This window comes from Hyperoodon ampullatus (genome assembly GCF_949752795.1).
Source record: "Hyperoodon ampullatus genome assembly, chromosome: 10".
Taxonomy (NCBI): domain Eukaryota; kingdom Metazoa; phylum Chordata; class Mammalia; order Artiodactyla; family Ziphiidae; genus Hyperoodon; species Hyperoodon ampullatus.
In genome coordinates, this window is record NC_136923.1 from 52143042 (window position 1) to 52287220 (window position 144179).

The following is a 144179-nucleotide window of genomic DNA, read 5'->3' on the forward strand; positions in this document are numbered from 1 at the left end:
TTGGTTTTCTTTATTCTCAAAATAATCTCGTGAGGTAGGTGATATTGTTCCCACTTGATACAAGAGGAAACTGAGGCTCAGAGCAGATCAACAACTTGCCTGATGGGCATGCAATAGACACAACTGAAAAGATCCTGTTCAGAGTGGTCACCTGGACCCAACCTGTGCTGAGTTCTATAAGGAGCTAGAAGCCACAGCCCTTGGGTCCGGTCTGTGCTGTGGCCTCAGCACCCAGGATGGAGCCTGAAAGGTCAGCTCCTGTAGATGAAGGCATGCATGCTTGCAGGAAGGAATGAATGACTGAATGAAACAGTGTTGCTCATAATTAAAATAAGAGCCAAATATACCTGGAGAAAACCATAGTTAGAAAAGACACACGCACCCCCAATGTTCACTGCAGCACTATTTACAATAGCCAGGACATGGAATCAACCTAAATGTCCATCGACAGATGAATGGATAAAGAAGATGTGGTACATATATACAATGGAATAAAAAAAGAATGAAATAATGCCACTTGCAGCAACATGGATGGACCTAGAGATTGTCAAGCTGAGTGAAGTAAGTCAGATAGAGAAGGACAAATATCTTATATCACTTATACGTGGAATCTAAAAAAATGGTACAAATGAACTTATTTACAAAACAGAAATAGAGTTACAGATGTAGAAAGCAATCATGATTACCAGGGGGGAAACAGAGGAGAGATAAATTGGGAGATTGGGATTGATATGTACACACTACTATATATAAAATGGATAACCAATAAAGACCTACTGTATAGCACAAGGAACTCTACTCAATTCTCTGTAACCTATATGGGGAAAAAAGTCTAAAAAAAGGGGTTATATGTATATGCATAACTGACTCACTTTGCTGTACAGCAGAAAGTAACACAACACTGTAAATCAACCATACTCCAATAAAAAAAATTTTAAAAACAGAAAAAGAAATGAAAAATTCGAGCTTATATTGAACCAAAAAGTACAGAGTATCCACATCCTAGAGATTATTTAATGTTGTGATATTAAATAAAGCTAGTATTTTATAATTTAAAAAATAATTTAACAGCCAACAATCCTTAAAGGTCAGAGGAGCAGGAAGTGTAACAAAAGTTAATTTTAGAGTCACTGCGGGAGGTGGGAACACAGAATCACCCCGCCCACCAAGTCATTTCCCTCCAGGCCGACCTACTTCGGGGCGAGTGAGGGTTTGCAGAGCTGTTCCTCTGTCCCAGGCTGACTTGTAAAAGTGGCTGCTGCCCTTTGCAATTAGACACTCTCAGACCTCCATTCTGAGCCCTTAAATATATACAGTGACCTATGCGCTGATGTAGCCAAAGAAGGAGGAACATGTGAAATTGTTCCCATTAAAATCGGCCCTGGGGCAACCACCGCGTCACCAAGTAGCAGGCCAGGCTGGGTCCTCGGTTTGTAGTACAGGATCGCGGTCTCTCTGCGCCTGTAAAGGTCCGGTTTTATAAAGTCCGTCTCTCCTGCCGCGTCTCCCGCCTCTGCCCCTTCCCCTCCCCCTCCCCCACACAAGTGCAGCCACTTCCAACAGCCGCTGACTTAATGAAAACCCTTCAGCTTTGTTTCTACCCTAACAGCGGATCTGTTCCTACCAGAATAACAAACCAAGTATGCTCTCTGCTTCACAAGTTTGGGTGTTTTTTGTTTGTTTGTTTGTTTGTTTTTCTTTGGGCGGGGGGAGACAGCAAATGAGCTGTGGGCACTAAACTAGTTCTCATCTGGTGCCTGGGAGACTCACTTTTTCGCATCACGTCTTTCTGGACTCACAATAAAGGATGCTTCAGCTCTTGGCGGGGTATCAGCTTCAGAGCCTTATCACAGGACCTCAATTACATTGTTAACAGTAAAGAAGAAAGCTTGAACCAATTTTAGAACAAGAGTTAAGAGGAATAAAAATCCCTGCCGTGATCTTTTAAAGCATTCGTTGGGAAATAGTTCCCTCCTGTGGTGTAAGTGGAAATTGCCGCTCTTACCCATTGGAAAGTTTTCCAATGTCTAGAGGTTAATAAATTTTGTGTGCTGCTATGAACCATATGGGCAATCAGGTAAAGCCTATGGACCTCCTCCCAAATGCATAAAGTAAAATACATAAAATTACAAAGGAAACCAATTATATTTAGATTTATTTATCCAGTTATTAAACAAGTGGGGTCTATACTAATATATGTGCTTTTTCGACAGTAAATAACAAGACCTAGTGGCAGGTCTATTTACCATAAATGCAAAGTAGTGATAAGCATAAATGACGTTTTGAGAAATCAGTGGCAACTGTAATGTGATATACAAATAGCTAGGATTTCAAGACGGGACAAAATCACAGGTTCTAGTAATACTAAACGTCAATATTTGACCTTTTGTCACCATTTATAATTGAAAGAATTCTATATTTCAGTTAGAGCGTAGTAAACACAAAGCCTCAGTTTTTTCCCATTCTAGTAGAGTAGGAAACCTCCTGAATTCCATCCCCTTGGGGACCCCTTTGGGGTTGGTGGAGCCCAGCTAGTCTCTCCACCTTAATCTATTCATGGAGCAGTTTCCCCACCTGAGGCAAGGAGGTTACCAATTTTGTAGTATTTCAGGGGGAAAATGCTATTGTTACCTCCAGGGTGTGAGAACTGGGGAATCTGAATGAAATGGCCATTCCAACACTTCACGTAACTGAAACAACACTGCTCTGAAAACCAGGACACCAGCTTCTCTTCCATCCTGGCTAAACTGGCAGAAATGGAAGCGAATTTCAGCAAGATAAAATACATATAAGCCTAAAGTCAGAGAAGGGCCAACAATCTCACCAAATTCTCCCCAAGTTATGGGGAGTTTGCAGGTGCTGAGAACAATTATAACAGCCAGCAGCTCTGAGCACCTACCCGGGTCGGTCTTTCAGGCGCTGCTCCTTTGCTGCTGCACCATCAGGGAGATGGAGGCTTACAGCCCAGAATCACAAAGGACCCAGCCCAGGTCAGGCTGCTTCTAACAACCAGCCTTTAGCCTTCGCACAGCGCTGCTAGTGGTTTGTAAATTTGGGACTTTCAGGGGTGAAATCTGAAACTAGCCCCGAACTCGAGGGCAGGGGAAGAGCAAACAAAGCGGCAGCCAGTCCAGATCGTAGGCGGCGTGTTAACAAGCGGAGGAGCTTACCTGCGAGATCGGTCTTGGGCGCCGCAGGGTGAGTGGGTCTGCACATCCACCCACCAGAATCTTACACGTTTATGTGGAGGCATACTGGGTTCGATCATGTATACCGTCTAGAGGGTCTCAACACCGCGTCCCCTCTCGAGGCTGCAACCTTGAAACCCTCTCCACTGCGGGAACCACAGGTGGCGCGTGCATTTCAAGGACTGGAGGGGGTGAAGAACCTCCTGTTGCCCGGCTCAACTGCAGGTCCCGGTCTCTAGATGACCTCCCCCAACAGCTGCCTCAGTGGGAGGGACCCTGACCCCAGGAGACCCCAGTGATACCCACAACATGGAATGAGAAGTTGAAGGGGAAGTGTGTCCTCTGGGAAAGGCAGCACATGAGCAGAACCCGGTGTTCAGCGGAGGGCCTCCCAGCCGTGGAGAATGACACAACAACACAGGCAACCAAGAACCCCTTGGCTGGAGTGTCCGGCCCACTTTCCACAAGCCTCTCATCCGCCAAGCAATTCCACAGCCCGTCCAAATGTGCCCCTTCTCCCTGCTGGACTCCCCAGACCTCACCTGCCTGCACCCCTCTCCTGCCCAAACCTTCTTGGGGCCTCTTGCCAACGGAGCTCTCTCACTGCTGCCCTTTCTCACCCCTGGACTCCTCACACATTGCCTTTGTCTAAACACTGCCCAACCAGCCCACCACCGCCTGCCCGCTACACACACACACACACACACACACACACAGGGTGAGGGGGCTCTCCCTTGGCCATGTAGACACGGTGGGAAGGGATGGAGATGAGATGGCAGAGTCGCAGGACTTGAGCTCATCTCCTCTCACGAAAACCCCAAAATCACAACTAACTGCTGAACAACCATCAACCAAAAAAGACTTGGAACCTACCTAAAAAAGATATCCTACCTCCAGAGACAAAGAAGAAGCCACAACGAGACTGTAGGAGGAGCACAATTGCAATATAATCAAATCCCACAAACTGGAAAATAATTCTGTTGCAGAGGTTTTCCCAAGGGAGTGGGAATTCTGAGCCCCACGTCTGGCTTCCCAGCCTGGGGGTCCAGCAGCGGGAGGAGGAGCCCCAGGAGCATTTGGCTTTGAAGGCCAGCGGGGCTTGACAGGACTGGGGAAAACAGAGACGCCACGCTTCCTTTTTTTTTTTTTTTTTTTTTTTTTTTTGGCCATGCCGCACAGCTTACGGGATCTTAGTTCCCTGACCAGGGATCGAGCCCGTGTCCCCTGCAGTGGAAGCGTGGAGTCTTAATCACTGGACCGCCAAGGATTTCCCCTTAAACTGCACTCTTGGAGGGCATACACAAGGTGTCACGTGCACTGGGATCCAGGGCAAAGCTGAGACTCCAAAGGACCCTGGGCCAGACCTACCTGCAGGTCTTGGAGGGTCTCTTGGGGAGGTGGGGGTGGCTGTGGCTCACTGTGGGGACAAAGACACTAGTAGCAGAAGCCCCAGAGAATATTCCTCCATGTGAGCTTTCCTGGAGGTTGCCATTTTCTCACCAAGACCTGGCTCCCCCAACAGCCTGGGACGCCTCAGGCCAAACAACCAACAGGGCAGGAACAGAGCTCCACCCATCAGCAGACAGGCTGCCTAAAGTCGTCCTGACCCCAAGGCCGCCTCTAAACAAACACACCCTTTGACACAGCCCTGCCCACCAGAGGGACAAGACCCAGCTCCCTGCAAGAGTGGACAGGCACTGGCCGCTCCCACAAGGAAGCCTGCACAAGCCCCTGGACCAGCCCCACCCACCATGGGGCAGACACCAGAAGCCAGAGGAGCTACGATCCTGCAGCCTGCGGGACCAAGACCACAAACACAGAAAGTTAGAAAAACACCACAGAGAAATATGTTCCAGACGAAGGAACAAGATAAAACCCCAGAAGAACAACTAAGTTAAGGGGCGATAAGCAATCTACCTGATAAAGAATTCAGAGTAATTATAGTAAAAATGAGCCAAGATCTCGGATAAGCATGGTGGGAAGTAACAGCAGTGGTGCCCCACCGCCCACGCTCTGCATGCACCCCCTAGATTCCTGATCCACCCCAAGTCCTCCTCAGCCAGCTCACCAGCTGCAAGCTCCATGGCTGAAACCCCGTGAAATGCCCCAGGCCTCCCTACAGGCACACGGTTGCCTCCTTAGGACACCCTTTCTGAAGCAGGGTGTCCCTTACCTGCCTCACCCCGCTGTCTGTCCTAAGCAGGTATCTCCCCAGAGTGCTCAGGCCACCCCATGAGGACGGGCTGAGGGCTGCCCTCACACTTGGGATGCAGGCTCCACACTCATTTCCTGAGAGTCTGAGACATATCCCCATGTGTTGGCCTCAGTGGCAGGGCCTGGCTCCCCCCACCCACTAGTACCGGCCTTTATGGCACCAGTGGTTGGAGAAGGTGTGAGAGTGAGGGTCGGTCAGATAGAGCTTGGGATGGGAGGTGCGACTCAGATCTGTCAACACCTGTTCTGAGTGTCCAGGCCTTGCCTGTGAAGTCCAGAGCTCTGGGGAAGAAGGCCCTTCTGACCTCCTCTCCTGACCAGTAGGTGCAGACACGTTCCAGCAGCCTGCTGTGTGCTCATAGGGGTTGCAGCCCCTGAAAGCCTGTTGGGGAGTCCGCATCACCCACTGAGCCTCCTTTGCTCCGAGAGCCCCAGAGGCCCAGGGCGTCACCCCTGGGATTTCATTCAACTCTACAGTTTCTCAGCTACCAACCTGCTGCATCTCAGGAATGAGCCCCAAAGAGAGGCAGACTCTTCTCCTGGGACCAAGTTGGAGCTTCATCCCCCAGCACCCACAGCTTCTAGTGGGCTCATCTCTACCATAGCAAAACAGGCTTCCCCACAACTGGGGTAACCCCTTGGCCTGGGCCTTACATGGCATGACCAGACTGGGGCCATTTTAGGATTCAGGCAACTCCCTCTGAGGTACAGGGCACTTTCTGCTGGGAATGAGAAACATGAATCTCCTCAGCACTGTCTAATGAGTGATTTACCTTCTCTCCATCCTGCCAACCCCCATATCTGACCAGCAGGTGAAAGCATTCAGATCACTCTTAAACATCAGCAGAGGCTTCCAGGAGCCCTGTTATTTCTGCTCACCAGTTCTCCAGTGGGGTCTCAGCCAATTCAACCAAACGAATGCAGTGCTATTGTTGGAGCACGGCATGGCATGCATGGCATGAACATTCTTTGCCCTCCCAGAGATGGCCTGAATGCAATAGGGAGCTATGAATTGAAGCTGATCAGCCCAGGTACATAAGAAATATCTATTTATTGATTGATTCAATTCTGACTCTGAAGCCCATCCCACAGGGTGATGAGAAATTCAGTCTCAGTCATTACTGGCTTCCCACACAAATACCCAATGTGGTGCTAGGTCCTGGGTCACCATTCCATGCTGCCCAGACTCATGGTCCCTTCAGTTACGGAAGCTCCACCTCATTTGGAGTGTGACACCCACTGGGCCTGCTGTGATCCCTCTAAAAAAGCTATCCCCTCTGAGATGCTGCTTCCTTTAACTCCTGGCCCCAGAGACTCCACTCAGCAAACAACCCCTGGAACAGGAACATGCAAGGGTATTTAGCTACCTGGTTGGCATTGAAAGGAGGGAGAAGGAAATGGAGAACTCCCACAAATTCACACTTAAACCTATCATTGTTCCCAGTTCAATTTCACTCTTCCTTGGAATATTAATTCCTTGAGGGCACAGTTGTATTCGCAGCACCTAGAATAATCAATAATCTCTCAATATATAATTTTGAATTATTGGGGAGAAAAAAAATGAATAGGTGAATGGAGAGATGGATGTGAGGAATGAGAGCAAGTGCCCTACTATAAAACAAATACTCCAAGAGACAGGAGAAACTTTAGAAAGCCTTTAACTTTTCATCTCAGTGAGATCCCAGCTCCATCACTCAACTCCTCTGTGCCTTGTTTCCTCCTGTCCTGCAAAATGGGATGAAGTCACTGGCCATCTCACTAGTGACTGCTCAGCTAAAATAAGTTAATGGAATTTAAGTGCTTAGAAGAGGACCTGGAACGTGGCAGGCACTCAGTAGATGTCAGCTACTTTTAGCAGTAACAACAGCACACAAGAGGAAGCTATGCTTGTCACTGTAGATGTTCAGATCAGAGACGGCCGCTGAAAGATCCCCAGCTCAGCCACTCGGCAGCCGTGTGACCACGGACAAGTTGATCAACTTCTCTCCAACAAGTTGACTCCTCTGTGTAGCGTATGAATAAAAGTATCAATTTCATAGGGCTCTTCTGCAACAAATGAATTATTATTTGAAGACTCAGTACAGTCCTTCGAACCAGTAAGTACACAGTTGATGTTGAGCAAGTTATTATATGAAATAAGAGTAGGCAACCATGCTATCAGTGGAACACAGCCAGCAGTGGACTAGAAAGAGAAAGGTGAGATCAGTACAGAGTGCATCAGAATGTAAAGATGAGATATGAAGTCATTAGGGGCAAAACTCCCAAACTGGAGACACAGACGAAGACAGAGAATCACAGGTTACTGGGAGCAGAAACCACTGGAGCCAGAATCCTGGAGGAAAACACAAACCTGAGCACAAAACAGTTTTATTCATAATCGCCAAAAACTAGAAGCAACCAAGCTGACATTCCAAAAGTCAAAATATAAGAAAATAATACATTAACAATATAAGTCCAAACCCTATTTACAAAAATATACATAAAAAAGACAAGATTTAGCTGAGGATGGGAGGGAAGAAAATAAGAGTATTAGTGTTCCAAATAACTAGAAAAAAAGAAAATATAATCCAAGCAATGAAACACAGGAAAAGGAAATAGGACAAAAATATTCCAGACAAAATGTCAAAAGATTATATGATTATAATTTTAACAAAGTTGTAAATTATTTTAAACTTTCCTATTAGATTACAAAACAAAAACAAAAAACAAAACAAAAAACACTAATGTATCCTGATAGAAAAAAAAAGTGTAGATATTAATAATAATATATATTAAAAAGTGAAAAAGGGTCACTTCATGTTCACAGTAATTGGCTTGAATATGAATCACGTGGTTTCAAAATGTGTAGAGACTAGAAGAGTTACAAATACAGGAAAACTTAAAAAGAAACACAAAGGTAATAGACTTGAACATATCCACCTGTATCACTTGGCGTCACTAGTTGAAAAGGACGTAAGCAGCTTTTAAGCAAAAAAGGCAGCTATCGGGAGCCACAGAGCTGACACGAGCCAGGATCACTGGCAGGCAGAGTACTAAGGCAAACAACTTGGATGTGCCCCAGATGAATTAACTACAAAGGCAAGACGCGTCAGTGGATGGGGACTCTGGTTAGCAGGGGCTGGCGGCTCCCTGGTACACAGGTTCTAGGCAAGTTCCTGTCTGCTCACAGGCAGTGCCCAGGCCAACCCCACCCGCCCTGCGGTCATAAACTGAAACCACCCCAGCAGCAGAGCTGCTCAAGTCCCTGTCCTAGATTTAGGTTGCAGCTGAACTCCAGTTTCAGGGAGGGTCCCTTAGTTTCCCATGTCCTCTCACCCCACATGCCTAGGTTCCCAAGCCCCTCCGTGAGAACTCTACTGTCCAACCCAGATGCCAGATAAGTGAAAACAAACAAAAAAGATTTAACTATACCCAATAGTTATGTATCTTAAATGTATATAATAGGGATTCAGACTATAGCTTCATTCCTGGAGGTAGCCTGTTCAACTTCAACATACTTTAAGGACATACAAAGTCAACACATTCTCTGATAAATTGTGTATCCTGAGCTACATAGAAAAACAGCTGCATTTAACCTGAAAACATGGGAGAAGTAGGAAGAAAATAAGAAAATAAAAATGTTTTAAACAACGAACACATTTCACCATCCCCCTTTCCCTGATGAATTGACTGTGGTAATCTCGCCAAACATTTCCAAACATTAACCCCAAAAATGACACCTGAAGAAGAGATTACTCATCTGAAAGATCTGGGTCAAATCGTAAGTGATGAAAATAATGGTCCATCCATGATCAAGTATAGGGTTGACAGCTGTAAGAAACCATTTAAACACCACCACCTTCTTGTCTCATGCAGTTAAGTCAAAGTGGGTATTTTTTTATTTCCCAACCCACTGTTTGTCAAAGAAATTAGAGAAATATAAAAGCTGAAGGATAAACACTTTAAATAAGAATTCATACTACAAGGAAGTAAGAATCTTTCAACTTTTATTTCTAGGATACATTTCATCCGGAACCTTTTGTTTTCTTTACAATTTCCCCCTAAGAGAAATGAATACAATAAAAATATCATCCATCTACCAGCAATGTTTGTAAGCAGAAAAGAATCTAAAATCTCTGGTGTGATAATATAGGATTTCTTTAAAAATATAAACTTCATACCAGAAATAAAGCCTGAATATTCTCTTTTTCTCTAAAAATATAATTTTTCCTTCTTTGCTCTTCCATGTAAATCTTATAATCAACCATTTAGTTCTAAAGTTTATTTTTAAACTAGTAATTATAATGCTATAGCACTGTTTTTCTCCTACTTTGTATCCTGTTCTGTATTGTGAATCAACTAATAATTGCAGAAGTGTAAAAAAAAAAAAAAACAACAAAAAAGATGCTGCTAGGTTGTAGCAAGATTTTCCAAGATACACTGATCCGAAAAAAAAAAAAAAAAAAATCCCATCAGCAAATTGAAGTCTACTTAACAAATTGCATTTTGCCATGTTTATGAAATTAGAAAATGTGTACAAAAAGCACTTTTGCAAACTGTAAAGCTCTAATGGAAAATATCTTTTTAATCTTTTTTGACTAGATAGGCTGCTGACTGGTACAGAAAATTAGGGACAGAGGCTCTGTGAAAATTTTTTTTTTTTGTAACTACTTAAATTTGGGGAGAGATTATAAATTGCAAAGAAGTTGGGTACACAGATCTCACAAAGATTGACTGGTTTGCAGTGACATGACTATTTTTCTTAAATGTGAATAAAGACCAAGAGGCACAGGAGTAGACCAATACTTTACACCAGACTGAGAAGTCAAGCCATGTTAGTTTTTTCCCCACTTCAGACCAGCTCCTTTATGCAGAGCTTCATTACTTATAGTCCATTTTAAAATAGTATTCCAAAGCCTGACATAAATAAATAAAGTGTCCTCTCTTTAGTTTAGGAAGATAATCAAAAAGCCTAATTATAAACATAGGTACAACATACCTGAACCAGAGTGATAACTCTCTTACCTCTAAATAAAAAGCATTATCCACAACAACTTTTTAGGGTATTTTGTGGAATACAGGAAGTTAAGCAAAGGATAAAAAAGTCTGGTAACAAAAATCATCCCAGTGAGGGCTTGCTTTGCTAGAATGCAAAACAGACATAAGAGAAACTTCTTTCCATGAGCCACCTTAATGAAACTAGAGTCCTATGAAGACACATCCAGCAATGAAGGGCTGCAGAAATTTGGTCATCTGTATCTAAGACACTAGGTGACCAAAGGAAAGCATCCTCAATCATCTAAAGGATGGGTGAACCAACAAGAGGGAATAGGCCTGGGTTTGCTAACAGAGCTGAACGAGCTGGGTATGCTGAGGAGGCTACCACGAGGGGCTGTGGAGCCTCCTTCCCTAAAGTTTCTGAACCACCTTCCTGAGCCCTCTGAGAGCACAGAGGAGGCCTAGTCTAGCACAGGGAATGGGCTAAATGGCCTTGTAACTTCTCTGGTGGCCCTCCCATGCACTTACTCTTTTCTTTAGTGCCTTCTTTCCCCAAGAGAATATTCAGGCCAATTTTGTTTTTTGTTTTTTCTGCATTAGTGAGAATTATAAACTAGCAATTTGGAATACCCCTAATCTCACTGAGTATCTTACGATAGAAATGATAACTTGAGTAATAAGAAGAAGGAACTTAAGTGCCATTTACACAAGTCAAACAAGCCCATGTCATATTCTGATGATTCCACATTAATAAAATTTAGCTATGATATGTAAAAAACTATTTTTGCCAAGGTTTTAACTACTGAACTTTAAACCAATTTCAGTATTCCATGTAAAGGTCATTTATATTGAAGTAACATGCCTTCATGTTTTCTACATACAACAACAAAGTAAGATTTTTAAAAATATACACATATTTTAAACCAATTCACTCCCTTTACAATCACACCTTCCGTCCCACATTTAAAATATAAACCCAAACTGTCAAATGAAAACAACAGTGGACCAACTGATAGTATCATTTAAATGAAACAATAATTCAAGAGAAGGTTAGCATTAAAACTTAGAAAATAAACAGATTCATTGGACATCTACTCATATGTCTGGTGTGTTCTGAAATGAACCTCACACAGAACAGACCCCACTGGGATATGAGACAACTCATTCCTTTCTTTCTCATTCCATGAGGCATGTCGATGCATTCCACTAGGCAAGTCTCACTGAGGTTTATACAGTGATTAGTTTATCCTAACAGCGGAGACTAATATTAAATACACAGCCTATCCCAGAATTGGTATATGCTCCCAACAACTGTTTTTGTGCACTCCCTGAATTATAAAATAGTCCAATCTTTTAGGAGCATAAAAATGAAAGGGCTTAGATCTATTCATATACATTGTGCATTAAATGTTAGTAGGTTAAGACAGTAAGGTGAAAAAAAGGAATGGAAGGGTACAGTAAATTTTCTTTAAACAATTCCATTACATCAGACAGCACTGTTAATGACATGTATTTATTTTAACCAGATTATGAAAAAAAGAAAAAAAATTATTACCAGAATTTGTATCAATTTCTTGGAGAAGCTAATAATAAAACATTAAATATACATATTTACTTGTATATTTATTTGAAGAATCTTTGGTAGCAATTGTGTTTCTTCCTCATTATAGGATTTTTCAAAATAAATGTCAAAATTAATTTACTAATCAGCATATGAAAGATAAATTATGGTTATTATTCTTTTGGTTTTCCTATAAAATGTACTTGAACCTATTAACTTGCATTAATCATGCACTTAACTCATGATCTGTTTAACTTGTGTACACATAAAATGAGAGACTAATACCAGAAAGAAATTAGACAGGAATGAGAATCAATGACAAAACATAACAATGACAACTGTTCTTAAGGAATTTATTTTTAAATTATAAGATTTACAATGTTTTGATTATGCAAAATAGCATAATGAAAATTAAACCAAATCAATAAACCAAAAGAGAAAGAGAACTTAGTTTTCTTGAGTATCAGTACTGAAATCATCATTGTAAGCCTCTGATGTTCCAATAATGTCTTATGTAGAACTAAGTATAATAACTTCAAACGTTTCACTTGTGGGTTTAATTTCTCATTTTCAACTTTTATGAACTGTAATGTAATTTATTTCAAATCCTATTACACTTAGTCTTTATACTGCAACAGCAGCAAATGGCCCATGTGCAATCAAATGTGCAATCAAATGTGGAACTGGGGCACAGCTTCTAACCGCAGACAGAAATTACACACTGCACTCAGTACATCAGAGTACGTTATATTAACCAGAGCGTAGGGTTTAGTACACTTATTGCAGGGTTGGTATTTCTTTCCCTCTGAGCTGAACCAGCTGAGCTTCTGAGCTGACACACTACTGCTGTGGATAGTAAGGCTGCTGTGGGGGCTGAGGGAAGGGGTATGAAGGCTGCTGGGGTCCTGGGTACGGAGCCTGTCCAGGGCTCTGGTGATACACTGGCGGATATGGCATATTATACTGGCCGTACGCGTAAGGATTATAGCCCATGGGCATGGGCATCTGGCAATACCTGATGGGAAGAAGAACACAAGAAAGCTGGATTGGTAAATCAAACACTAGAAAATGAAACATACAATAAGTATTCTAAAATGAAGTTTTTTCAAGAAAGCCATTCAATGGCGAGAAAAAAACAGCTGTTTCAAGGTACTTGCTAGAGAAAAGTGTTCTATCCTGTTATTAATTGAAATTCAAGAAAAAAGTGTTGAATACCCCAAAAATAAGATTGTTGAAGGAAATAAGACTAAATATTCAACTATGAACAAGGAATAAAAACGGAGGCCCTTAAATCTAATGTGGCAATCTAAGTACACTTCTGTTTCACAAGATTCAATGTTCACTGTAAGGCTCAAAAATTTACTATTTACAAAGTTTTAACATTTGGAAGATACAATGTACTTACTAAGTTTGGAAGACATCTTAAAAGATAGTTAAATGTCTGGATTTTTAAGACTAAAAAAACTATCACAAAGGCAGCTGATCTTTAAGAAAACACATGCCATAATTAGATAGATTTCTATTTAAGAGTTGATCAGAATGCCAAGACATCAAAGTACAGGTATGTAAAGAAGGCCTTATCAACCTTGCTATTCTAAGCTCAGAAAAGGCACCTATATGTTTATCACCTAAATAAAGAAGACCAAGGAAACATTCTGAATTCCATACAGAAGAGATATATTTAATATAAACCCAGAACATAAAAACTAAAATTAAATAAGCCTGGGAAATGGCTATTCAACGACTCAAAAAAAGTGACTATAACTTACTTTTATTTCTATGTGAGCTGACAATGTAGCTTACTCTTTCATGACACCTCCATTCAGAGAAGGGGTGAGCTTGTTTTTAAAAGACTAACCAGAGCTAGAAACATTAGCCAATTCATTGGGATATACAAAGTTTCAGCCTTACCCGGGATACCCTGGATAGGTGGGGTATGGGGGCCCCTGGGCCTGCAGAGGGGGAGCTGAACCAGGAGTTTGTGATGGAGCTGGTGCAGTGGTCCCAGTGCTCGCTGGAGCTGGAGCTGGAGCTGGAGCAGTAGCAGGAGGAGTTCGATTTGCTGGAAGCACAGGAGGTGGAGGCCGGGCTGGGGGCTGGGGCTTAGGAGGCTGCAAGAAAAAGTCAGCACTGACAAAATGTGTCAGGTTTCTGTCAAATTGCTATCAATCAAAAGAAAAGGGCATATGAGAAACTCTAGAATCCAACCAAATATATTTCTAATTCCCATTCTTAAATGTGGGCTTATTACTCCAGAAATGTACTGTAGCTGAAAAATAATTCTCCAATTTGTGGATACTCCATAGCCACTGCTCTTTCCCTGATGCCTAATATTTATCATTTACTGTTCATTACTGCTCCCATCAATGGTTAGACATCTGAGGTCAGAGGACGGAGCAGGTCAGGTACAGTTTATTCCTGTTATCTCTTCCTGGCCCCATGAATTTTCATATGAAAATTTTTAAACACCAGAAAACGTAAAAGAATACTATTATAAACAATCACACTTTACCAATTAAATTAATTGTTAATATTTAGCCATCTTTGCTCTATCTATAGCTATATCCATATATTTATCTATCTATATATTTGCAGAACCATTTGAAAGTTAAGTTGCAAACTTCAGGACACCAGCGCAAAAGACTTCAGCATACAAGTCCTAATATTCTCCTACATAATCACAATACCATTTCACCTGAGAAAATTAATAATTATTTCCTAATATCATTGAGTATCCACTCCACATTCAAGTTTCCCTATTTTTTTACAAAAGCTCTTCTAGGCGTTTTTATAAACCAAGATCCAGCTGAGGTTCATGTATTGCATTTGATTATTATGAATCGTTCCTCACTTTTAATCTAGAATATGCCCCCTGCCTATTTTTTTCTATGACATTTGCTTTTAGAAAAGACCAAGCCAGGTGTCTCACAGAATATTCCAGTTCTAGACTGTCCAACTGTTCCTAACAGCACAATTTAATTTCTTGTTTTATCACTGTATTTGCTATGAACTGAAAGGTGATTCTAAAGACTTCATTAGATTTAGTTATAGGCAAGAATCCATGAGTGATGCTGTACTCCTTATACTGCAAAACATCAGAAAGTTGAGGTTGGTCACCTGATCAAAGTGGTGACCACCAGACCTCTACAATGTAAAGTCTGTGTTATCCTTTACAGCAAGCAAGCTGTCAAGAACACGTAAAACTTGCATTTTAAAAATGTGGTTGCTTACTGACCGGCATGCTTCTCGGTGCTGGAGTTGGAGGCGTTGGCGTGTGTCCCCCTGCTGGAGAGGACTGATACGCAGGTGTAGGAATTGAAGGAGCACTAGGTTCTCTGGCAATGCTTTGTTGCAAGTCCCTTATTAAAGACAGAAGTGTTAGAAATTAACACAATTTTGAAAACCAACACATACAAAATACCAGATGTTTTTCTTACTTTCTTTTCTTCACGTATGAAATACAGAAAATATACTCAAAACAATGATGGTATTTTAAAATATACTACATTTCTGTTCTTGACTAGAACTAACTGAAATCTTCTTTCTTCCTACTATTGAATAAAATAAAGTTAGTTCTTATTCTGTTTCTGAAGACCAGGGAAAAAGGTAAACTTTTTCAGAGATCATAGTTAGAGCCAGACTAAGGAACATGTCAAACTGAGCAAGTGAGCCTAAGAAATTGCCCTCTCTCTAACAGGAGGTCGTCCCCTAGATGAGAAACTCATAACATAATAATCTAAAAATTATCAGAAAACTACAACTGTACATAGTTACCTAGCTAATATTTTAATTGCTGTATTGTATCAGTGTTTACAAAAAACAACAACCTATTTGAAACCACTGAGCAAATTTCTTGATGAAAACTTTAAAACCACTGTGCAAATTTCTTGATGAAAACTTTCTGAAAGATATTCGAAATGTGGCACCAAGATAGTTTATGTTAAAAGATACCTCATAATCTATTATTAAGGTAAATTCATTAAAGATAGAGGTTGAAAGGACTATTAAAATACAATATTAAAATTTTTGTTAATATTTTAAAGTCTCCTCTAACAGTAAATTGGAATCTCACTAAACAAAAACCCTAAAGTAAAGTACACTCTATGAAATTCTTGGTATTGATCAACTTCTCACTGTGCTGATTCACATGCACAGAGCAGTAAACATGACGTGTCCTGAAATGTCTGCAACAAGACCTACTGTCTTGATGTAACAATTAACAGCAACTCTGAGTCCCCCAGACCACACTTCCACTGTCAAAAACAATCCCAGTTGTAAGATAAATTAGACACTCCACATAGAAAGAAAACTTACACACATTCATCAAGAAATCAAAACTACTTCTTAATGTTTGTAAATTTGTAATAAATGCTTACAATATAAACTATAAGTTTTTAGTTAATATTAAAATTTGAAAAAGGTCAAACTTTGAAACATCTAATATATGTGTGTATATATGTAACTCACATATAGTAAATATATTTAATATTTTAAATATTTTACTTATTTATTACATTTACAACTATTTAATTAGATTTTGAGTATATTTAATCATAAACACAGTATCTAGCATGTATAATTATAATATATTATAAAGCATATAAGACATAATATTTTTTCCTTTGATAGACTCCAGAGATGGTTGCAGTAAATAACACATTTATAGGACAAATGAGAATTTCCTATCCACTTACTAATTATATAAATCAAAGCTATTAAATCACAGAGCCATTTCTGTTTGTTTCACAAACTGGGCTTCTCTGCAAGATTGAGTCTGAACAAAGGGTTCTATGGCTAAAAAAACAAAAAAAGGCCAGGAGTACAGATACAATGTCAAAAATAAAGTTAGACTAGTTGGTGGTACTATAAAAAACATGAAATCCCTACAATTATTTAGATTAATTTAATATAACTTTCTGAAAAGGTAATATATTCACTTGATTCAAAAACTAAAAAGTGACAGGCCACTATCTACAAATTCTCATTCCACCATTCACTACCACAAACAGACAGCCAATATTTTTTATTTCTTATGAACCTGACCAGAGCTCCCTTATCAGAAATAAACCAATTCAAATGTGTGTTTTAATCTTCTCCCTTTTTACATAAGAAGCATACTTTACACTGTCTGTAACATTTTTTTTTACCATTAATTATTTCTCTCAGAGGTTTTTCTACATGGGTAAATAGAAAACATCCTTTTTTTCTTTTTTTTTAAATAGCTGCATAGTATTTCACTGTACAGATGTAGCTTTATTTCACCAGCCCTGGACATTTGATTTGTTTCTATTCTTTTACTGGTACAAGCAACTTAGAAATGAATTCACTGGTACGTCATTTCTAGCATATGCTAGCATATGTCATTTCTAGCATACACCCTCAGAATAAATTCTCAAAAGCAGACCTTTCCAGGTCCCACACAAGTGCCCCACACAAGGACTGCCCCAATGTGCCTTCTCACAGCAACGGATGAGACCTGCTCCCGCACGTGTGCCAATAAAGCATGTTATCAAATATCCAAATTTTTGCCAATCTGAAAAATGTTGTTTCTTTTTTTTTTTGGCCATGCCACATGGCATGCAGGATCTTGGTTCCCCAACCAGGGATCGAACTCGTGCCCCCTGCAGTGGAAGCGCGGAGTCTTAACCACTGGACCACCAGGGAAATCCCTGAAAAATGTCATTTCAGAGTAATTTTAATTCATATTTATTTTATATTGAGCGAGGATAGGTATTTTTTCATATGCTTAAGAACCACTCATATTTCACCTGCAGAATTTCTGTTCACATCCTTTCCCAATTTTTCTACTGAGTTTTTTCCTCCTCATTAGTATCTAGGAGTTCTTTATAAATTACGTAAATTTGCCTTTTGCCCATGAATAAGTTTCAAATATTTTTCCCCAGTTTATTACATTTTGACTCTTATCATGTTATGATGAACTTTTTTTTTTTATGGCTTCTGGGTTTTAAGTCAGAATTACAAAGACCCTTCCTATTTCAGCTTTACTAAGAAATTCTCTCATATTCTCTTTTTCATTTCATTTTATACATTTCAATTATGACCCTTTTGGAACTTATTCTGAGGTAAAAATAACTTTTGTTTTCTAAATGGCTGGGCACTTGCTTCTACCTTCTTCTGACTGATTTAGGATCTTTTTTTACACTAAATTCACATATGTATTTGAATCTACTCCTATCTTCTATTCTGTCTTTGGTCTAATCATGTGCCAGTATCAATGTGTTTTAATTAGAGACAATATTACATATTTTAATATCTGGCAAATTACTTTCCCCTTACTGTTATTATTATTCAGTTTTCCTGGCTAATCTTGTTTAACGGTTTTTCTACCTGAGCTTTAGGATCAACTTGTCTAGTTTTACATGAAAATCTGTTGATTCCTTTTTAAATCAAAATTATGTTGAGGGACTTCCCTGGTGGTCCAGTGGTAAAGAATCTGCCTTCCAATGCAGGGGACGCGGGTTTGATCCCTGGTCAGGGAACTAAGATCCCACATGCCACAGGGCAACTAAGCCCACGCGCCACAACTACTGAGCTTGCGTGCCTCAACAAGAGAGCCTGCATGCCGCAAACTACAGAGCCCACGCACCACAATGACAGAGCCCACGTGTCCTGGAGCTCCCACACCACAACTACAGAGCCCATGCGCCCTAGAGCCTGCGCGCCACAACTAGAGAGAAGACCAAGTACTGCAACGAAGAGACCACGTGCCGCAACGAAAGATCCCATGTGCCGCAACTGAGACCCGATGCAGCCAAAAAAATTAAAAAATAAATATTTAAAAAAATTATGTTGAATACATAAGTTTCTTTTGAACTGACATCTTCATGAAGCTGTCTCATCCTATCTAAGGACATGATACGCCTTTCAGCTTGCTCAAGTCCTCTTCTGTGTCCTTGAATAGTGTTTCAAAGTTTTCTTCATACAGGTCTAATAAATGACAAATTTATTCCTATGTATTTTATCTTCCTTATTGCTATTTTAAGTGAAGTCTTTTCCTCCATTATATCTTCTATGTGCTTATTTGTATGAAGGCTATTGGTTTTTTAAAAATATTTATTTATTTGGCTGCACTGTGGGACCTTTCTTTAGTTGCTGCATGTGGGATTAAGCTCCCTGACCAGGGATCGAACCCAGGCCCCCTCCATTGGGAGTGCGGAGTCTTAGTCACTGGACCACCAGGGAAGTCCCAAGGCTACTGATTTCTACAATTTTTTTTTTTTTTTTTTTTTTTTTTGCGGTAAGCGGGCCTCTCACTGTTGTGGCCTCTCCCATCACAGAGCACAGGTTCCAGATGCGCAGGCTCAGCGGCCATGGCTCACGGGCCCAGCCACTCCACGGCATGTGGGATCCTCCCGGACCGGGGCACGAACCCATGTCCCCTGCATCGGCAGGTGGACTCTCAACCACTGCGCCACCAGGGAAGCCCTCTACAAATTATTTTTATAATCACCTATCTTCAGTAACAATTCCTTTATTATTTGCAGAATTTGAGGGTTGATTCTTTTGGGTTTTCAAGATATATAATCATAAAGTCTGTAAGTAGTGATAGTTTTACCTCCACCTTTCCAATTTTTCTATCTCTAATTTCTTTTTCTTTTCTAATGGTGTATCTGGTACTGCCAAAATAATATGAAATAACAGCATTGATAATGGGCATTTGTCTTTAGGGAGAATGTTTATAGCGTTTCTCCATTAACCATGAAGCTGAGTTTTGTGCAGATATAAACAGATAAATAGATCTATTGTATATATACATGCATACACATATATTTTCATGTTAAGGAAGTCAATTAATTCCTATTTTGAGTACCAGAATAGTTATTTTCTCATGCTTTTTCCTCATCTATGAAGAGAATATTTTTCTCCTTAGATGTAAAAATACTGAACCAATCACTGCATTACTGGGATAACCACCCACTCCCCCTTGGTCATGGTTCTTTACTAATATACTGGAGAATATCAATGGTAAGTATTTTATTTAGAAATTTTGCATCCATATTCATAAATGAAACTGGTCTGAAGACTTTTGTTTTAATCTTTGTCAGATTTACTTATCAGTAAAACTAACTTGGAGGGTTTTTTTTTAACCTCTAGAACCATTTAAAAAGCATTCTAATTATTTGCTTTTTAAAGGTTTAGTAGAAAAACTGAAAACAACCAGCCCTGCTCTTTCTTGGCGGGTGGAAGAAAGTAGCTCTTAACTTCGCCCACTTCTTCAATGGGAAACTGTTTAAACATGGACAGAGACAAGAATAATGGTCAGGTCATCTGAAGGGCTCAAGAAAGGCTCATGAGTATAATAGTCTCTGGGTCCTTTACATTCATTACTAATTGAGCACATGGCTCTGTATACACCAGAAGGACAGGTTGACTGGATATAAAATCTTAGCCTCACATTTGCTTCCTTTGAGTTCCAACAAGCAATCATTCCACTCTCTTCTAGCATGCAGTGCTGCCAGCCTGAATTTTTTTCACCTTTTATAAACTGACCTGATCTTTTTGCCTGACTGCCTTAATAGGATTCTACCATTATCTTTTTTTTTTTTTTTTTTTTTTTTTGCGGTACGCGGGCCTCTTACTGTTGTGGCCTCTCCCGTTGTGGAGCACAGGCTCCGGACGCGCAGGCTCAGTGGCCATGGCTCACGGGTCCATCTGCTCCGCGGCATGTGGGATCTTCCCAGACCGGGGCACGAACCTATGTCCCTTGCATCGGCAGGCAGACTCTCAACCACTGCGCCACCAGGGAAGCCCCATCTACCATTATCTTTTAAGACTAATAATTTATATGCTGGAGTATTGACAGTTCTTGTTCATTTCTCCTGACCATATGATATACCCTTTCAACAAGCCTTATTTTAGGAAAATGTTCTTGAGTAATATCATTAAATATTCTGTTCACTGTTTTGGTTTTTCTTCTTTGAAGGGAATTCAATTTTATATATATTGGATCTTCTCTGCCCACTTTCTCTAATCCTTTTTAATCCTTTCTTTACTTTGGTTTCATTTTCTTGGATTTCTTCTTTTCTACTTTGTGCTCTTGTGTTTTCTTCATCATCTATCCTCCGTTTTGCTCCTTCCCATTTCATCTTATACCTGTGATTGCTTTGTTCTTCTCTTCCACTTGTTTCCTGAATCCCGACACCTCACGTTTTAGTGCCTCCTGTTTTCTTACCATTTTCCTTGAGTTCTGGCACATGTTTGTGGTGATCCTTAATGATTGTTTCCTAGCCTTTTCTTTTCTTTTTTTTTTTTAATTCATGGTAAATTTTTCATCTGTTCTGTGACATTATTCTGGTGAATGTTCTTCATCTACTAAGTTTCGTAAAATTTTGTTCTCTTTCTCACCTCAACGAATATAGTATCTTTGTATCGATGCTGTGTCAACTCTCTATTCATTACTCCACATGGAATGAGTCCTATGTTACTCGCCCAGCTTCCCAATAGACCCCTGGAGAAAGTGACTTTGCTGACATTTTCTGAGCTATAAACCCTCTCTCCCTCATGTTCTGTGCCTCTAGCTTCATGTAAGGAATCTATTTGCCACTTCAAAGTAAACTGCTTATGTTTATTGGCATTTCCTAAGATCTGTTACCCTGAGCTATTCTGCTATCACTTCTGTGACATCACTGTTCTTCCTACATCTAGAGTTTCCACTCCTTTTCACCCTTTTGTTCTCAGATCATGCAGTTGTTTCCTTGTTGCTTTGTAAAACACCATGGAGGGGACTTCCCTGGTGGTGCAGTGGTTAAGAATCCACCTGCCAATGCAGGGAACACAGGTTTGATCCCTAGTCCGGGAAGATCCCACATGCCACGGAGCAACAAGGCCCGTGCACCACAACCACTGAGCCTGCGCTCTAGGGCCTGCAAGCCACAACTGCTGAGCCCACATGTCACAACTACTGAAGCCCACATGCCAAGAACCCATGCTCCACAACAAGAGAAGCCACTGCTCGCCACAACTAGAGAAAGCCCGCGTGTGGCAAAAAAGACCCAACACAGCCAAGAATAAAAAATAAATAAATTTATAAAAAAGCAAACAAACAAAGAAACACCATGGAGGAAAGGAAGGAAATTGCCAACTCACACTGCCAACTCACCACAAAAGTCTCCACATATGATTTTTTTAAAAGAGGTAGCAAGAATATTATTTTTTTAAAGAAAAATACTTCAAAAGTACAATTTAATACACAAAATAAACTTACTTTAAGAGTTCATCCCTCTCTGTCTTCCGTGCAAATACTATATCACTGCATTTGTTCTGGAACCTGATGAGTATTTCAGTCAGCTCATTGTAAAACTATGAGCAAAGAACAAACACAAGTGATAAACCAGAACAGTTTTTAATCTAAGAGGAACACAATCTAAAACTCTTTTGTCAATAACAGTTAAAGCTAAAGAGCTAAAATCCTCTGCATGAGAGACAGTCATACCACTTAAGTCCAGTAACTTAATATTAAATATGACCTAAGATTCCCTAAGAAAATAAAAATAATAAAATCATCGTTAGAAAGCACTGTCACCAAAAATTAAGTGGCAACAAGTTAAAAGTTTCATGATCGTGAACAAGTTCCCAATTCCTAGAGAAAAGTCAACTTCTTAATAAAGACTCTAAACCTATTTAAGTATCAGATTTGCACATTCACTTCAGAAACGCAGGCATCATTTCAGAAACCCTCAGAAGAATTTCCAAAGGCACTCTGGTAATTTTCTCAGCTTATCTATTTCAACAAAGCATTTTAAACCGAATTAAAATGGCATTTTACTATCCTCTCTCTTTGGAAGGCTTTGGCAGTATTTCTATGCTCTCTTCAGAGGGTTTTACATTATATCTACTGTATTTACATCAAGGTAACTTTATTAAGTGATCATTATGGAGTTAAAGTACCAAAAGGAATTATGTATTGGAAAAATTTAAAAATCACTTGTTCCCTCAAAAGCAAAGTAATTGGTAGAAACAAATATAAGCATTTCCCTAAAATATCTAAAGGAAAGGCAAGAAAATACTTAAACTTATTTAGTAAGCACTCTGAGTCATAAGCAGATCACAAATCTATCATAATCCACACCACCAGCACAGAATATAAAAGCCATACACACCCCCTTCCCCATCACATATCGGCTTTGACTACTACTCCTGTTCCCTCCTAATTCACTCAGATTGGCCAACTTTCTACCCCAAAACAAGGTGTCACTGACCTTTTGACCTCTCTGTGCTAATTCCTGCTACCTGAAATGAATGCCTACACACCTTCTTTCTGCCTGGTGAAATATAAAATTCATTCTGCAAAGTTCCCATGAAATACTCCCACCTTCATTAAGCTTTCTCCCATTTATACCAAAGCTCTCAGGAGCCAAAGTCATTAAAGCTAAGAAATTCAAGACAGAATGATTTGGTCCAACTGGAAATACCAATTAACTTCCCAAACTATATCCTCACATCCACACTGGTTAGTTAGCTCTTGTTTCTTTTGTGCTTCATACCTTTGTGCCCTCCTTCAAATTAGCTACAAGTTCAACAAAGTTGTCATACGCAGCAGCTAAGTTCTTCAAAACTTCTTCTCTTAAATTAGCTTCATTGTTAGACTGTTTCATTTTTGAAAATTCCTGGTGTGAGACCTTGTTAAAAGAAAGATTTATGCAGTTACACTTATTTATCAAGTTACTATAGCTCATGACATTTGTACTGATACTTTCCCAACTATGAAAATCATATATGATTTCATGCAGTTATTACTAGATATTTACCTAATATATTCCTTTTGGAGTAACACAGTACTTTACAGCTTTCCTTAAGTAAAAAATACCATAAATTCAGTGGGCATGAAAATATAACCAATAACGTTTACAGATTTCTATTAATATGTAACATTTGCAAAAAACACAATCCTAAATGGATACAGATTTAGTCCAGGTTTATCCTTCCTGTAATTTTTTTAATAAAAATCTTATTAAAGTATATAAACTTTACCTGAATATTTTTAAGAAGTCCTTCTTGTTTCTTTAGAGATTCTTGGACTTTAGTTGTAAGACCCCCATAGATTCGATCCAGTTCAGTAACAGAAATAGCTTCTTCATTTATCACACCATCTTGAGCCAGAGCAGTCAAAAATTTGCTCGTCATGTCAAAATTCACTGATTTCAGGTCATTCTCCAGCCCCTCTCTTTCCTTCTTTACTTCATCAAGATTTGTCAGTAAGGATTTTAAGACATTTACAACCTAAACAATTTAAAAAACTTAGTTTAACTGCCCAAAAAACAGAAGCCAATTTCAAGAAAGGAATTATACACAAAGGTTCACCAGGGTCAGGGAGAGACAATCTCTCAGAGAGCCAAGTATAAATTGTACATCAGGTTTATTTAGATACAGACATTGCTGTACCTTTAGTGGATTCAGATTGCAACAGCAGCAGCAATAATGAGAACAGATCTATTCAACATCTATTATGTGCCAGGCACTGTCCTAAACACTTTACAAATATAATTTAATGTATTCCTTACAATACCTCATAGGGTATATATTTATTACCTCTATTCCACAGATGGAGAAATTGTGTCCCAGAAAAATTAAGTTAACATGCCTAAGGTTACACAGCTACTAAAAGGAGCAGAGGTGAAATCTGAGACCTAAGTCTGCCTAACTCCAAACCAATCTCTTAACCTCGCTACACTACACTGCATCCTTGTCACGAGGTAGAGGAAAGTATATATATATTTTTTTAAATATTTATTTAGTTTAATTAATTTATTTATTTTGGGGCTGCGTCGGGTCTTAGTTGCAGCATGTGGGATCTTCACTGCAGCACACAGGATTCTCTCTAGTTGTGGCGTGTGGGTTTTCTCTCTCTAGTTGTGGCACGTGGGCTCCGGAATGTGTGGGCTCTGTAGTTTGCGGCACACAGGTGCTCTAGTTGAAGCGTGCGGGCTTAGTTGTCCCGCAGCATGTGGAATCTTAGTTCCCTGACCAGGGATTGAACCCATGTCCTCTGCATTGGAAGGCGGATTCTTTACCACTGCACTACTAGGGAAGTCCCCAGAAGGTATGTTTTTGTCAAGTAAAGAGATACCCTATTTTGCCGACCTAGCGAGACTGAGAGAGAGAGAGACATGGAGACAGAAACAGAGATATGGATATATACGGAGAGAGCACTCGAGAGAGACAGACAGACAGACAGACAGAAAGCTATAGCTGTATGTTTCTTTTACATCCTGGGAGAGAACGAGCGGGCGGGTTCTGTATCTCTGTTCGCATCATGAGTTCTGCCTCTTACTCGGTCCAGGCAGTCTCTGACTAACACCCACATGATTCATAAACACCCCGTTGTAGTAATAGTGTTACAGAGTGTTCAAGCGCCCTCTAAGGCCACACACGAGCTGCTCCCTTTCACTCACATCTCTTCACACTTCTGCTAGGACCAGAAGGGAGAACAGCAACCCCAAGCCCCCTATTCTGCTTGCCCCAGGGATGCTCACAGAAAGAAAGTGGGGAAAGACAAAGGAAGAAGGGGACGTCCATGAAGCCCACCTACACCTCTGTCTGTCTTCTTACCAGCAGCACTTCCAGCTCCAAAGGATCTGCTCACCTACTGCCTGTTTCTAAGAAGCTCTGTCCGGCTCTTCAGTCCACGGCCTTAGTTAGCTCCCTGACAAAAGGGTCCAGAGTGACCTTCCCATGTGAAAACCAAAGCCCTGAGGAAGTCTCAAGTTTCTTCTACATTTTGGCCTCTGTTACCACCGTATCTCTTAAGTGTCCTTCCTATCTTAAATTCAGTCTCTTAACATGCAGAGCAGTGCAAAGAAATGGTCTTAGAGGTCCAAGAAGCATTAAACCACAGATACTCTAAAAGGAAGGAAGAGGAGAAAGAATCATACCTGGATGGACATGGCAAAGTCTGTTAAAGGGATCTAGTAGAATTTGATGTTAGACAAAGTGGAGCAAAGTCTTGCTTCCAAATGACTTCCAGGACATATTGTTAAATGAAAAAAGGTACAAAAGCGTTATGTATGGTATGTTGCATTTTGAGTGAGAAGGGAAATCAGAATATAAAGCTATACACACACATAATATATGATATGTATCTGTGTGCATATGTATTTTTCACAAAAATAAAAGCACTGAGCACAAACCAAAGACTAATGAGTACTGTTACTTACATAGAGCAGATGGGAACAAGGTAGAAAGAAAAGGGGTGAGATTTCTCTGCATGAACCTTTTGAATCATGAACATTCTTTTACACATCCAAAACACAAAATTAAATCAAAACGTGAATACAGAAACAAATGAAACTAGTTGTCTAACAAAGTGAAATATGATGACATAGAAAAAAATACTTCAACTCTGACTACACCCCCTTAGTGAATATAATGGGCTTAGTTACTGTGTAACCAAGGGCAGTTTACCTGGAAAACTCAATTTTCTCATCTGCAAAACAAGAATAAGAATAGTACCTATATATCAGGACTGTTGTAAAGACTGAAATAATCCATATAAAGTGCTCAATGTAATTTCTAACATAGGCTAAATGCTCAGTCAGTAGTAGCCATTATTATTAACTGTTAGTTAGGTTTCATGGTTTAACTCTATACTTCACGTGCATTGTGGACTAAAGAGGCTTAGGCATCTGAGCACTCAGACAAGAACAGAGTAACAACAAGGAACAGACCAAGAATTAAGTATCCCTTATTTTGCTGAATTGTAACTATTTCTGTAACTATGTGACACATTTTGTATTGGGGGGATATAACAGCATATAAATTTGAAAGGGCTGTGATACTTTTATCTGTTGGCATATTTAAACTGATAATGGAACCTCAACCATGACCATGACCCTATGTGAAGGTTGCTTGGCTATTAGGAGAGTAAGAAATGTCATTTTCCTCTATATATAAGTTATGTCTAACAAAAGTTAGAAAATGTTTAAGTAGCCAAGTGAAATAAAGCTGGGGGAGAAATAGGAATATGCAGAATTGGTCTTAAAAAATAGTCTAGTAAACAAAGCTGAAAGTCAGGAACACTAACTATTATCTTGAAATAGACTGACTGTCTCTTACATAGTATAAAAACGAAGATCCTCTAAGTACCTAAAACCAGATGCCCAAACAGAACAAAGACAAATAACTAGTTAGTTGGCCTGTTCATAATGAAAGAAAAAAATAGCCCCACCTGTTATGCTTGGACCTCTTAATAAAACATGTACTTTGTAACACTTTAATAATCAGCAGTTCAAATGGTTGAGTTTTTCTCATAAAAACTCTGGCTAATGTGTCACCAACTACAATAACAACTATCTGAAATAGCTTTAATAAATACATGATGTTTGCCTTTTCTGATAAAGGCACATGATGAATGAATATTTAGAACACTGAAAATTGTTGATTACCTCTATGCAGAAAATCTAGTTTCAGTAAAATAACTTCATATTGACTGTAAAAGTTTTCTTCCCCTATGTAATACCACTGTGAATTAACAAAGCAGCTATTACTGAATAAAATAACGTATCAGTACATGCTCATTCTGATTTTGCTTAGCAAAAACCATTTTTGCTTTTCTACAGAAAGCAGGAGAATAAAAGGACAAAAGCCCTATAAGTTCTGAGTCATGCATGTGACACTAAAAAGAAAAAACGGGGATACTAAACAGAGATGTTTTTTTCTAAAATAAAAAGGGGCCAGAACGTGTTGCTGTTCTATGGGTCTGCAGGCTCTGTTCTTCACAAGTTAATCTTCTAACCACCTTCCTTTTCTCCCCCACATCCTCAAAGCATCTAACTGACAGTCACTGTTCCCTCAGGCACCCCTGCCTTGAGACGCAGGCTCTGTGCCCATCCACCAGCGCCGTCTTCTCTTCACTTCGGGGGCTGCTCCCACAGAACCTCAGAAGCCACTCTGGACACACCCACGCACTCAATCTTCTCGAATCCTACACATGTCCACTTTCCTGCCTGTCTACTGTGCTCATAAAGTGCCAATTTCTTAAGCCTCCTAAGCTTAAGGAGCTCCAAATGCTGGAACATAACTACTTCGTCACCTAAATTCTCACAGTATAGTTGTGACACTTTTCAATTTCTACCCTGTATTACAGTAATCCTTGTATACGTCTCATCTTCCACCCTGGATTGTGAATTGAACGTAAAGGCTGGATATTATGAGCATCTAGCATAGTGCCTTACACAGTAGCTATCCATTAAGTCTTGGCTGAGCAAATACATGAAATGCTTCTGTGCAAAGACAAATAAGGAATGACAATGATAACTTCTGAGAACTACTATTCCAGGAAATTCACCTTTTTCAAGAAGTTTTCAGCACTATCTCTTGCCCTTTGGCTTATTTTCCTGTGTGCTTCGGGTCTCCTCTTATCCTCCTACACAACTTCACAGTGTTCAGCCCACACTCTCCCCTTTGGGGACTTAGCAAATCACACGCCCCACTACTGATTTTCTCCTTCCTGTCACCAGTAGAAATGTCATGATGACGTTATCCATTTATTAGATTAACAAGCACACCTTGACAACTTTCCCTTCAGAGGTACTCCCAATGGAATATGGTGGAAGGTGGTATAGAATGATGTAAGAAACAAAGAATCTGTGGTCAGAAGACTATCTGGCCAATCCAGTCCTTCCACTTCAAGGAAGTTCCTATACTTCCAAGCCTCTCCCTTTTACAAAATTTGAATTAAACCTGTGAACATATGAGGTACCTAGAATACAGTACCCAGTTCACAGAAGGCATTCAATAAATGGAAATGATTACTACAAGATAGTAGTATTGGGCTTCCCTGGTGGCGCAGTGGTTGAGAGTCTGCCTGCCGATGCAGGGGACACGGGTTCGTGCCCCGGTCCAGGAGGATCCCACGTGCCGCGGAGCAGCTGGGCCCATGAGCCATGGCCGCTGGGCCTGTGCGTCCGGAGCCTGTGCTCCGCGGTGGGAGAGGCCACAACAGTGAGAGGCCCGCATACCGCAAAAAAAAAAAAAAAAAAAAAAAGAGATAGTAGTATTATTAATATAATTACTTTTTACACAGTGTATATATCATGCTACTCTAAAAATAACCACCTCAATGTACATCAGCATTTTTAAAAAGGTGCCAGTAAGAAAAAAAATTGGTAATTCATTGTATATAATGGCTTGAACATAGTTTTCATAAGCAGATGATCACCCACATCAAAACGCATGTCCTCACCTCGCTGCCCTGCATGGTCTTCGCTGGGTTAGCAGACGGGATGGCAGCGTTCAGCTCCAGCTCTGGCTTACACAGAAGTGCAATGGTGTCCCGGTGAGCCTGGTAACGCTCTTTCACCTGTCCATCTGCTTGCACAGCTTTATCCAAAACAGTTCTGAAGTTGCCTCCCTCTGTGGAGGGGGAAAAAAAAAATGTTACCAGAGCACAGTATTGATTTTAACAGTAATGTATATGAGCTGGTTGTACTTTTAATTCTGTTCTCCAACTTTACTTGTTTCCCCCTTCGATAAGTCCCAATTCACTAGATAACAGAAACTGAGCTCCTATTAGTCTTTGCATTTTCGGTTTTGGAAAAATGACAAAATCAAATGTAAAGCAAAAGCACAGTTATACCTTAAAATACATTTGCGGTTACTGTCCACCAAATAAAAGCCAATCGACATTAGTCTAATCTTTTCCTACAACTTGTGAATATAGAAAGATAACATTCACTCCAAAAATTGTTACAACTTATTTCAAAAGTATTCCTCTCTCAAAGGATCACTCCTTAAATCTGACTTAAAAGAAAGGCGGATATGTTTTTAGAAAAATCTCAACAGTATTAATTACTTTTACAGAGAAATAAAACAAGTCTAGACATCATTTATCTTAATAAGCATAAAATCTTAATATTCAAAGTCTTAAAAATAATAATTTGGTTTCAGGCTAACTGTTAAAACTCATCTTTTACTACCCACTACTAAGTGAAATGAAATTACAAAACCATATACATAATACAATCTCATTTATGTTTTTAAAATATGCATAGAGCTTGGAATAGGAAATGAGTGTTATTACAGGATCATTTTAATTTTTACTTTCTTAAGAATTTGAACTTCTCATAATGAATGTAGATTACCTTTGTCATTTTTTGTCTCACACGGAACTGAAGAAAAACACCTGGATTTTCATAATAGCAGTTTCAATAAAAACACATTTACATCAGAGCCTACTTCAATCAAGCAAAAAACGTGGATCCAAACTGAGAACTTACTCAAGTCAAAGTCATTTATGCACATTCTTACCTGCTCTTAAGGGTTTATAGAGTTCATTGGATGGCGTCCTTTGCCAGCGTTCCTTGAATTTTGCTCTTAAATCATTGTCAGTTGTTTCTTCCTCATCCAACAGTCTTAATGACTTTTAAAAAGAAGGTAAAGCAACAATGAAATATTTCTAGTGTAAAAAATTTAAAACAGTTTTTAAATGATCATACTCAATACAGGTGAGAATTAGTGAGCTCCTACAGTACTGGTTAGAATATAAATTAGTACAATAATTTCTGTTGCAGAAACCCAAGTTATATTTAACAAAAAATCTTGTAAAAATTTAAGACTAGGTTAGCCATTACCTTACTCAGTAAAATTAAGAAAGAAAACTAAGAGATTATGCACATCCATGTACCAAGACTACTTTAAACAAAGATGTTTTTAAGATTAAAACAAATAGAAAGCCTTTAGACCACTGAAGCCATAAACAAAAGAGAAAACTGATTAATTCATGAAAATAAAAGATTTAGACTTCACTCCCAATACAACAAACTGAAAATTAACATATTAAAAAAATGCCTTTCTAATGCATAGCTGAGAAGACAGGATAGTACAGGGCCTGAAACACAAGTGCTAATCCACCAATGGACACAAGTGCTAGAGTCAACGGTATCTGCTAATTCCTGACAGCTTAGAGGTCTGCAAACTTTTGTGTCAAACATTAGGGTAAATATTTTAGGCTCTGTGGACTATAGTCTCTGTCACATCTTCTTCTTCTTCTTCTTTTTTTTTTTTTTACAATTCTCTGTAAGTGGTAAAAATCATCCTTAACTAGTGAACCATATAAAAACAGGCCACAAGGTAGAACTGGCCTACACCTCCTACACATTCTCTAATGGCTTAGAGTGTGAATTTAACAGAACATGAATAGGAGACAAGAAACACAGGTGGAGTTAATAAGAGGAGGAGGTTAGATCAAGGGCATGATCTTCCCTCAAACTGGGTCACTTCCAAATGGGTGACACTCGGTGGACAAATTTTTAAAAAGGAAAACTGCCCAAGAGAAGGGAACTTACCTGTCTGAATCTTGGCTCTAAATAGAAAAGAAGTATCACCTTAAGATTCCTAATCAAGAGCCTGAACTTAGAACTGGAAATCACAATACCTGTGTGACACAAAGTCCTAAGATGAATTTCAGAGTAAAAGATTAACCACAAAGAAAAAAAAAGAAAAAGAAAAAGCCCTCCAAATTAACAGTCTTAATATACAGGAACACACCAAAACAAAAACAAAAACAAAACAAAAAACACTGAAATAAGAGGAAACAAACCACAATTAGCAAAAAATCAGCAAAAATAACAAATCATGAAACCAAACCACAAAGACCACAGATACTAAGATGATAAAATAAAGAAAATAAAATAAATATATTTACTATGTTTAGAATAAGAGATAAAAGTATGACAGGAGAAAGAGAAGAATTGAAAAAGAACCAAATAAAATTTCTGGAAATGAAAAAAATAAAAAGTTAGGAAGTTAATGGATAGTTAAAAACTGCTGAGATATAACTGAAGAGAACCAGTGAACTGGAAGACAGACCAGAAGAAATCACACAAGATGAAGCACAGAGCAAGAGAGAATATAAGTGGTTAAAAGACATGGAAAATAAAGGGAGAAGATTTAACATCAGAGATCCAGAAAGAGATAATAATTAGAATAGGGAAAAAGCAATATTGAAAGAAGTGAAAACTAAGAACTTTCTGGGATGGATAAAAGACACAACTCCTCAAATTCATTGGATCCAACAGCGTATCAAGCAATTTAAATGAAAATAAACCCACACACAGACACATCATAATGAACTTTAAAGAAGAAAAATAAGTGCACAACTTCCATGCTGTTAAAAAGAAAAGAAAAAAAAAAGAAAGAAATGGAGGAAACTCAATAAAACCAGGAAAAAGTGAGGGTGAGGAGGGACAAAAAAAGAAAGAAATCAAAAGAGTGAGACAAGCAGAAAATACAAAATATAGAAGAACATGATTCCAAATATATGAATAATCACAGCTAATATATACGGATTTAACCCTCTACAAACAGAGATGAAGACTGTCAAACTAAAAGAAAAGGAAAAACCTTACTATGTGCCATTTACAAAAGACACAACCATAAGGACACACAAGTTGAAAGTCAAAGACACAACAAGAAAACTACAGACCAATATCCTTTATGAATATAAATGCAAAATGCTCAACAAAATACTACCAAACCAAATCCAGCAGCACATTAAAAGGATTCTACACCATGACAAAGTGGGATATACTAGGAATACAAGGGTGGTTCACATCAAAGAATCAATTAATGTAATACTCTGTATTAGTAAAATGAAGGGGAAAAAACCGATATAATCATCTTGAGATACAGAAAAAATATTTGACAAAATCCAACACCCTTTTATGACAAAAACACTCCAAAGGCATGATTCCATTTATCTGAAATGTCCAGAATAAATACATCCATAGAAACAGAGATTAGATTTGTGGTCGCCAAAGCAAGGGGGAAGGGAGAATGAGGAGTGACTCAACTCCATGAGGAGTTAATGGGTACAGGGTTTCTTTTGGGGGTGATGAAAATGTTCTGAAATGTTCTGAAATCAGATTGTGTTGGTGCTCACACAATACTGTGAATGTACTAAAAGCCTAAAGAGGTTAAAATGGTGAACTTTTATGTTATGTGAATTTTATCTCAAAAAAAAAGACACATGTAGTTGTGAGATTAATATAGGTGATTTATTAAAAGAACCAATTAGGCATCTTGGAAATGAAAAATATGGGGGAAAAAACAATAAGGCACAGCTAAACAGCCAATTAATAAGCTGGATGGCTAGCCTGAGACAACCTCCCAGAAAGAACAAGAGCACAAAGAGAAAAAGTAATAGAAACTTTAAGAGGTGTGGGACTTCCCTGGTGGTCCAGTGGTTAACCATGCTCCCAAGTCTCCATGCTCCATGCTCCCAATGCAGGGGGCCTGGGTTCGATCCCTGGTCAGGGAACTAGATCCTGCATGCTGCAATGAAGATCTCGCAGGTGGCAACAAAGATCCTGAGTGCTGCAGCTAAGACCCGGTGCAGTCAAATTAATTAATTAATTATTTTTAAAAAAAGAGAGAGAGATGTGAAGAACTGACCCAGAAGCACCACCATCAATCTAACAGGAATTCATCAGGAGAGAATGGAGGAAAAAAGAGTAACTGAAGAAACAGAATCCATGAATCTAAGATGGAAAGGGCCCAACAGCTCCCAAGTGAGATAAATTTATCATTTAAAGAATACATTAGTGGACACTTTAAATTTTCTCAAAATCAAGACTAAAATTAACTCTGCTACCACAGTGATAAACACTCAAAAACAGTATCAGCTTCACAACTAACAACTTACTTAAAATGAGACTCTCCAAGTACAACTGACAGAATAACAGTGACTCTGACTCTAAGGCTGTTAGGAACATCAAATAAAATAAATAAAAATACCTCATATTAAGATAGGCAGACAACAGACATATCATATACACTAATAAAGCCAGTTTCTCCTTAATTATGAGATGAACTTTTTTCACATTAATATTTGTTTTACTTTAGTTAATCCTTTAAATAACCCTGGAAGGTATATATTCTTATCCCCAAGGTTCACATTGTCATAAGTACTTAAGTACTCCGTCTTTGCCCCAAAGTACTTGGATATGATGTAAATACAACATCCTCTGATAGTTAATTGAAAGATCAAAACATGAATTAAAGCACTGAGAACAGAAGTCACCTAAAAAAGATGTGACTCCTAAACTGACAAAAGCCAAAATAACCAGCCTGAATATATTTATAGCTAAAGAAACAAATGTATCAATTAGGGGAAAGAGGTGAAAGCACAGTAAAAGGAGAATAACATTGGCAAATAGTTGTCTTTAGCCAAAAAACTTGAGTGTTCTATTCTTATTGATAAAATCTCCTTTCTACTAAAAGATAGGTATGGTGGGCTTATAAAACATTTGATAGCCTAACTTCCTTAGTCTGATTCGTTGTTCACCAGAGACCTAATCTTTCATAGGAAAAAAAATCATTAATTATGAAAAGCTTGAACAGTTTGTGTGACAGTAATTTCTCACAGTATACTAGTTTTACACAATGGTCGTACGAGTTTCAGTAATGTGCATTTATATACCCTTAAGACACATATGACCCCATTTTCACTCAGTCAGAATTCCTCTTGAGGCTGAAGAGCAGACTCTGTCTGGGCCACAGCAAACTAACCTAAATGATGAGTGCTACCTTGTGAAATCCAATAGGAAGAAGCCTTGAGTCCTAATCCCTGCTGAACACCAAGGGGCTGGAAAATTTTTACTTGAAAAGCAAATCTCGTAAAACATACCTCATCTAGGATTTCTCTATTTCTTTGTAGAAGTTCAGGTAGCTCTTTGATCAACTGATCAATAGTCTGGATGCCTCCCTGTTCAATCACAGATGTGGACTTAGTCAGTATAGACTGAGGTACAGTATCTCCAGATATATCTTCAATTGCTGCTGGAAGATTAAGTGAAGCTAACACCCTGAAAAAATGAGATAGTATGTCATCTAGAGGTCTAATCTTCCTTTAAAACACTGATGTCCTATATCCAAATCAATAGCAGCAGAGTTAGCACTCCAAAAAAGTGGGTAAGCCCTGTCAATGGAAACAGAAAGCAAAAATAGAGGAAAAACAGAAAATCAGTGATTGATAAAATTAAAACAAAATCATTAAAAAGTTAAGTTAGGTTCACAGTTCAGAACTGAAAGCTAAAAGGTAAGAAATATGCATTAAAATATACTAGATACCTTTGGCTCACAGGTAAACTTAACTTCTTTCAGTCTAAGTAATTAAAAGTCAAAAATTCTATTTTAAAAATGCAATCTTTTATCACACTCCTGATTGTTATACTGTCAGTGACAAAACAGAAATAATACACAAAATGGTTATAATTTCATATCATCTAAGCAAGATTTCAAGAGTACATAGTTGGTCTATGTATTAATACAGCATCTTCATCTGTTCTGTTTTGTGGCACAATAACTATTATTCTATTATTTCATTTACATAATGGAGGGGATGTTAGAGTAAACTTATGTTGCTTTCTCACTGGAAAAAGTAAAATGAGGTCAAAACCTATGCATTCATCAAAATTAAAAACATGAAAAAGCAAACAAAACTAGGAAAAAATTCTCAGTAACATTTCTGTTAAAGGACTTGCCTCTAAAATACGTAAAGAACTCTTTAAAAATTATTAAAAAGAAAAACTCAGTTTCTAAAAACGAGCAAAAAGATTTCAGCAGACACTTCACAAAGACATATGAATGGCTAATAAGCACATGAAGAGTTGCTCAACATCGTTAGTCATCAGGGGAATGAAAATTAAACCACTATGAGATACTGCTACACAAACACTAAAATGGCTAAATTAAAGAGATTGACAATCCTAAATTCTGATGAGGATGCAGAGCAAGTGCATTTCTCAAACAGTGCAGGAACAATGACTTTGGAAAACCATCTGGACATTTCATATGAAGTTAAACATACACTAACCATACAACTCAGCAATTCTAATCCTAGGTTACTCACCCAAGAGAAATAAAACAAGTCCACACAAAGATCTGTACATCAATGTTCATAACAACTGAAACGTCCATCAAAAGGTGAAAGAATTAACAAACTATTTAACCATAAAAAGGAATACTGCTCAGTAATAAAAAGAATCAAACTGATACATAAAACATAGATTATGCTAAGTGAAAGAAGCCCAACACATTTTTAATATATACTGTTACATGCTGTGCATACTGCAAGTATTGCATATTATATATACTGTAGCAATACTATACACTGTATATAATGTACTATCAATATATATCATATATAATGTACTATTTACCGTATATAATGTACTATATACTGTCATGTACATATTGCACGTTATAATGATTACATTTATATTAAATTGTATAAAAGGTAAAACTAACCTATGGTGACAGGGAGCAGATCAGTAGTGGCTAGAGGGTAGAGGAGGAGGAATTGAACGGGAAGGCATGAGGGAATTTTTTAGGGTGATGGATATGTTCTCTATCTTGATCATGATGGTGGTAGTTACGTGGGTATACATATTTATCAAAAAGAATTGAACTATACACTTAAAATTGGTGTATTTTATTGTGTGAAAATTATACTTAATATATATTTTTTTAAATGTATTATTTTCTTAGCTTCAATCCACCAAAAACAAAAACTGTTTCAGAATACTGAATGTGCATGTATCTTAACCTTGAAAGTTCAGTTCTACTTTACATTTCCCTCAAATAAATATCTCCTAAAATACAAATTAGTGGTCAAATATTTTCACTTTGTTTCAGTAATTAAATTTCTTCCAACTATAATATATTTGCCAGGGTTCAGTAAATATAGTGTCCCCAAGAAATGTGTGTGTGTCTATATTTGTTATTTCAAATATCCTTGACATTCTGCTCTGAGCTCAGAAAACTACAACATTCATAAATAATCAATCAGAAAACATCAGAACTTTAGAGATAAATTTATGAAAGTTAAGCTCTACTCACCCATTTGCCAAAGTGGTGGCTTCTCTCATTTGAGCAATTGATCTGTTAACTAAATCAGCTTTCCTCTGACCACAGGCAGCCAAAGACTGCTGCACTGACACAGGAACCATCTTCTCAAACAGATCTAAAATTAGGAATTAAAATTTCAACAAGATTTTAAGACAAAAACTCAAACTGTAAAGTGACTACTCATATTTCCTTTCCAATATTCACAGTAAAAGTCTACAGATATTTAAAGAACAAAACTAAATCACTACTGAAAATACGATGAAGAGAATTTTTAGATCACCATATTCGTGGACAATGATAACGAAAGCTTTTTCTTTGAACTTAATTTTCTTAGCTTTTAAAAATGTGTTAGTCATTAAGTTTAAAGGATCTTTGGTGAAGAAGATCTACACAGGAGAAAACAATGCTTGTATGTTGATGAAACTGACTGAGTGGGCCACAGTGCTATGGTTTCCAGCTCTACCACTTCCTGGCTCTGCAACCTTGGGTAAATGACTTAACCACTCTGTATCAGTATCCTTATCAGTCAAATGGGGATAATAATAGTAACTGTCTCATGGAGTTGTTCTGAGAAATAAATGAGCTAATATTTGTAAAGTGCTGAAAAGAGTTTCTGGTACATGGTAGACACTTTGTGTTTGTTAAACAGAAGTAAGTACAGTTGTCCCTTGGTATCTGCAGGGGACTGGTTCCAGGACCCCTGGCAGATACCAAATCCGTGGATGCCCAAGTCCCTTATAAAAAATGGCACAGGGGCTTCCCTGGTGGCACAGTGGTTGAGAGTCCACCTGCCGATGCAGGGGACACGGGTTCATGCCCCGGTCCTGGAGGATCCCACATGCCGCGGAGCGGCTGGGCCCATGAGCCACCGCCGCTGAGCCTGCGCGTCCGGAGCCTGTGCTCCGCAACGGGAGAGGCCACAACAGTGAGAGGCCTGCGTATGGCAAAAAAAAAAAAAAAAAAAAGGCACAGTATTTGCATATAACCTACACATATCCTCCCAAATACTTTAAATCATCTCTAGCTTATTTATGATACTTAATACAATGTAAATGCTATGTAAATAGTTGCCAGAGGATGGCAAATTCAAGTTTTGCTTTTTGCAACTTTCTGGAAATTTTTTTATGTGAATATTTTTCAATCAGCGGTTGCTTGCATTCATGGCTGTGGAACCACAGATACAGATGGCCAACTGTAAAATAACCACCCAATAACTTAGAATATTATCCTTGGCATCTCAGCTAGAGGCTATAATATTGCATATATCTACAATATTCAAGGATATTATAACATTTGATACAACCATGACTCCAAAAGTTTATATGTTTAAAGTCATATTTATGTATGTTTATTTTTTTTTTTTTGCAGTACGCGGGCCTCTCACTGCTGCGGTCTCTCCCGTCGCGGAGCACAGGCTCCGGACGCGCAGGCCCAGCGGCCATGGCTCACGGGCCCAGCCGCTCCGCGGCATATGGGATCCTCCCAAACCGGGGCACGAACCCGTATCCCCTGCATCGGCAGGCGGACTCTCAACCACTGCGCCACCAGGGAGGCCCGATATTTATGTATGTTTATTTTTATTAGCAGAATCTTAAATAACAAATGTTAACAAAAAGACAAATGCTCACTGAAGTCATTATCATTACTCAGACACAGTTTCAAGTTTTCTGACTCTGTTGTATATATACTTCATGCTTTACTACCATTTACTTTCCATCTTAAAATTTCACTGTAATTTTTATTCTCATATTCGCTTTGAACAACATGAATGCAAATTATATTCAAAGCATACAATCTCAATTATATGATTTTAGCTACAAAAAGTAAATTAAACCGCAGAAGAAATAAATAAGATTAAAGTGCCTCTGAACAGTTGACATACCAGTGAATTTCTGGCTGATGGGTACACTGACTGGCGTAGATTTCACAAGTGTGGCTTTGCCAATAGGGTCTAGATCTTTAAGGTCTGGAACTCGATCATGATAAATGAAGTCATTATCCTTCTTTGCTGCAGTAAGGGCACGGTTGATTTTGTCAGAAAATTCCTTCACATTGACGTATTCATCATAGCGAGATGCCACTGTTTTAATCAATTCTGCCGCATGCTAGTTAAGAAAACGTAAAAAAATAAAATAAAAAAAAAAGAGAGAGAATATTTTATTCCTTTTTTTCAACCAGGTATCCAAGCACTGTTTTTTAAAAAAAATCTTTGAGGACTGGCATTACTAGAATTGTGGTCAACAGAACAGCCTAGAAATTCTCCCATCACAAAATACCAAAATATCAAAAATGAAGAATAATACAGAGCAGATAGTCCTTTAAAGACATGAATGAATTACCAAGAAAATAAAAGAAATCAAAACTATAAACTGACATTGAGGAAAGTGGCTCTGGCTGTTGGGTATTTCTGTACCCAAAGGACGAGCTATTAAAATGCATTAAAAGCCCTCAGAGAGACTTAAGACAGGGGTCTTGAAACCTCATAAGACGGAAAACTAAGAAACATCCCTTTCACCCTCCACATGAAGGCAGGAACCTCAAAGGGCTATACCCGTGATGAAAAGGGTGAGTCAGAAAAAAATTATGCAACATAGGAAATCAACAAGGAAGCATGCTGTGTCAGCACCAATAGCAATTTCTTCTTTAAAGGCTGCCCTTGTGATACATAAGATGAACACATGCCTCACATAAAATTAGGGTTCAAATTACTTAGGTGGTGTTAGGTACAGTAACACCAGATACACAATAAAGTCAAAAGCATTATTAGGGATAAATTCAATATAAAACACTTTCCAATTTGCCAGAAAGATATAAAACCTCTTAAATATTATATTTAAAAGCCTTTATCTATATAAACAATTACAATGAAAAATTGATAAATCTACCCAGCATTAGAGTGGAAGATTTTAACATTCCTGTCTCAGAAATAAATGGAGTAAACAAAAAATGTGTAAGATTATAGAAGATCTGAACAACACAATTAATGAGTTTGATTTACCAGACATGGAGAACCCTGGGCTCCACAGTTAGAGAATACATAATATTCTCAGGTATAAAAAGACCATCTATATAAAGCGGCCACATGAAGAGATAAAGCAGTCTAAAACACCAAAATTACAAGATTACAAGAATGGTTTAATATTAGAAAACCTACTTATGTAATTCTCCAAATAATAAATTTAAGTTTAAAAAATCAAATTATCTCCAAAGACGTTGAAAAATCATTTGATAAAATATTCACTCTTGACATTTTTTTTAATTTTAGTAAAATAAAAATAGATATCCAGTTCCTTAACATGTTAAAATCTTAACCTCTAAAGCTAATCTCATGCTTAGCAGAAAAATAAAAGAAACATTCCTAGAGTCAAAATAAAACAAAGATCACCAGTATCATCATGAACACAGAACATGTCAAAATAACCAGACAAAAGGATAAAATTAGAGGTATAAAATTTAGAAAAGAAAAGGAACAATTATTATTTACCAGCTTTTGCTGGTATATATTTGTATACCAGCAAAAGTTAAGAGAACTAACTATTCTAAATAAGAGATAGCTTAGATTCAAAATCAACAGAGCGAATACAGATAAACCACCACCAACTTGAAAAGATAACTAAAGAAAAAATCCATTGTTACTAGCAACAGGAAGACAAAATATCCACGAATAAATTTTAAAATATATGTACAAGATTAACATGAAACAGAAACAAGGATAACCAAAACAAAGAAAACAAAAGCTATACCTTTAGTGTAAACCAAGAGATGGGAAAACGCACAAATTTAAATCACTTTTTAAAGGGAGCTGTACATCAGATTTGATTTGTAAATATGGTCAAACGCTCCCCCAAATTGAAAAATTATTAGGAGCATAAGAAATGCTGAATACAGGGCTTCCCTGGTGGCGCAGTGGTTGAGAGTCCGCCTGCCGATGCAGGGGACACGGGTTCGTGCCCCGGTCTGGGAGGATCCCGCATGCTGCCGAGCGGCTGGGCCCGTGAGCCATGGCCGCTGAGCCTGCGCATCCGGAGCCTGTGCTCCGCAACGGGAGAGGCCACAACAGTGAGAGGCCTGCATACCACAAAAAAAAAAAAAAAAGAAAGAAATGCTGAATACAGCAGGAGAAACGGGAAGGCTAAGGGCCCCACCCTGAGGGGAAAGTGCTTAATTAAGCAAATCTAAAAACAATGAAACGCAATGAGGTGACAGCTGCCAGCTCAAAGATAAAGGTAAAGCCAAATGGCCTGCCTGGAGCCACCCAGGGGTCACAGGAAAAATGGAATACTGAGGAGCCTGGTCCCATGGAGCTGCTGAGCACAGAGGCAGATAATTACAAGGGCAGGGATGCTGGGGGAAGCAGAAGAGAGGACTGAAAGTGGGGAGAAGGAGGAAAGGGGATGAGCACTCAGAAAATGTCAACAAAATACAAACTGAAAGTAGATGCATCACCTGGAAAAGCAAAGGCTGTGAGGAACTCAGGGAAATACAGGCACAGAAGTGGAATCCTTCCTACACCAGGCTTTGAGAAGCAGAGAGGAGGAGAGGAGGAAGGGGCCTACACAAGGAGGCTTGGAAAGATACCCTGCGGTTCCCCCACCCAGGAACCTCTTGCTATTCCCCGACTAAAATCAAGCTCATTCAAACACAAGTGACTGAAAAGGCATCCCATCTGCCTCAACACTAAGAAACCATAAGGAAAAGGATGAAAAAGAGTAGTTTAACTTTCCAAGAGATAATGCAAATTCACTGAAGAAACCCTGCCACAGGGAGTTCCCTGGCAGTCCAGTGGTTAGGACTCGCACTTTCACTGCTGTGGCCTAGGGTTCAATCCCTGGTAGGGAAACTAAAATCCCACAAGCCTCGCAGCACAGCCAAAAAAAAAAAAAAAAACGAAAAGAAAAGAAATAAATATTGCCACAAAGCAAAGAACACAGCATACTAAAAAAACTAAAATAAGCTAAAAACTTCAGGATGCAATCACAGTACCAAAGACACACAAAATATGAACAGAGGACCAGATGCCCCAGATAACAGTGGGTGATAGATAGCAAGAAAATGTGAAACGGGACCTGCAGAACTCAGGAAAGAAAGTGAAGAAAAATACGAAAATAGTTTAAGGAAGAATATAATATTTAAGCAAGGAACATGAAGGAGATAACAGACATCACAGAAATCAGTGTAAGAAACATACAAAACAAGAAAAAGTGAGGACAATTCAACATGGCAGTTGGGGAGCAGAGGTCATTACAAATTAAAAATTCATGAGACATATCAACCAAATGCAACATGAGGACCAGTTATGAATCCTCATTTGAACAAACCAACTGTAAAAACACATTTTAGAAAAAATCAGAGAAAGCTAAACTATGTTTGGATACTATTAGATTACTAGAATTAATTATTAATTAGTATTAATTGTGCTAGATAGGATGACATTGTGGTTTTAATTTTTTTAAGACTTACATATACTGAAGTAATTAAGGATGAAATGATACATAAGACAGCTGAAAATACTCCAAAGAAATAAGAGGGGAAACATGAAACGCAAAGCAAAATACTGATAATCACTGAAGCTGGGTAATGGATATTTGATAATTCTTACTTTTATATATATATATTTTTTGAAATTTTCCATAGTAAATACTTAAATAAAATTCATACAGAAGCATAAACAATCTCCTTAATATCTACAAGCTACTATCATAACAAAGAAAAAAACAATACTTTCACAAAATCAGTTTTATCATCTCATTAGGTCCCTCATTAATGAATTAAATAAATTCTGGTATGTATTCATTCTATCTGAGTCACATTTTTTTTTATCTATATAGAGTCATCCCTCAGTATCCGTGGGGGATTTGTTCCAGGATCTGCCACAGACACCAAAATCCAAATTCTCAAGTCCCACAGTTGGCCCTCTGTACCCACAGACTCTGCATCTGCAGATTAAACATAGTACACGACCAGCATTTGGTTGAATCCATAAATTCAGGACGTGAAGATACGGACAGCCAAATATTTATTCATTGAAATAAACCTGCATATAAGTGGACTTGGACAATTCAAGCCTGTGCTGTTCAAGGGTCAACTGTATTTTTATATCTTTTTGAAGATCGTACCTTGGCAGCTTTAGAGACTCCACCAGGATGATCAAGTGGACCCACCTTCGGGAGCCAAATGAACTGCACTGTCCAATAAGCACACTTCATGAGCTGTGTAAGTCCAGGGACAACTTTTCTTGGCCCCAGAAGTGAATCACAAGCAACAATTTTCCCTTTGTTATTTTACCTACTGTTGTGATATTCCTGATTCTTGTGATTTTGTTTTTATTTCTGGTTTGCTCGTGACTAATAAGCTTTTCCCCATTATTGTTAACAATGATTGCAAAGCTGACTGAATGGTGCAACCATCAGATACATGGGGCAGAAGGAGAGACTATGGAGAATATGACTTGCTGGTCATCTTTTTTGTCTGTTTTGTTCTGTTTGCCTATTTCTGAGCTCAAATCAAGTAGAAAAATATCTCATACTTAATGGAAAGAGGAACAGCCCTTGGAGATATGAATCAGTAAGTGTTTGTGTTCTATATGTTAACTTCTGACCTATGACTAAAGGTGTAAAACTCAAGTTATAAACTCTTGTGTGTCTATAACTGAAAAACGTCTTCATCTCTTGTTATGTGAGCTTGAAAGTTTCCTTTTTCCAGAGGGGTTTTAAAAATTAGATTAAAATTTCAAAAGAGGCTCTTATATAACTGGTTTATAGAGAATAAAGGCTTATTTGAACATAATAGTCCCAGAATTCCCCCAAAATAAAAAAGCTAAACTTCTGTAAAACAAACAGCAGTGTTCATCACCCAGTCATTATCCACTGCAGTGGCCGACCAACACTGCTCCCTGAGAGAGGAATTCAGGAATGAAAAACAAGATGAGGCACTCTGTGCTTTCGAAAAACAGGCCCCTTAGACAGTTAGATGCATATCTCAGGAAGAATTTTAATGAACCCAGGTTCCCACATCTTCCCATACATAGAAAAGCACTAAAATCATTAACTTGAGATATCTGTTCTTTGTGACTAGCAGTAATGTTACTGAGATGTAAGCCTGACCGACTGTACATATTCCTTAGCCAAAATCATATATAAGCTGGTTTCTCCCCTACCTCTTCAGAGTGGTTCCCCAGAGCTACTGAGAGGCTGTCTCCCAGGCCACAGTCCTCAGTAAAGTCCCTGAATAAAACTTAAACTCCAACTCTTATGTTGTGTGTTCTTCTTTCAGTCAAAACTCCTAATACTCCTAATACTTTAAATATGCTACCCTGAAAAAAATCTCTCCCTCAGAAACCCCTTTCTCAGAAGCATTTTCATATAATGCTTTCATATGATGCTAAGTTATTACAATCAAAGTGAATCCCTGGAAAAATAAAATATGTTTGATAATCTGAGTGTGCCCATCTCTGATTTTGTCAGTGTGGAGGTGTGGAGCAAAATACAAGCATACATTTTATTTTTTATAAAACTTGGGTTTCTTTTCTCATGAAAAGGCTAATTAAACTGAACTTCCTAAATAAGACTTGCATAGTATCTTCTAATACCAGTCCATATTTAAATTTCCTTAACAGTCCTCTTCCTACCCTCTGCTTACCAACCCTCAAAATACAAAAAACTCATGTAAACAGCCCTTGCCCCTGCTGCGAAGTTGCCCCAGATGTCACATCAAGTTTCTCACACACCCAGTGCTGATACAACAGCATAGAAGGTACTCTGCTGATTACCAAATCTATTTATGTATCTATTACCACTGTCCTTTTCAAGCTGTGGAATTTAGACCCAATTTAGACCAAGGCTAGGCCACAAGTTAAGTACTCCACATCCTTTCTGGAGCATATAATTAATTTAGAATATCTTATATTAAAATAAACATGGATAAATAAAAGAAAACTGAATACAAATTTTGCATGAAATTTTTAGATAAAATATGAGACTTCAAAAAGCACACGGTAGGTATAGCCTAGAAAATAAAAACAATCACCTGACTCTGTTGACAGGGGAAATGAGTGGGAAAGGTTTTTACGAGCAAACTTGGGAATCTCACTAAAAAAAAAGAGAAGTCCGGGCTTCCCTGGTGGCGCAGTGGTTGGGAATCTGCCTGCCAATGCAGGGGACATGGGTTCAAGCCCTGGTCTGGGAAGATCCCGCATGCCGCGGAGCAACTAAGCCCGTGAGCCACAACTACTAAGCCTGCGCATCTGGAGCCTGTGCTCCGCAACGGGAGAGGCCGTGACAGTGAGAGGCCCGCGCACCGCAATGAAGAGTGGCCCCTGCTCGCCTCAACTGGAGAAAGCCCTCGCACAGAAACGAAGACCCAACACGGCCCAAAATAAATAAATAAATAAATTTATTTATTTATTTAAAAAACAAAAAAGAGAGAAATCCAAGTTACTTAAATATTTATTTCTAAGAAACTCACCTGTAACCTTGCAATCTCTTCTCCAAATTTCTTCTGCTGTTTTGCCAGGATAGACTGGTGGTACTCAGCATAGGCCTGCATGATACAGTGCTTTGCAGCCAAGACAGGGAACACCTCCTGGAAATAAAAATACTGACCAGGGGAGAGTCCAACCACACAAACCACCACAGACAACATGGGATGCAGGAAGAAAAAGGAAAAGGAGACAGAAATTAGAATCACCCCATTAATGGTTTAGAGATAGGTTAGTCAGGTGTAAACAGAGAAGACCACATGATTTTGCATGGACTGGATTCAATGAATTCAGGTTTTTTCTTCCAATTAGAATTGAGGTTTGGGTTCTTTTCTTTTTTAACTGTTAAATGAAGCCAATTAAGCTTTTACAATTCACTTTAATTGAGCCATGAAGTCAACATTTTGTTTACAAAGAAGAAAGGAAAGCATGCATTAGAAAGAGAAGTAGAATGGACATTCACAGAGGAATACCAAGCACAGGGCTTTAGAAGCTTTCTTGTGAGCCCTTACCCAGCCCTTAAGAGTTAACTAAACCACCATTACTCACATATACTAATGAAATTGCTCTATAGCTGACTGTTTCAACATGTTTAAAAGACAAAAGACAGTAAAGTAAGTTCCCTCTTAAATACATGTCCTAAGAGACTTTTTTAATAAAGATGATTTTTAGCCATATAAAAATTACTCAGTATCACATAACTCAAAAACACATAGCAAACAGACAAATGCACTAAGCTAATGACTAATATGATAAAGTGCTATTTTGCCCTAATTTGTTTTGAAAAAAATTCCAGTCAAAATTAATTTTAGAAGATCCAAAAACATGAACCAAAAAAGGAGTAGAGGATCTTCTAAAATGTCAAATCCTAGCCTATAACCTCATTGTTTTTAGGAAGTACATGCCATATATAATATCCAAGAAATATACTAGACAATCACTGTCTAGACAAAAAAATAAGAGAATCAAAAACTGAATTACTACCTTGTGAGCTTTCCTGTCTCCCAGTGAATAATTTCCTAGCTTCCTGGGTCACTACTTGCAGATATTCCAGTTTTATAACTAGAATATGAAAATAACTTATGAGCTTTATTAGTAAAAAGGCAAAAAAAATAAAAGACATCTAAATCTCAAACTGCACTCATGCCAGTTCTCAAGGTAAGTCTGGAGCAACTTGGTACTTAAACAGGAGATTTTCAAGGAATACCAGGATTGGTGCAGAGGTAGTTTCCAAGTCTTTGTAGGTGACATTCTTCTCTCCGGGACAGGACTGAACTAATGGCCCAACAGGATGTAACGGTACACTGTGCAGCTGATCATGAGGTCTTCCAGATGAAAAAAAGGTGAGAGGAGATCCCAAGTCTCTTTTTAAGAGCAACACTATTACTACCCAAGAGTCCTGGGCAAATTTCTACTGATCTCTTGGTGAATTTTAAATCTCCAGGAATCTTCAAATTCCCTAGTGCTCATATTCTGACTAATGTGTTGATGTACTTACATGCTTTTTTATTTCACCACAAAATTGTCTGCAATTTCATAATTTATAAAGATTCCTGAATGACTTATAAATCAATAAATTTCCCTACAAAAGAGCATGTAACAAATATCATTTGCTATCATACAGACAAAACTAATTCCTTGAACATTTCTGAAAGAAAGCAGTTGAATCATACTACATTTCAGTCTGTAAGTTTCCATTTTTAAGCATTCTGAATTTACTTCTTAGTCTAATCATCTCCTTTATCATTTACAAATGATCATCACTGACTAGTCTCTTCAAATGCCACTTCAGAAAGGTTTATATTAAAACAATTAATACTTCCTGTGATATATGGTTTTAGATGGTTGTTTTCCTTAGCTGTCCAATAGCAGCCCAATTTTCTAGCCCTGTTGGCAAAACTTAATTCTAATCAAAGTACTGGATGAATTTGTTAAGGTTTCCTTTTCCTTTTGTCTTTATGTCTGTTTTTGCGCTTTAAGATTCATCTTTAAGAAAACAGGACAATAATTAAAAGGGTGAATAATCAACATGCTCAAGTACTCATGCTGTACCAAATAACCAGTGATTCAAAACTATACAATGCCCTGATCTGATAAAATTACTGGAGACAGGTGTTCAAAATTTTCCAGCAAGAGTTTTAGCTTGGAAAAACAAGTTTAGTAAAGAGTGGAAGCAAAGGCATCCCCTAAATATGAAAGAGAATTTGTCATGCATCTTAAATAAAAAACTGTTTCTACAAATATGCTCTTCAAATGCCTCTCCTTAAATTTCAAATTTCTTTATAAAACATAATTTTTAATTTGCTTCTTATACACAAAAATGTCTAAATATTTCTACATGCAAAACAACCAAGTATTTACAAAAACAATAACTGACCTTGGGAAGAGTATCTTTGTACTGACACTGTTTAAAAGCATCACCAAAATAATCTGCAGCCTGATTAGCCAATTTAGCTATGATAGCATCTTTCATTTTATCTGGAATAAAATATTAAATTGACTATTATAATGAAAATAAATATAAAGTAATCTGATATATCATAATAACTCAGTATAGACATTGAGATCACAAGTTTGTACATTTGTCTTAAAAAATTCTTATTGATGAAATCAATTCTTCTGCATACAACTTAATTATTCCACAGGCAGATCCAAAGAATCAGAATAGATCAGCAGTTGCTAGAAGCTGGGGGAAAAGGGGAATGGAGAGTGACTGACAGTGGGTATGGGGTTTCTTTTGGGGGTAATGATAACATTCTAAAATAAGATAGTGGTAATTGTTGCAAAACTCTGAATACGGGCCTCCCTGGTGGCGCAGTGGTTGAGAGTCCGCCTGCCGATGCAGGGGATACGGGTTCGTGCCCCGGTCTGGGAGGATCCCATATGCCGCGGAGCGGCTGGGCCCGTGAGCCATGGCTGCTGAGCCTGCGCATCCGGAGCCTGTGCTCCGCAACGGGAGAGGCCACAACAGTGAGAGGCCCGCGTACCACAAAAAAAAAAAAAAAAAAAAAAAAAAAAAAAAAAAACTCTGAATACACTGAAAACTAACGAATTGTATACTTTAAAAGGGTAAATTTTATTGTTTATGAATTCTACCTCAATATAAGCTGTTATTTTAAAAGAAAAACTTTTCCAGTTCATTTAGCTTCCAACTGATGGACTGCTCCCTTATTTTCAATTTCTCTGTACTTACATATTCAGTCTTATTCTAATCTCTCATACTAACTCACATGCCTTAAAAGAACTGCTCTTATTCCCTCATTCACAGGACCAGGGACTCTGCCTGGATGGCTCCTTCTTATCAGTTAAGTCTGGTTTAAACAAGACCTCCTCAAAGAAACTCTTCTTGAATGATGAATCTAAAATAGCATGACTCCCCCTACATACTTACCCAACGGCCAGACCACCAGTCATTATCACATCTTATTTTCTTCATAGCAATTATCTCTCTCTAAAATTACCTTGGCTACTTAATTTGTTTATCACCTCCCCCAAAATAAATTGTAAGCTTCCAGAAAACAGAAATCTTGTTTGTCTGCTAACTCTATCTAGAGCCTATCACAGGGATTGGCACACAGTTGTACCCAATACTTATTTGCTGAATGAACGAATTTTTGACATATTACAAACCTATATAAATACTATTCTAGAGTTCAGTGTTTTAAGACAGTAATTATATATTTCACAAAAGACTTCAAACACAGCCTACATTCTTAAATGTGCATTTGTACCACCTTAAGGTCAGAAAAGGAAAGCTGAAAATTTTCAATAATCCGTGGGTCAAATTCAAAGATGAAAGTTCTGTGTTGAACATATTACAATCACCTTCTTATTTTAAAAGCCTGTCACTTCTTTTCACATGCAACAAAATATAGGACAAACTGGAATTACCTCTTGTGGCTTTTAAAAAAAATACTTCTTGGGCCTGTGCCAGCATGATAAGACTGAGAGTCCCAACGGTATCTGGAGATATGTCCACAGTAGGCTCTCTATTCAAGGCCGATAAAACCGTCTCTTTAATATGCAAAAAGGCACCACTAGCAAACTAGAGGAAAGAAAAGAATTTCTTTTAAATCTGTAAGAATTCAGCAAGACAATTTTCTACTGCTACACACAAAACCACTTACATCTGACCTACAGACAATAAGGACAGTTTTCTAAAACACTATAGAATAACAAGAAATTTAACGTACATTAAAGTCAAGTGCAGTAACAAACAAAGTAAACTGATGGGACAAATTGATTAAACTTTTTAGAAATACTTCCACAAAACTAACATGAGGGAGGGGGAAGGGTAAGCTGTGACAAAGCGAAAGAGAGGCATGGACATATATACACTACCAAACGTAAGGTAGATAGATAGTGGGAAGCAACCGCAGAGCACAGGGAGATCAGCTCGGTGCTTTGTGACCGCCTGGAGGGGTGGGATGGGGAGGGTGGGAGGGAGGGAGATGCATGAGGGAAGGGATGTGGGAACAGATGTGTATGTATGACTGATTCACTTTGTTATAAAGCAGAAACTAATAAAAAAAAATTAAAAAAAAAAAACAAAACTAACATGAGAACAAAGGCAGGGATAAAACATTATTAAAATGTTTTTAGTCCTGAAATGCTCTTGCTTTGGTCCCAAATTCATCTCTCAAATAATTAAACATGCCATACTTAGGGGAAGCCTTAAATAGTACTGATACCTAGTCCTCTGAGGAACAGCATGACTATCCATTGCTACAGATTTTTTATTTGGCTTTCAGAGCTCCCTGCTGAAATGTTTCCCATCAGATTTTTCTTCTCAATTATATTTCACTGAGGTTAACGCTAAAATAACTTTGCTTTTATGAAATAAATAACCCTGGGAAAAAGAAAGGTGGCAGTCTGGGATTAAAAAGTGCTGGGGGGCACCTCCCTGGTAGTGCAGTGGATAAGACTCTGCACTCCCAATGCAGGGGGCCTGGGTTCGATCCCTAGTCAGGGAACTAGATCCCACATACATGCCGTAACTAAGAGTTCACATGCCACAACTAAGGAGCCCATGTGACACAATGAAGGAGCCCTGGAGCCACAACTAACACCCAGTGCAACCAAACAAATAATTTTTTTTTTTAAACATGCTGGGGGTTATGCAGCTACACTACACAGAGCTAACTCAAGGTTAACTGTACTGAAGTAAACATCAATGATTGCTGCAGTCATGAAGTATCATAAAACTAGAATGTCTCCAAGGAGTGATCAGCTGACTTGCTTAGTAAACTCACAGAATCACAGACTAGAACTGCAAGGGATCCAGTCTCTCATTCACAAATATAGACTGGAGACCTACAGAGTTCAAAGCACTTAGCCAAGGGCCCAGAGCTTCTTGGCAGCAAACAGCCCAGACAGGGATCTAGGATCTCTTTCCATCACAGTAGGGGATCCTGCTGTGAATCACAGAGGTGACTCACAGAATGGAACATATCCTCAGTAATTCAGAATGCCCTCTAACATTTCACATGCCAACTAATGGAGTTACAATGAATGGAAAATTAAATAAAATTTTACTTCACTTTCACATTTTAAAATATTTGCCATTTATAGCCTCACAAAGGAAAGGTATATGCACCATGCTTGTCATCTGTGCCCATCTAAAATTGGGAGCATGTTGTGTGCTTAAAGTACATTTTCCTCTCTCTTTCTTAGAGCAGCATTCTTCACCTCTCTTCTAAACTTAAACAATGGGAAAGATCAAACTCTACCGCTGAGACAAGCAAATTCCAGAGCCATGAGGGACAGTATAAGAAGCATTTGGAATTCCATAAAATTTGGAATCAGAACACCTGAAACCCCAATCTACCACTTTATTAACACTTCCGTCCTTTAGTCTCCTTGTCTGTAAAATGAAAATGGCATTATATAACATGCATCAAAAAGTTTATGTGAACATCAACATACTCTGTAAATTATAAAGGAATATAAAACATGAAAACATAATTATAGATATCACTTAACAATAATCACTTACTGTTTTTTAAATTGAAAAAAGAAAAGCTAAGTAAATAACATACTGCCACCAAATAATATGCCATATTAGTAAATGATTGTATCTAAAATCTAAATTTAGCTAACTTAAGAACATTACACATCTGACCACATTTAACTATGACCTCTCCACAAGCTCAGAGTTAAAAATTTCTTGCCAAGAGGTCTTAATTTTTGTGATACTGGTAAACATTTTTAGTGTGTCTAAGAAAAATTACATAAAAACAACATACAAATATTTTAAATGAGGTCATTTATTTAAAAGGGACTTGCCAAGGATTTCAACTCAAAACATTTAATCATTTGTTCTCCCAACATCTACTGAGCCTTTATTATGTGCCAGGCACTGTGCTAGGTGCTGGGTATACAATGGTGAGGAAAAACAGAGCTGGGTCCACAAGTAAGTAGTTTATCTAAGGGCTTCAAAAATATGTATCAATTCATTAAAAAGTACATTATTTTTCAAGAAAGCATCTGTGTGTAAAGAAACATTTATAAACCTAAATGCAAATTATTTTCTTTTTTTTTTTTTTTTTTTTTTTTTTTTTTTTTTTTTTTTTTTTTTTTTTTTTTTTTCTAAACTTTCTAACAGCCAATGGGAAAATGGAAATATAATCAGTTCCACAATGACAGAAATCAGGTATAAGCAAAATGAAGATAATTAATAAGCAGAGTAACTATTCTAAGTATCAAGCACTCCCCTCCCAAATAAATTCAAGTTTCATCTAAAAGAAGGGGCTGTGCAATGTAATAAATGATATCCTCAATAACATCTTTTTTTTTTTTTTTTTTTTTTTTTTTTTTTTTTTTTTCACTTTTATCATCTATTTTATTATTATTATTATTTTTTTTTTTTTTTATTTTTTGCTTTATCACAAATTTAATCAGTTATATGTATACATATGTTCCCATATCCCCTCCCTTTTGCGTCTCCCTCCCACCCTCCCTATCCCACCCCTCCAGGCGGTCACAAAGCACCGAGCTGATCTCCCTGTGCTATGCGGCTGCTTCCCACTAGCTATCTACCTTACGTTTGGTAGTGTATATATGTCCATGCCGCTCTTTCACTTTGTCACAGCTTACCCTTCCCCCTCCCCATATCCTCAAGTCCATTCTCTAGTAGGTCTGTGTCTTTATTCCTGTCTTACCCCTATGTTCTTCATGACCTTTTTTTTTTTCTTAAATTCCATATATATGTGTCAGCATACAGTATTTGTCTTTCTCTTTCTGACTTACTTCACTCTGTATGACAGACTCTAGGTCCATCCACCTCATTACAAATAGTTCAATTTCATTTCTTTTTATGGCTGAGTAATATTCCATTGTATGTATGTGCCACATCTTCTTTACCCATTCATCCGATGATGGACACTTAGGTTGTTTCCATCTCCGGGCTATTGTAAATAGGGCTGCTATGAACATTTTGGTACATGTCTCTTTTTGAATTATGGTTTTCTCAGGGTATATGCCCAGTAGTGGGATTGCAGGGTCATATGGTAGTTCTATTTGTAGTTTTTTAAGGAACCTCCATACCGTTCTCCATAGTGGCTGTACCAATTCACATTCCCACCAGCAGTGCAAGAGTGTTCCCTTTTTTCCACACCCTCTCCAGCATTTATTGTTTCTAGATTTTTTGATGATGGCCATTCTGACTGGCGTGAGATGATATCTCATTGTAGTTTTGATTTGCATTTCTCTAATTAGTAAAGATGTTGAGCATCCTTTCATGTGTTTGTTGGCAGTCTGTATATCTTCTGTGGAGAAATGTCTATTTAGGTCTTCTGCCCATTTTTGGATTGGGTTGTTTGTTTTTTTGTTATTGAGCTGCATGAGCTGCTTATAAATTTTGGAGATTAATCCTTTGTCAGTTGCTTCATTTGCAAATATTTTCTCCCATTCTGAGGGTTGTCTTTTGGTCTTGTTTATGGTTTCCTTTGCTGTGCAAAAGCTTTTAAGTTTCATTAGGTCCCATGTGTTTATTTTTGTCTTTATTTCCATTTCTCTAGGAGGTGGGTCAAAAAGGATCTTGCTGTGATTTATGTCATAGAGTGTTCTGCCTATGTTTTCCTCTAAGAGTTTGATAGTGTCTGGCCTTACATTTAGGTCTTTAATCCATTTTGAGCTTATTTTTGTGTATGGTGTTAGGGAGTGATCGAATCTCATACTTTTACATGTCCCTGTCCAGTTTTCCCAACACCACTTATTGAAGAGACTGTCCTTTCTCCACTGTACATTCCTGCCTCCTTTATCAAAGATAAGGTGACCATATGTCCGTGGGTTTATCTCTGGGCTTTCTATCCTGTTCCATTGATCTATCTTTCTGTTTCTGTGCCAGTACCATACTGTCTTGATTACTGCAGCTTTGTAGTATAGTCTGAAGTCAGGGAGCCTGATTCCTCCAGCTCCATTTTTCGTTCTCAAGATTGCTTTGGCTATTCGGGGTCTTTTGTGTTTCCATACAAATTGTGAAATTTTTTGTTCTAGTTCTGTGAAAAATGCCAGTGGTATTTTGATAGGGATTGCATTGAATCTGTAGATTGCTTTGGGTAGTAGAGTCATTTTCACAATGTTGATTCTTCCAATCCAAGAACATGGTACATCTCTCCATCTATTTGTATCATCTTTAATTTCTTTCATCAGTGTCTTATAATTTTCTGCATACAGGTCTTTTGTCTCCTTAGGTAGGTTTATTCCTAGATATTTTATTCTTTTTGTTGCAATGGTAAATGGGAGTGTTTCCTTGATTTCACTTTCAGATTTTTCATCATTAGTATATAGGAATGCCAGAGATTTCTGTGCATTAATTTTGTATCCTGCAACTTTACCAAATTCATTGATTAGCTCTAGTAGTTTTCTGGTAGCATCTTTAGGATTCTCTATGTATAGTATCATGTCATCTGCAAACAGTGACAGCTTTACTTCTTCTTTTCCAATTTGGATTCCTTTTATTTGCTTTTCTTCTCTGATTGCTGTGGCTAAAACTTCCAAAACTATGTTGAATAAGAGTGGTGAGAGTGGGCAACCTTGTCTTGTTCCTGATCTTAGTGGAAATGGTTTCAGTTTTTCACCATTGAGGACGATGCTGGCTGTGGGTTTGTCATATATGGCCTTTATTATGTTGAGGAAAGTTCCCTCTATGCCTACTTTCTGCAGGGTTTTTATCATGAATGGGTGTTGAATTTTGTCGAAAGCTTTCTCTGCATCTATTGAGATGATCATATGGTTTTTCTCCTTCAATTTGTTAATATGGTGTATCACGTTGATTGATTTGCGTATATTGAAGAATCCTTGCATTCCTGGGATAAACCCCACTTGATCATGGTGTATGATCCTTTTAATGTGCTGTTGGATTCTGTTTGCTAGTATTTTGTTGAGGATTTTTGCATCTATGTTCATCAGTGATATTGGCCTGTAGTTTTCTTTCTTTGTGACATCCTTGTCTGGTTTTGGTATCAAGGTGATGGTGGCCTCGTAGAATGAGTTTGGGAGTGTTCCTCCCTCTGCTATATTTTGGAAGAGTTTGAGAAGGATAGGCGTTAGCTCTTCTCTAAATGCTTGATAGAATTCGCCTGTGAAGCCATCTGGTCCTGGGCTTTTGTTTGTTGGAAGATTTTTTATCACAGTTTCAATTTCAGTGCTTGTGATTGGTCTGTTCATATGTTCTATTTCTTCCTGATTCAGTCTTGGCAGGTTGTGCATTTCTAAGAATTTGTCCATTTCTTCCAGGTTGTCCATTTTATTGGCATAGAGTTGCTTATAGTAATCTCTCACGATCTTTTGTATTTCTGCAGTGTCAGTTGTTACTTCTCCTTTTTCATTTCTAATTCTATTGATTTGAGTCTTCTCCCTTTTTTTCTTGATGAGTCTGGCTAATGGTTTATCAATTTTGTTTATCTTCTCAAAGAACCAGCTTTTAGTTTTATTGATCTTTGCTATTGTTTCCTTCATTTCTTTTTCATTTATTTCTGATCTGATTTTTATGATTTCTTTCCTTCTGCTAACTTTGGGATGTTTTTGTTCTTCTTTCTCTAATTGCTTTAGGTGCAAGGTTAGGTTGTTTAGTCGAGATATTTCCTGTTTCTTAAGGTGGGATTGTATTGCTATAAACTTCCCTCTTAGAACTGCTTTTGCTGCATCCCATAGGTTTTGGGTCGTCGTGTCTCCATTGTCATTTGTTTCTAGGTATTTTTTTATTTCCTCTTTGATTTCTTCAGTGATCACTTCGTTATTAAGTAATGTATTGTTTAGCCTCCATGTGTTTGTATTTTTTATAGCTCTTTTCCTGTAATTGATATCTAGTCTCATAGCATTGTGGTCAGAAAAGATACTTGATACAATTTCAATTTTCTTAAATTTACCAAGGCTTGATTTGTGACCCAAGATATGATCTATCCTGGAGAATGTTCCATGAGCACTTGAGAAAAATGTGTATTCTGTTGTTTTTGGATGGAATGTCCTATAAATATCAATTAAGTCCATCTTGTTTAATGTATCATTTAAAGCTTGTGTTTCCTTATTTATTTTCATTTTGGATGATCTGTCCATTGGTGAAAGTGGGGTGTTAAAGTCCCCTACTATGATTGTGTTACTGTCGATTTCTCCTTTTATGGCTGTTAGTGTTTGCCTTATGTATTGAGGTGCTCCTATGTTGGGTGCATAAATATTTACAATTGTTATATCTTCTTCTTGGATCGATCCCTTGATCATTATGTAGTGTCCTTCTTTGTCTCTTCTAGTAGTCTTTATTTTAAAGTCTATTTTGTCTGATATGAGAATTGCTACTCCAGCTTTCTTTTGGTTTCCATTTGCATGGAATATCTTTTTCCATCCCCTTACTTTCAGTCTGTATGTGTCTCTAGGTCTGAAGTGGGTCTCTTGTAGACAGCATATATATGGGTCTTGTTTTTGTATCCATTCAGCCAATCTGTGTCTTTTGGTGGGAGCGTTTAGTCCATTTACATTTAAGGTAATTATCGATATGTATGTTCCTATTCCCATTTTCTTAATTGTTTTGGGTTCGTTATTGTAGGTCTTTTCCTTCTGTTGTGTTTCTTGCCTAGAGAAGTTCCTTTAGCATTTGTTGTAAAGCTGGTTTGGTGGTGCTGAACTCTCTCAGCTTTTGCTTGTCTGTAAACGTTTTAATTTCTCCATCAAATCTGAATGAGATCCTTGCTGGGTAGAGTAATCTTGGTTGCAGGTTTCTCTCCTTCATCACTTTAATTATGTCCTGCCACTCCCTTCTGGCTTGTAGAGTTTCTGCTGAGAGATCAGCTGTTATCCTGATGGGGATTCCCTTGTGTGTTATTTGTTGTTTTTGCCTTGCTGCTTTTAATATGATTTCTTTGTGTTTAATTTTTGACAGTTTGATTAATATGTGTCTTGGCGTATTTCTCCTTGGATTTATTCTGTATGGGACTCTCTGTGCTTCTTGGACTTGATTAACTATTTCCTTTCCCATATTAGGGAAGTTTTCAACTATAATCTCTTCAAATATTTTCTCAGTCCCTTTCTTTTTCTCTTCTTCTTCTGGAACCCCTATAATTCGAATGTTGGTGCGTTTAATGTTGTCCCAGAGGTCTCTGAGACTGTCCTCTGTTCTTTTCATTCTTTTCTCTTTATTTTGCTCTGCATTAGTTATTTCCACTATTTTATCTTCCACCTCACTTATCCGTTCTTCTGCCTCAGTTATTCTGCTATTGATCCCATCTAGAGTATTTTTCATTTCATTTATTGTGTTTTTAATCGATGCTTGATTCATCTTTAGTTCTACTAGGTCCTTGTTAACTGTTTCTTGCATTTTGTCTATTCTATTTCCAAGATTTTGGATCATCTTTACTATCATTATTCTGAATTCTTTTTCAGATAGACTGCCTATTACCTCTTCATTTGTTAGGTCTGGTGGGTTTTTATCTTGCTCCTTCTCCTGCTGTGTGTTTTTCTGTCTTCTCATTTTGCTTATGTTACTGTGTTTGGGGTCTCCTTTTTGCCGGCTGCAGGTTCGTAGTTCCTGTTGCTTTTGGTGTCTGTCCCCAGTGGCTAAGGTTGGTTTAGTGGGTTGTGTAGGTTTCCTGGTCGAGGGGACTAGTGCCTGTGTTCTGGTGGATGAGGCTGGATCTTGTCTTTCTGGTGGGCAGGTCCACGTCTGGTGGTGTGTTTTGGGGTGTCTGCAGACTTTTTATGATTTTAGGCCACCTCTCTGCTAATGGGTGGCGTTGTGTTCCTGTCTTGCTAGTTGTTTGGCATAGGGTGTCCAGCACTGTAGCTTGCTGGTCGTTGAGTGAAGCTGGGTGCTGGTGTTGAGATGGAGATCTCTGGAAGATTTTCGCCGTTTGATATTATGTGGAGCTGGGAGGTCTCTTGTGGACCAGTGTCCTGAAGTTGGCTCTCCCACCTCAGAGGCACAGTACTGACTCCTGGCTCCTCAATTTGGGATGATTTGTTGTCTATTCATGTATTCCACAGATGCAGGGTACATCAAGTTGATTGTGGAGCTTTAATCCGCTGCTTCTGAGGCTGCTGGGAGAGGTTTCCCTTTCTCTTCTTTGTTCTCACAGCTCCCGGGTCTCAGCTTTGTGCAAATTATTTTCAATTTAATCCAACTTAGTGTTGATGGTTACGTAGTAACTACTGTTCTGCGTACCTGATAATGCTTAGCAGCAATTTTCAATCCTTCATCATTATCCAGGTTCTGTTCCGCTGCAATCTGGCTAGCTAAGGCTGCACAATTGAACAACACACAGCTCTTTTCATATCCTAGGCTTGCAAGAGCTGTAAAAAAATCGAGAAGGAAAAATTTATCAGATTATTTTTGTTCTAAAGAAAACGAATGTTTCAAAGAGAAATACTATGACCTCTATCCCACTGGCTCACACAAAAACAAGTTTCCAGACCTGTTTTCTGACCCATAATACCACTCCCATATTCCTAGCTGCCCTGCCAGGCATCTATTTCCACAACAATATTCTCATCACCTAAAACTCAAGGATCAATAAATTAATCTTTCCTTCCCTTTACGTCCACACTGCTATTAGTCAGATTCAAAATGAAAGTCATTCAAGTCATTTCAAATTCAATTAGAATAAATTCTTTCCATTTTTCCATCACCTCTCTCAAAATGATATCTTCCCATGATAGTCAAACCAGTTCCTCACTACTACAAACCTATGCCAATGCAAGCACCTCCTAGCGTAAAGGAGACATGGAAGGCCAGCTAATACATCTCTCAGAGGTAGAGAAGATTATATGGTTAAAATACAATTCTAACCAAGAATCTACACACCTCACATCCACTGGGATAGCTACTATCAAACAAAATGGAAAATAACAGTTGTTGGCAGGCATGTGGAGAAATTAGGACCACTGTGTACTGTTAGTGGGAATGTAAAATGTTGCAGCCATGTAGAAAACAGTATGGAGGTCCCTCAAAAAATAAGAAATAAAATTACTAGATAATCCAACAATTCCACTTCAAGGCATAAATCCAAAAGAACTGAAAGCAGGGTCTCAGTCTCAGAGATATTTGTACACCCATGTTTGTAACAGAATTATTCATAATAGCCAAAAGGTGGAAGTTAACTCAAGTGTCCACTGATTCATGAACAGAAACAAAATGTGGTGTGCACTTATAATGGAATATTAGCCTTAAAAAGGAAGGAAATCCGGGGGCCTCCCTGGTGGCACAGTGGTTGAGAGTCCGCCTGCCGATGCAGGGGATACGGGTTCGTGCCCCGGTCCGGGAGGATCCCATATGCCGCGGAGCGGCTGGGCCCGTGAGCCATGGCCGCTGAGCCTGCGCATCCGGAGCCTGTACTCCGCAACGAGAGAGGCCACAACAGTGAGGGGCCCGCATACCGCAAAAAAAAAAAAAAAAAAAAGGAAGGAAATCAGGTCTCATGCTACAACATGGATGAACCTTGAGGACATTATACTAAGTGAAGCAAGCTAGTCACAAAAAGACAAACACTCTATGATCCCACCCATACGAGGTGTCTAAAGTAGGTAAACTCACAGAAACAGAAAGTAGAATGGTGGTTACCAAGTACTGGGGAAAGGGTGAAAAGGGGAGTTGTTGTTTAAAGGGTACAGAGTTTCAGATTTGCAAGAACAAAAAAGTTCTGGAGATCTGTTTCACAGCAATGTGAATATACTTAACACCTCTGAACTGTACACTTAATATTGGTTAAGACAGGGAATTCTCTGGCGGTCCAGTGATTAGGACTCGGCGCTTTCACTGCTGGGGCTCAGGTTCGATCCCTGGTTGGGGAACTAAGATCCCGCAAGCCATGTGGTGCAGCCAAAAAAAAAAAAAGAATTTTTAAAAATTGGTTAAGATAGTAAATTTTATGTTACAGGTTTTTTTTAACCACAAAAAAATCTTAAAAAAAGAACAAATTCAACCATAGTGACATTCAAGGTCTTACATAATGTGCCAGGTATTGAACACCAAGCAAAATAATCAGAAGGCTTCTTACAAAAAATACTGAGCAAACCATTTAGGAAAATCAGAACAACACTACAGCTGTGTGTTTGTGCCACACAGTAGTGCCATAAAGTAAAACCCTCCTTGTTATGTAGCATTTCAGTAGTCTCCCTTGTAATTATGGTCGGCTTTTAGCTTGCCTCCAACCTAATTCTAGCCTCCTCACCATAAAGTAAAGCAGACATACACACCAGCTACTCTAACCTACTTTCTTAAATAAATGTATTAAAAATCTAGAATAACCAGGATATGAGTAGAACATGCAGCAAAGTAAAGATCAAGGTGAACTAAAAATTTGAGCCCAGAGTAAACAATTCCAATAACAGAAAACATCTCAAAGATCCACATTAACATCCTTAAAGAGATTCAAAGATGGTACATCCATACACAAGTACAGGATGTTATTTAAAAAAGAACAATCCATGAATAAGAAAAAGCCCCTGGAAATTAAAAACTTGATTGCTAAAAGTTTTTCAAAAGAAAGGTTAGAAAATATCTACGCAGCCCATAAAGAGAAAACAAAATGAAACGTGTAAAAGTTGTGAGTGAGTAGCTCAGAACAACTAATATCAGTTAATACAGCATTCTGAACAGAAGAGAGGAAAAAATGAAGAAGAAATTATTGAAGAAATGTATGAAAATTTCCCAGGGCTGGAAGGAGATAATGAGTTTTCAAACTGAAAGGGCCAACAATAAAATGCCATACCCCAAATGAAAGCCAATTAGATCTTTTGAGATTTCTAGAGAAAATTGTAAAAATCTTCCCAAGAAAAAAGGATCAGGTCACCTACAAAAGAATACTCAGCAGACTTTTCATCAGTAACACTGGATAGTAAAAGGCAAGGGAACAATGCCTTCAGGTTCTGAAGAAACATGATTCTAATTAATTCAACATATATTAAAGCCAGTATGGCTTAAAAAAAAGGAGAACAAGGTACTAAATGGGAAGCAATGATGTCAGGGAGGTAAGAGAGCCAACTCTGCTGTAAAGCTTTAGCTTTTACTCTGAGTGAGGCAAGAAGTCAACAGAGTTATGAACAGAGACACATTCAGCCCGCCTGGTGGACAACAGACTGTGGGGAAGCAGCACTGGTGGAGGCCAGAGATTAGGACAGGTAGCTGCTGCAATAGGTGCGAGGGGTGATGGTGGCTCTGACCATAATGGCACGAGCAGAGGTGCTGAGAAGTGACTGGATTTTTAAAATCTTTCAAAAGAAAATCTGATAGGATTTGCTGATGAATTCACTGCATGTGGGGAATGAAGTGAAGCAATGTCAAGAGTGACTCCAAGGTTTCTGACATAAGCAGAATTTCAAACCAAATTCATGAGGGCAAAATACAGACATTTCCACAAAGAAGAGATTCAGAAATTTGACCTTTTCTGAGAAAGTTACTTAAGAGTATATTCCAGCAAAAGAGGAAAACACAATATCCAGAAAACAATGGCTCTAAACTAAGGGATAATAGCTATATAGCAGATTTAGATAGCAAACAGTCCAGATTCAAGCAAGAAAACAGACAAGGCCAAAGGGAACAGAAGAGTCACTCAGGAAAAGGTGAGTCCAGAGAGATAAATAATAAGACAGAGAGTTTGGAAAGTCTTGAGAATATGATAAAAGCACAGAATGTGTGTGGTGGTGGAACAATTAAAACTTCTAAAAACACACACACACGCACACAGAGCCATACAAGAAAGTCACAGTCTAAATATGAAGCAACTCATCCAGCATATATGACAGAGAGTCAGTGGACTTAAAGAAGAATGAAATATACTCCAAGCAACAGATAAAAGTAAACTTTCTATATATAAGATATATATGCCAGCCTATTATATTTCCTATAAACATTATCATCCCAGGCTGTTGTCTGTCATTTTATTTTGAGAATTTCTCACGTATAAGAGATCTTGTGAAAACTTTTTCTTGTAATTAAATCTTTTTCCTTTATGATTTCTTCTATCACATCTAAAGTTAAAATCAGGGTTTTTTAAAATAAATGTTCAACTCTCCTTCCTTCAAAGAGCTCTTTTCTCTTTTTTTTTTTTTTTTTTCCTTTTTTGCGGTACGCAGGCCTCTCACCATTGTGGCTTCTCCTGCTGTGCAGCACAGGCTCCGGACGCGCAGGCTCAGTGGCCATGGCTCACGGGCCCAGCCGCTCCGCGGCATGTGGGATCTTCCTGGACCAGGGCACAAACCCGTGTCCCCTGCCTCAGCAGGTGGACTCCCAACCACTGCGCCACCAGGGAAGCCCTCTTTTTTCTTAATATTGAACTTCATTCTTATTTTTCTATCTGAGCTCTTTTTCATTAAGCTTTTCAAAATGACAACAGCTTGATTATAAATAAAAATAGTTGTTCTAAAATTCAAACAATTGTTTAAACACACACACACACACACAAAAGAAAATAAATTAAAAATCACTCAATATCCTCCCAGAGTTACCCACTAATTTTTGGTGAATATCTTGACAAATAAGTACATACATGTCCACATACCCAATTTTTCACAAATAGTACACTATACCATATTCAGGGTGCCTGGAATGGACAACTCCAGGGAGCAGCAATCACCCTGGTTTCTATACAAAAGGTGTTCCAAAGAGACCAGCTCTGGGGGCCCGAGTTACATCAATTCAAGGCAGCAGCTCTCACCTGTAACAGGCCTTTTATTGGATATTCAATGGACACAGATGTACTTGTCAACAAATATATATTTGCATTATCATTCTTAATATTCTAAATTACACAATATTCTAATGAATGGGCAGCCTGTGCTTTATTTAACCAAAACATTAGTGATGGACATTTAATTCCCAATATTTGCTACTAGAAATGCCTTGATGATCTACCTCCTGCTCTACTTATGCTCTCAATTTTTTGTGTGTCCAAATTCCTCTAGGACCTCAGTTCATCAACTTAACCTATCTCACTTAAGTGTCTCCTGGTTCTCCTGCTACCTGCTCCTTATTCTCAGCCAAACAACTTGTCACAACAGCACTAGAAGTCCTTTTCTTGACCTTGCTCCCTCTCAGCATAACGCTCCCGTTGTCCCCAACTCTTTACTGTATATTTTCTGAAGTGAGCAACCCACACATGCTGCTTGCACTTCCTCACTTCCAGTCCACCCCTCGACGTGACGCAATCTGACTTCAGCATGCCCCAGTGACACTTTCTCTGCCAAATCCAGTGAATTCTACAACCTTCTATTTCTTGACCTCCGCCACAATGACTCTGTCAATGACATTTCGACATCAGAGTCACCTGAAGGTATTTTCAAAGATATCAATTCCAGTGACCCACCCTGGAATGTCCTCCTATCACATCTGGCATCCTGTATCTTTGTCTGTAAAGATATAATCTGTATTTCTAACATTCTCCCCAGGTAACTGTAATATGCAGCCAGATTTGGGAACCACTGGACACAATCTCTGAAACTCCTCCAGCATTCAATCCCATTGTCTCTATTTTACCCTGGTTCCTCTGAGATTTGAAAGTCTTTTCTCAACCTCATTCCCAGGAACCTCTTCTTCTCGTACCCCTGAACGTTGTATTCCCTAGCTTGGCTTTCATATTTTTCCCAATCTACAATCTACCAGAGGAGATAAATTTATTATCATTTAATGAAAATTTTTCCCAAATCTACATCTTGACCTCTTTTGAGCTTTAAATATATTATTTCTAAATGCCAAGGAGAAACTTCTACCCAGATATAACACAGGAAAGTCAAACTCAACCTGTCTATTGAAAGGAATAATTAGCTACAAGTCAAACCAAGTTACAAACCTTAGAGTCAAACATCAACTCCTACTCTTTCTTCTGACAGCCAGCCAGAAGATCCATCAGTTTCATCTCTGAACCCTCTCTCAAACCCATCCGTTCCTTGACCCACATACACTACACCTAGTCAAATCTCTTCATCTCTCACCAGTCTAACTTGTCTGTTTCTCTCTAGTCTCTGGACTTAGGCTTTCTGGAGTTATATCTGGCTTCATTAAATCTTTGCCATATGATCTTGGAAAGTCACTTAATCTTTCTAAACCAGTTTGTGCAACTGGTGATAACAGTGCCTTTCTTCATTGGGCTGAGAAGGAATTTACTAAGATAATATGTGTAAAGCCCCTTCCACAGTGCCCGGGTGCAATAAGCTATAAACATATAAGAGGGAAGAGCACAAATTCACAGTACACTTGCAGCTCTTCACAATCTACTCTCCAATGTCTTCACCCTCCATAAGCCCCAATTCACCTAAGGTTTCAAGCCTTAACAATAATTATATCAATATGCATTACATATAGTAACATACTATATGACATTGTTATATAATATTATATAGTATATATTCTATGATGCATACACATTATATATATGTATTTCATATGTAATATAATACTAATATTATTGATTGTAACTAATAGTTATTGAGCCTTGTTCTAAGGACTTTACACATATTCACTCATTTAATCCACAGAAGAACCCAATGAAATAAACAGTACTTCACAGTACTATTCCTCACTTCACAGAGGAGAAAGTTAACACACAGAAAGGTTAACAGGATGAGCTGGTAGATCAAAAAGCCTTGTGACTTTCAGTTATAATATTCTACCTGTAATGTTATTTTCTACCTGGAAAAACCAAATTCATCCTTCAAGGCCTCACTCAAACATCACTTGCATTCAAACAGGCAGAATTAACTACTTCCTCATCTATGCTCCCAGAAGTTTGTTCACAGACTAATATACTCTCTACAATATTTTAGAATGATAGCTACCTTCCCAACCTGACTGAGTACAACTATCTTATTCATTTTTAAAACTAGGACAGTGCCTGGCAAGGTGTAGGCTCTCTATAAATATTTGGAAATTTCATTAAAAGTTGAAGTTAAAAAGAAAATAAAACATAAAAATTTTTATTATTTACAAAGAGTCGTTAGGAGAGCAATTTTAGAAACCTAAAACAATACAAAGTATTTAGAACAAATTTCCTATCATTTTTTATTTAAAAATTACATACCCAATTTTACAGATCCTCCAAAAAGTGAACCTTTATCAAAAGCATCCTTCCAGGTAAATGTCAAGCAGATCTTGATAAAAAGAGGAAAAAAAGAAAAGAAGTTCATGTTACCTTCCTGGATCTCATTAAATATTAAGTCTCTTTCAAAGAAAAATCCAGTGAAGAAAAGGACAAAAGCTTCAACCCATCTAAAATACTATCTTCTCTAACCAACCAATTCTTTTTCCTTTTTGTGGACCATAAAATTTTCTTTTTTGAAAGTAAGATACTGGCACTAGGATATTTCAAATGGTCATTCCGCCTCAGTAACTGAATACATATTGTCTTCTTCAAAAAATACAATCTTACTCATCTTTACAAACACACAATGGCCTGAACAGAACAGATACTTAATAAACGATCATCAAATAAGCCAAGAGAAGTAAAGGCAACGAAGTAAGCTCTACAGGTTTCCCAGAGGATAAAATTTAAAACTATTCCATTATGACAAAAGTAGGAGAATGGTTACCTTTCCAGGATAAAATGAGACAATATTTTATTTCTTGATCTGGGTGGTGGTTATACATATATATTCACTTTCTGAAGATTCAAGCTATACACATGATACTGTTCACTTTTATGTATGTATGTTGTACACGAATAAAAAGTTTACTTAATTAAAAACTGCATCTCACTCTACTCTAAAATATTCCACACATGAAGGTTAAAAAGAACTTAGCCTCTTTAAAATTATGTATTGCAATCCAATACAAAATTTTTCAATTCTAGATTAGAGAAATTTTCAATACACACAAAACTAGAGAGAATAACACAAGGAACTCCCATACCCCCATCAGCAGTTTTAGCCTTTTGCCCTTCTTGGTTCATCTACCCTCACTTCCCAACCCCAACCCCACTACACACATACTTTTTCTCCTGGAATATTTTAAAGCAAATCTTACCATATTATTTGACTTGTAAAAACTTTAGTACAAGAATGTTTAAAGTATTTTGTACAAACTATTTTAAAATTTAGAAATGCCACACAAATTAACAAGTCTCCCAAATAAAACTGTAAGAAATCATCAGCATTTTCAATATCTAGCCTTTAAGAGAAAGTAAGATTGACATTCTTATAGTGTAACATCTAATCATAGTATCTGCAAAATCATATGCAAATATAACTTATGCAAATAATTTTTAAAGCACATAAAATGAGATTAGTACTTCCTGAATCATACAGTTTCCTTCTTTATTCTGTAAAAACCAAAGGAAAGGGCACCACAGATTATATTAGTCAAAAGATCCTATTGATTAAAAACTGCAAGGAAAAAAAATGCAGTCCAATGCACTAAATGAGCCCAGAAGTGACTAAGGAATGGCATGAATAGAATTTCCAAGAGACTCTTTACAATGGGCTTAAAAGTTTCTAATTTGTATTTTAAAAGTCTCATTAAAACCTAGGGATAGTGAAGAGACACCATTTATTTTAATAAAATACCATGGGTAGGAGGAAATGAGTGATTTACCATTATCATATAACTTTAAAATAAATTAAAATTAATGACTTACCTGGTTTTCAGAAAATGGGAATTTGGGTTCAATGGAACAGATCTGATCATAGTATCTAAAAAACAAAGCAAATTTGTTTATTTTTGTTTTTGTTTCCCTTGACTGAGGAGACATATTCAAAAAAGTATTACAAAGACTCATGTCAAACAGCGTACTATGTTTTCTTGCAGAAGTTTTATGGTTTCAAGTCTTACATTTAAAAGTCTTTAATCCATTTTGAATTTATTTTTGTGCATGGTGTGAGAAAGTAGTCCAGTTTTCCCAACACCATTTATTGAAGAGGCTGTCTTTTCCTTACTGCATAGGAGATTAAGAGGTATAAATGTTCTGTTGCAAAATAAATGAGTTACGAATATGGAATGTACAATGTGGGGAATATGGTCAATAATTATGTAATATCTTTGTATGGTGATAGATGGCAGCTAGACTTGTGGTGATTATTTTGAAATGTACCAAAATATCAAATCACTATGTTGTGTGACAGAAACTAACACAGTGTTGTAGGTCAATTATATTCCAAAAGCAAACACAGAAACAGAGATCAGATGTGTGGTTACCAGAGGTGGGGGGCTGAGGGGAGTGGGAACTAGATGAAGGCAGTCAAAAGGTACAAACTTCCAGTTACAAGATAAGTAAGTACTAGGGACTGTCAAGTACAACATGATAAGTATAATGAACACTGCTGTGTGTTCTGTATGAAAGTTAAGAGAGTAAATCCTAAGAGTTCTCATCACAGGGAAAAGAAAATTTTTTCTATTTCTTTAATATTGTATCTATATGAGATGATGGATACTCACTAAACTTATTGTGGTCATCATTTCGTGACGCATATAAGTCAAACCATTATGCTGTACACCTTAAACTTATACAGTGCTATGTGTCAATTATATCTCAATAAAACACAAAGAAAAAAAGAACCTTAAAAAATAATTAATTAATTAATTAAATATAAAAATCGGTCAAAATTTTAAATTACCAAAGCTAAATATTACACACATTTATGTAAATACAACTGGAGTATACTAAAATTATACGTGTTAACTCTGAGTGGCCCACAAATCAGATTTCAATCAGCCATTTTAAAGTTAATTAACGTAGTCTTTTTTATTTATTTATTTATTTGGTTGCACCGGGTCTTAGCTGCGGCATGCATGTGGGATCTAGTTCCCTGACCAGGGATCGAATCCAGGCCCCCTGCATTGGGAGCACAGCACCTTATCCACTGCACCACCAGGGAAGTCTCATGCAGTCTTTTAATGTGTAAACCTGTATCTAAAATGCATGCAATGAAAAAACTGTCAAAAAAAACTCTTACCACCAAAGAAAAATACTTATCAACTATTACTGGCTAAAAGCAAACTAATATCTGCCTAGATAACTAATGTATATCTTAAAATACTATTTCTTATTAAGATAACTTTATATCCATTGGGCAGATTAACACCTCTGGTAAACTACTGATTAAAAACAGGTTTACCAACTTTCCCATATGATTTGGGTATGTCCTCTCCTGTCCATCTCCACCACTGCTACACAGTCAACACTTCCACTCTCCCTTGAAAGTAAACTAATCCAAAAGTTCCCTAGCCAGTCGCCCTGTCTCCTCTTCTCCTTTCTCATTCTCTTCAATGTGTTCTCTACACAGCAGCCAGAATGATTATCAAACATGAGGGAGTCTTCCCCTATCAGGCTGACCTCGGAGCTAGCCAGGGGGTTGGGGGGGGTGTCCAAGGCCAAGCTTTCTAACTGGCCTGTAATCTTTCTTCCTTCCCTTATCACCTCCCTGCTCCTGCACCCCCATCACCATGGCTCTTTGCAATTGTTATTTCTGAGGCCAAGTTTTCCAGAGGGGTGGGAGCAACATGTCAGAGATCAAGTTTGGGGCTGCCATGGCCACAAGTTTGGTTACATAGAGGAAGAATTGAGCAATTAGGTAAATACAATGAAGATAATGGGAGTCAGGCTTCTAACTACCAGAGAAAGGAGTTACAAACATGGGAAGGCGGACAGCTAGAAGAAACGCTGGCTTTGGATTGGAACTGGAGGTAACAGTGTGAACTCATTTTTTAATACAATGGAATACAGATACAAAAGAGGTATAAATGTGTGTGTGTATTTCCTAAGTGTATACGCTGAGAGGTCCTAGAAGCAATAATACCTAAGTAGCAATAAGCACACCTAGAGGCCAGATAAATAGTACAATGCATTAAACGGAGCCAGTCCTTAGAGAAATTGCTGGCTCCATGGCTGCAGCTGAGAAAATTCAAGCGCCAAGCCTTAAACATCTAGCTATGCTAGGAAGTTAAGGACTCAAAAAATGAGGATATGTCAGAAGAACACAGGAACTAGCTTTAAGCAGCTCCTACTAGCCAAGTCCAGAATAATTCAAATAAATAACAAATCATAACCCACTAAGGAAAATAAAAACACCATTCTAAAGTAAACAAAACAGGTGAATAGGGAAAGCTCTACCTTACTGTACAATGCCAACTAATAAATCTAGAAGAAACAATGAAGTGAGAAAAGTCACCATTTGGCATCTTTCATAATATAATATCTGATTCAGGTAAAATCATTAATGGAAGCTAAAACACGAAAGTTTGATGGAAACAGGATATTACAAAGTCACAAAGTACCTTCCCACAAAATACTAATTAGTATAACTTATTAATTGTAAGGCCAAAAAATCTGGCAGACAGCATCTTAACAAACTGGTAAAAGTTAAACATTATCAGCAATGGGACAAATCAACCTCGTGTTTTTCCTAATATGCACTAAAAAGAACACAGCATCACTTGGGTGGTACTAGAGCCCCAAAATGCATAAAACACAAGAAAATATGAGGCAAGCCCTTATTGAGGGACATTCTACAAAGTAAGTAGCCTGTACTCTTCAAAAATGCCAACATTGTGAACGGCAAGGAAAAACTGAGGAACTATTCCAGATTGAAGGAGACTAAAAAGGCAATTAAATGCAATGCAAGATCTGGGATTAGATCCTGGACCTGTAAACAACATTATCGGGAAAATCAGCAAAATCTGAATGAGTTTTGTAGATTAAATGGTAATATTCAATCAATGTTAATTTCCTGATTTTGAAAGCTGTACTGTGGTCATGTAGGAGAGTATTCTTGCATTCCCATTATACTTATAATTACATCCAGAACTTTTGACATCATTCATCATTCAACTCTCCAGCCTCAACTCAGAATATTCACTACACATTCTAGGCACTAAAATTCTATGCTCTCTCCTGGCTCAGGGCCCTCACCCATTTTTTTCCCCCATACCTGGAAATTTTCCCATCACAATTTCCCATTTTTCTTGTCCTCATTCATTCACTCATTCAACAAAAATATACTACAGGTTTACTATGCACCAAACACAGTTCTAGGACATAGGAATTCAGCAGAACATAAGCATTTAAAAATTTGCACCCTTGTAAAGCTTACTTTTTGAGGGGGATACAAAACAAGATAAAATAAAAATGTAGTAAAGTAGATAGGGCTAAGTGCAATGGCACTTAAAGAAGTGAGAGAGATAAGGTATGTGTATGGGGTGAGGTGAGAAGGCTGTAGTTTTTTCAGATAACATGGTCATTTGACTACATAAAAGTAAAAAATGAAAAATTTTAAAACATCATGGGGACTCCCCTGGTGGTGCAGTGGTTAAGAATCCACCTGCCAAAGAAGGGGACACGGGTTCAAGCCCTGGTCCGGGAAGATCCCACATGCCGCGGAGCAACTAAGCCCATGTGCCACAACTACTGAGCCTGCACTCTAGAGCCCACAAGCCACAACTACTGAGCCCATGTGCCACAACTACTGAAGCCCGTGCACCTAGAGCCCGTGCTCCGCAACAAGACAAGCCACCACAATGAGAAGCCCGCGCACCGCAACAAAGAGTAGCCCTCACTTGCCACAACTGGAGAAAGCCCATGTGCAGCAACGAAGACCCAAGGCAGCCAAAAGTAAATAAATAAAATAAATAAATTTTTTTTTTAACAATCAAGAATAATAGAGAGGGCATGAAGGAAGTGATGGGATGTGAGGGAAAAGCATTACCAGTCAAGGGAAGAGCAAGTGCCAAAAAGCTGAGACCAGAGTATGTCTGAAAAGATCTCTGCCATGATAAGGAGGCATATGGCCAGAGAGCGAGCACTGGAGAAAATAGTGGGAGATTAAATCAAGGAAGTAATGATGCCTTGGGTGCAACTTGCAAGACTTTTGGCTTCTACTATAGAGTAAGAGGAGGAACCATCCAGAGGGTTTGGACAAGAGTAACACGAGCTAATCCATTTTCACAGAGTCACCCTGGCTGCTATGTAGAAAACTGACTTGCAGGTGTGCCAGGGCAGAAGTAGAGACAAGTCAGGAAGCTATTGCAGTAATCCAGTAAACAGATGATCCACGGTGGTGGCAGAAACGATAGAGGCACTCAATCTCACTCCTTTTCTAAATTAGTTCCCCTCTCCATTTATAATCTTAGGCCCCTGAATTTTTCCTTCACAGAACTTACCACAGTTGGTAATATATTTATTTGCGGGACTTTGTTTAACGTCTTTTCTCTCAAAGGATTGTAACAGAAACTGGGTCTATTTGCTCAGTTTCATTGCTAGCTCCAAACAAATGAATCAGTAAAATGCAAAGTTTTTAAAAGGCAACTTTTTTTAATCTCTGAAAAGTAAAACCTGAGACTCTCTGTTTGGGGAATGAACAGGAGCTACCAAAGAACGTGTCCATAAGGAGAGACTAGCAAGTACCAAGACCCTGAGGCAACAATGTGCAAGGAGGCCGACAGGGCTATAGAGCAGGGACTGGCACACTTTTGCTGAAAAGGGCTATTCTAGGCTTTGCCAAAAAAAAGGCAAAATCAAGGATAAAATGTAGGTACTTGTTATAACAAGAGAGAAAACTTCTGCCCTGCCCTGTGTGCTTTTTACCTGGGTTGGGCCATCTCAGATGGTGGGTACACTAAGTACACAGTTATCTAATTGCCATTAGCTGGAGACTTCTCCGAGGGAAGAGGATCCAGTCTGGTGGCAAGAAGCCCAGGGGAGGGAGGTGAGTGGTGGCTAATACAGTCCGTTTCACTCTCTGCCCCAGTGACACTCAAATATCGGCACGCCCTTCTCTCCTGCCAGAGAGTCCAGCCATCTCAGCTTGGGCGGCTGGTACAGCTGGCAGGAGAGAGGGCAATTTGCTGAGTCTCCAAGTTCCGGTGTGAGATTACACCATTCACTGCCAAGCCATTGCCAAGCAGAAAAACCAACATGTAGGGCACCTGAGCAAGCCCTGGGCAGCAGTGAGGCACGGCTACTGGCCAGAGAGGCAAACACTTGGAATAAAGGGGAGAATGGGACAGAAGGGAGCACCCCAGCTAGCTCTCCAAGGCTCACAACGCTAGAGTGGTGCCCTGGACCATACAAAAACAGGCAGCTGGGTAGGCCTCTGCTCTACAGACAGCAAGGAAGGAAGTAGGAGGAGATGAAGCTACTTGCTCTGCAAGTGAATCAGGAAAAAAAGAAAGGCTAAAGAGAATGTACTAAAATTTTATACCTACCCTATTTACTCCAAAGCTTTTGGGGTCAACTCTCAAAACTTATGTGGGGTAACAGTGCATGTATATCCTACATTTAAATGACTAGGAAGATACGCGATGGAATCTTCAAAGTAAAACAGCTGTCTTAAGACAGGTTATGTAATATGAAATATAAGTATGAAAAAATGAAATATAAGTACTGTACAACAGTCATTGGAAATCAGTAATATCTGACTTCATAATATGGAGTAAACTCCAACAAAGAGACCAACTAATGCTTTTCAAAAGAAAACAGCCATTGCTAACTGCAGGTACCACAGGGAAAATGCTGTTCCTACAGTACAAAGTACAGTAAGCTATTCTTTCAATATAATTCCACCACATATGACCCCTCATAGGTCAGCCTAATTCTCAGCTATCAAAGCTCTCTAGAGAGGGAACAAGAGCAGAACAAGAGAATCTACCACACCTCTCTCTTTATCATTTAAATATGCTTTACTCAATCAGCAGATTCTATCCCAGGGTATACCTCTAACAAATTAGACCTAGGCTGCAAGTTTTCCACAAATGGGGAGAGAGAAAGCCAGTATGCTACACCAGAGTACTGGTGTAGCAAAAAAAAAAAAAAAAAAAGAATCTGTTAAGGATTTTATTTTTAAAATAAGTTTAAAAAAATTAACTATAAAATCCTAAACATAAAAAAGTAAGTCAGATGACCCTGAGTTTGAATCCCAACTCCACCAACTCTTAGCTGTGTGACTGCATGCAAGTTACTCAACCTCTCTAAACCCTTCCTAAAGTGAGGGCAAAACCTCATTTAATTTAAGCATGAGGGACAAATGATACAATATATACTCAAAGCTTAAAATACTGCCTGGACACACTGCACATGTTGGCAAAACGGTAGCTACAGACTCTTATTTTACAACTATTTATAAGTGTTTTACATGTTCTCCAGTATTTCATAAAACTCAATCACTTTAGAGCACATATCTAAGAACTCAACGTTTAAAATCTGATGGGGGGGGGCTTCCCTGGTGGCACAGTGGTTGAGAGTCCACCTGCCGATGCAGGGGACACGGGTTCGTGCCCCAGTCTGGGAGGATCCCACATGCCGCAGAGCGGCTGGGCCCGTGAGCCATGGCCGCTGAGCCTGCGCGTCCGGAGCCTGTGCTCTGCAACGGTAGAGGCCACAACAGTGAGAGGCCCACGTACAGCAAAAAAAAAAAAAAAAAAAAATCTGATGGGGGAAAAAAAAGGAAGTGAATATATTTCTTTTAATATACCAGTGATAGGTACAAAACAAATTCCCATTAGAAATTCTAGTTTTAAAGGTTTTTTCAGGGGGAAGGTGTGAAGATGGAGAATAACCAATCTACGTTAGGCAAGGTGATACTGCAACGCAAATTCACGTAACCCATCCAGCTCCAGCCAGTACTGAGGGCTGGGCAACTCCCAGCCCACCAACCAGAGACAGAAACAAGAGAGCTGGGCCAGATATTGATCAGAGTTAACAGATGCCTCCTGAACCTTATTTTCACCCTTCTTTCTTTGCCCAATTTACCTCATGAAGAATCACTAATGAAGCACTACTGCAGCAGAGTATGGCAGAAAGTAAAGAATCAGGGAGTCAAGAAGTCAAGATCTTAGTCTAACTCTACCACAAAGCTAGCTGCGTGGCTTAAACCTCCTGTGTGCAGAAGATTCTGAGAGAAGATTCTCTCTAGGGTTACAAAGAATGAAGAAAGTCCTGACAAGCTATTTTATTTATTAAACATTAGAAAAGTCAGAACACAGAAAAGCAGAGATTTAAAATTTTCCTTTAAATTTTCAAGTTTATTCATTTATGCAAAATAAAATTACTGAGCCAATTTAAGGTCTGGATACTACAGATACTCCTTGAGACCAAGGGTCAGGTATTATATATCTTTATATTCCCCACACTTTTATTAACAAATTGTAGCAACGTCATTAGGGCTAATATTATCTCAATATCTTCAGCAACAATCAGAATGTAAGCAACAGCTTGAGAAGTAAAATGGAACAGCAATATTTTCTTTCTTGATCTGTAAAACACTAGCGCTGGAATAAAATTTCAGAAATTATGAAACTAATTCCATCAACTTTATTTTACAAATGAAAAAGATACTACCATAATGCAGCAAACTAAATATTAACCCACAAAAAAGTGACACAAATCTATTTAGAAATTTTACAAAATCTATATAAAGGACTCTTGAGTTAAAGAAAACTAAAATTACAAACTATTAAAAAATGTCAACAAGAATACTATATACCGGGGACTTCCCTGGTGGCGCAGCGGTTAAGAATACACCTGCCAATGCAGGGTACACAGGCTCGAGCCCTGCTCCGGGAAGATACCACATGCTGCGGAGCAACTAAGTCCGTGCACCACAACTACTGAGCCTATGCTCTAGAGCCCACAAGCCACAACTACTGAAGCCTGTGTGCCACAACTACTGGGCCTGCACGCCTAGAGCCCGTGCTCTGCAACAAGAGAAGCCACCGCAATGAGAAGCCCACGTACTGCAACAAAGAGTAGCCCCGCTTGCTGCAACAAGAGAAAGCCCGGGGACAGCAACAAAGACCCAACGCAGCGAAAAATAAAATAAATAAATTTATTTTTAAAAAAAGACACATGCACCCCAATGTTCATTGCAGCACTATTTATAATAGCCAGGACATGGAAGCAACCTAAATATCCCTCAACAGAGGAATGTATAAAGAAGATGTGGTAATATATATACATATACAATGGAATACTACTCAGCCATAAAAAGGAACGAAACTGAGTCATTTGTAGAGATGTGGATGGACCTAGAGATAGTCATACAGAGTGAAGTAAGTCGGAAAAGAGAAAAACAAATATTGTATATTAACGCATATATGTGCAATCTAAAAAAATGGTATAGATGATCTTATTTGCAAAGCAGAAATAGAGACACAGACATAGAGAACAAACATATGGATACGGGGAGGAGGATGAATTAGGAGACAGGAACTGACGTATATGCACTATTGATACTATGTATAAAATAGATAACTAATGAGAACCTACTGTATAGCACAGGGAACTCTACTCAATGCTCTGCGGTGACCTAAATGGGAAGGAAATCCAAAAAAGAGGGGATATATGTATACATATAGCTGATTCGCTTTGCTGTACAGTAGAAACTAACACAACACTGTAAAGTGACTATACTCTGATAAAAAATTTTTTTAAAAATTCCTTTACCTATCCTACCCTTCTATTCCTTTACCTATCCTACAAATAATGGCCAATAACATATGAGCAGGGTATTCCGGGGCAGTTTCCAGGAAACATCCTGGAGGCTGAGCCCTCTGCCTCCTTTCTCCCTCCCTCCATCCTCCTAAAACTTGGGTATGACTGCTATCTGGAACTTGAGAGCAAGGACTCTAGGTTTTACAGAGCAGATCACTGGAGGAGCCAGAGCCTGAGCCTGATGAACTTCACAGAACCACTACACCATCCCTAGGCTACCAGAACTACCCATCCACCAACTTTTCACATGGAGTAAAATCATAATTTTTTTTAATTTATTTTTTGGCTGCGTTGGGTCTTCATTGCTGCACGCGGGCTTTCTCTAGTTGCGGCAAGCGGGGGCTACTCTTCGTTGCGGTGCACGGGCTTCTCATTGCAGTGGCTTCTCTTGTCGCGGAGCACTGGGCTCTAGGCATGCAGGCTTCAGTAGTTGCAGCACGTGGGCTCAGTAATTGAGGCATGTGGGCCCTAGAGCACACGGGCTTCACTAATTGCGGCGTGCAGGCTCAGTAGTTGTGGCACACGGGCTTAGTAGTTGCTCCACAGCATGTGGGATCTTCCCAGACTGGGGATCGAACCCATGTCCCCTGCACCGGCAGGCAGATTCTTAACCACTGAGCCACGAGGGAAGCCCTAAAATCATAATTTAACTCACTGATAATTTTAGATCTACCACACGCAGATGACTTCACCCCTAACACAGCAACATAAATAATATAAAACTAAAACAGATAATATAAAAAACTGCATACATGACTGTTGAGATCCTCAACCTCCATTCCCCCTGACCAAATTTCAGAAAGCTGACAACTAGGCTTTTTCATGGAAGGAGACTGGAAGCTTTCTCTCTAAAGAAACTAATCACAACAAAAGACACGGAAGGTGGTATCTGGAGCTTCCCCCTCCCCCCAAAAAATCCCAGCAGGGTTCCCATCTGATCACCTAGTGTAAAATTCACTATTTACCAAGGCTCTCCTAATCAATTTGTAGTTAAAGTCACTTTACAAAGGATGACATTCACTCTTAATATTATAACTCATAAATGTGTATTTTAGGAAATTTTAATAGGTCATCTAGAAGTTAGTAACAATAAAAAGGCAAGTCACTGTACCTATATGTAGAGCTGTGTATCTGTACTTACCAAGCTAGCTTCTCTTCTTTAGGAATTAGATTAAAGCCCTCTTTTTTAAAAAATTTTATTTAAAAGTTCATTAAGTGTAAAATATGTAAATTAATGTTCAGTTTACACAATTATCCAAATATAATTATTAAAAGTAAGACAATCTGCTTGATTGGATGAACACCCCACAGCTGTTTCGTTTTTACAGCATGTATACCAAAGGTACTTTTGTACACACCTCCATTTAATAGACTGTACTAATATCTATTAGTTTACCCTAACTCTCCTAGAACAGAAGTGAAAAAAGCGTAGTTGTTGAAGGAATGTGTTAATATGAGGATAATACAGATGACTAAAGAAACAGTTTCAAAGAGACTATCTCCTCAACAGCCCTAGAACCTAGGAACAGTTCTCACATTTACACCTTGGAAAAGACTAAAGGAATGAACAAATGAATGAAGTTTTAAACTTCACAGAACCACTACCCACTATTCTCTCATCTTTTAGTCTCTGAAGACTACACACTCCTTAAGGGCTGAGACCAAACCTAATGTATTCATGTGTAATTATACACAACCCATGCTTTTTTAATACTACTAATGAAAAATCGTCACTGAATGCCACTCATGTCTATATAAGAATTGTATTGGAGATTTTTTTTTTTTTTTTTTTTTTTTTTTGCGGTACGCGGGCCTCTCACTGTTGTGGCCTCTCCCGTTGCGGAGCACAGGCTCCGGATGCGCAGGCTCAGCAGCCATGGCTCACGGGCCCAGCCGCTCCGCGGCATATGGGATCCTCCCAGACCGGGGCACGAACCCGTATCCCCTGCATCGGCAGGCGGACTCTCAACCACTGCGCCACCAGGGAGGCCCTGGAGATTTTTTTTAAGTATGTTAATTCTTAAGAATGGCTAAGTATTCATAGGTTAAAATTTTTTTATATATTTGTTTCTTTTTAAAAAATTTTTAAACTTTATTTATTTTTGGCTGCGTTGGGTCTTTGTTGCGGCCAGCGGGGACTACTCTTCGAGTGGGGGCTACTCTTTGCTGTGGTGCATGGGCTTCTTATTGCAGCGGTTTCTCCTGCTGCGGAGCATGGGCTCTAGGCGCATGGGCTTCAGTACTTGTGGCACGCAGGCTCAGTAGTTGTGGCTCATGGGCTCTAGAGCACAGGCTCTGTAGTTGTGGCGCACAGGCTTAGTTGCTCCGTGGCATGTGGGATCTTCCCGGACCAGGGCTTGAACCCATGTCCCCTGCATTGGCAGGCGGATTCTTAACCACTGCACCACCAGGGAAGCCCTAACTTTTTAAAAAGCTTATACTAAGTATCAAGCTAGTGATCTTTGCAACCCAACAGTCTTATCTTTAAAACTGACACCAAGGGGTCATCATCTCTCTAAGCAATCTATTCAGTATCCTCCTTCTGGAGAACCAGCTCTTCCCCAGTCCGTACTAATACTACTTTAATCCATGCTGCATGGAGAAATTAAACCAGCAGAGCGACTCAGACAAGGGCAATTAAATTAGGCCATTTCCCACCATCATACATGGGCACAAGCCAACCCAATCAGAGGTCTCCATGGACTTTCGCCAGGGTGTAGGAGAAAAGCACTCTTACCTAAGATCCTGAGTGCTAAGACCACTGTAATTACAGGAGAGCCAGTGGCCATCTCTCCCAATAGAGAAACAAAGCTCTCCTAAGAGGTAATCATCATGGAGGCAGGATGATCTCCTTGAATGCCTAAAGATAAGGAAGCAATATTCCTTGACTGTGCAGTTACTAAACTAGTTTAACCTGAGCTGCTCCTACCTGCATCCTAATACAGCTGTTTTTCCTGTGAAACAAGGAGAATATGTTACACACAGGAAATCAGATCATTAACAAGATGGGCGAAAGAAATTTTTTAACTATAAAGTGCTATAAAAATGTTCTGCCATCCTAACTAGAAAGAACTACAAAAGGAACTCTCCTTAAATACAGCCTGAGCTCAATAAACATTTGCTAAGATAACAAATTTACTCCAATATCTGCATACCTGTCTGTGAACAAACTGATTAAAAGCAACCTATCTTGAACGTTAATGTCACTCAAGTTTAACTTCAAAAAATGGCAGCTCCTAATCTATGGAATTCTCCATTTGTCGTTAGGTTACGATGAACCTAGGGAGATGGCTCATTCCGAAGTGGACAGTGTAGTAAGTAATAAACATGGGTTCCAGTGTTCCAATTCTGCCACTTCCCTCAAGCAACTACGATTACGAAATCCAAACCTGGCCAACAAAGTTTTGCAGTGACGCAAAAACGGGGGAAGGGAGGAGTCTCAGAGACCCCCTCCCCCCACCAAAAAGTGAAGAAAACCAGTTCTGCGTAAATGTGGCGAGAGATCAGTGCGTGGCAGACCGTTCCTCCCAGGTGGCCGACCGACCGAGCCTCGGTGGACCAAGGGCTAGGGCGGGCAGCTAGGGGAAGCGGGTCGGGTCCCCGGGGCCTTCGAGGCCGCTCCTGCTCAGCAGGAAGGAATGCAGACCACACCTACGCGCCCCGCCAGCAGGGGCAGGCCGGCCGGCCCGGGCCGTGGGTGTAAAAGGGAGGCAGGAAGAGCGGAGGAAGCAAGGGGAGCGGCAGGCCGCCGACGGCCTCCCCCCGCCCGGCCCCAGGCCCACCTCAGCAGCGTCTCGAGCGCGCCCTCGTGCTTGTCCAGCGGGCGGCCGAGCGCGGCGCGGCGCAGCTTGCTGAGCTCCTCCGCCGCGCGGCAGTACTGGGCCTGCTCCTCCCCGCCGCTTGGGTACGTCTGCTGGATGAACTTCACCAGCGGCTTGGCCAGGTCCACCTCCGAGGTCTTCTTCAGCTGCACTGAGACGAACGTCGCCATGGCGAGCGCCTCGGCCGCCCTTCGGGCCAAAGGGACCGCGGGACGGCGACGAAGGCTGAGGCGCGCGGGGTACCGGACGGGCGGACTGACGGGCTGACACAGGTCCGCTCGGCCTGCGCTTCGGGTCCGGCCACTTCCGGGAGCTCTCGCGCAGGCGCAGTCGGCGCGCCGCCTCCGGTCACGTGAGGGAGACCGGGCGCCGGCGCTGCTCACCTGGGCCCCCACTCTTCCTGCGCCCAGCCTTACGGCGCCGGCTTTCTCCACAGGCGGAATTTTCTCATTTCTCCGTAGTTCCTCGGCAGGCGGGCGGAGTGCTTTCACGTAAAGATAATTCTTCCTCCGCTCTAACAATTTCCCGGGGCAGTACTCCAGTTACTGCCACGTGAGGGAGTTTGCAGCCGCCTGTCCAAGACCTGGTAGCCTCAGGGTTATTGTGACCTATGGTAATTCATTCAGCGGGCTGCTGTGTATGAATACTGTGTGCACAGTGAGCCGAGTAGGCAAGGTCCTGGCTACTGTGCAGCTTAATGTCAGGTAAGGACACAGATATTAAGGTGGACCGAAAAAGTATCTTGGTACAAAAAGCAGGGTGCTTGGCATGTAGGGTATGAGGGTCCCTCGAAAGAACCTAGTTTAAACAATAATAATTATTAAATAATTAAAGAAGTCTTTTCTGAGGAGGAGAACTTTAAAAGACCTGCAGTTTGAGAAGATGCTTGACATGAGGAGAAGGGAAGAGTGGCTGGGAGAGTAGTGGCTGGGGAGAGCCTCCCAGACCAAGGGGCAACGGCCCTAGGAAGCAAGCACTTCCCATGTTCAGGGAGTGGAAGCAAACAGTGTGGCAAAAACTTAATAAACAAGTAGAGAATGGGATGAAATAAAGTTGGAAGAGTAAACAGGCATCCAATCGTTCAGAACCTTGTAAGCCAAGTTAAAGAATTTGTATTGTAGAATAAATGGAAAGGAAGCTATAAATGGCATTTAAGCGATGGTGACATGATACAATTTATCGATACATTTTTAAAAGGCCACCCTGTGCATCAATCTGATGGGATGTCATATGAAGTATACAATATCGTCATCTATGATCTATTCCAGGCAAAAATGTTTAACTTGAATCTGTCAATTCTTTGCATCTAACACACAATTTATAAAGAAGTACAGGGGATAGAAGAGCAAACTAGATGATACCATGAAAAGTAACCAAACAAATCCAGAAGGTGGAACATTAGGCAGAATAACTGATCCCATCTCTTTAAAAAAGTATAGTTATGAAAAAAGCCACTGCTCTGTAAAAAAATTTGAGGGACATAGAATCTGGATTGAATCCTGATTTGAACAGACCAGCTATGAAATGCGTTTTCAGGACAATTGAAGAAATTTGAACATAGATGGACTGAATATGAGATGAAAATGTATTGCCATGGAAAGGTGTAGATCGTTAACTGAAAAGAGCAAGTCACAAAACAGTATATATGTTACAATATCTCATTTTGATATCTCATTTTGATTATAAAATGCACATATGTGTATTTATATACTATGAAAAAAGATCTAGAAGGATTATACCCTAAGGAATTAGCAGTTGTAATCTTTGGAAGTGGAAATGTATTATTTTCTTTATTTTTTGCCTATCTTTTTTGTGTAATTTTTTACAGACTATATACTACTTTTGTTACAAAAGTTTATTTGGCCACAGTTTTTTAAATTTTTAAAAGTTTATTTTAGTTAAAATGTTCCATGTTAAAATAAATAAACTAGCCACTCTGGGTGCTATGTAGAGAATGTATTAAAGGAAGGCAAGGTAGAAGCATGGAGCCAAATCATGAAACCATTTCAGAAATCCAGGCAAGGGATCATGAAAGCTAGCATTAGTAGTAGTAAGCCAGACTCCCAGATTTGGGGCCTGAACATCTGAGCTGTCAGTGGAATCATTTACTGACATATTAAAAAAAAAAACCTGATGGATAATCCAATGATGGGCCCAGAGGATGGGAAGTGTTTATACCAAGCATTCAAGTGGAGTCACTAAATTGACAATTGGATATATGAGACTAGAGCTCCAAGAAGAGATTTGTTTGGGAATCAACAGTCAGCATACAAATTAATTTTAAGCCTCTGGGCCTAGAAAGGAACACAAAGAAATAGAAATAGATCAGAAGCTGTCAGGAAATATAATATCAGATTATGTGTTTTTTTAAGACAGAAGATAGTATTTTGTAGGTTGGCTGACAGGACTGATCCACTGGGGAGAGAATGAAGATTCAGAAGAGCTGAGGATAACCAAAGGAGCCAAGTGCATGAAAAGAGGAGAGGAAAGGGTAACCAGAGTAGGGAGGGTACAAAAGAAGGGATTAACTGTCAGAAAGATGAGGGATGTGTCATTTGTTGAGGCAGATGGAGGGAAAAAGGAAATGAACATAGATGTGGTTAAGTGGGGCATTGATCAAGGAAAGATTAAGGTGATCTTATCTGATGAAACATGATCTGTCTCTGCATGTCTCTCAAACTTTATGTTTTGCCACTTGTTCCTCATGTATTACTGCCCAGACGTGTTGGTCTTATTTCAGCTTCTCAAACTCTCAACTAAGATCTTTCTTTCCTCATATGACCTGAAATACTTTACCCCTTTCTTCATATCTCGGAAGAAATGTCTCCTCCCCATAACACCGTCTAAAGTAGATTCCCCCCTTGTTAATGTCTAACTCAGCCATTGTTTATTTGCTTCATAACACTTATCCTAACTAGCAAGTTTTTTGTTACTTGATTACTTTTTTTTCTGACTTTCTCACTAGAATGTAAACTCCTTAAGGACAAAAATTGTGTTTATTTTGTATACTGTTAAGTCTCTAGCACTTGGCACTTAGTAGGCAACTCAGTAAATATTTTTGAATGAGTCAATGAGTTTCACTGCTTGCAAAAAAAATAAAAAGGTTTCTACTATCAAAATAACACAGCTTTCCCCTCAATAGCAGGTACCCTCATTAAATAGGCATTAGGCCAGTGGCCAAAGGATTGTATATAAAGGTAAGCTAGCTCATGTTCTGATAATAAACAATTTCAAAATCTCAGCATCTTAACATAATAAACATTTGTTCCTTGCTCATGCAAAGTCTTCTGTGGGACAAGCAACTGTCCAGGGTCGCTGTCCTCCAAGCAGTGTCTCAGTCATTCAGACGAGTTTAATCTTGTAGCTTAACTGTCTTAACATGAGACTCCAATTTCAAATGGGAAGAGGGAATCTGTAGCATCACATAGCAACTGTTCACTGCCTCTGCCCTCTCACTTTCATTACCTTTCACTGTCTAGAACTTTTCACATAGCTCCATCAGACTGGAATGGGATCAGGAAGGGTGGTCTTCTGTATGCCCAGGAGGGAAGGGAGAACTGGACATTAGGGAGCCCTAGTGATGCTTTCCAAAGATACATTTCACTGTTTCCAAACTCGCTTATGGTAACATTGATTTTCCATCTGTGTAGTGAAACGTCATAAAATGTGTTCTTAGAGTGTATCCGCAGTGTAACGTTTCGGGGAATATTAAATCAATAGATTTTTTCCTCCCTGATAATCCCTGGTTCCGGTGAGCCTATCATTACCCCCACTGATTGAACCAATGGAAATAAACCTCTCTGGATGGACAGAACCCTGCTGAAAACAGCTTTGAGTTTCAAAATAGAGCTTTTCAAGTCCATGTTGAGACAGTAGCCTGAAAGTAAGCACTTGTGATTTGGGGGAGGAGCGAAGCCTTGTTGAGGAGAAAAGAAGTTTATCAAAGCCAAGCCCAGAAGACTGTAACAAAGAGTTTTTACAGTAAATGAGAGGGTAAATAGTACAAGGATTTGATGTAAGGAAAGTCCCTGCAATGCAAGAAAGAGAAAGCCCTTTTGGGTGCTAAGAGGAAGAGTCTAAGAGAGAGAAAGTGAAGGGCAAAAGGTAAATGAGGTGTCTTCACTCCCCTACGCCACTCTCTCGGGGTAAACTTAAGGGTGTTGGGGGGTCATGGGGGAGGACCTACAGGAAAGGAGGCATGGAATAGAAGAGTTCAAATAGACTTGCTGAAATCGATGACATTAAGGATGGAGAGGACTTCCCTGGCGGTCCAGTGCTTCCACTGCAGGGGGCGAAGTGTTCGATCTCTGGTCTGGGAACTAAGATCCCACTGCCACATGTCACCTGGGAGACACATCGTGTGTATGGAATGGAAAGGGGAATGGTGTGCGGCAGGGCACTCAGTTTTTTGCAACATATAACATACTTGAGAACTATTTGTCTCCTTAATCTGTTTGCATATTTCTAAAAAATTAAAAATGCAAGAAGAGTAAATTACCCATTTTCCACTTATGGGTGTGTAAATTTTGAGGTCCACATGGCCTCAAATTTTTTAAGAGAAATAGGGAAACTATTAATCTTTTTATGTAGAATTATTCCCTGTGCAAGCCCATTCTCATCCCATCTACTAATGATCATATTTCCACCAGCTGCCAGTTCTCTAATACCATTCACAGCTATTTAAATAACCTGCCCTTTGCCACCAGTGTCTCTTAGACAGGAGTTGTTTTACTTGGGTAAGAGAACTTCTGAGAATAAATATCAGCATTATTTTGAAAGAATTGCTTTACAGAGTAGAACTCATTCTGGACAGCTGTGCATATTATCTTGTGTGTATCTCGACGTTTGAGGGCAGGTTTCTCCTGTTTTCACCAAAATCCAGTATGTGTTTAAGTAGTATCCAAAGTTGAAGAGGAGCTCCCTCACCCTCTCACCCTTGCTTTTGTTAATTTGCTTTTAGAGTTACATGAGGTTTCTTTAGTCTGTTCCCTCAGGCATACACTAGCTCTCTGTTTCAGATTCAGGGAGCAGTAAGTAAATGGTTATTGGTATTTCTTCATATTAAACATACTTGACTTTCCTTGTAAGAAAATTATGCATGTACACAGACATGTGTGATTTCATTTATCTTTACTTATTTAATATTTATGATCATATATTAAAAACCAAGGGCGGGCTTCCCTGGTGGCGCAGTGGTTGAGAGTCCGCCTGGGACACGGGTTCGTGCCCCGGTCCGGGAAGATCCCACATGCCGCGGACCGGCTAGGCCTGTGAGCCATGGCCGCTGAGCCTGCGCGTCTGGAGCCTGTGCTCCGCAATGGGAGAGGCCACAACAGTGAGAGGCCCGCGTACCGCAAAAAACAAAACAAAACAAAAAACAAAACCCTCCCCGTAAGCTTCATGGTACAAAGGAAAGTATCAATAACATGTAGATGGCCAAACCAAGTTATTCAGCAAGTATCTGTTCAGGTTCCACTGTGTGCCAAGCAAAATTTAAATCAGGAGAATTCTGTAACCAATATATCAATCTATGGTATATATTTACAAAGTTCTTGGTTCCACACTCATAGAAGATAGTTCAGGAGATGGTTTATAGGATGGGGTCTAGCACAAGAGGTAAGCCCTACAATGGTAGCTGTGCAGCAGAGTAGCCAGACCAGATTAAAACAGGAAGATGAAGGGCTGCAGAAGGAAGGTCCCATAGAGAAAAAAAGAAAGATTAGAGAGGGACTTCCCTGGCGGTCCAGTGGTTAAGACTCCACGCTTCCACTGCAGGGGGCACGGGTTTGATCCCTGGTCGGGGAACTAAAATACTGCATGCCACGTGGCGTGGCCAAAAAAATAAAAAAAGAAAGATTAGGGGGATTAGATAGAATACCTGATGTGATGGAGCTTTCAGAAAAAACTAAGTTACTACAAAGAAGAACAAAAGGCTGTGACACTCTAAGAAAAGCAAAGGAAATAAAATCATTGTGTATCCCTTGGTGTTTACAGTCATAATAAACACTAATTGTTTAAGGTTGTGTCCACCAGGTTTCTTTCTAGAAAAATTCCTATTTTTAAAATTTTTTTATTGAAGTATAGTTGATTTACAATATTTTGTTAGTTTCAGGTGTACAACAAAGTAATTCGGATAGATAGATAGATAGATATTCTTTTTTTCAATTCTTTTTCCATTATACAAGACATTGAATACAGTTATTACAAGACATTGAATATAGTTCCCTGTACTATATAGTAAATCCTTGTTGTTTGAAAAATTACTGTTTTCTCTTTGTAATTGATAAATAATTTGTGGGAATATACTTTGAGACTATATTAATGTGTTGTTCCTCATTAAACTTTTTTTTTTTACTAGTTTTAGCATCCTTTGATGATTCTCACCTGACACTATTATTGCTATGATAGTGGCAAAATGGTGATTTTCTAATCCATCATTTCTCCTATATTTATTAGTAGGCATTATTCTATAAGGAAAACTTTTCCTTTCTCTCCCATTTATTAATTTATTCATTTACATATTTATTTATATCAGCACAGACTCATGGATTTTTATTCAGTAGATTATAATCCACTGCTATCATTATTTATTTTGATGCTCTACCTTGTCCAGGAGTTGGCCAATGGAAGCACCTTTAGACTGGCTTCTATGTTCTTTTTCTCCCAATGTTTTAATTTTGTAAATTTCAAACACAGCATAGAATTTTACAGTGAACACACCTACATACCCACCTACTTAGATTCTAACATTAACATTTTACTATCACACATAGATCTATCTTTATCACACCTCTCTCTCTAATCATCCCTCTATCCATCCATCCATTAATCTGCCTTACTTTTTTGGATCCATTTCACAGTACATTGCAAACATCAGACAGGAAAAGTAAAATAAGTAACTTGATTGGTGAATAGGTAATAGATGGGAGTCAAAAAATATTATCTAAATGATATCAACAAATATCATTTAAAGCTGACAAATCAAATAGCATAAGGAAGTAAAGAAAAAGGGGACCAAATAATTTTCTAAAAAGGCATTATTATAAAGATAACCATTGAAACAAAAATATAAACTTCCCTAAAACCAAAAGAAAATTTAAAAGAGCAAACAGGCCACACAGGCAAAAACATAGTAAAAATAGCAACACAATAAATACAGCACAGAATGATATAACAAATTGAGATCAAACCTAACAGTCATGTAATAAATGTAATTGGGTTTAAATCAACATTGAAAGAAAAAAGACTTTTAGATTGAATCAAAAAAGAAATCCCAAATGTGATAGATTGTAAAATTGGCTACAAATTCTTCTCCCTTCGTCTATGACTTTGCATTGTGATGTTGTAGATCCTCTCATCAAGAACTGGAGTCTGTTTGACCACCCTTAAGTCTGGGTCGTTGATGTAAATTGCTTCGGCCAATGGGGCATTAGCAATCGTGATGCAAGCCGACACTTCAGCCATCAGAGCTTGTTCCTTCTTGCTGCACTTGAAACCCTGTGATCTCTGTACAGACCAGCCTGCTGGATTATGAAAGATGGCCCAGTCATCCCCCTATCCTCAGCCAATAGTCTACTAATTGGCAGACAAGAGAATTAGGCTATTGTAGATCATTCAGCCACCAGCCAGCCCCCAGCTGATGTTAGTTACATGAGCAAGCCCATCAGAGTTTTGCTGAGCCAGCCTAGACCACAAATGCCCAACCAACCCACAGAATCATAAGCTAAATAAATGGCTCTTGTTTTAAGCCACTAAGTTTTGTCACAGTTTGTTATGCAGCAAAAGCTAACTGATACCCCAACATGGCACATATAAGCAGTACACATAAACAAAGTGATTCAGAAAGGATAAATAGAAATAGACAGAGATATGCCAGGCACATAGAAACAATAAGAATGCAGAGGTTATCATCTTGATTTCAGACAGTTCAAGCCAAAAGGATATAAATATGATTAAGAACACTTCATAATGCTAAAGGATAAAATTGTCCAGAAAAAAAAAAGGTAACTAAAGCTACAGTTACAGGTTTTTAATATCTATGTGTTGGGTAACCCAAAATATCTATGTATCAACACAGCAACCACCATCACAAAAGAGAAACTACAAGATTAAATTTTGAACTAATAATTTCAAATCTTTTGGCTAAATGTTGAGTAGCTAAGAGAAGTAAAAGGAATATCACTCAGGGGTGATGCAAAGAGGATACATCTGGAGGCAAGATAGATGAATAATGTCCTCTCTGAATAATGTGTAATACCTCATTATGAGAGATGTGGCCATGCAACTTATAGGGCAGTTGAGAAAGTATATATTTTCCACTTTGCAGTTAGGCTGTATTCTCTATGAAAAATAATACTTGTTTTTGGGAGATGGTGATTCAACAGCCACCTGCAACACCTTTCGTAGAAACAAAAAGAATCTCATCTACAACTCCCAGTAGCAGTGAGTTTGTTCACCTACCTTGTACTTTGTAGAATCTGAATAGTCGAAGTTCTCCACCCTAACTTGGGAGTATGAGAGGACTCCACTGCCCTTACCCACTACACTCCCCCCCAGGGTATTCATCTAGCCCTGTGGTTCCAAGTTCAGGTAATTTTGCCCCCCAGGAGACATTTAGCAATGTCTGGAGACATTTTTGGTTGTCGCAACTTGGGGGTTGGGGGGGTGCTACTGGCGTATAGTGGGTAAAGGCCAGGGATGTTACCTACAATACACAAGACAGTCCTACACAACAAAAATGCATCCTGCCCAAAATGTCAGTTGTACTGAGGGTGAGAGTCACTCTTGAGAATCATGCAGTCATGCAGTCAGCCCTCTGTATCTGCGCATTCCCCATCTATGGATTCAACCAATAGTAGATTGAAAATATTTGGAAAAGAACTTCCAGAAAATTCCCAAAAGCAAAACTTGAATTTACCGTGATGGTAACTATTTACGTAGCGTTTACATTGTATTAGGTATTATAAATAATCTAGAGATGATTTAAAGTATATGATAGGATGTGCATAGGATATATGTAAATACTACACCATTGTATATAAGGGACTTGAGCATCTGTGGATTTTGATATCCTTGGGAGTCCTGCAACCAATCTTCCATGGATACCGAGGGACCACTGTACTCTGTCCAGTAGACTTTGAGGTCTTCCTACCTCCCATATACCTTCACCCATTCACCCTTCTCTAAGTATCCTAATCCTCATCTGGGTATCCTCACCTCTCTCTTTGTCCTTTTTTTTCTTTGTCCTTTGTCTTAAACCTTAACAGATAAGGATGTGGCTCAGGCCTTAGATCATTAGTATAATCCCATCCTCAAGCCTCAGTAATTAAAAAAAAAAAAAATGACCCAATTCTAGCTATTGAGGTATGAAAGAGGTTTGCCAGAGGTCTCAGAGAAGGGAATTTCTTTGCTATTTTGAGAGAATTTCTGAAAGTGACCTTTCTTTCCCTAGATGTGGATGAGGAAACATGTTTCTGTATGTCAGAGTTCTTTCTTGTGCGCAATAGAAATGAACTGTGGATAGTTTAAGCAGCAAGAGAATTTATTAAAGGATATCAGGGACTTCACAGAATCTCTGGGAAAGCCAGAGAATTATAGGATACATGGCAGAATATATCCTGTTGCTCTGGGGAAAACACTACTGCTTCCCCACTGAGCGCGACTACACCGCTAGCAGGTAATGTGGGGCCCTTGGGGGGCCTGAACCACCACCACTGCTGCTTTTGAAGGTAGTACTGTCACCTCTGCCAGGGAGTCTCTGCATGGTTTTTGCAACTTTTTTTGGCCTGTGCTCCGCAACGGGAGAGGCCACAACAGTGAGAGGCCTGCGTACCACAAAAATAAAATAAAATAAAATTAAAAAATATATATATTACAGTTTTATTTGTCATTATATTTCAATAAGGCTGGGAAAAAGTGAAAAAAGGAGAGATGAAAAATGAAAGACTAAAAGATGGAAAACTGCTGCAGTTCACACAGACCCCAGTCTCTCCTACCTCTGCCCCACAATGTGTCACTACTGAAACACAGAAGATTTGCTATATCAGGACTGTTCACAAGATGGAGCTATTAAAACGAGTGCTCTGATAGTCTGAAGTTACAAACTTGAAGGACTCTTTTTCCTAGGGCACACCTGTGGTGCTAGAGGGAAATTTATAAGGCCTGAGCTAGAAACCTGTTCTCACAACCAGCAATGTTAAGCACAGGTAAGCAGCCCAGGCTTCCCTCTCCTTCGTGGTGAATTTCTCCTGGGTAAGCCTTGGTGTCTTTTGCTGCCATCTCAGGTCAGGGATGCTTCAGTGCATCAGAGGTGATGTATTAACACTGATCCTCCCAAAGAAAGTGGTCAAGATCTCAATAACTTCCTTCCCAGAAGACTCCTTAGGCTTTAAGAAAATTTGCTGACCCTCTCCTATCAACCTTCAAACTCCTGTACTAAAGGACATGTTGTGAAGAGCAGCATTTAGATTCCACATGTAAGTGGTACCATGTAGTATTTGTCTTTCTCAGTCTAATTTATTTCACTTAGCAAGCATAATGCCCTCAAGGTCCATCCATGTTGTCACAAATGATGGTGAAGTCACAATGTCCAGATAACAACTGCACAACAGTCCTGACTGGGGCAATGTGACAGGCAGATCAACTGTGGTCCTCACCATGGTTCTGCCATTGTAACTTACCTTTTTTTTTTTTAATTTATTTTATTTTATATATTTTATTTTTGGCTGTGTTGGGTCTGTTGCTTTGCAAGGGCTTTTCTCTAGTTGCAGCGAGCAGGGACTACTCTTCATTGCGGTGCGCGGGCTTCTCTTGTTGCAGAGCATGGTCTCTAGGCACACGGGCTTCAGTAGTTGTGGCACGCAAGCTCAGTAGTTGTGGTTCGTGGGCTCTAGAGCACAGGCTCAGTAATTGTGGCACACGGGCTTAGTTGCTTCACGGCATGTGGGATCTTCCCGGACCAGGGTTCGAACCCGTGTCCCCTGCATTGGCAGGCAGTTTCTTAGCCACTGTGCCACCAGGGAAGCCCTGTAACTTACTTTTAACCTGATGAAACTTCTAGAGGATCTGCTTCACCAAACAGGGAATAAATCTAAATGTAAAATACAGATCAAGGACCCAGGGAATCTAGCCCAGAAGAAAAACAAAGGGAATTCCAAGACTGACATCAGAAGAAAGTCCTAGGATTATGGTTGTACAGAGCACCTAGAGAGCAACCAACAGAGACAAGAAAAGGAGATTTACAGAGGAAACATTTCCCAAAAGATTGGAACTAATACATTTCAAGGCAATTAACATATCCAAGAAAAAAACTGAGAAAGGAAACCAAATAAAGACTTAAGTGTCTGTTAATAGCAGAACTGGTTTATTCAGATCAACCCTACCACCAAAGACAAATAAAACATCTGCATAGAATATTTAAATTAAACTTCTTAAGGCACTAATGAGCTAACAACATTCTGAGGTAGTGTTACCCAACTAAATGTGGGTCCGCTTGCCTTGGTGCAGTAAAGCCGATATACTGACACAGGGTTGTGGTGAAGGAGAGGGAAGCTTTTATTGCAGGGCACCAAGCAAGGAGTCCAGGGCAGCTAGTGCTTAAAAGACCTGAACTCCCTAAGGCTTTCAGGGGAAGGTTTTTAAAGACAGGGTGGGGTGGGGGATGGGGGGGTGTAGGATCAGCTCATGGATGTTCTTCTGATTGGTTGGCGGTGAGGTCACCGGGGGTAAACATCATCAACCTTCTGGTTCCAACAGGTCTGAGGTCTCTGTGCTTGTGGGCAGCATGCAGTTCACTTCTTCCACCTGGTTAGGATTTCAGTGTCTGCAAAACAGCTCAAAGGACATGGCTCAGAATATTCTCTATAGCCCTTGAGGAGGAACTAGAGGTGCTTGACTTTGTTTAACGGCTAAACTATTATTATTTCGTCTTGTTTGACTGTTTCCCTTTCTTTCTGCATTTTCTCACTTCTCTGATTACATTTATTCTTTGACTAAAGTTTTTTTTACAGACAAAAGGCAGGCGGAAGACATGGTGGGGTGGGGTCCTGTCCTGGGAAGGCCCCATAGGGTCCTGCTCGGTTACAGTAGGATGCAGGAGAGGATGGAATCTAGAAGGTGAACATAGTATTCAGGTCGCTTACATCCTGGGAATTTGCCAGTCTAAAGGGGTGGCTGAGTTGTGACACTTTTGAAAGCTTCCCAGAACTAGAGGATACAAATCAGAGTTCAGAGCCCACTGAGGGTGGGGTACCCTGGTAAATATTCTCCTGCTTTGGATTAGGATCTCAAAGTACTGCACCCTAGAAGTCAGAGTAAATTGACAGTAAACCAACCTTCACACAGATTGTCACCAGCTTTGAATGATGAAGTGGGCCCCAAATCTAAGACTTTGAAATCATATTAAAGTGATCCTAGATTACTAGTGGTCCCAGGAGCCTGGCAGAAAAAAATAGAAATCCTCTCTGGAGAGAGATAACATCATCTGAGTCTTAACTTATTTCTATAACTAATTTTTGAAATACATTGTTCAACACACAATCAAATATAACTAGACATGTGAGGAGCCAAGATAAAACGAACAAGAACCAGCAGAAATAACTGACATCAGACACAGCCCTGGAGGCCTCCAAATCTTGGAATTATCAAACACAAATAGTAAAACAAGGGCACTTCCTATGCTAAAGGATGCGCAAGCCATGTTGGAAAATTTCAACAGGAAACTGGAAACTATAAATAGTGACATACAACACTTATAAAAGAACCAAATAGAATTTGACAAGAGAAAAATACTATAACGAAATTTGTTAAGTGAATGAGTTTACGAGCAGATAAACTGGAAGATATGTTAAAAAACGAATCATAAAGCACTACAACAGTCTCGTGAGAGTTACATTTGCATATATACAATAATATAAACACTGCATGTTGATTTGACCAAATATTATAACTATATTCAGAAAATGAATACCACCAAGAATCCTACAGTTATTAAAAAGATAACAGTTTATTTTAAACTTATGATAAATTTCAATTTTAGATAAAATAGAAAACGTCCTTGAAAAACACAACTTACCAAAACACACAAGAAATAGGACAATTTGAATAGTATTATATGTATTAAAGAAATTGAATTTGCAGTTAAAAACTCCCCCCTGCACACATACAAAACTCCAGCCCCAGATGACAGTAAATTTTTGAAAACATTTAAGGAAGAAATAGCACCAATGTCAAACAAACTGTTTCAAAGAATAGAAAATGGGAGAATGTTTACCAATTCACTCTATGCTATCAAAATAACACATAAAAAAAATCTGGCAAGGACGTTATATAAGAAAGAAAAATTACATGTCAATACCTCTCATGCAAATAAATTTCAAAATTCTTTTAAAATATTTTAAAATTGAATGCAGTGATATATAAAATGGATAATCATCATGGCCAGGTTGGGTTTATTCCAAGAATTCAAAGGTAAAATGATATTCAAAAAAGTATTCAGTTAATATATCAAAATTTTGATAGCTCAGTTTTAAGAGTACTGTCTTTTTCAATGATTGATTTAACATTTTTTCCAAATACTTTAATATAAACTTATTGAATATTGACTCCATGCTAATAATAAAAATTAACTTTTTGTAATAAATGAACAAACCAAACGAAAACAAACATGCAGATAAAGAGAACAAAATAGTGGTTACCAGAGGGGGAGGGGTCGGAGAGCAGGCAAAATGGGTAAAGGGGATCAATGGTCTGGTGAAGGATGGAAACTAAATTTTAGGTGGCGAGCATGCTGTAGGGTATACAGAAGCAGAGATAGAATGTTGTACACATGAAACATATAATGTTATAAATCAATATTACCTCAATAAAAAGATAATAAAATAAAATTTTTTGTAAAGAAAAAAAGGAGATGAAGGATAGTAGGAGAGGAAGTGGCACTGTGAGAGAATAAATTTGCATCTACCATAATATAAAGTTGGTAGATAATGTCTAAAGTAGCATGTGCAATGTTATTTACAAATAGGTAGAGATGTAAATGCCAGAGGAGACAGCTAAAGGAGTAAAACTTAGTTGCTTCCAGAGAAGAGGAATGAAGAAACTAGGGAGGGATGGAAAAAGGGAAATGCTGTAGTTTGTCATAAGCCTTTGTAGTCCTGAAAAGGAAAAACTCAGTTGTTGTTGTCTTTCCTGTGTAGGGAAAAACCCAGTTCTTCCCTACTGTGTCTTTCTTCCCTGTGTGTCGCCTTTACCTTCACAGAGAACACTTCACTTCTGACACTTGTGGTCACCAGATGTGTGAGTTTTTTTCCCCACAACAGCAAGCTAGTCTCCAGCACCAGCTGGAGGTCCTACAACTTAAGTCTAGCACTATCTACCTGGAGGTAGTGTCAGATCCCACAGATTAAGGGCTCAGTCCCATAAGACTGTTCTTACGCCCCACACTTCAGACACCAGGGGCAAGCCCAGGTTGTTACCTGTGCTTCGACCAACTGGCTGTAGATTAGAGACTCCTTGGGTTCGATTAATTTGATAGAGCAACTCACAGAACTCAGGGAAACACTTTTACCAGTTTATTAAAGGATATGATAAAAGATACAGATGAACAGCCAGATGAAGAGATATATAGGGCGAGGTCTGGGAGGGTCCTGATCGCAGGGGCTTCTGTCCCCATGGAATTGGGATATGTCACCCTTCAGGTGCACATGAGTTCGCCAACCTGGAAGCTCTCCGAATCCCATACTATAGGGATGTTATGGAGGCTTCCTCCTGTAGGCATAATCAATTATACACTCTGTTTTTAGCTATGTTCTCCTCTCTGGGGGATGAGGGGTGTGGCTGGAAATTCCAAGCTTCTAATCCTGGTGACCAGCCCCCATTCAGGAGCCAGCCAAGAGCTCACTCAGAATCACCTCAGTAGAACAAAAGATGCTCCTAGGGCTCTTATCACTTAGGAATTTGCAAGCATTTTAGGAGCCCTGTGTCAGGACAGGATCAAAGACAAATAGTAAAACAAGAGATGCTCCTAGTGTTCTTACCACTTAGGAAATTACAACAGTTTTAGGAGCTGTGTGTCAGGAAATGGGGGCAGAGGCCAATATATACATTTTCCATTATCTCACAAGTACTATTTGACTTTTCTAAATATGTACATATTACTTCAGTAAAACAAAAATTAATTTAAAAAGTAAAAATGAAAAAACCAGGACTGGATGAGATCATGAGAACTCTAATACCTGAGCCAGGGCCCTTCCAATGTTTAGAACTCAGGAAGATGATGAAGAGGGACCAGCCAAGTAGACAGAGGGAGCAGCCAGAATCACAGGAGGACTTAAGAGAGTGGTGGCCTGGAAACCAAGTGAAGGAAATATTTCAAAAAGAAGGGAATGGTCAAGCATGCCAAGTGCGATTAGTAAGACTGAAAATTGATGAAAAAGAATATAAATATATATTCAAATATATATTTTATATTATTAATATATATTATATTATTTATTATATTATATTATATTACAATTATATATAAGTATCATTATCATTATAATTAATATATAATAATTATTGTATTATAATTGTAATATAATTATAATTATATATTTTTTATTATTAATATATGTAATATATATTACTGTATTATTCAAATATATATATATGAATCACTTTGCTGTACACCTGAAAGTAATACAACATTGTAAATCAACTGTAATTCATACTTCAATTAAAAAGAAAAGAATGAAAATTGATCATTGAATTTGATACCATCAAGTGTAATCTTCAAGAGCAATTTTGGTGGATTGAAAGCCTGATCTAAGTGAGTTCTACAGAGTATAGTGAGGATGACAAGTAAAAACGGCAAGAACAGCGACTCACTGGTAAGGAAAAGAGGATGGGTATTTGTATGTCAACAGGGAGCTTTGTGCATCTAACTGTGAGTCTGTGTGTATGGTTTCAAATGAAAATATTTGAATGTTTATGGGAATGACCTATTATGTTATAGGACAGGTATGTGATTTATATACATATATGCCTAAAATAAACTCAAGTTAGACAGCATTAATCATTTTAAATGATCCTGGATTTAATTTGTTAAATTTTAAGATTTTTGCATCTATGTATAGTATAGCTTTGGAAGAATAAGCTAGTTTTCCTAAGAAAATTAGAAAGATATTTATTGTTTTCTGTGTTCAAAAGACACACAAAGGTGTTAAGTTGTTCATTAGATTGGCTGGACCAAGTGAAGAAATACAGGTAAGAGAATCCAACAGACTTGGGTCCTACTCCAGCTCTTTCACAGTAAGTGAAATACATAAAGCTGTTTAACACTGGGCAACATTACTTCTTTGAACCTCGATTTCCTTTTCTGTAAAATGGTGTTAATATCTAACTCATATTGTTATTGAGGATTAAATAAGATAATTTATATTGTGTTCAGCATGGTACTTAAATATAGCTAAATGTTTAACTACCATTAAATGCAGTTACTATCATTAATGATCATCAGTTATTTTTTTCTTTAATTTTTTTTCAATTTCTTCTATTAGTTATTGACCTACAAATGTTTTCTACTTCTTCTTGAGTTAGTTTTTGTAGAGAGGTCTTTGGTTTTGTTATCAGGCTGGGAATTTTGAGCTCAATTATAAGCAGCAGTCCAAAAGCTAGCAGAGAGGGATAGAATGAGGCCAAGGAATGAAAGGGGTAATTGATGAACCAAAGTCCACAGGGAGATGGGAGAGGTGAGGCCAAGCACACAGATTTATGCGTCAAACAAAAACGCACATCTACTGAGGCTGGCAGTAAGGGATGGATCGGTGTAATGGATGGTGTTAAATATGGAGGGAGGGAGGAAAAGGAGTTTCACGTTAAGTGAACATTCTAATTATTCAACAAAAAGCCTTTAAATTACATCTTATGGTCACAAACACTGTGAAACTATTTATTTCTCTAAACTATATTAATGTCACAGAATAGTAGTGTACTTCAAAGTACTTACTTGTGATTGATGTAAAAAAACTAAAATGTGGGCCCTTCCTAGAGAAAGTAGTGTGGAAAAATATATAGAAGACTGTACAACACATTGTGAGAAAGTAAAAGCCAAATTCATGAGCAAAAACCAAAGCATTTCAGCAAAGCGCATCATCTTCAGGGTGTTCTCATCATACAGAAACAACAGAAGTTCTCTGTAGAAATAGAATCATGAAATATATACTATGGTTATGCTATATTTGTTGAATAGACAATTTTACTCACAAAAATACTTACAGAATAGACATTGATTGTTTTATTATATTCAGAGTAGTAAAAGTAAACAAGCAAGAGAAAGCTTGTTAATTCATATGAGTATATCATGGTTAACATGGCCACTTCTGAGGTTTCCTTGTGCGTAGATTACCAAGCATCAAAATATCACATCTGCTACCAAAAAAAAAAAAAAAAAAAAAGGCAGATAATAAGAGTGTAGCAACTAAATGTTAGCTGGGGAATAATTTCTTGTTATGTGTAAATTATGTTATAGGTCATATGTTATACATGTTATATAAGAGTAGCTTTATCAACTAAATGTTAATTGGGGGTAAGTACTCTCTATGTAAGCTTAAGTTCTTATCAGTTTTACAGTTGTATGTGGTAAACAAGAAGATGAGCAATTAACCAGTGCAAGGAATGGATAAAAGATGAAGACATTTTGAATAATTGAGAAGAACAACCCCTTTCTTTGCACTTAACAGTAGGACTTTTTTTAAACCCAGATTATAAGTATTTGATAAGTCTACTCATTTTCCATGTGTAGTGGTAGACTAAATGACATTCAATGCATGTCAAACCTTAAAGCTAATTTTAGAAAAGTGTCCTGTTATAATGGAAAAAGTATAGGATAAGGAGACAGGCAAAACTGGGTTCAAATTCTAGCTCAATTACCTACTATCTGGGTGACTTTACACTGGTTATTTAAGTTGTCCAAGCCTGTTTCCTTAGCTAAAATTTGGGCATCATAATACTTCCCTCACAAGGCTATTTTAAGGACTTAATAAAAATGATAGCTATTATTAAGAGAAGAAAACCGATTTTTAAATTTTTAAAAATTGAAAATCAATTTTCTTAAATTTTCTTTTTTGATATTCTTTCATATTTACTATTAACTGCTTTAAAAATCTTTTTTAAACCAGGCTCCATTTATTATAATTTCTAAAATCTTCAGGTAATTTTTCCTATAAAGTTGTCATATATAACTTCATTATGTACTTCCTATATGTTGATTATTATAGGAAAAAGTCATTTTTTCATGGTATCTTTAGCAATAAAAGATAAATTACTTGTTCAAAGCTATATAGCTTGCTAAACTACTTTTGTTATAAGCAATTATCAACTTGTTATTTCTACTGTGGCAAATCATTTTGACCCACTAAACCCCATTTTAAAGCTTCAAATGGATTAATTCTGGCCTCACACACCATACTGAGGTAACTATTGCCTCATGACAAGTTACCCCAAAATTTAGTGGCTTAAAACAATGAACATTGATTATGTTATAGTTCATATGGGTGGCCAGGCCGAGCCACGATTTTTTTATGGCTGAGCCTTGGAAGTCCACCTACCATCACTTCTGCCATATTCACAGACCAACCCTGATGCTCTATGGGAAGGGGCTACACAAGGGTGGGAATACCTGGAGGTGAACATCACTGGAAGGCCATTTTGGATTCTTGCTGTCCCCCCACATACAGGAGTAAATGTTCTGAAGAGGTACTTTTAACAGTGAAACTGTTTCTAAAGGCAGAGTATTTTGCCTTATATATAAAAATGCTCAACAGTTTATTGAACAGATAAAGATTCACTCTTACAACCTAAAGAGAAAACAATTAAGCAAATAAATCCATTGCCTTTTTTTTTTTTTTTTTTTTGTCTGAGCTTGGATGCTGATTGGTTATTTTGTACAGTTTGGCCATCTGTGTCTTTTAGATGGAGGTCAGCAGAAGTGAGGAAGATGGTTATACAACCAGGCACCTACGACAATGATGACACAATTGATCACTACAGGTTTCCACACTAAGGAGAGATGGAAAGAGGATATGGCAGGAAGTCTCCAAAGCACCTGGTAGCTTGGGTCTTGGGGTACAGTAATCAAGGAAAATTGTCTTTGGAGGACACCAGGGACATCACAGTAAGAGATAATGCTTGAAAATATACAACAACCAGCATATCATTTCTTCCTTATGAATGTCTTTCTAGTTGTGATATATGCATGGTCAGCATATTTTCAAGATTTCATCAGAAACACCCCCTCTTCCTTTTTACTACCATATACTCATTTGCAAGAAGCTGAGGGGACCCATCCCAAATCTCAGACCTGCGGAGATAACATTTATTTCAAAGAGCATCTCAAACTAAAGCCAGTCAGCCTGTGGAGGTACCAGAAATGAAATGATCCGTTTCCCAAAAGCCTCCATCTTGGGAATGATGCTTATAGCTCTCACCCATCCACAAATGTTGCTTATTAGATATTTTTGGATGAATAAATAGAAGAACGAATGAAAGTTCCCACATGTGAATTCAAGTTTTTAAACTATTTGATGGGAGACTGAGTCAACTAAAGATACGTAATATGGACTTATTCAGTGTATCTGCATAATGCCACTTCATTCAGACACAAGCTTCCTGCTGCTGTGCCCTCACTGTATGATGGAGATGGATACCTTGGGGAAAAGCACCAAGTTCCTCTGGAAAGCCAAAGAGGCTGGCACGATACTCTTTCTTTTGAATTCTAGCCCCAAAACAATGAAGTTTACTAATAGATGTATACTCACTATGAAATGGTGTCTCCTAAATGATTTATTATCTATCAACTCCAGTAGCAATAAAGAATAATTGCTGAACACCTTAAAGAAAGAGCTATCTTGCTTGTTTCAACCCCTGCTGGCACACAGCAGACACTCAGCAAACATTTCTTGAATGAATAAATGTTATGCCAACTGTTTTGTCTGTTCTGCCAGTACAGTCTCCATAGTTAGTTAACCAGAATTTAAACTGGACTATAAAGCTCTTAAATCTTTTGAAAGAGATAAGTGTTGCTTATGTGAAAAGGAGACAAAAACATAAACCAAAATAGAAAGGTAGATTTGATAAGAAGCTTTAAGAACTTTAAGAAGAGGAATTGAATTAGCTAATGACAAGCCACATTGTAATTATGAATGCAGTTTATAGCCAAAGACATTATAGAGTCAGGACAGAGAAGAGGTGGTTCAACCAGTTACAGGAGCTTTGAAGTAAACCATTTCGACCTGGCCCCAGGTAAAACTATGAAACTGGTTTGGTCGGTCTGTGTGGTCCCCAAACTTCTCTTTCCTTCAACCCTTTTCCAGGCTAACAATACCCTCAGGTTTTCTCCACTCTCCCACTTTTTTTTAACATTACAAGGAAAGTGCAATGGTGATAGGTTGAAATTAGCTCCAAAAATACCCCCAATCCATGTATTGCAGTGGCCTCAGGGCAAATTTCCCAGGCTATAGACAGTGAAGGCATCACTGATGAGTTGAAATAAAATCCAGTATTTTTCCTAGAAGAAAGAGCTGGGATTTCTGGCCTTTATTTCCTACTTTTTTTCCAGAAGTGTGTTTGTTGAAAGCCCAGCTCCCTCCTCAAGTAGTGCAGTTAGAACTTGACATGGATTGGTTAGGGGAGGCAGTGCAGAGAAGTATAGCCTTTTTTAAAATAAATTTATTTATTTTGGTTGTGTTGGGTCTTCGCTCTTGCGCACGGGCTTTTCTCTAGTTGCGGCAAGCAGGGGCTACTCTTCGTTGTGGTGAGCAGGCTTCTCATTGCGGTGGCTTCTCTTGTTGTGGAGCACGGGCTCTAGGCACGCAGGCTTCAGTAGTCGTGGCTCGTGGACTCTAGAGCTCAGGCTCAGTAGTTGTGGTGCATGGGCTTAGTTGCTCTGCAGCATGTGGGATCTTCGCAGACCGGGGCTCGAACCCGTGTCCCCTGCACTGGCAGGTGGACTCTTAACCACTGAACCACCAGGGAAGCCCTAGCCTTTTAAAATGTTCAGTGATTACAAAAGTTCTGGGGTTCAGGGACTATTCAATGTGTAATCAACAGCTCCTAAAAAACATTTACTTAGATAAGAAGATAATTCAATGCAAACAGAATTGGGTATTTCTTTGCTCAATTTATTTAGAATCTTTTGTCCTTTCATGATTCAACCTGCTCTTTGTAAAACTATGAGTCAACATGATTCTCATTCTGACCAATATTTTTCTGCTTCACTGCTTGGGGGGAAATGAGTACTGCATTTTGAATCCAGCACATTTTATCTACTGTATCTAGTCTTAACTATTGAAAGAAATTTTGAAGACTTGATAAATTGGTATGCTACAGCATGACACAAGATAGCCTCCTAATACTGTGTGTATGGATTTGACCTCTGGAACTGCTGCAGCCATCGTGTGACCATGAGGAAAGTGATAAAAGAAATTTTTGCTGAACCTTGAATATATGCAATATATGAATATATGCATTCAGACTTGCTTACTGCATGACCCTGAGCTTGTAATATGGCAAAGAGTCAGAGCAACTGCTTCCCCAGAAGAAGGAACCAGAGCAACTGCTTTTCAGAAAACTAGTCAGTCACTAGAAAAGCTACCTGATGGGGAATTTGTGACTGTACTACCTAGGCTCAACAAACTGACCTGGGGCATAGCAGTCAGCTGTGCCGAACTCCACTATCACCAATCAACTTTGAACTGGCAATCAAAGTAGTTGTTGAAACCACGTAATCATTATTCTTTGTGAAAACTTGTGACTTCTGCCTTTATAGGTCCCCTCCTTGCCCTTGATCAGAGACACCATCTCAGAAGGCTGTATTCTCTCTTATATACCTATAAATGAGTAAATCCTGAAGACTTCACACTAAATTTGTCTCCAAAGTATTCTTTGCAGTTTAACACTTACTCTGCCTCGGAATCTTTGTTTCTTTTGTTGGCAGGTCAAAACTGATACACCAAGAATGGCAAAGCAGGATGACAGAAAAAACCTGGTTCCTTGATGATATCTGTATTTTACTAACTATGGAGCCTTCCTACCTCTGGACTTTTTGTTTTGTGATAAAATAAATTGCCTTTTTTGCTTAAGCCACATTGAGTTGGGTTTTCTGTTTACTTGTACCAAAAGTAAAATAAGTGATACACCTTTCATTGCTCTTTTAAAAATAGTGCTCCCACCCTAGAACACACTGCCCCCTCATCCTCCTTATTATATAGTTATTTCTTTGTTTACTTGTTTATTGTCAATGTCTGCCACTAAAGTGTAAGCTCTACAAGACAGGGAACTTGGTCTGTTCAGATGCGTGTCTAGAAAGTGCTAGCACATTACAGATGCCTGATAATATTTGTTTAATAAATATTTGTTTAATTCATAGAATTGTATATCATCTTTGATTGGGTTTCCTAGAAGCAAAGCCTGAGACAGGGATGCACAAGCATGTGATTTATTGGAGGAGTGCTCTTTGGAGAAAGGTAGTTCAAGGAGCAGAGTAAGGCAGGGAGAGGAACTCAGGAGGGATGTGGTCTCAGCTGAAGTCTATACTCAGCCTGATCCCCAGAGAGCTCTAGACTATGAATTGCACCACAGAGTCGGTTCCATTTTGAAACAAGGGGGCAAGCTTTTATTTTTCACCCAAATTAATGTCATTAGTTATTGACTATGAGCTGCTTGGTTACGGTGGAGGGAAATGTTATCTCCCAGGCAACTCAGCTCCCATCCAACCAAAGGCAATTCTCCAGAGAAGGGGCTGTGAGTAGTTAGTAGTCAACATTCACAGCAGCTGGGGGACGGGTGTATTGGGCTTGTAAAGGGAGTCTGGGTGGGACACCAACAGTGTTTACAATATATATCTAGAAAAAATAAAACCCTAGAGAATTACTAAAAACTATTAGAAGCAATCATAGAATTCATCAAAATGGAAGGTTATACACTGAGTATATAAAAATCAGCAACATATCCCTAATCAATAACTATGAAAAAATTTAGTGGAAGAAGACATTTTATTTTAAAAACTATAAACTGATCAAATATCTAAGCATTCACAAACAAAAATATATAGAATTTAAATGAAGAAAACTTCAAAATTCTATTTGGGGACATAAAAGAAGATAAGTAAATTGAAAGACATAACATTTCTTGGATCAAGAGACTAAATATGTTAAGTATATAAATTCTTCCCTAGTTGTCATATAAATTCAATCCAATCCCAATTAAAATACAAAGGATTTTTTTTTCTTTTAAAGTAGAGCACTTTTTTTTTTTAATGTTGGGGGTAGGAGTTTTTATTAATTTATTTATTTTTGCTGTGTTGGGTCTTCGTTTCTGGGCAAGGGCTTTCTCTAGTTGTGGCAAGCGGGGGCCACTCTTTTTTTTTTTTTAAATTTTATTTATTTATTTTTGGCTGTGTTGGGTCTTAGTTTCTGTGGGAGGGCTTTCTCTAGTTGCGACGAGCGGGAGCCTGGTGCGTGGGCCTCTCACTGTCGCGGCCTCTCTTGTTGCAGAGCACAAGCTCCAGACGCACAGGCTCAGTAGTGTGGCTCACGGGCCTAGTTGCTCCGTGGCATGTGGGATCCTCCCAGACCAGGGCTCGAACCCGTGTCCTCTGCATTGGCAGGCAGATTCTCAACCACTGCGCCACCAGGGAAGCTCCTGGGGGCCACTCTTCATCGCGGTGCGCGGGCCTCTCACTATTGCGGCCTCTCTTGTTGCAGAGCACAGGCTCCAGACGCGCAGGCTCAACAGTTGTGGCTCATGGGCCTAGTTGCTCCGCGGCATGTGGGATCCTCCCAGACCAGGGCTCGAACCCGTGTCCCCTGCATTAGCAGGCAGACTCTCAACCACTGCGCCACCAGGGAAGCCCTACAAAGGATTTTTTTATCTTGAAAAATAGTTCTATAATTCATGGTAGCCAGGAAAATTCAAAACAAGGTATGGATAGTTCTACTACAACTTGATGCTGTAATAACTGAAGTACTTTAGAACTTGTAAAAAAATAGGTAGATCCATGGAATAGAATAAAGGGTCCAAAATGGATCCAAATAATATGGAGAGTTAGTTTGTGATAAAGGTGTCATGTCAAATTGATGAGGAATGAGAGATTATTATGTACATGGTATCAAAACAACTATATTATTATATATATGGGGAGGAGGACAAATATACTGAATCCCTATCTCATTCTCTAAACCAAAATAAATTCCAGAGGGAGCAAAGATGTTATGTAACTAATGAAAAACAGAAACTTCTAGAAGAAAGCATGGGAACATATATTTGCTACTGTAGAAGAAGGAGCCTTACTAAGTAGTACCTAAAGTCCAAAAACCATAAATCATAAACAAAGTCCCCAAAATCATAAATCATAAACAAAGTCAAGGGTCAAATGACTGAGAAAAATATTAACATGTCCATACTTTACAAAGAGCTCTTGTAAGGACAGATAGTTCAGAGAAAAGGAAATACTAATGATCAATAAACTCATAAAGAGAGGCTTAACTTCATCCACAGTTTAAAAAAATGCAGATTCAAACAATGGAAGATATTTAACACCTTTTGGATTGACAAAATTGAGAAGTTTAATGGTATCTAGTTCTAACAAATGTGTGGGAAGATGGGGAAACCGCATAAGATTGGTGGTATTGTGACTAGTGGGACTTTTGTGAAGGTGATCTGGCAATCACTACCAATGTAGAAAGCACATACCCTTGGCCTATCAAGCTCACTGCTAGAAATATTCCATAAGGCTATACCTGCAAAAGTTCATTAAGATAGGATGTATACAGATGTTCAATGAAGCATCATTTGTAACAGCCACAAAAAAAAAACCCTGGAAACAATCAAATTGCAATTAATAGTGTATTGGTTTAATAACTAATAGAGAGGGAATTCCCTGGTGGTCCTGTGGTTAGAACTCTGCAGTTTCACTGCTAAGGGGCAGGGTTGGATCCCTGGCTGGGGAACTAAGATCTGGCAAGGCACGTGGCAAAAAAAAAAACAAAAAAAACAAACAGAGAATACTCTTCAGTCTTTTTTTTTTTTTTTTTTTTTTTTTTTGCCGTATGCGGGCCTCTCACTGTTGTGGCCTCTCCCGTTGCAGAGCACAGGCTCCGGACGCGCAGGCTCAGCGGCCATGGCTCACGGGCCCAACCGCTCCGCGGCATGTGGGATCCTCCCGGACCGAGGCACGAACCCGTGTCTCCTGCATCGGCAGGTGGACTCTCAACCACTGCGCCACCAGGGAAGCCCTGAATCTGTGATTTAAAATCTAACAACAAACAAAAGCCCAAGACCAGATGGCTTTACAGGCAAATTCTATCAAACATTTAGAGAAGAACTAACACCTATACTTCTCAAACTCTTCCAAAATATAGCAGAGGGAGGAACACTCCCAAACTCATTCTATGAGGCCACCATCACTCTGATACCAAAACCAGAGAAAGATATCACAAAAAAATAAAACTACAGGCCAATATCACTGATGAAAATAGATGCAAAAATCTTTAACAAAATGCTAGCAAATAGAATCCAACAACGCATTAAAAGGATCATACACCATGATCAAGTGGGGTTTATCCCAGGAATGCAAGGATTCTTCAATATACACAAATCAATCAATGTGATACACCATTTTAACAAACTGAAGAATAAAAACCATATGATCGTCTCAATAGATGCAGAAAAAGCTTTCAACAGAATTCAACACCCATTTATGATAAAAACTCTCCAGAAAGTAGGCATATAGGGAACCTACCTCAACATAATAAAGGCCATGTATGACAAACCCACAGCCAACATCATTCTCAATGGTGAAAAACTGAAAGCATTTCCTCTCAGATCAGGAACAAGGCAAGGTTGCCCACTCTCACCACTATTATTCAACATAGTTTTGGAGGTTTTAAACACAGCAATCAGAGAAGAAAAAGAAATAAAAGGAATCCAAATTGGAAAAGAAGTAAAACTGTCACTGTTTGTAGATGACATGATACTATACTTAGAGAATCCTAAAGATGCCACCAGAAAACTACTAGAGCTAATCAACGAATTTGGTAGAGTAGCAGGATACAAAATTTATACACAGGAATCTCTTGCATTCCTATACATTAATGATGAAAAATCTGAAAGAGAAATTAAGGAAACACTCCCATTTACCACTGCAACAAAAAGAATAAAATATCTAGGAATAAACCTACCTAAGGCGACAAAAGACCTGTATGCAGAAAAGTATAAGACACTGATGCAAGAAATTAAAGATGATACAAACAGATGGAGAGATATACCATGTTCTTGGATTGGTGGAATCAACATTGTGAAAATGACTGTACTACCCAAAGCAATCTACTATCAGATTCAATGCAATCCCTATCAAACTACCAATGGCATTTTTCACAGAACTAGAACAAAAAGTTCACAATTTGTATGGAAACACAAAAGACCCCAAATAGCCAGCGCAATCTTGAGAAAGAAAAATGGAGCTGGAGGAATCAGGCTCCCAGACTTCAAACTATACTACAAAGCTACAGTAATCAAGACAGTATGGTACTGGCACAAAAACAGAACTATAGATCAGTGGAACAGGATAGAAAGCCCAGAGATAAACCCACACACATATTGTCACCTTATTTTTGATAAAGGAGGCAAGAATATACAATGGAGAAAAGACAGCCTCTTCAATAAGTGGTGATGGGAAAACTGGACAGGGACATGTAAAAGAACGAAATTGGAACACTGCCTAACACCATACACAAAAATAAATTCAAAATGATTAAAGACCTAAATGTAAGGCCAGACACTATCAAACTCTTAGATGAAAACATAGGCAGAACACTCTATGACATAAATCACAGCAAGATCCTTTTGGACCCACCTCCTAGAGAAATGGAAATAAAAACAAAAATAAACAAATGGGACCTAATGAAACTTCAAAGCTTTTGCACAGCAAAGGAAACAATAAACAAGACAAAAAGACAATCCTCAGAATGGGAGAAAATATTTGCAAATGAAGCAACTGACAAAGGATTAACCTCCAAAATTTACAAGCAGCTCATGCAACTCAATATCAAAAAAACAACCCAATCCAAAAATGGGCAGAAGATCTAAATAGACATTTCTCCAAAGAAGATATACAGATTGCCAACAAACACATGAAAGAATGCTCAACATCACTAATCATTAGAGGAATGCAAATCAAAAGTACCATGAGGTATCACCTCACACCAGTCATAATGGCCATCATCAAAAAATCTACAAATAATAAATGCTGGAGAGGGTGTGGAGAAAAGGAAACTGTCTTGCACTGTTGGTGGGAATGTAAATTGATACAGCCACTATGGAGAACAATATGGATGTTCCTTAAAAATCTAAAAATAGAACTACCATGTGACCCAGCAATCCCACTACTGGGTATATACCCTGAGAAAACCATAATTCAAAAGGAGTCATGTACCACCATGTTCACGGCAGCTCTATTTACAATAGCCAGGGCATGGAAGCAACCTAAGTGTCCATCGACAGATGAATGGATAAAGAAGATGTGGCACATATATATAATGGAATATTATTCAGCCATAAAAAGAAACGAAATTGAGTTATTTGTAGTGAGGTGAATGGACCTAGAGTCTGTCATACAGAGTGAAGTAAGTCAGAAAAAGAAAAATACCATATGCTAACACATATATATTGGATCTTAAAAAAAAAAAAAAGGGTTCTGAAGAACCTAGTGGCAGGACAGGAATAAAGACTTAAACGTAGAGAATAGACTTGAGGACACGGGGTGGGGGAAGGGTAAGCTGGGACGAAGTGAGAGAGTGGCATGGACTTACAAATATTACCAAATGTAAAATAGATAGCTAGTGGGAAGCAGCCGCATGGCACAGGGAGATCAGCTCAGTGCTTTGTGACCACCTACAGAGGTGGGATCAGGTGGGTGGGAGGGAGATGCAAGAGGGAGGAGATATGGGGATATATGTATATGAATAGCTGATTCACTTTGTTATAAAGCAGAACCTAACACACCATTGTAAAGCAATTATACTCCAATAAAGATGTTAAAAAAAAGAACGTATAGTGATGCAAATTATAATCAGTTTAAGTTAGAAAGTTAGAAAACTAGAGTGATTTACTTAAACTTTTTGAGATTTGTTTCAATTTAATGAATGAATCAATTACTCAATAGCTCACCTTAAATAGAAGTATATGAATCATTAGTCTTTCTGTGTCACAAACAAAACAAGCTACTATTTTTTTATTAAGATAAAATTCCTATGACATAAAATTCATTATATGAAAGTGTACAATTCAGTGGTGTTTAGTATATTCACATATTGTGCAACCATCCCCACTGTCTAATTCCAGAACATTTAAATCATCCCCAAAAGAAACTCCATGCCTTTTAACAGTTAATCCTGGTTCCCTCTTTCCTTGGTCCCTGGCAACCACTAATCTACTTTCTATCTCTAGGTATTTGCCTATCTGGACATTTCATATACATGGAATCATACAATATATGACCTTTTAAAAATAACAGCTTTACTGATACATAATTGAAATACCATACAATTCACATATATAAAGTGTAGAATTTAATGGTTTTTAGTATATTTACAGATATATGTAACCATCATAAAGGTTAATCTTAGAATATTTTCATCACCCCCAGAAGAGATTCTGTACCTTTAAGCTATGATCCTCCTATCCAGCTATTCCTCCCAGCCCAAACAATCAATAATCTATCTTCTGTCCCTGTAGATTTGCCTATTCTGGACATTTCATATAAATGGCATCATACAATATGTGATCTTTTGTGACTATTTTCTGTCACCTACATGTTATTATCTGACTTTTTTTATTATAGCCATCCTAGTGGTTTTGGTTTGCGTTTCCCTGATGACTAATTATGTTGAGTATCTTTTCATGTGCTTATTGGCCATTTGAATATCTTCTTTGGATGTCTATTCAGACTCATTGCCATTTTTAAAAATGGGTTTTATGTCTTTATTATTGAGTTTTAAGAGTTCTTTATATATTCTAGATATAAATCCCTAATTAGACATATGATTTGCAAGTGTATGCTCCCATTCTGTGGGTTGTCTTTTCACTTTCTTGGTAGTGTCATTTGAAGCATGACACTAGAAGTTTTTAATTTTGATGAAATCTATCTTTTCTTTTGTCACTCATGCTTTTTGGGTCATATCTAAGAATCCATTGCTAAATCTGAGGTTATGAAAATCTTACATTTAGGTCTTTGATCCATTTTGAGTTAATTTTTGTAAGTGATGTGAGATAGGGATCCAACTTCATTCTTTTGCATGTGGATGTCCAGGTGTCTCAGCACCAGTTGTTGAAAACACTTTTGTTTCTCCCATTGAATAGTCTTGGCATGCTTGTCAAATTTTAATCAACCAATGATGTATATGTTTATTTCTGGGTCTCAATTCTATTCCATTGTTCTCTGTGCCTGTCCTTATGCCGATACCATACTGTCTTGGCTATGGTTTTTAAATTGGGAAGTGTGAGTCCTCCAACTTTATTCTTCTTTTTCAAGATTCTTTTGTCTATTCTGGGTCCCTTGAAATTTTATATGAATTTTAGAATCAGCTTGTCCATTTCTGCAAAAAAAGAAAAACAGAATTTTGATAGGGATTGCATTGAATCTGTAGATCAATTTGGGGGATACAAAACAAAATTTTAAAATAACTTTAGCTTAATAGGTCATGGCAGACTGTTTGCAAAGATAGCCACAGTTATACTCTTTCCCATAACTATGGATAGATGCTATATTTTAGTTCCTCCCATCAAATGGTGGAATCTATTTCCCACCACTTGAATTCAGGCTGGCCTTTTGACTTACTTTGACCAAAAATAATGAGGTAAGAGTGACATTGTGCTAGGCTTAAAGATACCTTGTACAGTTCTTATTCTACTACCATGTGAACAAGCCCAGGCTAGCCTGATGGAGGGTGAGAAAGCACATGGAGCAGAGACAGACCACCCAGATGAGGCTGTCCCAGACCAGCCAGCTCCCAGCCAACCTAGAAGGTATCGCAGATATGACAGGCAAGCCAGCTGAGATCACTGAAGCCTAGCCCAAATCAGCAGAACTGCCCAGTCTATCCAAAGACTCAAGAGCAATTGTTTTTAAGTTGTTATTTTAATACACTTAATTATGGTGTGATTTTTGTATATAGCCATAAATAACTGTTTATAATAAGTCCCTTACATACGAACAAGTTCCATTCCAAGAGCGCGTTCATAAGTCCAATATGTTCGTAAGTCCAACAAAGTTCACCTAGGTACCCCACTAACACAATTGGCTATGTAGTACTGTATTGTAATAGATTTATAATACTTTTCACAAAAATAATACATAAAAAACACACAAAAAAATAAAGAAAACATTTTAAATCTTACAGTCCAGTATCTTGAAAAGTACAGTAGTACAGTATAACAGCAGGCATACAAGGACTGGCATCAGGTGAACAGGCAAGAAGAGTTACTGACTGGAGAAGGGAGAGGAAGTGAGAGGTGGTAGAGCTGAAGGATCGTCAGCAATAGGAGGAGGGAAAGCTGCAATTTCACTCAATCCTGATGTTGATGGCACAGGTTCTGGTTCCTTGCTGGATTCAGTTTTATCTATCCTCTTGAAAAAATGATCCAGTGATGTCTGGGTAGTAGATCCTTTTTTCTCGTCATAGATGACATGGTATCACTGGATTGCATTCTGAACCGCTGCTGCAACCTTCATGTACTGTTCTACGTTCGGGTCCTGTGCCTCAAAAACTAACAATGCCTCCTCAAATAAAGAAATTCCCCTGCCATTTCCTGCATCGTGAATCTCTCTGGTTCTTCACTTACGTCTTCTTCCTCTTGTCTCTCTTCGTCCTTTCTCTGCGCCTCCAATTCCTGGCGCTTCCTAGCTGTACCAGCTTCATCACCACTGCTTCTACACTTGCTTCCAGACATCCTGGGCTTGAAATAAAGATACTGTACTACTATATTCTATACAGTACTGTACAGTAAAGTACACAAAAGCACAACCACTTGTAGAGGATGCACGCACGTGTCAATGTACACCAGACACAAGAACTAATTTATGTGATTGGACATACGAATGCATGTTCGCATCTTTGAAAGTTCATAACTTGAAAGATTGTACATAGGAGACTTACTGTATAGACAAATTGAAAAAATGAAATGTCCACAAAAATATGTCCTCTTTATACACACACACACACACACACACACACAAATGGAATGTCATTCAGCCTTAAAAAGGAATGAAATTCTAATACATGCTACAACATGGATAAAACTTGAAAATGTTATGCTTAGTGAGATAAACCAGACACAAAAGAACAAACATTGTATGATTCCTCTTATATGAGCTACCTAGAATAGTCAAATTCATAGAGACAGAAAGTATAATAGAGGTTACCAGGGGCTAGGGAATTATTGTTTATGAGTAGAGAGTTTCTATCTGGGAAGGTGAAAAAGTTCTGGAAATAGATAGTGGTGGTGGTTGTGCAACACTGTCAATGTACTTATTGCTACTGAGTTGTACACTTAAGAATGGTTGGCATCATATAAATTTTATGTTATGTACATTTTACCACAATTTTAAAAATATGTCCTCTTTGAGTCTGAATTTTTAAAATATGTGTAGTCAACTCACTCATCTGGATGGACTCTCCAGAGTCCTTGAGCAGTAAAAACCCACTTTAAACACATTAACCTTCAAAGCAGCTTTGTCAGTTCCCCTGACTGGCCCCATTCCTGGCTCTAGCTGTTTGCCCTATTACAGTGCCACCCAGCTTCTGACCCAAGGCTTCAACTTTCACTCCTTGGAATTGACAACAGGATTCCACTTGCTGGGTCTGGCTTTTGGGATTCCCTAGCACAGGACTCAAACTCTGCCTATGATCCTTTGCATTTCTGGCACTACTGGAAACCACTTACCTGCTTCCTACAACCCCTGTACTTTGAGATGCTCCAGGTAGGCTCTTCACAGAAAATACTTATAATATTTGGGACATATTTAAAAATTACTAAATGTTTATCTGAAGTTCGAATTTAACTAGATGTCTTGTATTTGTATTTGCTAAATTTGGCAACCCTAACCCTGGGGCTCTGCCAAGGAGATTTGGGGGGGAAATATACCAGGAAAAAATATATGAATATTTTTTATTTATATTCTCTTTCCTGGGGAAGCCATTTTTCAAAGCACTACCTATATCAGTATGTTAAGTATTTCAGCAGCCAGGTTAACAGTCACAAACCCAGATTTAAACACAAATACAATCCTGCCCTCAAGAGAGAAGATAATGTAAAATGAATCTGGTAGCATTTTATTCCACAGGGATTCACTAGCACTCGATGTATTATTTTATAGCAAGCTACATTGTATGTGCATTTAACCATATAATTTTACACTATATTAATTTACACTGAAAAAGCATATTTTCTCAAATTATTTAAAAAGCATGATCCTCATATAAATAGTGAGCACATGTCAAAGTTTTATTTAACTCACTAATGAAGGAACCAGAAGACAGAGAAAATAGTTGGATAAGGATATGAGAACCCGGGATGTAAATGTCAGTGGGAAAAGGAATGCTGAGATCAGATTGCTGAGTCAGATATGAAGCTGGTTTATCTCCTACGAAGCAATAAAACCAAAGCCTTTGGATTGTCTTCTCTACCAGATGGGGGAAAAAAGCATATCTTACCAGTTTTTGCAAGTTAACATCTAACCTAACAGAGTTGTGAGACATCTAGGCCCTAATCAATTGCTAGCCAAAAAAGTGACACTTTCTGAGAGACATGATCTCATGTGAGTCTATTAGAAAACGTTCTAATATGATATTAAAAGGTCCCTTAATTGTCTTTTTGCCTTTTGTCCAATTTCTGGATAATTTTTTTCTGTGCAACATCTACTACATTCATAACTATCTTTAGTATGGAAAAATAAAGGATAGAGACAAATGATATGCTTGGTTCCCCTACCATTTGTCCTGGGGTGAGCCTGGGAAAGGAGATAAAAATCTACTCTTCCCTCAGTTCCTCTTTGTATGCTGGCGACTCTGGTCAATGAATGTGAGTCCAGTGTTTAAAGCTGTGGGTTTTTCAAACAGAAGGTCACCTAAATGCAAGCCAACTATTTCATGTGGGGCTCGTCCAGAAAAACAGTTTGTTCCAATACTGGTGGGAAAATTGACTAACATGTTGTCTGAAATTGGAGACTTGCTAAGGATTTCTAAGGCTAACTATTACTGTTTAAATTTTGGCATTCATGCTGGATTTAGAATCTAGACAAACCACAATAAGAGACACTTCTGTAATATTGATTTTTTAATTGATTTTTATTTTTTTCTTGAGGAGGTAAATACATACTCTACAGATCTGAGGCAGTACAATGAGTTTGTAGTAGACACCTATTGGGCCTAGATTCCTTTTTCTTGTCTAGTTCCTTGGCCGCTCTAAAGATTGATTGTGAATTGCTTAGAGCGGCCCTTTTTCTGGAGAATTGCCTTCGGCCAATACGAGCCACTTCTCCTGAGAGGATATTTCCTCCTCCTGAAGGCAGCTCACAACCAGTGACCGACTGATAAGGATACAAAAGCCTGTACCCTCTGTCTCAAGGCACAGTTAACACTCCAGAGCCCCTCAAGGTGTCAGGCAGAAGCTAGACTCCAGGTAAGACACATTCTTGCTTAGCTTTTGATCCCTGCCCTATCTTGCTTCCTGCATGCCCTTTTTCCTGAAAGCACATACTCAAGAATCCCTATCTCTGCATCTAGGGAACCTGATGTAAGGCAAGAGGATAGAGTGAATAGTAAGCTTCCTTCCTGCATCTTCCCTTCAGGCACCCATTTCAGTCATAAGAAGTAACCAGGGGGCTTCCCTGGTGGCGCAGTGGTTGAGAGTCCGCCTGCCGATGCAGGGGACACGGGTTCGTGCCCCGGTCTGGGAAGATCCCACATGCCGCAGAGCGGCTAGGCCCGTGAGCCATGACCACTGAGCCTGTGCTCCGGAGCCTGTGCTCCGCAAGGGGAGAGGCCACAACAGTGAGAGGCCCGCCTACTGCAAAAAAAAAAAAAAAAAAAAAAAGAAGTAACCAGGGTTGCCAGTGTCTTGGGTAAACTAACAGAAATATTAAAATATATATATATATAATATGTAAATATAAAATAGATATATGAAATATGCATGTTTGTGGGTTTATTTTTGTTTTATATAAACAAATGGTATCATCCACTATCACTGTTTCACCTTTTTTATTTGATAATGTATCTTGGAGGTAGTTCCTAACCAGTATACACAGTGCTGTTCCATTTGTGAAAGCTGTTCAGTATTCTGTTCTATGTATCTACTGTAATTAGGAAATTGGTCTCCTAATTATGGATATGTAGGTTGTTTCCAAAGTTTAGCTATTAAATAAATATATACAGCAATGCTACGGTGAATCCTTGTTTGTGTGAAATATCATAACTTATGAATATTTTTGTAGGATAATTTCCTATTAGTGGAATTTCTGGGTCAAAGGGTACATGCATTTGTATTTTGGCAGATATTGCTGAAGTGCTTTCCACAGAAGTTAAATCAGTTTTCACTACCACTGAAAATATATGGGAATGGCTGTTTTCTCCAACCCTCACCAACATGATGTAGAGCCATATGTTTTATATTTGCCAATCTGACATGTAAAAAATGGTAACTTTTATAATGAATGAGATTATGCATATATTTATACATTTAAGAGCCATTTGTATTTCCTTCTCTGTGCACTATTTATGTTCTTTTCCATTTTATATTGGATTTTGCTGTTTAATTTATAGGCACTCTATATTTAAGAAAAATTAACTCTGTGACATAAATATTTTTTCCAAGTTTATTATTTATCCTTTTCTTTTGTTTATGACGTTTCAGTGCTATGCAGAATTCTTTGTTATTGTTGTTTTTAGGTAGTTGAATATATAAACCTGTTGTTTCATGGTTCTTGATTTTTGTGTTACTGGGCAAGCTCTTCCCTGGTACAAATGATTTTGGAAATTCTCCCACATTTTCTTCTAATACTTTTATGAATTTAACTTTTTTTTTTCATTTAATCTAATGCGTTTGTAATTTGTTTTGGTTTAATATGAGAAGAAAAAATCCAGTTCTCTTTTTCTCAGATGAATAGCCAGTAATCTCAATATAATTTATTAAATAATTCACCTTGTTATTCCTATCTTATTAATAGCTATTATAAAAAATGAATGTCGTATTTTATCAAATGCTTTTCAGCACTTGTGTAAATGATATGATTTTCCCACTTTTTCTGTAGTGAATGGTGAGTTATTGAACAGTCTTCAAATTCCTGGAGTAGATAGCACTCAGTGAAGTTGTGTTATTCTTTTAATGTACTCCTTGTTTGCTAATATGCAGTTTTGAATTTTTATATAAATACTCATAAGTGATATTGAGCTATAGTTTTATTTTTTGGTATTATCTTTGTGGTTATATTCACTTCATTAAAAATTTAGAAGTCTTTTCCTTCCATACTTTAGAACATAGCAGCACAGAGTCATTATTTCTTAAAGGTTTGGTAGAAAGGTTTGGTAGTGAAAATATTTGTGCCAGGGTGGTTTTGAGGGAATAGCTCTTTAATATTTCCCCCCATTTTTCTATGGTAATCAGTCTATTTATATTTTCTATCCCATCTAAGGTCAGTTTTGGCAATCCCTCATTTGAACCAGGTTCTCAAATTTCTTTTCTAGTGATATACAAGGTAGTCTCTCCTGAATCTATTAATTTCTCCCATATCTATATTTAATTCCCTCATATAAATTCTTATTTTATGTACTTATGATTTCACTCTTTTAACCTCAATTAAATTAAAAAACAGTTCATTAATCTTGCTTTACTTTTTGAAGAATTCAGTTTTGGATTTATTTCTCAGATCTGACACTTTTTAAAAAGTTATTAATTTTGCTTTTATCTTTAATTCATTAATTTTTATAACACTAGGATTGTTTTCTTATGTTTTTCTAATTTCTTTTTTTTTCACACACACACACTGTATTTTACTTTTACAAGAGATAAATAAACTGACACCAAGCATTGTAAATGGATGACAACAACAAAAGCAACAATGATTGCAATTACCAAACACAAAACACACTCATATTATGTCATAATATTGACATTCAGTCCAGTAATCCTCCACTGTAACAGCTCCTTTACTTTGAAGTGAAAATTGATTTCTACATTTTTTTCCTCTGAGTCCTTGTGGGATTTTTTTTTTCTTCAAACAGAAAGTCACAAAAATTATAATCATCCTCATCAGTTCACTCAGTCCCATGTAATTAATTTTTTTCATCTTGATATTTTGTTAGCACTTTTATGAATTCTTCAGTTTTCCAGTAGAGTTCTGAAAATGCTTATTCATTCATTTCAGCAGTATAGTCAATTACCAGAAACCTGTACTTGTCAGAGTCTTTTCCATGAATTCCTTGAAGATGAAACACTTTTATAGGAACATATTTGCAAAAGCATCAGAGTACACCCAGAACTGTCTGTAAATGACAAAAGACTTAAAAATGACCACGGTTAAAGATTTGATGAAAGTTCATAATAATGCAATTGACAAGGAAATTTAGTTATTTCTGAGATATATATTTTAAAGTAATAACTAGAATTATGACTTATAACATTATACCAGAACATATAAGATTTATAGAAATTTCATGTGATGTCTGAAACATTTATATTAACATATTTCCATACAAATAACCCAAAGAAAGTTTAGTATTGGTTGTTTTTTGTTTGTTTGTTTGTTTACACTGCAGGTTCTTATTAGTCATCAATTTTATACACATCAGTATATACATGTCAATCCCAATCACCCAATTCAGCACACCACCATCCCCACCCCACCGTGGTTTTCCCCCCTTGGTGTCCATACATTTGTTCTCTACATCTGTGTCTCAACTTCTGCCCTGCAAACCGGTTCATCTGTACCATTTTTCTAGGTTCCACATACATGCGTTAATATACGATATTTGTTTTTCTCTTTCTGACTTACTTCACTCTGTATGACAGTCTCTAGATCCATCCACGTCTCAACAAATGACCCAATTTCATTCCTTTTATGGCTGAATAATATTCCATTGTATATATGTACCACACCTTCTTTATCCATTCATCTGTAGATGGGCATTTAGGTTGCTTCCATTACCTGGCTATTGTAAATAGTGCTGCAGTGAATATTGGGGTACATGTGTCTTTCGAATTATGGTTTTCTCTGGGTGTATGCCCAGTAGTGGGATTGCTGGATCATATGGTAATTCTATTTTTAGTTTTTCAAGGAACCTCCATACTGTTCTCCAAAGTGCCTGTATCAATTTACATTCCCACCAACAGTGCAAGACGGTTCCCTTTTCTCCGCACCCTCTCCAGCATTTGTTGTTTGTAGATTTTTTGATGATGCCCATTCTAACTGGTGTGCGGTGATACCTCATTGTAGTTTTGATTTGCATTTCTCTAATAATTAGTGACGTTGAGCAGCTTTTCATGTGCCTCTTGGCCAACTGTAAGTCTTCTTTGGAGAAATGTCTATTTAGGTCTTCTGCCCATTTTTGGATTGGGTTGTTTGTTTCTTTAATATTGAGCTGCATGAGCTGTTTATATATTTTGGAGATTAATCCTTTGTTGATTCATTTGCAAATATTTTCTCCCATTCTGAGGGTTGTCTTTTCAACTTCTTTATGGCTTCCTTTGCTGTGCAAAAGCTTTGAAATTTCATTAGGTCCCATTTGTTTATTTTTGCTTTTATTTCCATTACTCTAGGAGGTGGATCAAAAAAGATCTTGCTGTGATCTATGTCAAAGAGTGTTCTTCCTATGTTTTCCTCTAAGAGTTATATAGTGTCTGGTATTACATTTAGGTCTTGAATCCATTTTGAGTTTATTTTTGTGTATGGTGTTAGGGAGTGTTCTAATTTCATTATTTTACATGTAGCTCTCCAGTTTTCCCAGCACCACTTACTGAAGAGACTGTATTTTCTCCATTGTATATCTTTGCCTACTTTGTCATAGATTAGTTGACCATAGGTGTGTGAATTTATCCCTGGGCTTTCTATCTTGTTCCATTGATCTATGTTTCTGTTTTTGTGCCAGTACCATATTGTCTTGATTACTGTAGCTTTGTAGTATAGTCTGAAGTCAGGGAGTCTGATTCCTCCAGCTCCGTTTTTTTCCTTCCAGACTGCTTTGGCTATTCGGGGTCTTTTGTGTCTCCATACAAATTTTAAGATGATTTGTTCTAGTTCCATAAAAAATGCCATTGGTAATTTGATAGGGATTGCATTGAATCTGTAGATTGCTTTGGGTAGTATAGTCATTTTCACAATATTGATTCTTCCAATCCAAGAACATGGTATATCTCTCCATCTGCTGGTATCATCTTTAATTTCTTTCATCAGTGTCTTATAGTTTTCTGCATACAGGTCTTTTTTCTCCCTGGGTAGGTTTATTATTCCTAGGTATTTTATTCTTTTTGTTGCAATGGTAAATGGCAGTGTTTCCATAATTTCTCTTTCAGATTTTTCATCATTAGTGTATAGGAATGCAAGAGATTTCTGTGCATTAATTTTGTATCCTGCAACTTTACCAAATTCATTGATTAGCTCTAGTAGTTTTCTGGTGGCATCTTTAGGATTTTCTATGCATAGTATCATGTCATCTGCAAACAGTGACAGTTTTACTTCTTCTTTTCCAATTTGTGTTCCTTTTATTTCTTTTTCTTCTCTGATTGCCATGGCTAGGACTTCCAAAACTATGCTGAATAATAGTGGTGAGAGTGGACATTGTTGTCTTGTTCCTGATCATATAGCAAATGCTTTCAGTTTTTCACCTTTGAGAATGATGCGTGCTGTGGGCTTGTCATATATGGCCTTTATTATGTTGAAGTAGGTTCCCTCTATGCCCACTTTCTGGAGAGTTTTTATCATAAATGGGTGTTGAATTTTGTCAAAAGCTTTTTCTGCATCTATTGAGATGATCATATGGTTTTTATTCTTCAGTTTGTAATTTGGTGTATCACATTGGTTTGCATCTAATTTCTGGATTTGAACAATTAATTCTTTTATTGTCACTTTTGATTTTTTAAAAAATTAATGTAAGCATTAGGACTTTGCATTTTGTGTGTATCTCAGATGTTTTCCTATGTGAAATTCAGTTTCAATATCCTTTTTTGCAGTACGTGGGCCTCTCACTGCTGTGGCCTCTCCCGCTGCGGAGCAGAGGCTGCGGATGCACAGGCTCAGCAGCCATGGCTCACAGGCCCAGCCACTCTGCGGCATGTGGGATCTTCTCGGACAGGGGCACGAACCCGAGTCCCCTAGCATCGGCAGAGGGACTCTCAACCACTGCGCCACCAGGGAAGCCCTCAATTTCCTCTTTGATCCAATAAATGTTTATGATTTACTGGTATAGTCTTGTTATTAATTTCTAATTTAATTGCATCAGGCACAAAATAATATGGTCAAAAACTAATGTTGCCTATATCATTCCTATTTTTTGAAATTTATTAACTTTTTAAAATCACATTTTGTGAATATTTCCTGGACACATAAAAAGAAGATGTATCTTTGGAGAGTATAGAGTTATATAAATTAGAGCTACCTAATTATGCCTTAAGATGTTTGGATCCCTTGTGGAAAGACACAGGAAAAAAATATTTTTAAAAGATGGTTTTAATACTCCTTTGTTGTAAAGAGTATTGTAGGAACACTGTTCCTAGTGTTTTAGGGATAAGAGAAAATATTGTTTTAAAAATTACAGCTGTAATTTTTGCCTTTTGCTTTATAGGTTGTAAGAGCTGTAAAGAGCCTTTCAAGAGCCTTTAGTTGATACAAAATTACCAAGATTTTGTAGCATGGCTGATTTAGGAGTAGTAATGATTGATATACAGTTATAAAATTCCATTTTCTCTGTACTAATACTCATTTATGTTAAAACTTTTGGTAAGCCTGATATATGAGGTGTTTGGGGGTAACTAAGGAGAGACCTCTGTGAACACTTGAGGCAGTGGAGAGCTGCAACTACCTGGAGCAGTTACCATATGGGCAATAATGACCAGCAGAAAAAGGCCTGACCTTGATACTGAGGATTGAGACCTTAAGGTGCAATGCAATAGAGAAATTGGGTTCAAGTGTAGATTAATTAAGAAGTGGACTTGAAATACATTCTCCTGGAATATATCAGATAGCACAAAACATTGAAAAGAGAAGCTACAGCTTCCTAACCCATGTGTTGGGGCAACCTATCCAGCAGATATTTATTTTATTCCATTGTAAGTAATAAAAGCTTAGTGCTTTATTGAGCACTTGCTATGTGCCAGCCATTGGCCCTGGACTGATGATATATATATATATATATATATATATATATATATATATATATGTAAATTTTTCATTTAATCCCTCACTACAATCCCATGAGGCAAATGCTCATATAATCCTCATTTTAGAGAGAGGGAACAGAGACTTAAAGAATCACCCAAGGCTGATTGGTTCAAGATGGCAGAGTAGAAGGACGTGCTTTCACTCCCTCTTTCGAGAACATAGGAATCACAACTAACTGCTGAACAATAATTGACAGGAAGACAATGAAACTCACCAAAAAAGATACCCCACATCGAAAGACAAAGGAGAAGCCACAATGAGACAGTAGGAAGGGCTCAATCACAATAAAATCAAATCCCATAACCGCTGGGTGGGTGACTCACAAACTGGAGAACATTTATACCACAGAAGTCCACCCACTGGAGCAAAGGTTCTGAGCCCCACATCAGGCTTCCAAACCTGGGGGTCTGGCAATGGGAGGAGGAATTCCTAGAGAATCAGACTTTGAAGGCTAGTGGGATTTGATTGCAGGACGTTGACAGGACTGGGGGAAACAGAGACTCCACTCTTGGAGGGCACACACAAAGTAGTGTGCGCATAGGGACCCAGGGGAAGGAGCAGTGACCCCATAGGAGACTGATCCAGACCTACCCGCTAATGTTGGAGGGTCTTCTGCAGAGGCAGGGGGTGGCGGTGCCTCACCGTGAGGACAAGGACATTGGCAGCAGAAGCTCTGGGAAGTACTCCTTGGCGTGAGCCCTCCCAGAGTCTACCATTAGCCCCACCAAATAGCCTAGGTAGGCTCAAGTGTTAGGTCACCTCAGGCCAAACAACCAACAGGGAGGGAACCCAGTCCCACCCATCAGCAGACAAGCAGATTAAAGTTTTACTGAGCTCTGCCCACCAGAGCAACACCCAGCTCTACCCAGCACCAGTCCCTCCCACTAGGAAACTTCCACAAGCCTCTTAGATAGCCTCATCCACCAGAGGGCAGACAGAAGAAGCAAGAAGAACTACAATCCTGCAGCCTGTGGAACGAAAACCACATTCCCAGAAAGATAAACAAAATGAAAAGGCAGAGGACTATGAACCAGATGAAGGAACAAGATAAAACCCCAGAAAAACAACTAAATGAAGTCGAGATAGGCAATCTTCCAGAAAAAGAACTCAAAATAATGATAGTGAAGATGATCCAGGACCTCTGAAAAAGAATGGAGGCAAAGATCGAGAAGATGAAAGAAATGTTTAACAAACATCTAGAAGAACTAAAGAACAAACAAACAGAGATGAACAATACAATAACTGAAATGAAAAATACACTAGAAGGAATCAATAGCGGAATAACTGAGGCAGAAGAACGGATAAGTGACCTGGAAGACAGAATGGTGGAATTCACTGCTGCAGAACAGAATAAAAAAAAAAACAATGAAGACAGCCTAAGAGACCTCTGGGACAACATTCGCATTATAGGGGTCCCAGAAAGAGAAGAGAGAGAGAAAGGACCCAAGAAAATACTTGAAGAGATTATAGTTGAAAACATCCCTAACATGGGAAAGGAAATAGCCACCCAAGTCCAGGAAGCACAGAGAGTCCCATACAGGATAAACCCAAAGAGAAACAACCTGAGACACATAGTAATCAAATTGGCAAAAATTAAACACAAAGAAAAATTATTGAAAGCAGCAAGGGAAAAATGACAAATAACATACAAGGGAACTCCCATAAGGTTAACAGCTGATTTCTCAGCAGAAACTCTACAAGCCAGAAGGGAGTGACATGATATACTTAAAGTGATGAAAGGGAAGAAGCTACAACCAAGATTACTCTACCCAGAAAGGATCTTATTCAGATTCAATGGAGAAATCAAAAGCTTTACAGACAAGCAAAAGATAAGAGAATTCAGCACCACCAAACCAGCTCTACAACAAATGCTAAAGGAACTTCTCTAAGTGGGAAACACAAGAGAAGAAAAGGGCCTATGAAAACAAATCCAAAACAATTAAGAAAATGGTCATAGGAACATACATATTGATAATTACCTTAAATGTAAATGGATTAAATGCTCCTACCAGAAGACATAGACTGGCTGAATGGATACAAAAACAAGACCCGTGTATATATATGCTGTCTACAAGAGACCTACTTCAGAACTAGGGACACATACAGACTGAAAGTGAGGGTATGGAAAAAGATGTTCCATGCAAATGGAAATCAAAATAAGATGCAGTAGCAATACTCATACCAGATAAAATATACTTTAAAATAAAGAATGTTACCAGAGACAAGGAAGGACACTACATAATGATCAAGGGATCAATCCAAGAAGAATATATAACAATTATAAATATATATGCACCCAACATAGGAGCACCTCAATACATAAGGCAACTGCTAACAGTTATAAAAGAGGAAATCGACAGTAATACAATAATAGTGGGGGACTTCAACACCTTACTTACACAAATGGACAGATCATCCAAACAGAAAATTAATAAGGAAACACAAGCTTTAAATAACACAATAGACCAGATAGACTTAATTGATATTTATAGGCCATTCCATCCAAAAACAGCAGATTACACTTCTCAAGTGTGCACGGAACATTCTCCAGGATAGATCACATCTTGGGTCACAAATCAAGCCTCGGTAAATTTAAGAAAATTGAAATCATATCCAGCATCTTTTCTGACCACAACACTATGAGATTAGAAATCAATTACAGGGGGAAAAAACGTTAAAAATGCAGACACATAGAGGCTAAACAATACGTTACTAAATAACCAAGAGATCACTGAAGAAATCATAGAGGAAATAAAAAAATACCTAGAGACAATTGACAACGAAAACATGACGATCCAAAACCTATGGGATACAGCAAAAGCAGTTCCAGGAGGGAAGTTTATAGCTATACAAGCGTACCTCAAAAAACAAAAAAAATCTGAAATAAACAATCTAACCTTACACCTAAAGGAACTAGAGAAAGAACAAACAAAACCTAAAGTTAGCAGAAGGAAAGAAATCATAAAGATCAGAGCAGAAATAAATGAAATAGAAACAAAGAAAACAATAGCAAAGATCAATAAAACTAAAAGCTGGTTCTTTGAGAAGATAAACAAAATTGACAAACCATTAGCCAGACTCACCAAGAAAAAGAAGGAGAGGACTCAAAGCAATAAAATTAGAAATGAAAAAGGAGAAGTTACAAAGGACACTGCAGAAATACAAAACATCATAAGAGACTACTGCAAGCAACTCTATGCCAATAACATGGACAACCTGGAAGAAATGGACAAATTCTTAGAAAGGTATAACATTCCAAGACTGAACAAGGAAGAAGTAGAAAATATGAAGAGACCAATCACAAGAAATGAAATTGAAACTGTCATTAAAAATCTTCCAAAAAACAAAATTCCAGGACCAGATGGCTTCACAGGTGAATTCTATCAAACATTTAGAAAAGAGCTAACACCTATCCTTCTCAAACTCTTCCAAAAAATTGCAGAGGACGGAAAACTCCTAAACTCATTCTATGAGGCCACCATCACCCTGATACAAAAACCAGACAAAGAGACTACAAAAAAGGAAAATTACAGACCCATATCACTGATGAATATAGAGGCAAAAATCCTCAACAAAATACTAGCAAACAGAATCCAACAACACATTAAAAGGGTCATATACCATGATCAAGTGGGATTTATCCCAGAGATGCAAGGATTCTTCAGTATACAAAAAACAATCAATGTGATACACCATATTAACAAATTGCAGGATAAAAACCATATGATCATCTCAATAGATGCAGAAAAGGTTTTTGACAAAATTCAACACCCATTTATAAAAACTCTCCAGAAAGAAGACATAGAGGGAACCTACTTCAACATAATAAAGGCCATATACAACAAACCCACAGCAAACATCATTCTCAATGGTGAAAAACTGAAAGCATTTCCTCTAAGATCAGTAACAAGACAAGGATGTCCACTCTCACCACTATTATTCAACATAGTTTTGGAAGTCCTGGCCATGGCAATCAGAGAAGAAAAAGAAATAAAAGGAACACAAATTGGAAAAGAAGAAGTAAAACTGTCACTGTTTGCAGATGACATGATACTATACATAGAGAATCCTAAAGATGCCACCAGAAAACTACTAGAGCTAATCAATGAATTTGGTAAAGTTGCAGGACACAAAATTAATGCACAGAAATCTCTTGCATTCCTATACACTAATGATGAAAAATCTGAAAGAGAAATTAAGGAAACACTCCCATTTACCACTGTAACAAAAAGAATAAGATACCTAGGAATAGACCTACCTAGGAATAGACCTACCTAGGGAGACAAAGGAACTGTATGCAGAAAACTATTAGACACTGATGAAAGAAGTTAAATATGATACCAACAGATGGAGAGATATACCATGTTCTTGGATTGGAAGAATCAATATTGTGAAAATGACTATACTACCCAAAGCAATCTACAGATTCAATGCAATCCCTATCAAATTACCAATGGCATTTTTTATGGAACTAGAACAAAAAAATCTTAAAATTTGTATGGAGAAACAAATGACCCTGAATAGCCAAAGCAGTCTTGAGGGAAAAAACGGAGCTGGAGGAATCAGACTCCCTGACTTCATACTGTACTACAAAGCTACAGTAATCAAGACAATATGGTACTGGCACAAAAACAGAAATATAGATTAATGGGACAGGATAGAAAGTCCAGAGATAAACCCACACACCTATGGTCAACTTATCTATGACAAAGGAGGCAAGGATATAGAATGGAGAAAAGACAATCTCTTCAATTAATGGTGCTGGGAAAACTGGAGAGCTACATGTAAAATAATGAAATTAGAACACTCCCTAACACCATACACAAAAATAAACTCAAAATGGATTCGAGACCTAAATGTAAGACCAGACACTACAAAACTCTTAGAGGAAAACATAGGAAGAACACTCTTTGACATAAATCACAGCAAGATCTTTTTTGATCCACCTCCTAGAGTAATGGAAATAAAAGCAAAAATAAACAAATGGGACCTAATGAAACTTAAAAACTTTTGCACAGCAAAGGAAACCATAAAGAAGTTTAAAAGACAACCCTCAGAATGGGAGAAAATATTTGCAAACGAATCATCTGACAAAGGATTAATCCCCAAAATATATAAACAGCTCATGCAGCTCAATATTAAAAAAAAACAAACAACCCAATCCAAAAATGGGCAGAAGACCTAAATAGACATTTCTCCAAAGAAGACTTACAGATGGCCAAGAAGCACATGAAAAGCTGCTCAACATCACTAATTATTAGAGAAATGCAAAAAAAAACTACAATGAGATATCACCTCATACCAATTAGAATGGGCATCATCAGAAAATCTACAAACAACAAATGCTGGAGAGGGTGTGGAGAAAAGGGAACCGTCTTGCACTGTTGGTGGGAATGTAAATTGATACAGGCACTTTGGAGAACAGTATGGAGGTTCCTTAAAAAACTTAAAATAGAATTACCATATGATCCAGCAATCCCACTACTGGGCATACACACAGAGAAAACCATAATTCAAAAAGACACACGCACCCCAATGTTCACTGTGGCACTATTTACAATAGCCAGATAATGGAAGCAACCTAAATGCCCATCGACAGACGAATGGATAAAGAAGGTGTGGTACATATATACAATGGAATATTATTCAGCCACAAAAAGGAATGAAATTGGGTCATTTGTTGAGACGTGGATGGATCTAGAGACTGTCATACAGAGTGAAGTAAGTCAGAAAGAGAAAAACAAATACCATATATTAACGCATGTATGTGGAACCTAGAAAAATGGTACAGATGAACCGGTTTGCAGGGCAGAAGCTGAGACACAGTTGTAGAGAAGGAACATATGGATACCAAGAGGGGAAAGGGGCAGGGGAGGGGGTGGTGGTGTGATGAATTGGGAGATTGGGATTGACAGGTATACACTGATGTGTATAAAATGGATGACTAATAAGAGCCTGCTGTATAAAAAAATAAATTAAATTTTAAAATTAATTAATTAATTAAATGACACAAAAAAGAAATTAACGTTGCCTCAATACTATTAACTAATTTACAGACTATATTTGGGATTCACCTTTGTTTCTACCAGTGTTTTTTATGTAATCCAGGGTCTAATCTAGGATACCACATTGCATGATTAATTTACGTCAGAAAAATTTTTACTTGAGCCACATGCCTGTCCTTCAGCAATATATAGCATACATATGTTTATATTTCTGAATTTTCTCCCTTTCAGATGTTCTTTTATGTAAATAAATAATTATTGCTCTCTGCTTATAACTCACTGATTCTGAACATAAGCTTTGGGTGGGCATTCTCAAAATGAGTTTTGTAACATTGCAGAGGAATCTTATTTTAAAAATTCCAATGAAAACAAATTTTTTTTTTCAATAAAAAGGAATCATCCAAGATGGCACAGTTGGGATTTAAATACAAGTGATAAGATTCCCACCTGGGTCTTTTAGGTATGAAGAGTAAACTAAAGAGACTTCTGGTTGTGGGAAAAATGGAATAGGCACACTTTTCCTTATTTCTTCCACTAAGTACAACTAAAAACCCTGGACGTTATATTTAAAACAAATAAAGATGGCTTTGAAAGGTGGAGCAAAGAAAACAGAATGGCTAGGGAACTCAGGACTCAAGGATTGACATGCATTGAGTTCCCTAGGTGTTCTTTTTCCCTCATATTCTCAGCTGGGTCCTGGGGAAGCTAAAACCTAGAAATGCCAACAGATGTAGATTAAAAAAAAAAAGTCCAAGAAAAACCCATTCTTCCTAGCCAAAGACAGGAAAGGGGCAGTCTGGCAAGACTGAAAACTTTTAGACAATAATGGCCCTACTGCAGGCAAATGCCTCAGGAAAAACTGAGGCCCCACCTCCACCCTCGTCAACAGAGGTTGAGTGGAGAGCCTAGACTTCCATCCTCACCCTGCTGGAATGAGGCCTGCTCCTCCCTGCCTCTCCCCACCACTGGAGTGGTGTCAGAGAAGGCCGAGTGAGGAGCCAGGACTTTCACCCTAGTCATCCAGGTAAAAAGTCCTCCATCCTCCAAAGCTTCCTTGGAGATGATGTGGAGAGCTTGGCTTCCACTCCCACATGGCGGTGAAAGGCAGCATCACCCTTCTTCCACTGGTGTGGTGTCTGAGGAAACCTGCTAAAACTGAAGATTTAAATAAGATGGATCTCGAAACATAATAACCAGGATGTCCGGAACTAATTTAAAAAAGAAATCCTTATGACCCAGCAATCCCACTACTAGGCATATACCCTGAGAAAACCATAATTCAAAAAGAGACATGTACCAAAATGTTCATTGCAGCTCTATTCACAATAGCCCGGAGCTGGAAACAACCTAAGTGTCCATCATCCGATGAATGGATAAAGAAGATGTGGCACATATATACAATGGAATATTACTCAGCCATAAAAAGGAATGAAACTGAGCTATTTGTAATGAGGTGGATAGACCTAGAGTCTGTCATACAGAGTGAAGTAAGTCAGAAAGAGAAAGACAAATACCGTATGCTAACACATATATATGGCATTTAAAAAAAAAATGTCATGAAGAACCTAGGGGTAAAACGGGAATAAAGACACAGACCTACTTGAGAATGGACTTGAGGATATGGGGAGGGTGAAGGGTAAGCTGTGACAAAGCGAAAGAGAGGCATGGACATATATACACTACCAAACGTAAGGTAGATAGATAGTGGGAAGCAGCCGCAGAGCACAGGGAGATCAGCTCGGTGCTTTGTGACCGCCTGGAGGGGTGGGATGGGGAGGGTGGGAGGGAGGGAGACGCAATAGGGAAGGGATGTGGGAACAGATGTGTATGTATGACTGATTCACTTTGTTATAAAGCAGAAACTAATAAAAAATAAAAAAAATAAAAATAAAAAAAAAAAAAAAAAAAAGAAATCCTTTTCTCACAAATCAGGAAAATCTCCACTAGAATGAGAAAAGACAGTCAAACAGATGGCAAGGCCAAGATAACACAGACATTGGAACTATCCAAAAGGGTTTTTAAAGAGACCATCATAAAGAATGCTTCAATAAGAAATTTTGAACATGCTTGAGACAAGTGAAAAAATAGAAAATTTCAGCCAAGAAATTTCACCTGTGGGGGAGCGAACACTGAGAATCTCACCAGATCCACATGATAGGACTTCCCCACAGGAAAGAGGTGGTCTGGTATCAGAGTAAGAGGAGAGGAATGCAAATGACACCCCAAAGGATAGATGCACAACAGATGTCTACCTATTATGCTTGGCACTATGAGTACAGAGGTAATAAAACACGGACACTATCTTCAGAGGGCTCATTCTCCCAAATTTTCTTTCTTTTCCTTCTTTTAACAACTTAGTAAATTGCTTTACCTCATTTGTAAGGTACTAGTCCAGACTGGAGCCTTCTGATTTCTATTTTAAGGATCTTTGAGATCTGGGAGTTTCTGTTTCTGAATTATATACAAGAAAAATTCCCTATCATTTTGGGACTTTCCCTTTCAACTGTGAGAACAAAGACATCTAAAATGAAAACCATTATTTATCTACTGGGGTTGTAAGGAAAATATAACTGGTAAAACCAGAAGCTCCTTTTATTAAAAAGAAGTAATGCATGATTAAAGCAGTTCTGAGGAAAAGAATTCCAAGCTAGATTCACCAATCATGGTATAGGCATGCCTCTGACATGCCCACACATGTCCTGGGCATACCATACATGGGTACATCATTCATGCTCACTCCACCCATCCCAGGAACCTGTAGAGTCGAGGTATTTTTCTGATACTATTAAGACTTGAATAAGGGTTGGACAAAGGGGTGAGGAGGGAGGGGGCACATTATGAAACTGCAAATGCTAAGACACGCTATCTAATTTACTTGCCTCCTTCATTTTTGAGAGTAACAATTTATAACATGACTACTCAATACATTTATTGAAAAGAAAAGAACTTGAAACATTGCTTGGTCTATTCTCTTGATTCAGGGACAGATTTGTACTTGATTTAACTCAGGCAATAACATTCCAGGCGCCTTCGGTAATTCATTGTATTGGAGCCCATCCCTAGTACCCAACCCAGAACTTGGTTGGGTTGGGAACAAGATGAGGCATAAATGAATGGGAATATTAATGAGTAATAGAGAGAAATACAGCAAGCAAACTTTTTTTTGTATGTTCTTGAAATGAGAATGGGATTCTTTAAAAAGTTATGTGATTGGATTTTCAGTTAAACATGGTGGATGAAGCACATCTATTTCTCTGCTGCATCCAGAAACCTCACCAAAATGACTAGAGTTGAGTCTTTTTTTTATTGCAACACTTTTTTAAAAATTGAGGTATCATTAATTTACAATGTTGTGTTAGCTTCAAGTGTACAGCAAAGTGATTCAGTTATTCTTTTTCAGATTCTTTTCCATTATAGGTTATTACAAAATACCGAGTAGAGTTCCCTGTGCTATACAGTAGGTCCTTGTTGTTTATCTATTTCATATATAGTAGTGTGTATCTGCTAATCCCAAAGTCCTAATTTATCCCTCCCTCCACCCCTTCCCCTTTGGTAACCATAAGTTTGTTTTCTATGTCTGTGGGTCTATTTCTGTTTTGTAAATAAGTTCATTTGTATTATATTTTTAGATTGCACATATAAGTGATATCATATGATATTTATTTTTCTCTGAGCTGAATTTTTAACAACTTTATTGAGGTACACTTGACATACAGTTAACTACAGTTGGCTTTCTGTATCCATGGGTTCTGGATCCATGGGTTCCACATCCACAGACTTGACCAATCTCAAAGTATTCAGAAAAAAAAATTTCTTTTCCAGAAAGTTCCAAAAAGCAAAACTTACCTGATTGCATTGGCTAGCATCTCCTGTACAATGCTGAGTAAAAGTGGTGAGAGTAAACATACTTGTTTTGTTCCTGATCTTAGGGGGAAAGCATTCAATCTTTTGCCATTAAGTATATTATATACTTATTATATACCTTTGCCATTATATATAATTAAATATTATATTAGCTGTAGGTTTTATCAAGTTGAACAAGTTCTATTTCTACTTAGCTGGCAACTAGATCCTTTAAAAAGTTATATGGTTGGATTTCCAGCTAAACATGCTTGATTGAGCACATCCATTTCTATGCTCCTTCCTGAATCCTTACCAAAATAATCATAGATGATTTTTTTAAAATATAGACTCATAAGAAGAAAAAATAAAACCCAAAATATTGACAACCAAAAAAGCAGACTTAACAGCACTGAAAAAGCTGAAAGCCTACTTACCCTTCAACTCTGGGGGGGGGGCAGTTTAGAACAAACTTAGTTGAAGGGCAAAAACCTCAGAAAAGACTTGAACTCAGAAGGACCAAGTACTTCTGAAGGTAGGATGAGAATGTGGGAGGATTGGCTGATTATATGTATAAAGAGCAGTTAAAACACCAGTTTAGAATAAAAGGTGACTTCCCCCACCCTGTACCAACAGAAGGCTATCCTTCCTCCACTATAGCATAACAGTGGAGGCTTAGATACTGGGAAAATTGAGAGAAAGAGGATCTGAAGCAGAGCTGAGGGCAGGGGAAAAGTGCCATAGTGAGAAGGGGGGAATAAATAAAAGTCTAGATACTGAATGGGATCAACCTCTAGCATCCTTTCCCTGCTGATTCCTGAAAACCAGGCTTATATGCATCTGTATTAGTTTCCTAGGGCTGTTGTAGCAAAGTACTACAAATTAGGTGGTTTAAACATGTATTGTCCAACAGTTTAGGAGCTAGCAGTTCGAAATCAAGGTGTTGGCAGGGTCATGCTCTCTCCAAAGCTTCTAGGATCCTTCTTTGTCTCTTCCACCTTCTGGTAACCTAAGGTATTCCTTGGTGCAGATGCATCACTCCAATCTCCGTCTCCAGCCTCACATGGTGGTTCTCTCCTGTCTGTGTGTCGCTCTGTCTCATCTTATTATAAGGACACCATCATATTGGATTAAAGCCTCACCCTACTCCAGTATGACCTCATCTAAATGAATTACATCTGCAACAACCCTATTTCCAGATAAGGTCACCATCTGAGGTACTGGAGTTGAGGATTGCAACATATTTTTTGGGGAACACAGTTCAACCCATAACCTCATTCTAAGCAGGATGTTGAAGGATTACTCTCTGGGGAAACTGGCTTAGTCAAGAGGGAAAAAACCTAAAGATCCTGACATTTGGTGAAGTGCCAATCAAACATCTATGTTCTTGCCTGATCACCCCCTAGTTATCTGACTCACACATACAAAGCTTCCAATAGATTTTTGTTATTTTCCTTAAATAAACATTTAAGGAAACATCCTATAATGAAAGACAGAGATTAAAAAAGTTAAGGTAAATAGGATATGCAGGGAACAGGAAAAAATCTTTAAGAACCTTCAGGGAGATAAGAGAAGAATTTACATCTATGACACAAGAGCAGATTTCTTAAAAGTACAGTAAGAGAATTAGAAAGAGTTCTTAGAAATAAAAATATAACAACCAATTTTTAAAATTCAATAGCTAGTTTGGAAAATAAGATAGAAAAAATTCTCCTAGAAAGTAGAACAAAAATCAAAGATATTGGAAATAGAAGAAAAAAAAAAGATGTGAAAATTATTGAGTGCAACTAATCCAGGAAGTCTAATGTCTAACAAATAGTTCTGGACAGAAAAAACAGAGCAATATAAATGAGAAATTTTTCAAAGAAATAAGTTTTATCTTATCTGGACATCAGTTTCCAGATTACAACAGAGTGCTCAGCAAAACAAGTTACAAAGAACCATTTCAAGACACATCCACCTGAAATTTCTCTGCAATTGAAATAAATAAAGCATTATAAAGCTTCTCAACAAAAAGAATGGACTCCAGAAGATCTTTGAGCAATGCCTTCCAAAATGTAAGGGAAAATTAATTATGACATAGAATTCTATAACTGAACCACCAAAGTATGAGGGTAGAATAAATACACAATCAGAGATGCCAGGTCTCAAATAATTTATCTTTCAGTGGAGGATGTGCTTACAAGGCAAGGGTGTAAACCAAGAAAGGGAAAATCTTGGAAACACGACACCAGGGACAGAAGAAGGGAATTCCTTAACTTATGGTGAAATGAAGTCTTATGGCTGCTGTGTAACCCACCTAGAAATGCACCACCCTAGACTAGAACCGGACAGAGGGCTCCAGGAAGGATGCCTTTAAAGAAAACAGTTGAATTGATAAACTACTAAGTGTTTATGGTCATTGGGAGGAGTTTTACCACTCTGACAAAGATTTTGAGGATGAATTAATGATCAGTGTAGAAAATATTAAACAATCAAACAAAAAAACTGAGGCAGTTATATATTCACAGGTTGAATGAACAAAAAGTTACACAAGAAAGGAAATACAATCACAGTTTTCTATGTGGCTCAATAATAAACAGAAGTTACGTAGTCCATAATAAAATAAACCATAAATATTCAGCTAACCACAAATCGTGATGTAATTATAACTGGAAAATGAGATGAGAGGAAGCGGAGATGAGGAGAGGAAGATGGGAGTGTAAGAAAAATAAGTCTTCAATTTCCATTTTGAAAAGATGGTAGCTAATGTTTAGTTTTGAAAAACAAAGAAATAACCTCATAAACTGGTAATTAGAAATATGGCAATAAATACTAAAAAACCAGCTAAGTAAGAGGTAACTCCTGGGAAATGGAAAGCAAGAATAGGAAAAGGGGGTAGGAGGTAGCTGATTGCTGCTTCTTGCTATCAGGTTTACTGACCTATTTGACTTTTTACATTATTTATCGGTATAATTTTTTAAAAATTTTATTGTACTATAATATGTATACAGAACTATGCACATTTTACATGGAAAAGTTTGGTTTTTAAAAATCCAATTTAAAAAAGTCAAAGGAGCCATACAGGCACTACAGGTGTGGTGTTAGGTATAATTCACTGTTGATGGAAACAATGAACCACTGCAAGTGTTTCTGAAGTTGAGATACCAAGAGCACTGGTCTGTGATTCTCAAGCATTTTGAGGTTTCTGAGGAAAAGTAATGTCACATTATTCATAATTTTAAGATAAAGGATTAACTGTGACTTTCTCAAAAAGCTGGTTCTTCAAAATCATTAACAGTCTTTAAGATGGTTTTTATTTATTTATTTTTTAATGTATTTTTTTCTTTATTGGCCTCTCCACACAGTTATGGGATCTTAGTTCCCCGACGAGGGATGGAACCTGAGCCCTCAGCAGTGAAAGCGCAGAGTCCTAACCACTGGACCACCAGGGAATTCCCAAAGATAGCTTTTAGATAGTTCTTAAAGGACAACTCATTTTGGCTAAAGTTCAATTAACCAGATTAGTTTATCTCAGCCATGGTGTTTTGAGTTCTTTCCATGTGGTTGTTTACTTTTGTTAAACTTAAGAGCTTTGATGCTCTCTGTTGTGTGTTCTATATCCCCAAGTCATCTATTACATCAATCATTGAGATATGGTTCTCGGAAGCTTACAATTAGTAATGAAAATAGTAACCTAAACACAGCCACTAAGAATAACTTAGCTGTTCTAGGCCCTTGCGAACATCACTCATCTGGGCTAGGCATAAATTTAAGCTTTTAAAAATGAGCAGTAAGTGGAAATTTCAGAGCACCAAGGGACTAATAAACTAATCAGATATTCTGCTACTCCTTTTTCTCCACGGCAGTGCGTCTCAACCTTGTCTGCACATTAGAATCACTAGTGAAGCTTTTAAAATTCCAAACCCCAGCCATACCTCAGGCCAGGTAAATCAGAATCTCTTGAAGTGAGACCCAGGCATTCATATTGTTAAAACTCCCTGGGTGATTCCAATGTGCTGTGAAGTTTGGGAACTACTTCTCTATAAAAGACCATAATGTACAACATTTAGCACTACCGCATTGGTTTCAATCCTTTTCTTAAATAATCTCAGCCTTCTGCTTGTGAGATGTCCAAGCAAGATTTGATCCCCCACCTTTTTTGGGAAAGGGAGATTTCCCTCTCCGTAAGACACCTGCTTCATCTTTAAAGAAGATGGTTGCTCCAACCCCGTATAAAACCTGTCTTTAGGGCAGTAAAGATTGGCAGGGATAATATCCAATCACAATTCCTTTACCCACGTGAGCTATGTTTCATAAGCAAGTCTCTCTCTGTTGTTTAACTGCAACATTAAACAAAAAGTTGGCACTTTTTTTTGAAAGAACAGTTTTATTGAGATATAATTTACATACCATAAAAGTCACCCACTTAAAGTGTACAATTCAGTGGTTTGGGGTATATTTGCAGAGGTGTCACCACGACTATCTAATTTCAGAACAATGTAGCTAATAGATCTTGTTACAAACACAGGGGAAGAGAGCAAAACTAGAAAAACATCATTCAAAGTTTCATTCTGAGTAACAAAATAGGAGTAAATTAAATTATCATCAAAAATCTTGGCTATCCACCCAACAAATGACAAACATTAGGCTTGGAGAGCTAGCAAAATGAACTATTGGCAACATTTATTTATTAAATGACACTGTGGTACATAGAAAATAAACGGCCATAATGTATGCATTCTCATAGATATTTAGCCCTTTATTTGGTCAAAACTATTTATGCAGAGCAGGAGTCAGCTCTTGGCATATACAAGGGAAAAGTGCTCAATCACTTCTTGTTCTGTTTATCATCTCAAACCCACATTCCAGGAGAACATTTTGTGTTTTAAGTTTGACGCATCTCACCTTCACCTCCATCCTCCTCTGGAGCGGGGAGGAGTGGCTGGCTCCTCTCACGTGCATATCAAAAGCAATCCTTAAAATCTGTGAGAAGAGAGAGCTTGGTGCCTCCATTTCCAGGTGTTTTCCATGCAGTAGCACTGGGAAGCAAGACAGGAGAGGCCATGTGGATCCAGAGATCCTTGGTTGATTGTCACAGGTTGTAGCTATGCCAGTGGGAGAAATGATAGGTATGTGCAGTGGCCGGATACCTAGCACATTATTGACCGGAGGCGTAATTAATACGGGTTTTGTTACCCGCTCATTATTGACCAGAGATGTATCAATACATTTTTAGAGAGTGATACAATTAACATCACCCTGCGAAGTTGTTAGAGCTTAAAATTGATCAAGTGTTCATTAGACAACTCATGATTGTCATTATCATTCACATTTTGGTCTCTTAGGTTTTTGTTCCAACCTTGTGTATATTGTAAACGCAAGTTTATTACTGTAAAATTTTGAAAAATGAAGCACCACGAAATTTTGAGTGAAGAAGAATTTTTTGGTGAATTTTATGCAGATACTTTCTCTGACTGACCGAGCGACATATATGCTAGTGTCTCAGAAGATGATAGTTCTTCAGAATATAGTTCTGATTTGGACGTTGTGAATATTTGACCAAACAAAAAGACACAAAACCTTAGTGATTGATTCTGATACGGAAACTGAAACTGAAACTCACGGTGCTGGAGAATGCTCCTTCGCTTCTACAGAAGAATGGATTGAAGACAACATTTCACGAAAATTAGAAGACTTTACAGGTGTGTCAGGTGTAACTATCGAATGTAATAACCCGCAAAGTGTTAGTGAAATAACAGAATTAATTTTTGGTAATGACTTTCTCTAGTTGGTTGCTTCTCAAACAAACTTGTATCACCAACAGAATGAAAAATCATATAAAAACTACGATAAGGCTTTAAAATGGACTGATGTAACCAATAGTGACAGGAAGTTTCTTGGATTAATAATTTTTTTTTAGCAGAATTTTTTTAAATGGTTTGAGATGAGGTTAAATTCAGTGGAGAATGTTGAATATTTGTACACCCAAGTCTTCTGGAATTTTATAACCAATGGATTAATAATTTTGATAATAAGACAAATAAGAAAGTCACACTGGAAAGAATATTGGTTGACTGATCCCTTACTTGAAACACCTATCTTTCCGAAGATTATGACGAGAAGAGTTTTCGAACAAATAATGACATTTCTTCACTTTTTTTTTTTTGCTTTATAACAAATTTAATCAGTTATACATATACATATGTTCCCATATCCCCTCCCTTTTGCGTCTCCCTCTCACCCTCCCTATTCCACCCCTCCAGGTGGTCACAAAGCACTGAGCTGATCTCCCTGTGCTATGCGGCTGCTTCCCACTAGCTATCTACCTTACGTTTGGTAGTGTATATATGTCCATGCCTCTCTCTCGCTTTGTCACAGCTTACCCTGCCCCCTCCCCATATCCTCAAGTCCATTCTCTAGTAGGTCTGTGTCTCTATTCCTGTCTTACCCCTATGTTCTTCATGACATTTTTTTTTCTTAAATTCCATATATATGTGTTAGCATATGGTATTTGTCTTTCTCTTTCTGACTTACTTCACTCTGTATGACAGACTCTAGGTCTATTCACCTCATTACAAATAGCTCAGTTTCGTTTCTTTTTATGGCTGAGTAATATTCCATTGTATATATGTGCCACATCTTCTTTATCCATTCATCCGATGATGGACACTTAGGTTGTTTCCATCTCTGGGCTATTGTGAATAGAGCTGCAATGAACATTTTGATACATGTCTCTTTTTGAATTATGGTTTTCGCAGGGAATATGCCCAGTAGTGGGATTGCTGGGTCATATGGTAGTTCTACTTGTAGTTTTTTAAGGAACCTCCATACTGTTCTCCATAGCGGCTGTACCAATTCGCATTCCCACCAGCAGTGCAAGAGTGCTCCCTTTTCTCCACACCCTCTCCAGCATTTATTGTTTCTAGATTTCTTGATGATGGCCATTCTGACTGGTGTGAGATGATATCTCATTGTAGTTTTGATTTGCATTTCTCTAATGATTAATGATGTTGAGCATTCTTTCATGTGTTTGTTGGCAGTCTGTATATCTTCTTTGGAGAAATGCCTATTTAAGTCTTCTGCCCATTTTTGGATTGGGTTGTTTGTTTTTTTGCTATTGAGCTGCATGAGCTGCTTATAAATTTTGGAGATTAATCCTTTGTCAGTTGCTTCATTTGCAAATATTTTCTCCCATTCTGAGGGTTGTCTTTTGGTCTTGTTTATGGTTTCCTTTGCTGTGCAAAAGCTTTGAAGTTTCATAGGTCCCATTTGTTTATCTTTGTTTTTAGTTCCATTTCTCTAGGAGGTGGGTCCAAAAGGATCTTGCTGTGATTTATATCATAGAGTGTTCTGCCTATGTTTTCCTCTAAGAGTTTGATAGTGTCTGGCCTTACATTTAGGTCTTTAATCCATTTTGAGCTTATTTTTGTGTATGGTGTTAGAGAATGATCTAATCTCATACTTTTACATGTCCCTGTCCAGTTTTCCCAGCACCACTTATTGAAGAGACTGTCCTTTCTCCACTGTACATTCCTGCCTCCTTTATCAAAGATAAGTTGACCATATGTGCGTGGGTTTATCTCTGGGCTTTCTATCCTGTTCCATTGATCTATCTTTCTGTTTTTGTGCCAGTACCACACTGTCTTGATTACTGTAGCTTTGTAGTATAGTCTGAAGTCAGGGAGCCTGATTCCTCCAGCTCCATTTTTCGTTCTCAAGATTGCTTTGGCTATTTGGGGTCTTTTGTTTTTCCAAACAAATTTTGAAATTTTTTGTTCTAGTTCTGTGAAAAATGCCAGTGGTAGTTTGATAGGGATTGCATTGACTCTGTAGATTGCTTTGGGTAGTAGAGTCATTTTCACAATATTGATTCTTCCAATCCAAAAACATGGTACATCTCTCCATCTATTTGTATCATCTTTAATTTCTTTCATCAGTGTCTTATAATTTTCTGCATACAGGTCTTTTGTCTCTTTAGGTTGGTTTATTCCTAGATATTTTATTCTTTTTGTTGCAATGGTAAATGGGAGTGTTTCCTTGATTTCACTTTCAGATTTTTCATCATTAGGAATGCCAGAGATTTCTGTGCATTAATTTTGTATCCTGCTACGTTACCAAATTCATTGATTAGCTCTAGTAGTTTTCTGGTAGCATCTTTAGGATTCTCTATGTATAGTATCATGTCATCTGCAAACAGTGACAGCTTTACTTCTTCTTTTCCGATTTGGATTCTTTTATTTCCTTTTCTTCTCTGATTGCTGTGGCTAAAACTTCCAAAACTATGTTGAATAAGAGTGGTGAGAGTGGGCAACCTTGTTTTGTTCCTGATCTTAGTGGAAATGGTTTCAGTTTTTCACCATTGAGGACGATGCTGGCTGTGGGTTTGTCATATATGGCCTTTATTATGTTGAGGAAAGTTCCCTCTATGCCTACTTTCTGCAGGGTTTTTATCATAAATGGGTGTTGAATTTTGTCGAAAGCTTTCTCTGCATCTATTGAGATGATCATATGGTTTTTCTTCTTCAATTTATTAATATGGTGTATCACATTGATTGATTTGCGTATATTGAAGAATCCTTGCATCCCTGGAATAAACCCCACTTGATCATAGTGTATGATCCTTTTAATGTGCTGTTGGATTCTGTTTGCTAGTATTTTGTTGAGGATTTTTGCATCTATGTTCATCAGTGATATTGGCCTGTAGTTGTCTTTCTTTGTGACATCCTTGCCTGGTTTTGGTATCAAGGTGATGGTGGCCTTGTAGAATGAGTTTGGGAGTGTTCCTCCCTCTGCTATACTTTGGAAGAGTTTGAGAAGGATAGGTGTTAGCTCTTCTCTAAATGTTTGATAGAATTCGCCTGTGAAGCCATCTGGTCCTGGGCTTTTGTTTGTTGGAAGATTTTTTATCACAGTTTCAATTTCAGTGCTTGTGATTGGTCTATTCATATTTTCTATTTCTTTCTGATTCAGTTGTGGCAGGTTGTGCATTTCTAAGAATTTGTCCATTTCTTCAAGGTTGTCCATTTTATTGGCATAGAGTTGCTTGTAGTAATCTCTCATGATCTTTTGTATTTCTGCAGTGTCAGTTGTTACTTCTCCTTTTTCATTTCTACTTCTATTGATTTGAGTCTTCTCCCTTTTTTTCTTGATGAGTCTGGCTAATGGTTTATCAATTTTGTTTATCTTCTCAAAGAACCAGCTTTTAGTTTTATTGATCTTTGTTATCATTTCCTTCATTTCTTTTTCATTTATTTCTGATCTGATCTTTATGATTTCTTTCCTTCTGCTAACTTTGGGATGTTTTTTTTCTTCTTTCTCTAATTGCTTTAGGTGCAGGGTCAGGTTGTTTACTCGAGATGTTTCCTGTTTCTTAAGGTGGGATTGTATTGCTATAAACTTCCCCCTTAGAACTGCTTTTGCTGCATCCCATAGGTTTTGGGTCGTCGTGTCTCCATTGTCATTTGTTTCTAGGTATTTTTTTATTTCCTCTTTGATTTCTTCAGTGATCACTTCCTTATTGAGTAGTGTATTGTTTAGCCTCCATGTGTTTGTATTTTTTACAGATTTTTTTCCTGTAATTGATGTCTAGTCTCATAGCATTGTGGTCAGAAAAAGATACTTGATACAATTTCAATTTTCTTAAATTTACCAAGGCTTGATTTGTGACCCAAGATATGATCTATCCTGGAGAATGTTCCATGAGCACTTGAGAAAAATGTGTATTCTGTTGTTTTTGGATGGAATGTCCTATAAATATCAATTAAGTCCATCTTGTTTAATGTATCATTTAAAGCTTGTGTTTCCTTATTTATTTTCATTTTGGATGATCTGTCCATTGGTGGTAGTGGGGTGTTAAAGTCCCCTACTATGAGTGTGTTACTGTCGATTTCCCCTTTTATGGCTGTTAGTATTTGCCTTATGTATTGAGGTGCTCCTATGTTGGGTGCATAAATATTTACAATTGTTATATCTTCTTCTTGGATCGATCCCTTGATCATTATGTAGTGTCCTTCTTTGTCTCTTCTAGTAGTCTTTATTTTAAAGTCTATTTTGTCTGATATAAGAATTGCTACTCCAGCTTTCTTTTGGTTTCCATTTGCATGGAATATCTTTTTCCATCCCCTTACTTTCAGTCTGTATGTGTCTCTAGGTCTGAAGTGGGTCTCTTGTAGACAGCATATATATGGGTCTTGTTTTTGTATCCATTCAGCCAATCTGTGTCTTTTGGTGGGAGCATTTAGTCCATTTACATTTAAGGTAATTATCGATATGTATGTTCCTATTCCCATTTTCTTAACTGTTTTGGGTTCGTTATTGTAGGTCTTTTCCTTCTGTTGTGTTTCTTGCCTAGAGAAGTTCCTTTAGCATTTGTTGTAGAGCTGGTTTGGTGGTGCTGAACTCTCTCAGCTTTTGCTTGTCTGTAAACGTTTTAATTTCTCCATCAAATCTGAATGAGATCCTTGCTGGGTAGAGTAATCTTGGTTGCAGGTTTTTCTCCTTCATCACTTTAATTATGTCCTGCCACTCCCTTCTGGCTTGTAGAGTTTCTGCTGAGAGATCAGCTGTTATCCTGATGGGGATTCCCTTGTGTGTTATTTGTTGTTTTTCCCTTGCTGCTTTTAATATGATTTCTTTGTGTTTAATTTTTGACAGTTTGATTAATATGTGTCTTGGCGTATTTCTCCTTGGATTTATTCTGTATGGGACTCCTTGTGCCTCCTGGACTTGATTAACTATTTCCTTTCCCATATTAGGGAAGTTTTCAAGTATAATCTCTTCAAATATTTTCTCAGTCCCTTTCTTTTTCTCTTCTTCTTCTGGAACCCCTATAATTCGAATGTTGGTGCGTTTAATGTTGTCCCAGAGGTCTCTGAGACTGTCCTCTGTTCTTTTCATTCTTTTTTCTTTATTTTGCTCTGCAGCAGTTATTTCCACTATTTTATCTTCCACCTCACTTATCCATTCTTCTGCCTCAGTTATTCTGCTATTGATCCCATCTAGAGTATTTTTCATTTCATTTATTGTGTTTTTAATCGATGCTTGATTCATCTTTAGTTCTTCTAGGTCCTTGTTAACTGTTTCTTGCATTTTGTCTATTCTATTTCCAAGATTTTGGATCTTGGAAATAGAATCTTGGATCAGCTTTACTATCATTATTCTGAATTCTTTTTCAGGTAGACTGCCTATTACCTCTTCATTTGTTAGGTCTGGTGGGTTTTTATCTTGCTCCTTCTCCTGCTGTGTGTTTTTCTGTCTTCTCATTTTGCTTATCTTCCTGTGTTTGGGGTCTCCTTTTTGCAGGCTGCAGGTTTGTAGTTCCCGTTGTTTTTGGTGTCTGTCCCCAGTGGCTAAGGTTGGTTTAGTGGGTTGTGTAGGCTTCCTGGTGGAGGGGACTAGTGCCTGTGTTCTGGTGGATGAGGCTGGATCTTGTCTTTCTGGTAGGCAGGTCCACGTCTGGTGGTGTGTTTTGGGGTGTCTGCAGACTTTTTATGATTTTAGGCAGCCTCTCTTTTAATGGGTGGCGTTGTGTTCCTGTCTTGCTAGTTGTTTGGCATAGGGTGTCCAGCACTGTAGCTTGCTGGTCGTTGAGTGAAGCTGGGTGCTGGTGTTGAGATGGAGATCTCTGGAAGATTTTCACCTTTTGATATTATGTGGAGCTGGGAGGTCTCTTGTGGACCAGTGTCCTGAAGTTGGCTCTCCCACCTCAGAGGCACAGCACTGACTCCTGGCTCCTCAATTTGGGATGATTTGTTGTCTATTCATGTATTCCACAGATGCAGGGTACATCAAGTTGATTGTGGAGCTTTAATCCACTGCTTCTGAGGCTGCTGGGAGAGATTTCCCTTTCTCTTCTTTGTTCTCACAGCTCCCAGGTCTCAGCTTTGGATTTGGCCCCGCCTCCCCGTGTAGGTCGCCGGAGGGCGTCTGTTCTTCGCTCAGACAGGACAGGGTTAAAGGAGCAGCCGCTTCGGGGACTTTGGCTCACTCAGGCCGGGGGGGGCGAGGGAGGGGCACGGAGTGCGGGGCGAGCCTGCAGCGGCAGAGGGCGGCGTGACGTTGCACCAGCCCGAGGCTCACCGTACGTTCTCCCAGGGAAGCCGTCCCTGGCTCCCGCGACCCTGGCAGTGGCGGGCTGCACAGTCTCCCGGAAGGGCGGCGTGGACAGTGACCTGCGCTCGCACACAGGCCTCTTGGCAGCGGGAGCAGTAGCCCCAGCGTCCCACGCCCGTCTCCGGGATCCGCGCTTTCAGCCGTGGCTCGCGCCCGTCTGTGGAGCTCCTTTAAGCAGCGCTCTTAATCCCCTCTCCTCGCGAACCAGGAAACCAAGAGGGAAGAAAAAGTCTCTTGCCTCTTCGGCAGCTCCAGAGTTTCCCCGGACTCCCTCCTGGCTAGCTGTGGCGCATTAGCCCCCTTCAGCCTGAGTTCTCACCGCCAGCCCCAGTCCTCTCCCTGCGCTCTGACCGAAGCCCCAGCCTCAGCTTCTAGCGCCGCCCGCCCCGGCGGGCGAGCAGACAAGCCTCTCGGGCTGGTGAGTGCCAGTTGGCACCGATCCTCTGTGCGGGAATCTCTCCGCTTTGCCCTACCCAGGTACGTGGGGAGTTTCTTGCCTTTTGGGAGGTCTGAGGTCTTCTGCCAGCGTTCAGTAGGTGTTCTGTAGGAGTTGTTCCACGTGTAGCTGTATTTCTGGTGTATCTGTGGGGAGGAAGGTGATCTTCGCGTCTTACTCTTCCGCCTCTTCCCCAGAAGCCAACATTTCTTCACTTTAACGATAACTTGGAAACTCCACTTCCTGCAGGCAGAATTTAAAAAGTTAAACCTCTTCTGGATTATTTTCTACCAAAATTTCAATCGATCTGTATACTCAAACAAGAGCTATCACTTGAAGAGGCAACGATAAAGTGGAGAGGACGACTCAGATTCAAAACCTATAATCCCAGAAAACTTACAAAATATGGAATTTTGGTCAGGATGGTTAGCAAAAGTGAAACTGGATATATATGCAACCTTGAGATTTACATGGGTGAAGGAAAGAAAATGCAAGAAACAATATCATCAGTCCTAAAACCTTTTCTTGGTTCATGGCACCATATTTACCAAGACAGTTATTACAACAGTGTGTCCACATCTGAAACACTGTTGAAAAATAAAACCAGAGTTTATGGGACTATAAGAGAGAATCGTGGTCTACCAAACCAATTAAAGGAGAAATCTAAAAATCTACAGAGGGGAGAAATAACATTCTTTTTTCTCTTTTTTTTTTCTTTGGCTGCGTTGGGTCTTTGTTGCTGTGCGTGAGCTTCCTCTAGTTGCGACGAGTGGGGGCTACTTTTCACTGGGGTGTGCGGGCTTCTCATTGTGGTGGCTTCTCTTGATGCACAGGCTCTAGGCATGTGGGCTTCAGTAGTTGCAGCATGCAGGCTCAGTAGTTGTGGCTCATGGGCTCTAGAGCACAGGCTTGGTAGTTGTGGGGCACGGGCTTAGTTGCTCTGCGGCATGTGGGATCTTCCCAGGCCAGGGCTCAAACCTGTGTCCCGTGCATTGGCAGGCGGATTCTTAACCACTGTGCCACCAGGGAAGTCCCAGAAATGACATTCTTATGGAAGGGAGAAGTGATTCTTCTTATATGGAAAGACAAGAGGCTAGTCCACATGGTGACAACTACTCATGACGCCTCCATAGCATCTACAGGAAAGGAAGACAGGAGGACTGGCCATCAGATAACTAAGCCCACTTGTATATTAGAGTATAATAAATATATGAAAGAAGTTGGCTGATCTGATCAATATCTGGCAAACTTCAATATCCTCCGGAAAACTCGAAAATGGTGTAAGAAAGTGGGCTTCTATTTGAGTAATTGCAATTTATTCAATGTGTTTAAAATTTATTGTAGCCTTAATGCACAGAATAAAATGACTTACAAACAATTTTTGTTGGCAGTAGCTAGAGTATGGGTAACTGACCATTCTGGTGAATGTAGTGGTAGTCCTGCACCTGGTCCTTTTTGTGGCATTTCTAAAAGAGCCCCCAGCAAAGATCCACCTTGTCGACTATCAGGTAAAATAAAAGAACATATTCTAGAGGAAATAATACCCACAGGACTAAAAAAAAAAAAAAATGCTGCCAGAAAGTGTAGAGTCTGCTCTTCCAGGGGAAAGCGAAGTGAAACACAGTATATTTGTAATAGATGTTCTGTTCCCCTGCCTAGGGATGCCTGCTATACTGCCTATCACACTCTAACGAAATATTAGTATGCTTTAGTAAGACATGTACAAAGTTTCAAATAAACACATTAAGTGCAAAAAAAGTTGTTGATATTTACTCAAATGTGGGTGTTTCAATATTCACTTACATAAAAAATCGCCGGCCACAGGCATTAGTTTCTGCAAAAATCCCCTGGTCAATAATGTGCTAGGAACTCACAGGTACAGTGTATCCCTTTTACCTAAAATCTATGCCCACAGAGGAACCGTAGTTCTCCCTGAAAGCGAGGGCCTTTCTGATTCCCGAGGAAGTCAAGTGTCTCTAAAAGGTTCTGCAATTCGTACTTTAGTACTAAGGAGTACTCGGGAGACTTTAATAGTAACTCCCCTCCCTTTGTTGATTTCTCTGCTCCTTGCCCTGCTCTCCGGCTTCTTACCTGCTCCCGGAACTGGAGCTTCTGAGCTATTTCTGTGCTCCTGAGTGTTCTAGGGTCATTAGAATTCCTCGCCTAAAAGTCTCCAAGGTTTCATTTTGAGGATGAAGTAAGGGGGGCTCACAGAGTGGATGAAATTGCCCCCAAAGACACCGCCAATTTTTTTTTTTTTTTTTTGTGGTATGCGGGCCTCTCACTGTTGTGGCCTCTCCCATTGCGGAGCACAGGCTCCAGACGCGCAGGCTCAGTGGCCATGGCTC

The 144179-nt window shown here is 38.5% G+C and overlaps 1 protein-coding gene across 3 annotated transcripts; it reads right to left on the bottom strand.

Annotated features, from left to right (window-relative positions):
• Nucleotides 1-12276: 12276 nt before the first annotated feature.
• Nucleotides 12277-79165, bottom strand: PDCD6IP (programmed cell death 6 interacting protein; the record flags this gene model as incomplete). Of its 3 annotated transcripts, XM_079713921.1 has the most annotated exons (19): nucleotides 12277-12955; nucleotides 13852-14051; nucleotides 14205-14209; nucleotides 15172-15299; nucleotides 22166-22260; nucleotides 23445-23579; nucleotides 23932-24180; nucleotides 29141-29310; nucleotides 30205-30316; nucleotides 34583-34760; nucleotides 36796-36919; nucleotides 38687-38909; nucleotides 45268-45384; nucleotides 47658-47758; nucleotides 49172-49325; nucleotides 57933-58060; nucleotides 64780-64849; nucleotides 66331-66385; nucleotides 78957-79165. In XM_079713921.1, 19 exons carry the CDS (start codon nucleotides 79163-79165, stop codon nucleotides 12781-12783), a joined length of 2628 nt encoding a protein of 875 aa, XP_079570047.1. In that variant the 3' UTR covers nucleotides 12277-12780. The 3 variants fall into 3 exon arrangements, with proteins under 3 accessions (XP_079570047.1, XP_079570046.1, XP_079570045.1); XM_079713920.1 differs by lacking the exon at nucleotides 14205-14209 and having other exon boundaries at nucleotides 15176-15299; XM_079713919.1 differs by lacking the exon at nucleotides 14205-14209 and having other exon boundaries at nucleotides 15176-15299; nucleotides 45268-45399.
• Between the last annotated feature and the right edge of the window lie 65014 nt (nucleotides 79166-144179).